At 46.1% G+C, this 144,179-nt stretch overlaps 2 protein-coding genes across 8 annotated transcripts in view; one reads left to right on the top strand and one right to left on the bottom strand.

Annotated features, from left to right (window-relative positions):
* ANLN (anillin, actin binding protein) overlaps positions 1-9,903 on the bottom strand; it is a 53,598-nt gene extending 43,695 nt beyond the window's left edge. The window contains exon 1 of one of the 4 annotated variants that reach the window (XR_012799215.1): positions 9,676-9,903. Coding sequence is in view for 2 of the 4 variants with exons in the window: in XM_075586627.1 (XP_075442742.1) it covers positions 9,676-9,693 (18 nt within the window). In the remaining 2 variants the exon portion in view is untranslated. Of the gene's footprint in view, positions 1-1,181; positions 1,332-9,675 lie in introns of those variants that run through there. The other 3 variants (XM_075586627.1, XM_075586625.1, XM_075586626.1) reach the window with 3 other exon arrangements.
* A 15,569-nt stretch (positions 9,904-25,472) lies between these two features.
* On the top strand, positions 25,473-108,440 carry MATCAP2 (microtubule associated tyrosine carboxypeptidase 2). 4 transcript variants are annotated; one of them, XM_075586622.1, is made up of 8 exons: positions 25,473-25,821; positions 81,434-81,512; positions 85,919-86,598; positions 97,528-97,671; positions 97,911-98,043; positions 103,523-103,828; positions 104,524-104,621; positions 106,719-108,440. In XM_075586622.1, the coding sequence occupies exons 2-8, from the start codon at positions 81,488-81,490 to the stop codon at positions 106,878-106,880; spliced, it is 1,548 nt and encodes a 515-aa protein (XP_075442737.1). In that variant the 5' UTR covers positions 25,473-25,821; positions 81,434-81,487; the 3' UTR covers positions 106,881-108,440. The 4 variants fall into 4 exon arrangements, with proteins under 4 accessions (XP_075442737.1, XP_075442739.1, XP_075442738.1 ...); XM_075586623.1 differs by lacking the exon at positions 25,473-25,821 and adding an exon at positions 78,343-78,387; XM_075586621.1 differs by lacking the exon at positions 25,473-25,821 and having other exon boundaries at positions 81,190-81,512.
* Positions 108,441-144,179: the final 35,739 nt, after the last annotated feature.

The following is a 144,179-nucleotide window of genomic DNA, read 5'->3' as shown; positions in this document are numbered from 1 at the left end:
AACCACGTTAGTTTCAGCCCTCCCCCCCTCCGCGAGAATTACATCTGAAAGTGATGCCGGTATCCGACTTCTGTTTAAAAAAGTTCCCACGTACCAGTAGGAAGTTGCAAAGAATGATGTTGCAGCTTCCTATTGGCGCGCGGGACGCAGGACCTTTTAAACTGACATTTTCTTTGGCCAGTCTGAGTCGCTACCAATAGCCCTTTCAAATGTGAGTATTTCGGGAAACAGGGGAGCCCCGGAGTTGAAATCAATGTGCTTCAAAACAAACAAAAACAAACAAAACCCCACTGAGGTAAAGCCACACACTTTACAGCCTGCCAAACCCAACCAGTGGAACTTGTCAGGTCATTCTCCAAGAATGTGCTGCTTACAAAAAGCCGCCAGTTCAAATTTGATTGGCTCAGCATATGAATGACTCATAATAGTTTTTAGAACGAAGCAGCTTTTTAACCTATCCATACAGGAGTAGGATCTGAAGCGAGACTACCCCACACACGGCAGACTTATTCCAGCCGTTTACGCACAACGTAACACATGGGTTAACTCCTAAATTCTTGTTTTCAATAGCACTACTGTTAAATAATGAGCCACCGTTAACGCAAAGCATTGTGTTAACGAGTGCAACATTCGCATACCACACAGTAAGGCTAACAAATGGCTTTAAGTCACTGGACCATTTTCTCTCATAGGGATAGGACTGTACCATTCTGATGGCCTGTAGACACTGAGCAGCTCGCATGGCAGACTGCTGGGAGTCTACAAGTAGTTTGAGTGCCGATGCATTCCACCTGATGACCCTTGTGGTGTTAACCTTCTGTTTAGCACATCACTCCAAACAAGAAGTCGTATTAGTCTTGTGAAAGCTCTAAATAACTACCAACTGTATTTGTTTCCGCCATCTACATACGTACATATAGTACTAAAATCACAACTACAAATAGTACGTTTGTACAGTATGCCCATACATAATAGCCATGCTTTTTCCCCCTCCCTCCCCACCCCCAACCTTTTCAGTGCTGGAGGAACATGAGATACTTGGCTTTAACATGTTGCAAAACCCTCCAGCACTGAAGAGTTCAATAAAAGGCAGCGCGTTTTAAAAGACAGACTTAGCAATGCAAACCCTACAGTGCTGCATTAAGTCATGAAACTGCATCCCCACCCAGCTTCAAACTAACCAATAGTCACTTTCAGGGTTAAGCCGTTTTCAATTGTCATAACAGCTACGACTTTTGGCTGCTTCGTAGCATCACTCGGGTTGAAGCTTGTAAAAAGTAGGCTCTGCGCGTTTGTACAAAGATATGTGCTGGAACGTTGCCCACAGCTCCCAGCCAACCGACTACATCTTTTCTACAGCCAACACCAGAAAGTCACATCCTACCAATTATGGAAAAAGAAGCTGGGTGCGGATTCAAAAAGGAGAAAGGAAAAGAAAAAAAAAAAACCAACACAAGCGCAATCTTCCATTTTAAATAATGCGAGGAGAGGTTATAGTTGCAGCACGTCCAACGAAAACGCCTCACCCCCAGGAATTAACATGCTGCATTGCAGAAGGATGCAGATTATCCCTATACACAAACTACTTTTTTTTCAAAGAAAACAGAACTTGAAACCCCTCCAATCTACATACTAGAAAGTGTAGAGCATGTGCCTGCCAATCCTACATAGCAGTTATATTCAAGAGAAAACAGCCCCGACAAGTGTGGTTTCCTCTGTTGGAGTTTGGAAAGGGTTAAAAACACAGTAGTAGGGATGGCAAAAAGGCTCAGGGCCGCCCCACGCCATTATAAAGAAGGGTTTCTAGCTGTAGGCATCATCTAAAAACACCACTGACTGATAAATCCTGCACATCCAATTAGAAAACCATAGCAAACTGAAATGAAGCATCATTTCCTATAGAGTTCCACCTCTGGCAGCATCCAAGCCGCGGGCTGGAGACAAAAGCAACACGAGGGGAGTATAGAAACTAAAAAATAAATGCTCTGCACTTTTTTTTGGAATTGTTTAAAAAAAAAAAAACGATTTTACAAAACACTGAAAACAGAAATCGCTAATCATGTTTCTTGTTCTTCATTCTGTAACGGGAAGAGGTCTTAAACAATTTCTCGTATCTAGTTTTTTTGTTTGGTACCGATTCATACAATATAGAATGTTTATCATCATCATCAGAAACCAGCATTCAGCATCCCAAAGAAGTATTGCACAGCCTTCTCTCCCTATTACTTGAAAATCTGTCTTTAGAAGACGTGTTTTTTTTCCCTACAAGTAGCAAAAAAAAAAAAAAATCCACCACCTTTAACGTTCCGACAATTATTTTTTATTTTTTTAACAAGCCGTGGGCAGCAGCATTTTGAAAATCCTAGCATCCACCACAATGGGATTACCTTTGTCAGGACTGGCAATCAAAAGTATGCATCCAACAGATTGGCATATAACCATTATGTTTTTTTCAAAAATTTGCTAGAGAAATAAAAATAGAGTGATTGATTCCCTAAAGCTAAAATGGACAATGCGATTTCAACAGCAAGGTGATTGTGCTACTCCACGGATTCAGATCCCATGACAACCTGATGAGATTTATTCCCACAATCTGAAGTTATCAAAACTTGTCCGACACAATAAATGGTCTGTGCATAGTCGCACATTCCGTAGTCTCTACATACAATGGCCCAATTCTTAGTTTAACCCAGAATATAGTAGCCATCCTAGGAATTCTTTCCAGCGTAGATCTATGCAAAAAGCAAACTCTACAGAGAAGGAAATTTCTCAACTCCCAATTCCTTTCAGAAATGTCACGTTTAATACTGTATCCAAAAAAACTAAATCAATTATTCTGCAGAGAATGTTGATCGACACCTTCAACAGTTTCCATATCTGACTTCCATATGCACCCTTCACCCAAGCTAAATTCCCTTCCCAACCAAGAAGCGCTGTACTAAGGCCGCGCTTATAGTACCGGAGACGTCACGCTGCGGAATGTGTGTGTGTGTGTGTGTGTGTGTGTGTCACTCTGCGATCGCTGAGAAAAATCAAATTGGTGACTTCCAGCGATCATGACCAAGCCATCACGTTGCTTCTACTACAAGCGCACGAGACTGAGTCAATACATTTGTTTTGACGCGACGTTGCGTCGCTATAAGCGCGGCCTAAGAAACAAAGAAGCCCCAATGCACATCACTATATGTTTTTCTTCTAATAGGTTTGGGTCATTTAGTTAAATCTTTTGGCCAAAACATTTTAAGACTGCAACCACAGCACGGTAGACCCATATCAGCAGGTCCTGCACTACATGTGAATGTAGCAGTCTATCGAGAGATTTATTCCCCCAGAAGGTGGCGATGACCTTTGCTGTAGCAATAAGCTGGGACGTATGTATTTTGTTGCACTTTATTTTTTTACTAGGACACTCTTGATTTTAACTGCACTGTAGCTTCTATAGGGCTCTTAAAATGTTAACCCCATAGGCACCGCATACGTCACGCACCCCATGCTATTGGTTGTATAATTGTTTCGTTTCCTCTAGAAGAAATTCAGAAGACCCAATATAAAACTGGTAGTGTAGGACCTGCGGATAGCGTTTACCGTGACGTGGTTGCAGGCTTAACATGTTTTGGCCGAGATTGAACTAAATTAGCCAAACGTTATAAGAAAAAAAAAAAAAACAGGAGTAATGTACTAAATATATTGTCATATTGGATGTGCAGTGTGGTTTCTTTGTTTATCATAGTATACTTGGTCACTTTCCTTGTGGCACTCCAACTGGCACAAATAAATATACAAAATAGATAACATTGTGGGTCTGGGTTTTGAGCTTGCCAAGATTGTGTAGGCCTATGTACCAACATCATATTTGTAAAAAATGCGTTTTAAATATCAAGTGCCCCAGGAGGTTGAAATGGAGCTCTCCCCACAACCCAGATACTAGAAAATAATGTGTTTTTTTTTAAGGGATAGTTATCAACATTATAGGTGCTATACTCATACAGGCTTCAATGAGGATTGAGGATTGCCGCTGTAATGGTAGAACTACCAATTCCAGGATACAGCAAATAAAAACACCACTTGGGTCGCAGACAGGTCTGCAACCCTGCCTTTGGCCAGTATCGCTTCACATACAATGCCTCCACTGCAGCTAGGGATTGTGGGTAATGACATGCAATCAAGCACACAGTTCAAATTCCAGGATAAAAAAAATAAAAAGATTCGAGTCATGTGGAGTCACAGTTAAAAAAAAAAAAAAAAGGGGGGGGGAAAGAAAACAGCGGCTCCAGCATTTCCTGTGCTATGCTGAAAAAATGCACAGGGTGTGTCCTCACAAATGCGGTGTGTCAACGAAGTGAAAAAAACAGGAACCTTGAAGCAATAGCAAATAAGGGCTCGCTCAGACAGGCTGCTGCGGGACTGTGCTTGCGTTCGCGCCTCCGCCACGCGCTCCTGCAGCCCGGCGTTCTCTGTTCAAACTGCAGGCGTTGGGTCGCGGCGTTTGGGGCGTGTAACGGACACGTCACGGAGCTGGTTCGCCTCTATTGGCTGAACCAGCTCACGTCACGCGACCGTAGCACCAAATTTCAATTCGGGTTGTGGCGGCAAAATGACGCAGCGACAACGCTGCACTTTTCCGCCGGTGGAGTTCAGTTTGAAAACACCCACCAACAACCCCGAAATTGCGACGGACGTGCGCACATCGCATCGCGTTCTGTCTGAGCTGGTCCTTAGGCAAAACAAAGAATAACTGCAAATGAATGATGTAGGCAGATTGTAAAAAAAAAAATTTAATAGCAAAACCCGATGAAGGACTTTGAGAGGTTCGAAAGCTTGTAAAATATCAACTACTTGTTGGTCCAATAAAAAAAAAAAAAAGATAACATACCACATACTACATGGAAGAAACCAACACGGCTACCCACCCTTCTTTGCAATGCATTCAAAAAGAAACAAAGACAGAAAAAACAAGAGCCTTGATGGTAAAATGCTGGAAGTGATATTCATTGGTTATTGTATCTTGTCATCGTACCGTCATAAGGCTGCGTTCATACAGGATGCGATGCAACGTGTGCGCACACATTCGCCACTCTTTCGCTTTGATGTGTGGGAGTTTTCAAACTGAAAACGACACCCGGCAGTGAAGTACAGCGCTGTCGCCGCTGCACTTGAAGACAACTGAAGTTGTAATTTCAAGTGGCAGCCGCGTTACGTGTACTTCGCCAGCCAAATCACACATACGTTGTTTCTTTTTTTGATTAAATGGCTGACGTGGTCCCGCCTCCAATCGTTCTGTCTGCTGGGGATGAGCACACATCGCCCAGCAGACAGAGGCTCGCAAACACGAAGTAGTGTAGCAGCCTGTCTGAACTCAGCCTAAGGCCTGGGTCCCGCTACATCCGACGGTGCGTGCGGGCGCGTCACTCACCAGACCGGAGTTCCTCCCGAGCTGGCCCCAGTCCCTCCTCGCTGCGCACTGTGACGCGTCAGCCAGCAGGGGATATACGAGGATCGTGATACCAAGCGGCAACGCGTCACGTGGTGCGCAGGGAGCCATTGAGATGGGGAGGAGGGGAGCCATCTAGAGCTACGGGAGGAATCATAGAAATAATTGGCACACCACTGTTAATAAAGACATGCAAGTATAATTCTGCCTCTCAGCACTTTGCCAGCATGCAGTGCGGGCGCGCTGACTGAGGCAGCGAGGCCTTAGCCTAAGTCCCTGGTGGTCGCTGCTGCACGCGCAAGATCGGCTCCTCTGTGGTGCCCGGCCCAGCAGCTGCCTGCACGCGCATGTAGAGATCGCGATACGCAACCACATTTTGTAAAAGTCAAGGATTGTCTTTTCTTGTGGTGATGGAGCGCTGACCATGTCACGGCGGCAGTTCAGCCAATGAGGGCGATCCAACCGAGTGACATCATGGCCACGCTCCCGCCATGATCTCCTGCAGCTCAACCACAGACCGCGACTTTCACCCAGACGTGCGTGCAGCAGGGAGCCCTGGGGCCGTAGTATCACTGGTGCTTTACAAAAACATTGTCACTTTTCTAGAGATTAACACAATCCCAACAGCCTGTATTCCTTAAATCACTTTATTTTGCGTTAGGATTTCATGCACATTTACTGTAAATCATGCACGTATCCCCTCACCCGGCTGTTGCTGTGTCTCCCAATATACCACTTAGATTGCCAGCTCTCCGGGGCTTGAATTTACTTTGCTATTGTCCGATTGTGTTTGTTGCACTCATTGTATTGGCACTATATAAAAAGATACATGCAAATATTATTATAACAAAACTATGCATCTCAGCTAGAAGTGCCACCCAACACTGCTTCGGACAGCTGTCAAACTTCAAGTTAAATGGGTGATTAACCCAGTAGTACTTTTTTGTAGCATTTTTTACATTAACCCGTCCATTGCTAAATAGTATCCACACTTCGCTTTAAATCACACTGCTGATCCCTATATTAGGAAAGGCAGAACATCTAGGTGGCTATTGTAATACCATCTCTGTAGTGAGAAAATAAAAATCAAAAAAAGGAACAAGGTGTGAAAGGTAAACATGGCTGCCAGACACTTTAATCAGAGACACAGACCTCGGTAATGCTGGATTTCCGGGTCAACTAATGTCATTGTTTTTGTGCGCATTCACCTTCCTGCTTTGCAACGTGTCGCAGACCCGCCTGGGGATGAAGGTGCGAACACTGGATATCTTTGCCTGGCTGTTAGTGTTGTCTATTCAGTGAGAACCAACCTGTGTGATCATGAGCCGTCACTGCAAAGTGTCCTGAGCCTGGTCACATGGCCTTTTAAAAGCAGCTATCTCCCACAGAAGCCTATACAGGCATAACCCGCATTAACGTACGCAATGGGACCGGAGCATGTATATAAAGCGAAAATGTACTTAAAGTGAAGCACTACCTTTTCCCCACTTATCGATGCAAGTACTGTACTGCAATCGTCATATACGTGCAGAACTGATGTAAATAACGCATTTGTAACAGGCTCAATAGTCTCCCTGCTTGCGCACAGCTTCGGTGCAGGTAGGGAGTCGGTATTGCTGTTCAGGACGTGTTGACAGGCGCATGCGTGAGCTGCTGTTTACCTATTGGGTCGATATGTACTTACTCACGAGTGTACTTAAAGGGAGTGTCCTTAAAAGCAGGGTATGCCTGTATGTATGTACTGTATATCTTTACATAGCACTGCCATCCATGTATATAGCACTTTACAGCAGTAACACACGTGACATAATAATAATAATAATAATAATAGACAGAATGGAAATAAGCGCTTTATGCATAAAAAGTAACGTTAGGAAAAAGGTGTCCCTGTCCTAGGGAGCTTACAATCTAAATTAGTTTAACGCAATGTTAATATCTCGCCTGCCAAGCAGGGTGTGTGTGTTATAGATAGATAGCCAACACCAACTATTCAACAAATTATATATAAAAAAAAAAAAACAACCCCTCACCCAGAAGAAACTCCCCCTCCCCCCAATTTTTTATTTATTTATTGTACTGTAAGCCCCCTCGCTCTGCCCCCCCCCCCCACCCCGTCTCACTTTATGTGGTGCGGGGGTCTCCCCCTGCAACTGACACCACGTTGCCATGACAAGATGTCACGTAGCGTCCCGTTGTCATGGCAACGCGGCATCATTTGACACCATGCAGCTATGTTCACACGAGGGGAGACAGGATTTTGAGGGAGAGACGCAGGAGAAAGTCGGGAGACGCAGCACCACCCGCCGGTAAGACTTGACAGCAGGTAAAATGCACTCGCATTTGTTGAGTTGTATGTATGTATATACACAAATGAAAAATCACGTGAGTACATTCAGATCTCAAGACAGGTCTGCAAAACTGCCTTTCCTCATTAGCCCTTAGGCCAGGTCCCCAGTGGCCGCTGCGGCGCGTGCTGTACACACCACAGCCCCCTAACGCCGCGTCCATACTCCTGCCTCATGCTGAGGCGCGCTCACGCTGTGCCTGCCCAGCGCAAGCAGGAGCTTTTGCCTGGCCGGCGAGGTAGTGAGCACGCTTGCGAGGCGGGCGGCGGTACTTGGGACACTCCCCCCACCGAGCATAAACTCACCCACCCTGCTGGCAGGCAGTCTCTCCCCCGTCCCCTTGGGACACTTCTTCTCCCCCTCCCCCCCACGCAACAACTCACCTTGCTCCCGTCCACATCTCTCCCCCTGCTCCACTCACCTCATTGGTTGCTTTGGAGTTCACATGAGCAGACTCAGCGCTCAATCTAAAATGTCACTTGTCGAATGAAAGTCAGCACGCTTCTGCGCGCCTGCGGAAGCGTGCGCGAGCCCCTGCTAAAGCCGCTCTCATTGCAGCTGCAGGGGCTCACTGTCGAGCGTCAGCGCCTAAGCACTGACCATGCCCATAGCCTTAGGCTGAGTCCCCGCTAGCGCTGAGCAGGTGGCGCTTGCCGTGGTTACTTACATATATCTATATATGCAAGTCCCCGCTCACGTAGAGCGCGTGCGCAAAACCGCACTCGGCGCTTATGTAAAACAAAAAGACTTTGTAGCGCGCTCAACTACCCGCAATCCTCCCCCCCCCCGGCACGCATGTATATGCCAGGACATTCGGTGCTCGGCAGACTGCCAGATATGCCCTGCCATGGCCACACACCCCTGCGCTCCCTACAGACTGCAGCTGTAGTCTGCGCATGTGCCACAGGGAGCACTGGACCCGCAGCACTGTGCTTCAACTGCTGCAAGGGATTCTGGGAAATGGCATGTAAATTATATATTGATATATTTCCCAGAATCCCTTACTGCAGTGGAAACACAGTATGCTAAGAGCTAATGAGGAAAGGCAGTCTTGCAGACCTGAGATTTGAATGTGCTCACAAGTGTGTGTGTTATATATAATCAAAAATGAATAGACGATACCATTCTGTGGCCAACAAAATGCATATATATATATATATATACACACAAATGCAACTGTATGCTCATCTGCATGTCTTAGGCAGGTCTGCAACCCCGCCTTTCACCATTATCACCCAGCATACAGCACTTCCACTGCAGCAAGGGATTCTGGGAAATGACATGCAAATGAGCAGACAGTGCCACTTTTTGCTTCAAAAACCATTTTTAACATGGTTCCCTATAGGCTTAAGCTTGCTGCATGGTCACAGCTTTGAGCACAGCCAGGGTGTGTGTGTGTGTGTGTGTGTGTGTGTGTATATATGTGTGTATATATATATATATATATATATATATATATATACACATACATACACACACATTAAACAAAAATAAGGTGATCGTAGACTGCTATATACATTGCTGGCGCTATACACAATACGTTACTTGTCCATATGTCAGGTGAGAGCAGCCTGTACTGCAAGACCTGTTATGGGTGGAACAGCTAAGTAATGGGAGGGGTCGCTGCACATCCCCCCTATCCCTAAACTCCTTACTGTACTTCCACCCAGCAGCACTGAAACTCAATGCCCACCCAGCAGCACTGAAACTCAATGCCCACCCAGCAGCACTGAAACTCAATGCCCACCCAGCAGCACTGAAACTCAATGCCCACCCAGCAGCACAGAAACTCAATGCCCACCATGCACATGGGAACAGACATGGGATGGGAGCGGCCCCAACAGCAAATGTGGCAGAAAGGAGGGGGGGGGGAATATCCCAGTGTGAGTGGGCACTCACCTCTGTGAAGGGGTCCATTGCCGCTCACTCCTCGGGTCCCTTGTAATTTGGGCGGCGGCGGTGCTGCTGTGTGGTGGTGCTGCTGTGTGGCCCTGTCTCTATATTGCGACGAGTCGTTGCGTGGTGACCCTTCTCTCTCCGTAGCTGTGTGTCCCTCTGCCCTGCCTTGTAGGTTGTAGCGGCTCAAATATTTGAATTTCACCCGCCGTGTGTTCCCTGCCGGTCACGTGGGGCTGAGGCCGACAGGGCTGCGGCCCGATTGGCTAGCTGCTGCGGTGATGGGCGGGCAGGGTAAGAAGAGGGGCGGCTTCTGTGCGTGCTCACGTCAAGTAGGAGGGACTGCTGCGTTTAAGCGTGCAAAGGTTCCCCCCCCCCCCCCCCCTTGTAACGTTAGCATGTCACGTGGTGGTGGTTGTGGTTGGTTGTGCGGCTTGCCAGTGACGGCATTAGTGTGTGCTTGTTGTGTGTTCCAAGTGCTGCCAAACTGCGACATGCACCATAATAATAATATACAGTACATTTTGGTGCTTCACATGAGAGAGGGACAGAGGATCATGGCAACATCTCATGGATGCTCTGTATGCATTAAATACATGTTTTATCCAGAGGTTGGAGAGGCTAATAGGTGCAATCCCATCTAGAGTCCAAGAAAAAAAAATATTTTTTAAAAGAATATACCGGTAACAGTGTTGGCTTCCCTAAACAATTCAAACTGCTAACCGCAGTGTTTGGCCGCTTTCATCTGTTGCAGTAACGTTTTTGAACCTACTGACCCATATATCCTCAAGTATTTACCTACATACCCCCCACACTATTAAATAATATATTTTTTTTTTTCAGGTTCTGTTTTAGGCAGCTCTAAAAAAAAAAATGTTTTAATTTATTTATTTTTCACGGGACACCCTGGACCTGCTCCATGGACTCCCACGCCCCTGAGGTCCACGGATCACAGGTGAAACCCCCTGATCTATTGTAAAGCAATTACAAATTGCATTTCTTTGCAGCCTCTGAAAGGGGGAAGTGTTTGTCAATAATGTGTTTTCCTTTTCCCCACCCTGCCCTTATCAGGGAGCTAATAAAGATAAGGGGAGGGGGAGAGGGCTCTGACTGAAAGCAATTCTGAACACACAGTAACATGAGATATAAAAAAAATAAAAGTATCAATCACCCAGATGTAATCCTTCAAACATTTCATTGCCATTAGTTAATCTTGTGACATCAGCTTTTCGGAAGTAGAAATAGGAGGATTTGGGGAGTCACAGCAATATTACAATGAGATGTATGAAACGTTGCCCCCATAACTGGTGCAATTTTCCATGGTGGTTCATATAAAACCATCAGGTTTAGGCGACATTGGCCTGTGCTCCAAAGATATCTTAGCCAAATGTAAGCATAAGGATTTGAAATATTCATACAATACGTCACTGCTCACAAATTGAGACGGATGCAAATACTTGCTCTATGTTTTCGAGCGGATAGCAGCATGTTGATACATATTCCCCGTTGTTATTCCTACTGTCCTGTTAATAGGGATTTAAATGTGCAATTCCATATAGCTGATCACAAAACCTTTTTATTTCATTACAAGTAGCATTTCATTGGGGTCCCTGCATCAAGTGTTGTCCTCACCATGATCGCACCCTGCCCTTATCAGAGAGAGAATAAAGATAAGGGAAGGGGGGACTCTGGCTGTGCAAACACTTGATGATCATACAGTGACCTCACACATAAGGGTGGAAATGAATCTCCTCCCAAGTCTCAGCAAACTAACTTGAATTTTATTTGATTTATAGGCGTCAGATTTAATTTTTTCTAAAAAGTATACATCAGCCAGATGTAACCCACTAAACATGTCACTGCGATTAGTACACTTTGATCCTGGGTAATATTGTCCTTTTGAATGCTCGATGACATTCCCTGTACGTCATAGTGGGCAGTACTCTAGCGACCCTATTTCATGTTTGTATTGTTTGTTTTCAATGGGAAGATACTTCAGTTTTTGTCACTGGGACTGGTTGCGACCATGTGATCACTAACGCCAACAAGCAGGTGGTTGCGATCCTGGAAGACCAGTTGGCACCCAAGTGAAGGGGTCCATAAACCCTTCTGGTACTTAAAGCTCGTCTTTACAGGTTCCAGAAATCCAGCGTGCTCGTTCCTTTCGAAGGGGATATCTTCCTCTAACCTCCGTGCTGCCACTGTGCATACAGTAACTCCAGACCACGCCAGAACGTGAACTCCTGGGTTTGTTGTTTGGGTGTCACAAGAACGTTGTCCTGCCTGCAGACCGTTTACTCGTGCTACCATGTTGGTGGAGAGGACCAGACCCTCAATGCACCCTTGATATGACCCATATACTGTATATTCATGCTGGTGTTATGTTTATATTTGAGTGGTTGATTACTTATTGTAGTGTTAAAGATACTTTGTATACTTATTTGTGCCTGCCATTGCACCCTTTCCTTTGAACTGTCCACTCAGAGTGCTGTGATGACCCTTGTTCTGGGAGAGGTCTGACTAATGTTGTAGGACAGTGGCAGTCATACAGTTCTAGAGACAGGGTAGCGTCCCAGACAGACTCCTGACTGAGGTGACAAAGAGGCATCTCGAGGTCCGGCAGCCTGGTCCCCAGAGTGTGGGGCAGTGTTACAGGCTCTGCCAGTGTGCCTGGCCACTGCTTTGGCTCATGAGTGCTGGCAGCCCTATGTATGTGGGAAGCCCTATCCGGGGCTCATGGAGCACAACCCCCTAAATTGGTTGCGGAGGATGCCCAGGGAGAGTGAGACCTGGTCAACCTAGAGCCGTGCCTCTCAGGACTTGGACTTCGATAAGGGTTGGGGCACAGCAGTGCAGATGGTCTCTCCCAGCTGGACAATCCCAGTACCCTACAGACATCAAGGATTTTCAGGCTAGGGGAGCCACATGCTGAGGTGGTTTCCCCAGAGCCTTCATCTTGAGGGGGGTGATGTGATGGTAGGGGTAGCTGGCATCACACAGTAAAGCGCAAGCCCAGCTAGCTACCCCTAAAACCATGTAACTTGGCCACCTATGTAAGGCTTATTTCGTCCAAATGTACTTTATGTCTGGGGAAGAAACAAGGAATATAACCAATGTATGACATAAAATATCCTATGTCTGTAAATATTGTATGTAAAGCACTTTATTCCATGTTAATGCAATTCCCCAGTCTAGTTGAGCAAGCAATATGAGGTAAAGTGTTTTGTGATCTCTGTGTAACCACTGCAATGTATTTGTGAGGGTCAGCCTTGTAAATGTGGATTGTATGTAATAATTTCTAAGATAGCAGACTTGTAATATGATTTGTGTTTGTACATTTCCATGGAGGGGACTCTGTGATTTAATCATGATTTAAGCATAGAAATATGGATTGAGACAAAGGTGTCAAGATATTTGGTGAGTGTTGTGAAGAGTGGACAATCAGGTCTGGGGAGGAGCTCTCAGGAAGGATAGCCTTTTTTCTCCTGGAGACTGTGGCTCCTATCCACATGTCTTGATTGCCTTAGCACACCCCCTCCTCTGGCTTTTGTGGCACCAACTCAATCCGTGATCTGGTTGGCCAGCAGCCCCTGTCCCATGTATAGGATAACCACCGAGGGCTATATAAGGGGAGCTGCTGAGCAGAGCACTAATCTATCTGAGAGACAGATTATTCTGTGAATAAATTTGGATCTTGATTGTGACCAGCTGGAGATACATGTCAGAGTGGCTGCTGTGTGATCAACACTGATTTCCTGGACGAGAAGCGGACAGGGCAAGCCTACTTGAAGCAGCGCCTCTGCACCTAGCAAGGCTAGGGTCTACTCCCCAGGTCCCCAGTTGGTATTGTATCTTGTTTTGTGCATCTTTGTATTGTCTGCTGGCTTGCCAGAATAAACCTAATTTTATTCAACAACCTTGTCCCGTCTGGTGTTAGTGATCCTGGTGGTTTCGGTGTAAAAGTACTGGTCTCCCGTGACAGAGATATTTTATTATTTACGAAGAGGGCAGTTACTCTTTTTCCGAGTGGTAGCTGGGCAGCTTTTTTTTACCTGTAATTTGTTACTGGGTATCTCATAAGTCACAGTTACTGACTATCTCTCAGGCAGTTCATAGTATGCAGGTTCATCAGAGGTACAGTAAATGTCTTGCAATGGCTGGACTGCCATGGTCCTGTCTCAAACAGTAGAATCATTTATATATACAGCTCAACCCCATTATAACGCGGATCCACTTATAACGCGGTTTGAGCATGGACCCCACATTTAAAAAAAAAAATTTTTTTAATTTAATTTTTTTTTTACTATACACTGCACACACAGCACACTGCATACACTCACAGCACACACTCACAGCATACTACATACACTCACTGCACACTGCATACACTCACAGCACACAGCATTCACTCACAGCACCAGCACACACTCACAGCACCCTGCACACACACAGCATACTCACAGCACACTGCATACACTCACAGCATACTGCATATACTCACTGCACACTGCATACACTTACAGCACACTGCATACACTCACAGGACACTGCACACACTCTCAGCACACACTCCAAACACACTGCACGCACACTGCACACACCACACACTCACAGCCCCCCCTCCCTATCCCTACCTTTGGCGTCGGCTGCTGAGATCGGGAGGGGGGGTCGGAGCGGGGCTGGCATCGGAGCGGAGCTGGCGGGGGGGTGATTGGAGCGGGGCTGGCGGGGGGTGATTGGAGCGGGGCTGGCGGGGGTGATTGGAGCGGGGCTGGCGGGGGGCTAATTGGAGCGGAGCTGTGATCGTAGCGGGGCTGGCGGGTGGGGATCAGAGCGGGGCTGGGGGTGGCTGCTGAGGGGAGTTACGGTGGCTGCTTGTGGACGTGTAGGGCTGCCGGCGCCTCACTCCACCTCTTCCTCCCTCCTCCCCCCGAGAGGGCACGCGGCGGCCATTTTTAAAAAAAATTATCGTGACCCGGTAATAGCGCGGTCAGATCGGGTGGCCCCCGAGGACCGATAACGGGGTTGAGCTGTGTATATATATATATATATATATATATATACACACATATATATATATACACACATATATATATACACACATATATATATACACACACACACTGTATATATATTCACGCAGAGAAAGAGAAACACACCGGGGGGAGGAAAAGAGATACTTGGAGGAGTGAGGGACACACTGGGGTAAGGAGAGAGAAATACTGGTGAGGGAGAGAGAGACAGGGAAGAGGGAGAGAGAGAGACACTGGGTGAGAAAGAAACACACTGGGGGAGAAAGACAAACACACTGGGGGGAGGAAAAGAGATACTTGGAGTGAGGGAGACACACTGGGGCAAGGAGAGAGAGATACTGGTGGGGGAGAGAGAGACACTGGGGGGAGGGAGAGAGACACTGGAAGAGAGATGGGGAGAGCAAACTGGGGGGAAAGAGAGACTGTGGGGGGAGAGGGACTGAGGGCAGCGAGAGAGAGATCCTGGGGGAGGCGGAGAGGTTTAATAATACAGCATATATGGAGCTGCTATTAGACAAATATCATTATAATATTTATTTCTAAGTTATGTAATTTGTTCTATAAATTATTTGTAATGTGTCCCAGTTTTTACTTTTGAAAAACTGGTCAGCCTAGCTATTGCCCTCCTGGCCAGCCTGCTCCTGGGAACAAGGAAACCTTAAAGGAAGTATGGAACAAAAGCTTAAGGCTAGGTCCCCAGTGCAGCCGACGGTGCGCGCGCCTCTCACCAGCTCCTTATCTCCTCCCTGGCTGTCCCCAGTGCCCCCTTGCTTCCTGGCTCACTACACACTGTGACGCGTCAGCCAGCAGGGGCTACAACAGAATTGTGAAATGCGGCGACGCGTCACATGGTGCCAGAGAGCCAATCAGAGAGGTTGTTTGCTCCTGCTCCTGCCCCTCCCCTCACCGTCCACTTTGAATCCTCCTCTTCAGCTTCTTTGCCCGGTGATCTCTATGATGCAGTGGCTTTTCCATGGCCCCTCGTGCAGCATTTGCAGGGAGAGGGGCGGAGAGCGGGGAGAGGGGGCTTTATTTACTCTTTTTATTAACATAAAAGCCGTCATGGCCCCGCCCCCGTCATGGCCGCACCCACCCACCCAATTTTGGCCACGCCCCCTCGCGCCTGAGAACTCTGCCTGCAGACTGCAGATCACGGTCTAGCGCTGTGCACGTGCCGCCAGGACGCCAGGCACGCGTGCAGCAGCCTCCGGCGGGACCTTAGCCTTAAGGAGGGGTTCTTCATAGAGGTTTTTTCCCATATAGATGGGAAACGGGGTCACCGGAGCTGAACCGTATTAATTTCAGCTTTGGGCACCCCCTGCTTCCCGAGATACCTCCATAGGTGCTGGTGGTGGCTTCCCTGGCGAGGTGAACAAAATGGAGGCTTAAATCTGCCGTGGCAATGGAACCAATAGGAAGCTGCGACGTCATCCGTTGCGGTTTCCTATTGGCCCGCGTAACACGGGGCATTTAAACCTGCATGAAGAACCGGCAGCACCTAGAGAGGTAAGTATCTCGCGTATCAGGGTTTTTATTTTGTTTTCTTTTTACATCGAATGCTGCTTTAAAATCAAGTATGGTCAAAGCTCTTAGGCTGAGTCCCCGCTGGCACTGAGCGCACTCATGCTTGGAGAGCGCTCCAAGCATGAGCACCGGGTGTCCTGTCATTTACGGGTGGGGGGCATTGAGCGTGCTGGAAAGTTAGATTTTTTTGTTTACATAAGCGCCGAGCGCCGGTGAGCGTGTGTGCCCGCGCACGAGCGCGCGCCCACCGCGTGAGCGGGGACTTACATATATCTATATATGTAAGTAACCGCGGCAAGCGCCGTGTGCTCAGCGCTAGCAGGGAAGCAGCCTTAGGCTAAGTCCCCGCTCCCAGAGTCAGCGCGCCCGCACTGCAGACAGGTGGGGCGCTGACAGACACAGACCGCGATATGCGGTCTGTAGGGAGCGGAAGCCGGAGCGGGAGGTGGGCGGGAGTGGGAGGTTTGACAGGGAGGGGGGGCGTGGCTTGAGCGGAGGGACCCGCTACTCTCCCCCCCTCCCTCCACGTACTCGGGCTGGAGCTGCTGATGGTAAGCAACACACACACACAGGCACACACATACACACAAACACACAGACAGAGGCAGGCACTCACGCACTCAGACACATACACACACACAGACAGGCACTCACGCACTCAGACACATACACACACACAGACAGGCACGCACGCACTCAGACACACACACAGATAGGCATGCTGCTTTCACTCTACACTCCTCCCCGCTCCCCGAAGCCTCTCCTCCTCCCGAAGCCTCCCCTCCCCATTGGCTCACAGCCACACCACGTGACGCGTCAACGCTAGGGATCACCATTTTCTTGTGTCCCATAGCGGCTGACGCGCCACAGCGTGTAGTGCGTTGTGCCGCCAGGGGGGACCGGGACCGGCTCGGGAGGATTCCCCTGCTGGTGGGGAACTCGCGTGTGGCCGCCCGCGCCAACGAGCGCAGCAGGACCGAGGCCTTAGACTGCGCAAAGGAAAATGGCGGACAAATTTGGTTGACTAAATGGTTCTCTTCTGCCATTCATTTTTACTTTTCTAGGCCAGGCTCTTAGAAAAAAAAAATATGTTCCCTTCTCTTTCTCCCAGAAGAAAGTCTATGTGGGTTATATAAAGGTGCAGCAATTCTTCATGTTGCCATTCCTTTTCCTCAATGCTTATATTGTTTGAGGTTGTAACGGCTGAAAATTCCACAGCACAGTGTCATTTCAGCTGCGGATCCTGTGAGTCAGCTTTCCACATCGGCAGAATCGCAGGCTGAAGACAGAAAAAAAGTAGCTGCGAAAAATAATGCATGGTAAAACATATCCGAACTTTAGACTTCATTAATCAAGTCATTTAAGGAATGAGATTGTACGCTTGTTTTCTTGTCACCACGCTGATAAACAAATATTCTGTTAACATAAGGTTACACACGACGGCGCGAACAAAAGGCCGCCCCTCAATGAGGCGGGCCATAGAGTTCCCGACCGCGCGTGCGATGAAGCGCGGCGTCACGGCAGATGTTCCAGGAGACAAAAGATTTTGTTTTTGTCTCACGACAGCCGGGTCACATGGGAGGTTCAGCCAATGAGGGCGAACTAGCCTTGTGATATCATGGAGCACGCCTCCCCGTTGCTGTGGATCTCAGGCCACAGATTGCTAGCCATGCTCTCCGTCGCGCGCCCACTATATCCGAGGCCTAAGGGTTACACAGCAAGGGGGACATTTTAGATTTTTTTTGTGTGGGAAGAGACCAGCAACACATTGCTGGGAAAAGGGTAAAGATACAATCATATTTAGCAACAAACATCAGCATTTGCAATAAAAACAATCAAGTGATACCTTTTATAATTACAAATACCAAAAATAGGCATAAGCTTATAGGGATCCATGTAAAAATAGTTAAGAAGCAAAAGGTGATACTGTGAGTGCACATTTGCATGTCATTTCCCAGAATCCCTAGCTGCAGTGGAAGTATTGTATGCTAAGAGATAGTGGTAAAAAGCAAGGCTGCAGACCTGTCTGAGACATGTGAATGTATTTTTATTTGCTAAAATAGATTTGAAACTTAAATCAGAAAGTCTAGCTCTAAAAACTAAAACAGCATTGCTGAACTTGCTATAAACTAGTCAAGAGCAGTTCTGTCAAGAAAAATTAATCTCGTTAAAAAAAGGGCCAGAAGTTTACAGCAACATATATACATATATATAGCCTATAGGGAACCATGTTAAAAATGGTTTTTGAAGCAAAAAGAGGCACTGTGTGCTCATTTGCATGTTATTCCCCAGAATCCCTTGCTGCAGTGGAAGTGCTGTGTGCTGGGTGATAATGGTGAACGGTGGCGTTGCAGACCTGCCTAAAACAAGCAGATGAGCATACAGTTGTATTTACATTTATATATATATATATATATATATATATATATATATATATATATATATATATATATATATATATATATGTGCGATACGATACCGTGTAAGTGAATATCAGAGGCAGCACTCCACGAGGTTGTCAAAAAAATTGTATTTAGTGAGACATCATATCCAACGTTTCGGTCCTCCACACAGGACTTTTCTCAAGGATATGTACCTTGAGAAAGGTCCCGTGTGGAGGACCAAAACGTTGGATATGATGTCTCACTAAATACAATTTTTTTGACAACCTCGTGGAGTGCTGCCTCTGATATTCGCTTACACGATATCGGATCGCCTATTTTGTTCATACAGGATTTGCACCCACCTTTATCTACATGACGGAGTGCCTTGTTCTCATTTATTCACTATATATATATGTGTGTATAATATATGTTGCTGTATATATATATATATATATATATATAAAACAAAACACACAAAACCCCAGCAAGCTCTTTTTGGGAACCCCTGAGCCCCCACAAAATATAAGTAACCCTTGTCGTTGTCCCCCTAGACTCAACTGATGTATCTAGGGTGCGTGAGGGCAGATTACATGGTGATGGGTGGTGCACACCTGTTTGGAGCAGGAGGGCCTGAGCTTCCCGCGATGTTATGGGGGAGACAGGACCAGGCTTCTGAGGTATTGGCCTCCATGTGGTCTTAATGGTGCAGCGCCTCCATCTCCTATAATTCCCAGGGATGTGGGAAGAGACCCTTATAGAAGAACCCCCTTGGTCCCGGGGTGAATACTCCAGAATCACATGGCACAATGTTGAAAGCAACAGAGTCTTTATTGTACTCACTGTCGGCAGGGCAGTAATAGCAGCACAGCAATACAGATACACGATATGCCTCCTCCTCTCCCACCAGATCGTTCTCCTCAGGATGGTCTGAAGGGTATCTTTCTCCCTGCCTCTACCCGCAACCAAGGGCGCTACGGGTGGGGCTAGCTCTTCCCTCACCCCCTAAGCAGGGTGAGAGGCATGGATCCACCTCTAAACCACTAGGCCCTACTCCTCAGGAACCTAGCTACACTCTCTCTCTCCTACTATCTGACTGTCCTGCCAGACACTCCAACCTCTCATCGGACCTCCTGAACTACTCACTCCAGACTCACTCCTCTCACCTCCTGAACAACACAACATACAGAGCACACAGGAACCGCTACTAAGTTTGGTCAGCCCTGCCCCTCATGACATCAACAAGACCTCCCCTCTGCACAGGCCGGCAGCAGAGACAGGCTTGTATTAATCACGCAGGCAGGGCTTTGCAAGGGGGAAAACCCATGATTACTACTGGGGCCTGCCTTTAACAGGGCTTACCACAGTAGTAGGAAGATTTAGTAGAGCGTGCTGTTTACAGGGGGCTATACTCTCCCTATGGTGGAATCCAATGGTCCCCACTTGGACCTCGCTTGGCAGTACCATCCTGCAGTGAACAACCTGGGGAACAAACACAGGTTATACACACACGGTCATAACATCTTGAGGTAGTAATTAGTACACACTGAATCCAGTTACTCCTAACATGGAGAAACTAATAATAATGCTTAGGATCTGGCTTTCGTATTTTCCTGCCATTGTGATCAGTGACCGTTACAGAAAACGACTGAACTGACCCATGTTCCGGTCGGTAACTCACACTATGCATGTAGATGCATCTCCCTATACTCCATATGCGCACTAGCTCGCTAATTTTGTCTTCATTGTGATAACCGGCCTTACCAAACTTTGTTCGTAAGTACTCTTGGACCGCCTCCCTTAACCAACTGTCTCTGTTCTCTTCAATCTCCCGCATGATAGGCTCAGGCACATAAGGGTACTCCTAACCGTGTGACTGTCGGTATCTAGCCACGATGGCTCTATCAGCCCTACTTAATTTGGTGAGTGTTCGGCTACCCATCCTGCTGGGCAGTACCCAAAACACAGGCTCTTCTGGAGCTATCTCGTCATACAAAATACTTTGGCCGCGTGGTACAGTGAGCTTTTGTTCTATCTCCTTGTACCTATGGTCTAATTCATACCTCCACCTCCTGTTGAGTGAAAGACCCAGCCGCCCACCAATGATCAACAACATTATTCTTTATAAGAAGGAACCGTGTACGGTCCATCCCTTCGTGGTAACCGGTGAATAAGGGTGCCCACCACTTGTCACGGTGTTCAGATTCTGCGGAATGACTTGTGCGTTCTACCTCTGACTCTACCTGAGACGATACACCTGACGTACCCGCATCAGTAGATCGCGAGCAATCTCTCCTTCCCTTGGCATTTATGTACCTTGTAAGATTCATCTTATGCACCACTGGTCTGGAAGACCCAGCCTCTGCTGGAGTATGTGACCCACGGGCTCTCCCTCTCGCTGTAGGACAAAACGGTACAGGGTTAGGCACAGGTATTATGCTTGAATACTGTATCTCCCCATCAGATCCCACATCACTCAGTTCCCAATCCCGCAAGTCTTTGGAGTAGGTGGGGAATTTACACAACTTATCCCTGGTAGGTCCCAGGGGTATCACTCGTGACGGGGCAGGGGCAGTGGCCGGGGCAGTGGAGCTAGGGACTGGGGCTGGGGCAATGTCCAGATCAGTGTCCAGCAAGCGGACAATTCCGCGACCCATGGACGCTTTCTTTGACTCGGGCTCCACCATGCTGCGCCCCTCTCTCGATGGACCTCGGCTCCATAGGGTAGCCAGGGCAATGGCTGTATCGATGCTTCGGGAGTAAAACAAAGATCTCGGCCTTCTCTTTCCGGGGGACCCGGAAACGATGTCATCAGGTGTGCCCGCAGAATCACCATCCGCGCCGTGGTCACTCACCGGAAGTACGTCGAGGACCGGCATGGGCGTTGGCGGAGCATCCGGGAAACGGCCGAACAAGTAGGCCTCGAGCCTCTCCTTCTCGTCCTCCGTGGTTACGGTCTCCTCCTAGCGGGGATAAGGGGGTGGTGAAGTCTCCTTACCGCTCCGCTGCTCTTTGATGAGATCAGGCTCCTCGAGGGTCGCTTCGATCGCCATCTCCTCCACACTGGGAGTCATCACGGCTGTAGGACTGTTCCGGGCCTCCAGCCGCACCAGCGCTCGCTGTCGGACGGGGTCCGCGCTCGGCTGCTCCTCCTTGATGCCGCTGGGGTGGTTCGCTGGTAGGCGCATCGCCACGATGGGACACCAACCTCTTCTCCGGATGAAATTATGATCGGCTCCTCCGCTCGGGAATCACCGAAATCTTCGGCGATACAGCCAGTGGGTATAGGTACGAAGCTGGCAGGCTCCGGTACCTCCACTGCGGTCGCGCTCTTCTCCTTGGACAATTCTTTCGGCTCGACAGCCGGTTGGGCCTGGGTTCGTCCCGCTCGTTTGTAACGGGGAACCAGGGCCGTTCTCTCGCTGCTCTCCGCCACCTCCGATATCGTTCCCGGAAAGGCACCCCGAGGGGTCTCGGTCATCAGTTCCGGTTCCATAGGCCAGAAGTAGTAGGTACCACACAAGGAGCATCGGGCCTTGGTGCTGGGTACCTCGCCGGGCACTCCGCAATGAGCACACAGGCACCGCAGGCACTCCTGATCGGCTATCTGGACCACCAGTAGGCCGCCTGGTACTTGGACCACGGTAGTGTTCATCTCTGACATAATTCTCGTAGGATTGGAACAGTTCAATAGCTCAGCTCCGCTCTCTGTGACTGTCAGAAAGAATTGAAGCTCCTCGCTCTCACTTCCTGTCCCTCCCTTTACTGGGGAGGACTCTCCTGATTGGTTCTCCTGGGGCCTCCTCCCTCTGGTGGAATCCAGAGGCGGGGCTTTCTCTCCTTCAAAGTGACGTGGTCTGGCCTTCTGACCAGTCACGGCACAGGTGGGTGGACTCTCGGTTTCGCGCCGCTCCTCTCCTCTTGCAAGGAATCTGGGTTTGGCGCCAGACTCTTGCACATTTCCCGCCACAACTGTCTCACAGTCCTTTTGCAATTCTCACGTGCTTGCTCCAGGCTTGGCGGGAACCGCCATTTTAGCTCACCTCTCCTGCTCCGCGGAGCACATGTAGGGATGGCCGCCATCTTGGATACTCCCTCCAAATGTGCCTGTGCCCTACACTCCATGTCTAACGGGTATCTCGTACCTAGACCATGTTTTCCCTCCAAATGTGAACTCTGCATCTTCATACTGTCTGTGGCCCACTAAAATGAGGTGGCTTCTACCCCAGGCTCAGCGGAACTCCTCTCCTCCTATGCACTGTACTCTCGGTGTCTACGTGCAAGTGCTCTGCGGTGCGTCTGTGTGGGTGATAGCTAGGTACCGGCAGCTCCATCGGTACGGGCGTCTCCTACTTTTGGCCACTCGTAACGCGGGCCCTGGGCCATGGTCCCCGGATTGGTTACCGCTATGACCCCCCAGTTGCCTCACGCTACCTGCCTCAAGGGACTCGGGCAGCTCTAGCTACTTCACCCCTCGTAACGCTACCTCCTAAGGGCGCCTTGGGCGTACTGTGCGAAAGGCTACGCTCCCCTGACTACCCCCGTTTTTTGCAATTGCACCCTTCCTCCAGCACCTGCACGGAGAGGGCATCTCACTCTGCCCGTTCCGCCTTGCTATAAGCCTGACCTGTCCTGGAATCCATATCTCAGCAGCGCCTCCAAATGTAACCCTTGTTCCCCCCCCCCATAGACGCAACTGATGTATCTAGGGTGCGTGAGGGCAGATTACATGGTGATGGGTGGTGCATACCTGTTTGGAACAGGAGGGCCTGAGCTTCCCATGATGTTATGGGGGAGACAGGACCAGGCTTCTGAGGTACTGGCCTCCATGTGGTCTTAATGGTGCAGCGCCTCCATCTCCTATAATTCCCAGGGATGTGGGAAGAGACCCTTATAGAAGAACCCCCTTGGTCCCGGGGTGAATACTCCAGAATCACACACAACAGAGTCTTTATTGTACTCACTGTCGGCAGGGCAGTAATAGCAGCACAGCAATACAGATACACGATATGCCTCCTCCTCCTCTCCCACGAGATCGTTCTCCTCAGGATGGTCTGAAGGGTATCTTTCTCCCTGCCTCCACCCGCAACCAAGGGAGCTATGGGTGGGGCTAGCTCTTCCCTCACCACCTAAGCAGGGTGAGAGGCATGGATCCACCTCTAAACCACTAGGCCCTACTCCTCAGGAACCTAGCTACACTCTCTCTCTCCTACTATCTGACTGTCCAGCCAGAAACTCCAACCTCTCATCGGACCTCCTGAACAACTCACTCCAGACTCACTCCTCTCACCTCCTGAACAACACAACACACAGAGCACACAGGAACCGCTACTAAGTTTGGTCAGCCCCGCCCCTCATGACATCAAAAAGACCTCCCCTCTGCACAGGCCGGCAGCAGAGACAGGCTTGTATTAATCACGCAGGCAGGGCTTTGCAAGGGGGAAACCCCATGATTACTACTGGGGCCTGCCTTTAACAGGGCTTACCACAGTAGTAGGAAGATTTAGTAGCCCATGCTGTTTACAGGGGGCTACATATATATGCATATAAGTGTCAAAAAGGAGAGCTATTGAGTGTGGGATATGTATACAACAGACGACAGAGAAGCCCAATGCTACATCCAACATGACAAAAATACACAGTAAAATACTTATATATTCTCTTGAAAAAGGGTCATTTAGTTTAACCCTTTGGCCAAAGCAGTGTAAGCTTGCGAGCCACGATAAGGCAGACCCCGTTCGCAAGTCCTAACACTACCAGATAAAATACTAATATACCTCTATTAGGATTAAAATTCTCATTTACCTCTATTAGGAGGGAGAAAGACCACATTGGATCTAAAGCCAGTAGAATGAAAGGACCTACTAACTTGGGAAGTGGGCAGGGGCAGGCTTAAAACCTGCTGAGACAGCTGAGAATAGGTTAACAAATCATATATATATATTTTAAGTTATGGTGGGTGAAAAGGTGACTAAAAACCCTCCACCATCTATATATATAAAACTGAAATCTTGTTTGTCTGTGGGTCTGCCACACCTCTCACTCTCAGCCTCTCACTCTCATTAGCCTGCGGGGTGGGGTGATGTCACGGCCAGGGCTACGTAGGCCGTGAGACTCACACCACCCTCACACCGCGTGCGCCTCTGAGAAGTGGTGACCACACGCCTGCGCCGCCGCACAATCCAACCGCCTCGCCTCACACCCTCCACCCCTCCACCCACCCGCCTCTTCTCACCCCGTGGGTCCGCCGGGGACCAAGGTGAGGTGGGTGAGGGGGGGAACAAGCGCCGCACAACCACCCGGCCACTCTCCTCTTCTCCTCCTGGGGATGGGTGGGGAACGACCGCCAGGGACAGAGGTGAGGGGGGGACCGAGGTGAGCACAACAACACCCCCCCCCCCACCTGCAGTGAGTTGCCACCGCGGAAACACCCTCCCGCACTCACCCCCAGTGAGCCGGCGCACAGCTACGCCACAGGCCTCCTGCACATCCTCCCGCACGCTCCTCCAGTGAGCCGGCGGTGAGGGGGGGGGGGAACAAACGCCGCTAAGCCCACATCACTCACCATTGCTCCCCACCACACCCCGGGGGGGGAGGGGACAGGATGAACGCCGCCGACTGGGGTGACCCACCCGGTGACCCACCCACCCAGTCACTACTTGATAATAGCTGTCATGTTTTTGAGCAATATTCACCCAAGCATTTATTAGTTTACTTACCTTCAGGCTGCGGCAGGGAGATTGTGAGCTGGTGAGCAGGCATCAGGGGCTGCAGACCACATGTTGCCAGGCAACCAATAGGGTTGCTGCATTTATAACAGTTAGAACAGTGATAACAGTTAGGGCAGTTGGTTAGTCGGGAGCAGGACAGCAAAAGGATAGGGAACGTCCAGGGAGAAGTGCTCCGCTGAACTAGGCCAGAGTATCCCCCTTTCAGGACCCGACCATCTCTAGCTTGTGGTGCTATAGGGAATGCCTCCTCAGAATGGGACGCGCCCCTTAGCCTGTTAGTGCTAGTACCCTTGTACTGGTGACGGACGCACGCAGTGTGTGGCCTGCGTCAGGGATCAGACCAGGCCCTCATCTTAGAGACTATCTAAAGGTAGGACGCTACGGATGGAGGCCACCCCACATGGAGGCAGATCTTCGGTGGAACAGGCTGACCGTTTCTTGGCCTAACTCAGCGACCCCCAGGGCTGGAGCTCCGGGCAGGTATTTTCCACAAGTGCACCAACACATCATGGGGCAGCGCTGTCTCACACTTGGGGTGGGATAGGCCTTCATTGCCTGGACACTGGTGCCCCTGCACCCAATTACTGTGGGGAATACACCGTGGGTCCGTATATGGTATACTGTATATATATATATATTGTGTGTTCATGGTTATTGTTTAGTACCTTCCAGTAAATACTGTTACCCATACTTTGTGTGTGTATTACTGAGTATATTGTCTTGGGAGGGGCCATCCTACTACATAAGGATCCCTCTCAGGTGGAGGTGCTGTTAGTAGATATTGATACACACACCCCAGGCTCCCCGTGGCGGAGGATCAGGCCTCCTGTTTGCCCCGCAGGTATTAGCAGCACACATAATCGCCCTGACACCGGGGAACGTGGGCTATATTTGTATGTTGTGTGAAAGCGCCGCCTAATATGACTTTTTTGGTGTTGTGTATCTGTTGAGCACAGATGTTAACAGCAACCTCCGACTTCACGTTTTTAAACGACGCAAAGAAAAAGAATCCAGTGGCAGTTTTAAATGCGTAGTGTGAAATCCCAATATAACATTACACTAATACACTTCTACCCTAACTGCTTCAATAACAAACCCCAAAATGACTTACTGACACGAGCGGAGCAAAGTTGATCCAAAGTACATTAATACATTGCCACAAAGTTGAATTTACATACGTACTTAGCTGTTAAGTTATTAGAGCCTTGGCATTGTAACAGACTTATGTATGTCTGTCACTGTATAAGACACTAAGGGGAACTACAGTAAATCTCAGGTGCCTGGTAAAAGCTAGTAAGAGACTGTTTAGTTAGAGCAGTGGTACTCAAGCTTTGTTACATTGTGCACCCCCTGCTAGAAAATATTTGTTACACAACCCGTAATTAATAAATCTTATTGACTACTCAGACTATTGCTAACAAAACAGTTTCACCGATCCCAGATAATATAGTGTCTGAAGCTTGTGAGAGGGACACACGTTTAATAAGGCCCCAAGCTGCACCTCAGTGTGTGCAGACAGCATGGGTGAATCACTCTGGGGGTTCCAAAGTCACACACCACAGTGCCTTGCTGCAGTGGATTCAAAGAATTGTGGGTAGCGAGTTTTGAAGCTCCTCCTGTAATTGACAGCTTTATCACCCAGGCTAAGGTGCAGTTTTGGGCCTTACTAATGTAACCCCCCCCCCCTTCTAAAGGGTTACTAGCAGTGGTACTGTTTTCAAGGCACCAACCTGGGTTGCTATGGGATCCAGACATCACGCAGGGTTATTTAAGGAGAAGGGACTGTTCTAGAAGGTTAGATTCCAGGAGGACAAGGGGAGAGGAGCCTCAGGGAGAGTAGACACCCATGTTCTAAAGGTAATAGTATAGACTAGGCCCCTCTACTTTATTATGTTATAGACCGCAATAGTAACCTTCTTAGTCAGGATCCCTAGAGAAGACTAAGGGAGTCCACGACAGTTGTTAAGTGAAATGGCATGTGAGGGCCTCGGTAACGAGGATTCCTGGATGCTGGCAGATCGGCTCTAACCGCGGATCGGCATTCACATTCCTCTCAGGCTGAAGTGGAAGTGGCAGTTACCATAAGGCCAAGGTATTAGGTTACCTGTACAGGGCCTGCTAGGGTCCCCAAGGGGCCTAGTATTACTGAGAAAATGAGGAGAGATGTCCCTGACCAATAAGGAGTGGGGGGGGGGGTCTTGGCACAGTGAAGAACCCACATGTACCCCCATTCAAGTGTTAAGAGTGGGCACTGATGGAAGAACCGTTTTCATGTATATCTCATGTAAAATACAGTGCAACGTTATCAATATATGAATAAGCATTCCCTGTGTTAGGGGACAAGAATAAATGACAACTGCACTATAAAAGTTCCTGGTGCCCATTATTATACAACCTTGCTACCTCATCGCCCAGTCGCCTGAATCCAGCGCCTGAGTCATGGTAACCCATGCAGAACACACCGATGTAACTTCCCTAGGAAGCCAGGCAGGGGGTGTTACACTAAGTGCACACTCCCCCATAGGTTCAAGAACCCACTATGCTGCCTGGGATCTGCCATTACAGATTTTGGGTGGGGGAGGGGAGAATCCCACTACACGAACCCCTAGGCTTTTGCAAACCACATTTGGAATCACTCACTTAACTTAATTTTCTTGTGGAAGTCCCTCTGATTATGTGTGTGCTGGCAGCCATCTTGGGAGTGTGAGATATCTGTGAAAGAGCGCTGTCGAAGGACCTGATTGCTGTGGGGTCGCTGAGCTAAAGAGTTGCCTGTTCCAAGTTCCTCCATCTGTGAGCTGCAGAAATAGAGTGCTAAGTGTTCTCAACACTGAAAATGGACTGCTGGAACCTGTAAGGAGGCCCCTGTGAGCTGAGGGCTGTAATTCAGCAAGGGAGCAAATGTGACCCTGGTTTTGGCTCTGCAAGGGACTTATGATCCAGCTAGTGAGAGACTGCAGAAAGCAACTATAACTCTGGTTCCTGCTCTATTTGTTCACACAACTTAACATAAGGTATATACCTCTAGCGGTGACACCGATGCTCTCTCCTGCCACCCTGCTCTGGGAGCCCCATCAAAGGGAGGGACTGCCATGGTGACAGCTCAAGTTAATGTCCTTCCTATAAACCAATCTCCTATCAATCTTCAAGATGCTCAGAAGGCAGACATAGACAGTGAGACCTATCAACTCTGAAGAAGTGGAAGTAAGAAGGCTGCATAGAGTTTCCAGTGGAGGCCTAGAGACATTCCCAATGAAAAAGCTGTGATATAGGGCTAGAACTGTGCATATACCAAGGGTTGCTTGCAAGTGCTCAGGGGCTGGGGGATGGCCTGGTTTCACTCAAATCGACATTTCCCCAGGTGACAAAATCTGTGATCTTGAGAATGCTACATGTGAAAGACTGCAATACACCTAGGGGTAGAAAAGAATCCCCAAAATGTCTGGGGACAGTATTATTGGCCCACCTGGTGCAGGGTAGTAAGGAATTGGTGTTACACATGGAAGTATGTGGTGACAAGTACCACACAGGCTCCCATGGTATGTTTCCAAACGAGTCCCCCCATACAACGAGAAGCCCAGGATATACTAGGACTCCTACTGTAGCAACCACCCAAAATGGGAATAAGTATATCATGTAGTGGTTTATTATTTCTCCAAATGTGCTCAGACATACAGTAACCTTTACCAGGTCAGGAGGCCCGACAGTAGCCGAATTTATATGTCCCCACAAGGTACCTAGATCTTTACATTCTAAACGAGGGATTCATAAAACTCGAGCCATCTGTAACACCCTTAGTCCAATGGGCTTGTTGAGTGATTAAATCCATCATCCTAGCCATTCTGGCCTCATTTATACAAGAAAATGCTCCCCTATAGTATTATCATATATAGAAGCAGTATCCAGGCATCAACCAATTCTCCCCGTTTATGGTGTTGTATGGGAGAGTGTACTCCGACCTGGCAGGTTATGTAACCCAGTTGGCAGAGTATTTGTGCTCTATAAGAGAGACTGTAAAACACCACCAAGCCCAAGCTACTCAATGGCAGGAGAAATATTATGATATAGAGGTGACTGCTCAGGTATGTGATCCCAGGGAACTAGAATGAGTACGGACATATGATAGGAAAAAAGGACAGTATTCCAAACTCCAGCCTAAATATAGGGGCCCATATAATATTGTCCATAAATTGTCCAGGTCTGTGACCTGTCAACAGGACAGACTTCTGTAGTACATTACAACTAATACACAGGTAATAAAGATGCACATGTTCCTTTTAGATGACAATCCAGAACCATCAGATCCCAGCCGTTGGTTGGGGACTACGCGCCAGACCAGCTGAACCTAGAGAATAGCCAGAGTGGGGGTATGATCCCTAGTACAGTGGAGATGAGGAACTTGTGATTTATAGAGCAACAGCTCCATTAGCCTCTGGAGATCCAGAGCCAATGCAGGCAGCTAAAAATGCAAGTTGTGTGTGCTGGCAGCTATCTCTGGAGTGTGAGAGACCTGTGAAATTGTAAGGATTATGGAGACACGCCGTTCACGGCGTGCCTCCCACTTACCTGCTGCCTCGCCTGACATCATCCTGACTCGCAGGGACGCCGGAGAGAGGCGCGCGAGCCCCTGCACTGTGCGCGCGCGCACACGTTCTTCTCTCTCTTCTGCCCTCGGATCAGGGCGTGGGGGTGCGCACGCAGCCGCAGGCGCTGCTACACAGAGGCGCGGCCACACGGAGGCGCAACCGCCTCTTAAAGGTACAGGTCCCAAGACTGTTGCTGCTATTGAATGCAGCCAGATTGCTGCCCTTTATGCCTCATCTCCTGGGACTCATAAGGGACCTATCCCTGCTACAGCTGGCTCCTTCTACACACCCCTTTATGGATGCAATCCTATTGGACCCTCACTCCTTTATATACCTGCCAAAATCACTGGTTCTTTGGTTGAGCATAGTACCAGTTGTCCTTACCATTCTCTGCCTCCCTAGTTCTATTTTTACAGATCTCCTCGTGTATCAAACCGGCTTCCGCTACGTCTTCCTGTACCTCTGGCATCCCGAACTCGGCACACGGCAATTCGACTCTCCGCATCTCTGGCATCCCGACCCTGGCTTACGGTAAACGACAACGTCCCTCTCTCTAACCCTGGATTTGGCAAACGGCACTCTCTACCAACCGTACCTCTCCTGCCCCGATCCGGAATCCCCGACCAATCTACTTTCAAGACGTGTCCTCGTGGCTGTGGGTGGTGTTCCTACCTTCCCACCTCAGCACCGTGGTCCCGTCTCGTTTGTGGTGAGCACATCCTAACATTATGCTCAACCCAACAAACATGGACCAAGCTGAGGTGGAGCGGACTTTAAATGCCCATTCTGCTCTGTTTACCAGATTAGAGACTTATTTGGAGCAATCCGATAGACGCTTGGATACCATGCAGCAAAGCCTCCACTCTCTTACTCTTCAGGTCCGAACCCTCACTCGGCAATCTCCTCTCGTGGCACCTACTGCACAGCCTAACCCTTTTTCGTTATCTCCGTTCACTCCGGAACCACGTATTCCGCCACCAAGACATTATGCGGGGGATCCTCAAGGATGTCGGGGATTCATTAACCAATGTCTTGTACAATTTAGGCTCTCTCCCTCTCGCTTTGTGTCTTCTGTCTCCAGGGTCGGCTACATCTACTCCCTTCTCACCGACCAGGCACTGGCGTGGGCCTCTCCCATCTGGGAGCAACAGGGGGCGCTCACACAGGACATCGATCTCTTCGTTGAGGAATTCCGAAGAGTTTTTGACACACCAGCACGAAAGTTAACAGCAGCTTCTGCTCTTCACCACATTAACCAGGGAGACCGTTCGGTTGCTGTATATGCGGTTGAATTTCGCACTCTTGCTGCTGAAACAGGTTGGAACGATGACGCCCTATCTTCCGCGTTCTGGCAAGGATTATCGGAGACCCTAAAGGACGAGCTCGCCGCACGAGATCGTCCTACTAACCTAGAGGACTTAATCGCTCTGGCTATTCGGGTGGATCAACGCCTGCTGGAACGTAAATATGAACGTTCTCATTATCGTTTAAGGGTTCCAAGAACTCTTGCACCCTCCTTCGTGGCTCCGTCACCTTCTTCCGGGGACATTCCTGAACCCATGCAGTTGGGGGGCAACCGACTATCTCCGGCTGAGAAGTTACGTAGGCACACGGCCGGTCTTTGCATGTACTGTGGCAATTCCACTCACGCCGTGGCCCAGTGTCCCCTTAAACCGGGAAACGCCAGCTCCCACTGAGATCCGGGAGAGTTTCATTGGGAATACTGACCCCTTCTTCCATCCTCCAAAACATCCTTCCCACCAGGATAGTCTTACCTATAATACTGTCTGGAGAGGGGTTCCACACCCGGGCACGGGCGTTCATTGATTCCGGTTCGGCAGGTAATTTCATTGATGAAACTTTTGCTAGACAGAACAATATCCCTTTTGTCAACAAGGAGACGCCTGTAGGTCTGGAGGCCATCGATGGTCGACCTCTTAAGCCAGCATTTATCACGCTTCAGACAGTACCTCTCCTACTGCAGTTCGTGGACGTCCATACGGAGATCATTACTCTCGATGTCATCCACACGCCCTCTGCTGAGTTGATTTTGGGTCTTCCCTGGCTTCAACTTCATAATCCTCGCATCGACTGGACGGATCGGGAACCGGTTCAGTGGGCTCCTTCTTGTGCCAAGACATGTACCAGGGTTTTCCAGAGGATTGGAGGAGTGTCTACCATATCCGAGAAGATCAACTCCTTACCTTCTGTGTACTGGGATTTCCGTGACGTATTTGACAAAGCACGGTCTGAGGTACTACCGCCGCACCGCCCGTTTGATTGTCCCATTGACTTACTTCCTGGCGCACCTCTTCCCAGGGGAAGATCTTATCCTCTCTCTCTCCCAGAGACAAAGGCTATGAACACCTACATTGCCGAGAACTTGGAGAGGGGTTTCATCAGGAAGTCTTCCTCCCCGGTCGGAGCAGGTTTTTTCTTTGTCAAGAAGAAGGACGGATCTCTCCGTCCATGCATAGACTATCGGGGTTTGAATAATATCACTCGCAAAAATCGCTATCCCCTGCCTTTGATTCCTGAATTATTCGACCGCCTCCAGGGAGCAACCATCTTTTCTAAATTGGATCTGAGAGGTGCCTACAATTTAGTAAGGATACGAGAGGGGGACGAGTGGAAGACTGCTTTCAACACCCATGACGGCCACTACGAGTATCTTGTTATGCCTTTCGGGTTGTGCAATGCACCAGCAGTTTTCCAGGATTTTGTCAATGAGATCTTTCGGGACATTCTCAACACTTTTCTTATTGTTTATTTAGATGACATCCTCATCTTTTCTAAGACCGCTCAAGATCATATTAAACACGTTCAACAAGTACTATTACGTTTACGGGAGAACCATCTTTTTGCGAAATTGGAGAAGTGCCAGTTCCACCTTAAATCCGTGGCATTCTTGGGTTACGTTATCTCGGATTCCGGTTTCAAAATGGATCCGGAGAAACTTAAAGCTATCTTGGAGTGGCCTCTTCCGACTACTCTCAAAGCCGTGCAACGCTTTTTAGGTTTTGCGAATTATTATCGACGGTTCATCCGCAATTTTTCTGATACCGTATCCCCCATAACCGCCCTCACCAAGAAAGGGGCAGATCCGTCATCATGGTCAGGGACCGCTAAAGAAGCGTTTGAGAGTCTCAAGAAGGCTTTTGTGTCTGCTCCCATCCTCACCCACCCAGATCCTGGACTCCCGTTCACCTTGGAGGTAGATGCCTCGGACATTGGGGCCGGGGCTGTTCTGTCCCAGAGAACTTCTCCGTTAGCCAGACTGCATCCCTGTGCTTTTTTTTCTAAGAAATTCTCTTCCGCTGAACAGAATTATGATGTCGGAAATAGGGAGCTTTTGGCGATCAAATTGGCGTTGGTAGAGTGGAGACATTTCTTAGAGGGTACCGAGACACCTATACCCATCCTTACGGACCATAAGAACCTCCTTTACCTGGAGGGGGCACGTCGGTTGAATGCTCGACAAGCCCGCTGGGCTTTGTTTTTTTCACGATTTAATTTTCTTATTTCTTTTATTCCTGGCTCCAAGAACCTTAAGGCGGACGCTTTATCTCGACAATTTCTTGCGGATGACCGGTCCGAGGAACAGCTTGAGTCTATTATCCCCTCTAGTTGTATCTTGTCTGCCAACTCCTTTGAGGTCATGAGCAAAATTCAGTAGGAACAGTCACAGACTCCGAGGGGACTCAAGGTTCCGGAGGGAAGACTCTACACGGCATCTCAACACCGCAAGAAGGTTCTCGAGTGGTGTCATTCGTCTAAATCAGCAGGACACCCAGGGATACGGAAGACCAACGATCTAGTTCAACGTACCTTCTGGTGGCCAGAGAGGGCTAAAGACGTAGAGGAGTTTGTCAAAGCATGTAGCATTTGCGCTCGTAACAAGGTACCTCGTGTCAGACCCGCTGGTCTACTCCTTCCATTACCCATTCCAGATCGTCCCTGGAGTCATATCTCTATGGATTTCATTGTGGAACTTCCAGAATCCAAAGGGAAGAATACTATTTTAGTGGTCATTGATCGATTTTCCAAGCAGACGCACCTTGTTCCTTTGAGGGGTCTTCCAAATTCCCCCAGGCTGGCAGATGTGTTTATTCAGGAGATTTTTCGCCTTCACGGAGTTCCTTCTACCATTGTCTCTGACCGGGGCTCGCAATTCGTGTCAAAATTTTGGCGTGCCTTTTCCAAAAGGTTGGGAATCGCTCTTCACTTCTCCTCAGGATACCATCCACAGACCAATGGGCAAACGGAGAGAGTCAATCAAAGCTTAGAACAATATCTCCGATGCTTCATCACGGATACTCAGGAGGACTGGGTGGATCTACTTCCTTGGGCCGAGTTTGTCTTGAACTCTCTCCGCAACGACTCTACCCAAGAATCTCCGTTCTTTATAAATTATGGATTCCATCCTTCCCGGTTACCCTTCTCTTCACTACCATCTGGGGTGCCAGCAGTGGACAAACACGTCTCTCACCTAAAGGTTTTGTGGTCTAAGATACAGGAGAACTTGAGGGTAGCTACAGGGAGACAGAAACTCCAAGCAGATCGCCTTCGACGACAAGTGCCGGAGTTCGTTCCAGGGGACACGGTGTGGCTTTCATCTAGGAATATCCGGTTGAAGGTTCCTACCATGAAGCTTGCTCCCAAGTTCCTCGGTCCCTTTCCCGTGGTTAGGAGGATTAACCCTGTGGCTTACGAACTACGCCTTCCACCTTCTATGAAGATTTCACCAGTTTTTCATGTATCTTTACTCAAACCAGTGTTTCGCAGCCCTCGCTTTTCCAAGAAAACTTCTTCTCCACCTCCGATTATGATTTCGGGTCAACAGGAGTACGAGGTCCAGTTTGTCCTGGATTCAAGAAATTCCAGAGGAGGAGTACAATACCTGGTTCACTGGAGGGGGTTCGGTCCAGAGGAACGTTCTTGGATTCCTTACCGGGATCTTCACGCACCTCAACTTCTACGGGCTTTTCATCGAAGAAACCCTTCCAAGCCTTATCATGGTCGCCCGGAGGTCGCCCCTGAAGGGGGGGGTACTGTAAGGATTATGGAGACACGCCGTTCACGGCGTGCCTCCCACTTACCTGCTGCCTCGCCTGACATCATCCTGACTCGCAGGGACGCCGGAGAGAGGCGCGCGAGCCCCTGCACTGTGCGCGCGCGCACACGTTCTTCTCTCTCTTCTGCCCTCGGATCAGGGCGTGGGGGTGCGCACGCAGCCGCAGGCGCTGCTACACAGAGGCGCGACCACACGGAGGCGCAACCGCCTCTTAAAGGTACAGGTCCCAAGACTGTTGCTGCTATTGAATGCAGCCAGATTGCTGCCCTTTATGCCTCATCTCCTGGGACTCATAAGGGACCTATCCCTGCTACAGCTGGCTCCTTCTACACACCCCTTTATGGATGCAATCCTATTGGACCCTCACTCCTTTATATACCTGCCAAAATCACTGGTTCTTTGGTTGAGCATAGTACCAGTTGTCCTTACCATTCTCTGCCTCCCTAGTTCTATTTTTACAGATCTCCTCGTGTATCAAACCGGCTTCCGCTACGTCTTCCTGTACCTCTGGCATCCCGAACTCGGCACACGGCAATTCGACTCTCCGCATCTCTGGCATCCCGACCCTGGCTTACGGTAAACGACAACGTCCCTCTCTCTAACCCTGGATTTGGCAAACGGCACTCTCTACCAACCGTACCTCTCCTGCCCCGATCCGGAATCCCCGACCAATCTACTTTCAAGACGTGTCCTCGTGGCTGTGGGTGGTGTTCCTACCTTCCCACCTCAGCACCGTGGTCCCGTCTCGTTTGTGGTGAGCACATCCTAACAGAAATAGAGCTGCTGGAGGCCCTGATTGTTCTTGGGATCTGGGAGCTAAAGAGTCCGCCCTTCCAAAACCCTCCATTTGTGAGCTGCAGAGTAGAGATGGACGAATTTTTGGGGCGAATTTGAATCTGCCTCGGATTGGCCTGTTCCTTTGGCCAGGGGATTTTCGCCAATCAGTCCTAAAGCATGACAATGCTTTTACTAGCCACTAAGGTGGCCAAGGGGGGAAGGTTGTTTAGTTTTATGTTAATATTAACCACTTTATAATCCTTTCTAGTCAGTCATGAAAACCCATGACTAGTTGACCCATGGGCTACTAAGGGGTTAATATGTGTAACATGGTAAGTCTATTCTGCCTGTCTTTCCCCCTGCTATGTAAGTCCCTAATAAGTTCAGGGCATTAACAGGTTAATCAGTGGGCTTTTGTCCCCCCTGCAGGCTCCTCTGTGATGGACAGAGGTGAGGTGGTGACTCATGGCCTGGGTAAGCCTATCGGTATAGGTCTAGATCCTGAGCCCGCCCCCTCTGAATCCTAATCAGGGGAGTATCCCAAATTTAGTGCAGTCTTGCTCTGGAGAGAAAGGAGAGAGGACAAGCTGGCCCACTCCAGGTACAGGCCTGAGGAATATCAAGACTCATTGCCCTTATTATCGGGGTAGGCACCCTCTAGAAGTCTGGGACTTCAAAGCCTATACAGCACTGTAAGAAGAGTTGCAGTGGCTGTCTAATATGCTGATAATAAAGGATCCTGATTCTACTATATCCCCCTGTCTGTGTCAGTCATTGGACAGGGGGGGAGAAGGATGCCGTGGTGAGGGCTGATAGTACCGAGTACCGAGAAGAACTACAATAATTGAACCCAAAAGCCTGTCCTGGTCTCCATAACAACTCAGACCGCTCAAGATCTCCTGCTCCCTACGGGTCTTGCACCACACTAATAATGTAGACTGTAGAATCTCCCAGAAAAGGGGGGAAACAGGGCTACATATTTACTGTAATTTATTTTAATTACTATTTCATAATCTACTTCAGGTTGTTTTAGCTTATCTTGCCTATGTATATAATGGACAATATAGTGATCATTATATACATAGGAAAGACAGGGCTAGTGACAGCGTGCACTAGGTGATAAAATATAAAACATTTTTATATAGCTTTGAAGCAGGGGGTCTCCGGAGCTGAACCCAATTCATTTTCGCTCCGGGGACCTCTCTTTAGTTTAAATGTCCTGGTCATGGCTTCCTATTGGCTCTCAGCAGTGAAAATTGACTATCTGGAATCATCTGTAAGGAGACCTCCTGGGCTGGGTTGAGGGCTGTGGCCCTGCAAGGAATCAACTGTGTGACCATGGTTCCTGCTCTGCTGGGATTCATGCCCGAGCTAGTGAGAGACTGTAGGAGATATGAAACATCCTACTCTTTCCTGCAATCCTTTTCAAGAAACCTAAACAGTAACAATTGTGTGGTGACCCGCCAGGACTCTACTGTCATGTTTTTTAACCAATAAATACTTTTTTTTATGGTCACATAATCCAACTTTTGCTTCATTTGGCTGTGCACCGGTCTTTTTCCACCTCGTGGATACCTCCTACCTAAACAGTAAGTCTGGTGGATGCTCCATGTTTTTCTGGCTCCAAGTTCATCTAAGTGCAAAAGGCCTACAACTGTACATTTTCTGTAGACCTACATAGTATATGACTAAGCTGGCCAGCAATTACACTGGGACATAAGAGCTTGACGTGTGTTCTGGAGGATATAACTAAGGCTGCTGGCGCTGAGCGTGCTGTGCGCTCGACGCTTTTACTTCTTGTACTCTTTATGTTGATGTCCCCGCTCACGAGGCGCTTGTGCGCGGCCACGCACGCTCTCCAAAGCTTGGCACTTGAGGAGACAAAAAAAAGTTTGAAGCGCGCACAACATGTCCCCAATTTCCCCCACACGCACACTTGCAAAATAGACATGACACCCGGCGCTCATGCTTAGAGAGTTGGTGACGTCACCGCTCTCAAGCATGAGCACGGTCAGCGCCAGCGGGGACGCAGCCTAAGGCCGCGTTCCCAGTAATTACTACAGCGCACGTCTCGGCGTGTGCTGTGCGATTAAACTCCGCCCCCCAGTACCTCCGGTCCTAGTTGCTGCCCTGACGCGCAATTTCCTCCTGCTCTGCACGACAGCTTTTCAGGGCAGCAGGGGAAATTTAATTTACTCCTAGCGACGAGGGCGAACCAGCCGCGTGACGTGATGGCCACGCCCCCGCAAATCCCCGACCACGCCCCCTCCCGTCGCAAGCTCCCTCTCAGACCGCAGATCGCGGTTAGCGCTGTGCACGCGCTGCCCCCCTCAACCCCCCCCCCCCCCCCGCCGGGCGCGCGTGTCACAGTGATCACTGGGACCGCAGCCTTATGTTCCATATTATAAAAGCAAAATGACTGCTGGCATTGTTTTATCACATTGCTTTCTGTATTATGTTTGTAAGACCAACACCTTTACCCTTTCCTACGTTTTTCACTTAGATCGTAAACTCTTCAGGGCAGGAACTCCTTTTTCCTAAAGTCACTTTTATGTCTCTAGCGCTTATTCCTATTATGTCACGTATATTACTACTGTGCATCGCTATGGACATGGATGGAGCTATATAAATAAAGATATATATTCATACACACATGCATAAAACATCCATTCTTATATGATCACCCTTTTGTGGGCTATTTTGTACCAGCAAGAGGGAAGAGCCCTCTAGTGCTATACTAGCCACACTGCATTCAGCTGCATGGCTATATATCCCTTCACACAGAGGAACACTCATCCGTCCCCCACACAAAGCAACAATTGTATGGTCAGTCCTGGACAGTGATCAGACTTAAAACAGCAATCCAGCTCAAAACGGTGCTATTTACAGCTCCAGGAGCCCCCTCAATCAGTGACACACCTCTGCAGCCTTGTTGTTGTTCCTGGAGAAGTATTCTTGTTTGAGCGATTAAAGTCATAATATTTTGAGAACTTTGAGTTTGTGGAGCAGTGATTTCCCACAAGTGTTCCTGTGCATTACTGACGGGACTCTGAGGGCTGATCGTTGAACAGCTGCTTGCTGTCTGGCTGCACTCTCTCCTGCCGGTCTCACAAGGTTCCTGTATTTTACTGGCAGGACTTTGATCTATCACCCTGTTCTGTGACTGCCATCTCTTCATGCTGCACTGGCTGATTAATCATTACACCCCTGACTACTGCAAATCATTATGCAGGACTAGGATTTTCTGGAGGTGGTTGGTATGCAGCTCATGCAGTGCTGTGATTTTTTTTTTGCTTGCAAACAGGACTGTTTTTTTGCCTATAAAATCTTGGGACTATTTACCTCTGGTCTCCCAATATCTGATTGAGATGCAAGGTTTCTATACACTTATAAACCTTGTTACCTGGCTAGGCAGTTTTTTGTTTTTTGTGTGTGTGTATATTTCTCCGTTTATCATACTTGTATTTGAACTTACCACCTACTATTTCAATATTCTAGGACAGCGTTTCCCAAATGGTGGGTCGCAGCGAGGCTGGCCGCGCGGTGTCTCCCGCCCCCCCTGCTCAATTTAAAAAAAATGGCGGTGATTCCCCCCGAGGTCCTGCGCGCTTGCGCAGGGCCTGCTCCCTTCCTCCCCCCCGCTCCCAACGTGGGACGTAGGAGGAAGTACCAGCTCCTCTGCGGGCCGCACGTTACGTGGGACGGAGGGGGAAGTACAAGCTCCTTATGCAGCCCGCTCCCCCCCGCGGCCAGCTTCCCGAGCTCACCTCCCGTGGCACCCCCTCCCGAGCCCACCTCCCGTGCCCCCAAGCCCACCTCCCGTCCCGGGCAGCAGGGGATATCAGGGGCAGCAGGGGAAAGCGTCCGGCGGCAGGGTAAGTCACCCCACCCAGTCACTGCCACCCACCCAAGTGCCCCTGGCCCCCTACCAACCACCCACCCAAGTGCCCCTGGCCCCCTACCAACCACCCACCCAAGTGCCCCTGGCTCCCTCCCACCCACCCACCCACCCAAGTGCCCCTGGCTCCCGAAAAAGTGCCCCTGGCCCCCCTCCCTCCAAACCCAAGTGCCCCTGGCCCCCACCCACCCACCCACCCAAGTGCCCCTGGCTCCCTCCCACCCACCCACGTGCCCCTGGCTCCCTCCCACCCACCCACGTGCCCCTGGCTCCCACCCACCCACCCACCCACGTGCCCCTGGCTCCCACCCACCCACCCACCCAAGTGCCCCTGGCTCCCTCCCACCAACCCACCCAAGTGCCCCTGGCTCCCTCCCACCCACCCACCCAAGTGCCCCTGGCTCCCTCCCTCCAACCCACGTGCCCCTGGCTCCCTACCTCCCACCCACCAACTCACCCAAGTGCCCCTGGCCCCCTCCCACCCACCCACGTGCCCCTGGCTCCCTCCCACCCACCCACCCACGTGCCCCTGGCTCCCTCCCTCCCACCCACCCACGTGCCCCTGGCTCACCCACGTGCCCCTGGCTCCCTAACTCCCACCCACCAACTCACCCAAGTGCCCCTGGCCCCCTCCCACCCACTCACCCAAGTGCCCCTGGCCCCCTCCCACTCACCCAAGTGCCCCTGGCCCCCTCCCTAAAAATGCCCCAGGCCCCCTCCCACCCAACCCACTCACCCAAGTGCCCCTGGCCCCCTCCCACCCACTCACACAAGTGCCCCTGGCCCCCACGCACCCAAAGTGCCCCTGGCCCCCTCCCTCCCAGTGCCCCTGGCCCCCTCCCACCCACTCACCCAAGTGCCCCTGGCCCCCTCCCTCCCACCCACCCAAATGCCCCTGACCCCCTTCCACCCACGCAAGTGCCCCTGACCCCTCCCTCCCAGTGCCCCTGGCCCCCTCCCATGCACCCACCCACCCAAGTGCCCCTGGCTCCCTCCCACCAACCCACCCAAGTGCCCCTGGCTCCCTCCCACCCACCCACCCAAGTGCCCCTGGCTCCCTCCCTCCAACCCACGTGCCCCTGGCTCCCTACCTCCCACCCACCAACTCACCCAAGTGCCCCTGGCCCCCTCCCACCCACCCACGTGCCCCTGGCTCCCTCCCACCCACCCACCCACGTGCCCCTGGCTCCCTCCCTCCCACCCACCCACGTGCCCCTGGCTCACCCACGTGCCCCTGGCTCCCTAACTCCCACCCACCAACTCACCCAAGTGCCCCTGGCCCCCTCCCACCCACTCACCCAAGTGCCCCTGGCCCCCTCCCACTCACCCAAGTGCCCCTGGCCCCCTCCCTAAAAATGCCCCAGGCCCCCTCCCACCCAACCCACTCACCCAAGTGCCCCTGGCCCCCTCCCACCCACTCACACAAGTGCCCCTGGCCCCCACGCACCCAAAGTGCCCCTGGCCCCCTCCCTCCCAGTGCCCCTGGCCCCCTCCCACCCACTCACCCAAGTGCCCCTGGCCCCCTCCCTCCCACCCACCCAAATGCCCCTGACCCCCTTCCACCCACGCAAGTGCCCCTGACCCCTCCCTCCCAGTGCCCCTGGCCCCCTCCCATGCACCCACCCACCCAAGTGCCCCTGGCCCCCACGCACCCAAAGTGCCCCTGGCCCCCTCCCACCCACTCACCCAAGTGCCCCTGACCCCCTCCCACCCACCCAAGTGCCCCTGACCCCTCCCTCCCAGTGCCCCTGGCCCCCTCCGTCCCACGCACCCACCCACCCAAGTGCCCCTGGCCCCCTCCCACCCAAGTGCTCCTGGCCCCCTCCCACCCAAGTGCTCCTGGCCCCCTCCCTCCCAAGTGCCCCTGGCCCCCTCTCCAGTCACTCACATCCGTCATTGCCTGTAATTCACTGTTTGTGTCTGTGTGCGTATAGGGGAGAGCGAGTGTGTGTGAGTGTGTGTGTGTATCAGTGTGTGTGTGTGTGTATCAGTGTGTGTGTGTGTGTATCAGTGTGTGTATCAGAGGCTGTGTGTATGTATCAGTGTGTGTGTCAGTGGCTGCGTGTGTCAGTGGCTGCGTGTCTGTCAGTGGCTGCGTGTGTGTGTGTGTGTGTGTGTATCAGTGGCTGTGTGTGTGTGTGTGTATCAGTGGCTGTGTGTGTGTGTGTGTATCAGTGGCTGTGTGTGTGTGTATCAGTGGCTGTGTGTGTGTGTATCAGTGGCTGTGTGTGTATCTGTGCAGGCCCTATAGGCGATAAATTTTTTAGTGGGTCACGAAGGAGAAGTTCAAAAATAACCGGGTCACGGAAAAAAAAGTTTGGGAAACCCTGTCGTAGGAGACTTTGTATCCATATAGTCTGTTAGAAACATTATTCCCACACCAGGGTCATGTGTATTGGTTTTGTTCCACCAGTGTATTTTCTCTGCTTTACCAGCATTAAGGGTGTATACCGGTATGTTGCCTTTCACATCTGTGTATTCTGTTGTGTTTATACATACTGTCGGCAGACAGGCATCCATTTTTCAGGAGGGTCCCTGTGTGTCAAGGATTGGACTTCGGCTGAAGTGGATCCCAGTGGCAGGAACAGCAGGGAGCGAAGTAGGGGTCACAAGCAGAGATCAGAGGCAGGCAGCAGATAGCAAAGTCAGGTAACAAGCAGGGGTCCGAGGCAGGCGGCAGGTAGCGAAGTCAGGAAACAAGCAGAGGTCGGCAACGAGGAGACTGGAACAGGATGATAGCAATAGCTAGCACAGCAGTAAACACAGGAACCTTGCAGAAGCTAAAGAACCAGTATAAACAGGCAAGGAGGAACAGGAAAGGGAGGTTTATATAGGCAGGCTGAGAGGTGGAGCACAGGTGCAGAGGTGTCAGGTATCAGAGTCTGGAATGTTCCTTAGTTTAGCAGCAGCAATCCCGGGGGACAAGTTTAGGTACTGCAGGCTAGAACAAGACATTGAGAGTGGCAGCAGTCCTGGTGGCCAAGCATGGGTACAGCAGGCTAGAGAATATGACATTACTCCCCCCTCCCTTGCTAGGCTTGTCTGGATATCATCGGTGGAAAGCTTTGACTAGTTGCGGAGCATGTACAAAATCTTTGGGTTCCCAAGACCTCTCCTCTGGGCCATAGCCCCCCCAGTGAACCAGGTACTGTAGTTTCCCTCGGTGTAACCTGGAATCCAAAATTCTCTCCACAATGAATTCCTCTTCGTTATCCACGAGGACGGGTTCAAGGGGAGGAAGTCTCCGTCCAGGAAATGGGTTCTCACGGAAAGGTTTCAGCAGAGAAGAGTGAAACACAGGGTGTATTTTGATGGTCTCAGGAAGCTCTAATCTGAAGGACACTGGATTTATTAGTGCTGAGATGCGAAATGGCCCAATGTATTTTTGGCCCAATTTAATGGTTGGAACCTTTAGACGTAGATTTTTTGTAGAAAGCCAGACTTTATCCCCGACTTGAAATTCTGGGGAGGGTCTGTGGTGTTGGTCTGCTGCTCTTTTGTACTTTACTTGAGTCTCACGAAGTGTCTCTTTGAGGGTCTCCTGGATGTCTCGCAGAGTCTCCAGTTTCTCTGTAACTGCTGGAATGGGGCCCGAAGATGGAAAACGAGGAATAAAGGTTGGATGAAATCCATAATTTGAGAAAAAGGGGCTCTTCTGAGTCGATGAATGATGTGAGTTGTTGTATGAAAACTCAGCTAATGGTAGGAAATCAATCCAGTCATCCTGGAGATGACAAACAAAACATCGTAAGTATTGTTCCAAAGTCTGATTGGTCCTTTCTGTCTGGCCATTGGATTGTGGATGATAGCCAGACGATAAATTTAAACGAATTCCTAGAGAGGAACAGAAGGTCCTCCAAAATTTTGAAGTGAATTGTACCCCTCTATCGGATATGATCTCATCAGGAGCCCCGTGAAGCCGAAACACCTCTTTCACAATCAACTTGGCTGTCTGGTCTGCAGAAGGAAGATTCAGTGCTGCAATGAAGTGAGCCATCTTTGTAAGTCGATCCACCACTACCAGGATGGTATTATGTCCATTTGATCATGGCAGGTCAACAATAAAATCCATTGATATGGACCCCCAAGGACGAGTTGGAACCAGAAGAGGCTGCAGTAAACCCACAGGTGATGCTCGAGGGGTCTTGGTCCTAGCACAAGTCTCACAGGAGAGGACATAGTCTTTAACATCTTGTGCTAATTTAGGCCACCAAAAAGAGCGAGACAACAGTTCCTGTGTCTTGAGGACACCTGGGTGACCAGCGGGTCGGGAGTCGTGCATTAATTGGAGCACCTCTAATCTTACCTCCTTAGGGACGAACAGACGATCCTTACAGTTCCAGAGACCATCACATAGAAATAGTTCTGCTTCCGGAGGAGGGTTTTTAAGAAAAGAGTCATTTGAGTAGGCTCCCTTTATTCGTGTGAGGAGATCGGCAGAGAATGTGACGCCCAAAAAATTTCTTTTTGGAAGAATAGTTTCTTCTTGCTCTTTGTCTGAACTAGGATTCGGAAAGGACCGTGACAAGGCGTCGGCTTTCCCATTCTTGGAGCCAGGGCGGTATGAGATGTGGAACTGAAATCTTGCAAAGAAGAGAGCCCATCTGGCTTGTCGCGCAGACAGTCTCTTTGCGGATCGAATGAATTCTAAGTTCCTATGATCCGTAAAGACCGTAATTGGATGATTGGCCCCCTCCAGTAGATGTCTCCACTCAGAGAATGCAGCTTTTATAGCCAAGAGTTCTTTGTTTCCGATGTCATAATTTCGTTCAGCTGTTGACATTTGGTATGAATAAAAGGCACATGGATGAAGGAGCATCTTGGGTCCAATTCTTTGTGACAGAATGGCACCAACAGCGGAGTCGGATGCATCCACTTCCAAGATGAATGGTAATTCTGGATTTGGATGGATGAGGATAGGGGCAGATGTGAAGAGTGACTTCAATTGTTCGAATGCCGCATCCGCTTTAGGAGACCATTTGAAGGGGAATTCTTTCCGTGTGAGTTGGGTGATTGGAGCAATAATGCCAGAGAAATTTTTAATAAAACGTCTATAGAAATTGGCAAAACCCACAAATCTCTGAATGTCCTTTTCATTTCGAGGGATTGGCCATTCCACTACGGCTTGAATCTTGCCTGGGTCCATACTCAAACCCTTGGGAGAGATGATGTAACCGAGAAATTGCATGTTGGTCTTTTCAAATTCGTATTTTTCTAACTTGATACAATTTGTATTTACGGAGACGCTCAAGGACAATTCGGACATGTCTCTGATGATCCATGATGTTATCTGAGAAGACAAGGATGTCATCTAGGTATGCCACTACGAATTGGTCCAATAACTCTCGGAGGACATCATTAATTAAATGCTGGAAGGTAGCAGGGGCATTACAGAGTCCAAAAGGCATCACCAGATATTCATAGTGCCCATAACGGGTTCGGAAGGCTGTTTTCCATTCGTCACCGGGTCGAATGCGGACCAAATTATACGCTCCTCTGAGATCTAATTTGGTAAAGATTTTGGCTGACCGAATTCTTTCCAATAGTTCAGGTATCAGAGGTAATGGGTACCTGTTCTTCACCGTAATCTTATTTAGTTCCCGATAGTCAATGCAGGGGCGTAGAGAACCGTCTTTCTTTCCCACGAAGAAGAGCGCAGCGCCTGCTGGAGAAGTAGAGGGTCGGATAAAACCCTTTGATAGGTTCTCCTGTAGATAGTCATTGAGGACCTTCAATTCCGGTTCTGAGAGGGAATAAATTCTTCCAAACGGAATGGCAGCACCCGGTAATAATTCAATGGGACAGTCATAAGAGCGATGTGGGGGAAGCGTATCTGCGTTCTTCTTGTCACACACATCTAAAAAATCAGAGTAAAGAGCCGGCAGAAGATTTTCTTGAGACGAGGAAATCTTATGTATTCCTACACACTCTGGTATAGGAGTTTTAGGTAGACAGGCTAGCTGACAGTGCGCCGAAGGAAACGTGAGGGTCTTTGTCTTCCAGTCGATTAGTGGGTTATGGATCATGAGCCATGGAATTCCCAGAATCACTGGAAACAAAGGTGATGGAATGAGACCAAAAGAAATCTTCTCCGGGTGATTGGGCTCCATGATTAGTGTTAAATTACTGGTTTCATGGGTAACAGGTCCAGAGCTCAAGGGAGAACCGTCAACGACTTCCATCCTTTCTGGCGATTCCTTGGCTACAAATGATACCGAATTGTTCTTGGCGAATTCTATGTCCATAAAATTCCCTGCCGCCCCTGAGTCAACCATTACTGTGGTTGAAAAACGATGTGTTCCTTCCTCGATGATAATAGGAACCAGGAGGTGAGGGTGTAGCGAAGGAGGGTTATCTGTCTCTTGAGAAGCAGAGAAAACAGTCTTTGAAATAGCGTGCAGCTGATTTCTCCTAGGGCTCTGGAAAGAAGACCGCCTGGACTTGTTTGGGCAATCAGCGAGATAGTGCCCATCATTTCCGCAATATAAACAGAGATCTTCTGTTCGGCGTCTATTCCTTTCCCCGGTTGAGATGGGTCCCCGCAGTGTATTTACTTGCATCGGCTCCTCCTCAGTCTACCTGGAACGTCTTGGGGTACTGACATCTCTAAACCCAGGGTTGCTTGGCATGAACCCCTGTCTCTCCAATCGTCTTTCCGTAAGCCTGCGATCAACTTGGATGCATAAACGGACAAAGTCCTGAAATCTCTCTGGGGGCTCCACCCGGGCTAGTTCGTCTTTAACTTGCACCGAGAGACCCTGCCGAAAATGATATTTCTGCGCGGCCTCATTCCAATCAGTTTCGTTAACCCATCTGCGGAATTCAGCGGCGTATTCAGCTGCCGAGCGTCTTCCTTGACGAAGATTGTTCAGAGTTGCCTCAGCAGTTGCACTACGATTTGGGTCATCAAAAATAAGACTCATGGCTTCGATGAACTCCTGCAGGTCCCTTAGTAGTGGGCTATCTTGTTCTAACGTAGGGGAGACCCAAGCAAGGGCCTCATCCTTGAGCAGGGTTATGATCAGTCCAACCTGGGCTTCTTCGGTATGATAAATGATGGGCTGAAGCTTGAACCCAAGTCTGCATTGATTAAGAAAATTCCGGAAAGATTGTTTTTTTCCCCCCAAATTTTTCTGGAAGGGATATACGGGGTGCGGTTTGCACAGGCACAGTGTTTTGGCCAGACAAGGTGATTAAGGCTGCACGTAGTTCAGGATTCTCAGCTTCCGCAGTGGCTGCTTGTTCTTCCAAGCGGCCAAGACGATTAAACACGTGTCTTTGTTGTTCCTGGTAACCAACCATGATATGTTGTAAGTCATGGAGTGTCTGAGCCTGAGCCGGGTCTGTTCCAGCGGAATCCATGGTAGGTCCTGTTTATTCTGTCAAGGATTGGACTTCGGCTGAAGTGGATCCCAGTGGCAGGAACAGCAGGGAGCGAAGTAGGGGTCACATGCAGAGATCAGAGCAGGCAGCAGGTAGCGAAGTCAGGAAACAAGCAGGGGTCCGAGGCAGGCGGCAGGTAGCGAAGTCAGGAAACAAGCAGAGGTCGGCAACGAGGAAACTGGAACAGGATGATAGCAATAGCTAACACAGCAGTAAACACAGGAACCTTGCAGGAGCTAAGGAACCAGTATAAATAGGCAAGGAGGAACAGGAAAGGGAGGTTTATATAGGCAGGCTGGGAGGTGGAGCACAGGTGCAGAGGTGTCAGCTATCAGGTTCTGGAATGTTCCTTAGTTTAGCAGCAGCAATCCCGGTGGACAAGTTTAGGTACTGCAGGCTAGAACAAGACATTGAGAGTGGCAGCAGTCCTGGTGGCCAAGCATGGGTACAGCAGGCTAGAGAATATGACACTGTGGTTACTATTCATACAACTGTTTTTGATCTCATTCTTTGATTTGTGGTTCACAGACTTGCATTTTCTAGCAGACAGTTTAGGCTGCGCTTATAGTGCTGGCGACGCGACGGCGACGGTGACGTCAGGCTGCGGTCGCTGGAAAAATAAAATGGAGATGACTTCCAATCCGTCGCACAATCTTGCATTGCCGCCGTCGCATGCGCTTATGGTATTTGTTTTGACGCGACGTCGTGTCACTGGCACTATAAGCGCAGCCTTATTTACTCAAGCAAGATATGCTGCAGCATTTATATGCTGAATCATTCATATATTAAAAGGTAAACAACAGAGATAGACAGCACTCAAAAAAAGAACTAAAAAGTAATGTGCAGGGTGCACAAGGGAACAGGGAGGACCCTATTTCTTCCAAAGTATAAATGGAAGAAGGGTTCCAGCACTCACTGACAAATAGAAAAAAAGGAGATTAAATGGAGGATATGCCAAAAAATAATTTAATGAATGGATAAACTAATAAAGCAAAACGTGTAAAACTTAGTGTAGCCTCCTTTCCCGCGTGTCTAGGGTGACTAGGTGTGGTGCACTGTTACCTGTAGGCTTACAGGAGGCCTGATCCTCTGCTGCAGGGAGCCTGGGGTGTACCTGGTTCGTTTGGTGACAGCGCCTCCACCTGTGAGGTATCCTAACAATGTTGGATAACCCCGTCACAGGACCCAATACAAGAAATGCACACACTTGTATAGATAACTGGTTAACTGAACATGCATATAACAGTACACGGAATAACACAGGCCTCACTGGGCCATACTCCCACACTGCCCTCTGTCCAACCTTTGGGATCAGGGGAAATGGGCCAGATGAAGAGGTCACCCCTCGAAACGTCGCCCTCCTAGTTTGCTTTCCTTTTTCCATATTGTGTTTTTTTCCTTTTGTTTCATGTGTTTTTTCCCCCCTTCTACTTCTTTCCCCTCTACCCCCTATACTTTGACCTTGCCCATGGTGATATTAATTTTCACATTGGCACATTACTATAATTTCAGTTTATTGCTAGTGTCATTAAAATTGTTCATTTTCACTACACTGGTATTCTTCAGTATCTTTAGCTATGAGACAGAGAGTGCTGGTACTTGTGAGGATTCAGGGATCGCGGCGCCCGCGCCCTGGTGCCTCTTCACCTGCGTTAACCCCCGCTGCCGTGGCGCGCGCCCCTCGCTGGCGTCACTCACTTCCGGTGGCTCTGGGGGTTCCCCGCCGTCCTCTGCGTCCTCGGGCTCCTGCGGGATCTTCATGCTCTCACGTGGTCGCCATGTTTCCCGGCCGCGCGCCTGAACAGCGCGCGCCGGGTGAAGATAATTTATTCACTGCTCTTGCAGTGAAAACCTGCCCCCAGCACACTAATAGGACCTCCTGCCAAAACAAGAGTCCTCACCTGCCTGCCAATCAAAGGGACCTATCCAGGATGGCTCCACGCATTCCTCCAGGCCTGCCTCCACCTCTGATTGATCAGCCACACTTTATAATGCCTGTCCTTTCTCTCACTCATTGCTTGACATAGTTTCCACTAGGACACTACTCTGGCATTCTCTCTCTCATTCTCTCAGGTTACGACTTGGCTTGGCGGACGTCTATCTCTGGCTCTTGACCCCTGCTTGGACAATGACCTTCCAGAATTCTCCAATCCCTGACCTTGGCTAAACGGCAATGACGACGGCAGTTCTACACCGGTACTGGCAAGTATTGCTAGCTAAACGTCACCTGGCCTGGCAACGCCTAAATCACCACACTCCGGACACGCTCCTTTTGCTGCGGGTGCGTGCCCATATACGTTCCTCACCTCAGTAGAAGGGACGGGTCTGGTCAGCGGGCAGCACCGGTGTAACATTATGTCGAGCCCACAAGACGCAGACCAGACTGATGTGGACTCTATGATGACGGCCATGTACCAACAAATCCAGGCCTTAACGGATCAAGTGGCTCTCCTCTCCCAACAGGTACAGGACTTTTCTCTACAGGCACCACCTGCGCCTGCGCCGCCGGCGCAGTTCGATTCATCTTCCACTTTATCCTCAGCTCCGAAGATTCTGGCTCCGAGGCCCTACGCAGGGGACCCCCACGCTTGTCGTGGCTTTCTCAACCAGTGTGAGATCCAGTTCGAGATGGCTCCGCAGCTGTATGCTACTGGCCGGAAAAAGGTAGCCTATGTATATAGTCTTCTCACAGGTAATGCACTGGCATGGGCCTCCCCGATCTGGGAACTATGCCCAGATATTACTCGAGATTACGCAGCCTTCAGATGAGACTTTCGACAGGTCTTCGATACCCCAGCATGACAAGAGACTGCTTCTGAATCCCTGCTGGAGCTTACACAGGGACGTCGGCCTGTGGCCCAATACACCTTGGAATTCAGAACCATAGCAGCTGAGACTCGTTGGGGTCAGGAGGCCTTAGTCTCCGTCTTCTGGAAAGGCTTATCGGACTCCCTGAAGGATGAACTTGCTTCTTAACCCAGGCCAGAACTGCTGGAGGACCTCATCGCCCTGGCCATTCGTATGGACCAGCGTCTTCAGGTACGCCGCGCTCAGCGTCAGCAACCCCGGTCTACGCCTTTCCGTGCTCCCTTTTCCAGGTCCTCTACTACCCCGAGACCCGTCTTCTCTCCGCTGCCGGCGCTGGAGGTTCCCGAGCCGATGCAACTCGGAGTCCAGCAACCTCGGGTACTGTTACGACAACTTCGCTCTACTGGAGAGTCGTGCCATCATTGCGGATCTTCTGAGCAGCGCACTCGTAACAATCCACCATCTCCGGGAAACGACCAAACCCAGTGAGTATGAAGGGGCGCTCCCTGGGTGCTAATTCTCCTTGTCCCCCATCCAGAAGGGAACTTCCTAAAAGATTGACCATTCCCGTTTCCCTTTCTGGTCCGACCTTCCGCACCTCCACAGCAGCATTTATCGATTCCGGCGCAGGAGGGAACTTCATGGATCAGACCTTTTCTGAACAAAATCAGATTCCACTTTCCAAAAAGAACTTCCCCGTTGCCTTGGTCGGGATTGATAATCAGCCTCTCACTCCGGCTTATATCTCCTTGGAGACCGGACCTATCACCCTTTCTACTCATTCTCACAAAGAGACTCTGGGCTTTGACGTGATTCATGCCCCGGGAACACCGATCACGCTCGGCTTGCCCTGGTTACAGAAGCACAATCCGCTCATCGATTGGGTATCCCCTAATCCTATTGACTGGAGGTCAAGATCAGAGGAGTCTTCTTTGTCTACCGAACAACCATCTTTTCTATTAGCTAACACATCCAGTCCTCTGAGGGAGTTACCTTCTCCGTACGCGGGATTTTTGGACGTTTTTAGCAAGACACAGTCTGAGCTCCTACCCCTCATCGTTCCTACGATTGTCCGATTGACCTGGTACCTGGATATACCTTGCCAAAGGCCAAATCTTACCCTCTCTCGTTGCCCGAGACGGAAGCTATGGACGAATATATTCGTGAGAATCTTAAGCGGGGTTTCATACGTCATTCCAACTCCCTTGCGGGGGCCGGATTCTTCTTTGTCAAGAAAAAAGATGGTACTCTTAGACCATATATTGATTACCGGGGTCTGAATCAGATTACGGTGAAGAATCGCTATCCACTCCCACTCATCTCCGAACTCTTTGATAGACTTCAGGGGGCCAACCTCTTTACTAAACTTGACCTTCGTGGGGCATATAACCTCGTCCGCATCCGTGAGGGCGATGAATGGAAGACTGCCTTCAACACCCGTAGCGGACACTACGAATACCTAGTGATGCCCTTTGGTTTGTGCAATGCACCAGCAGTTTTTCAGGACTTCATCAATGACATTTTTCGGGACGTTCTCAATCGCTTTGTCATTGTCTACCTGGATGACATCCTTATTTTTTCTCAAAACTTACAGGACCATATCATCCATACGACGTTTGTGCTTTCACGCCTCCGAGAGAACCGGTTGTTTGCTAAAATGTAGAAATGCATTTTTCACCAGTCTACTACTTCCTTTCTCAGATACATCATCTCCAACAGAGGCTTGGCCATGGACCCAGAGAAACTGAAAGCCGTCGTGGATTGACCGCAACCCACTTCCCTCAAATCTATTCAACGGTTTTTAGGTTTTGCCAATTAGTACCGGTAGTTTATCCGTAACTTTTCTACCATTGTCACCCCTATCACGGCACTGACCCAAAAAGGTGCAGATCCTTCATCTTGGTCTCCTGAGGCAGTCACAGCATTCGAAACGCTGAAACAAACTTTTGTCTCTGCTCCCATCCTTCGACACCCAGACACTAATTTCCCATTCACCCTAGAGGTTGACGCTTCGGACTGTGGGGCTGGTGCGGTTCTGTCTCAGAAATTTTCTTCCCAGGATAAACTTCATCCTTGCGGGTTTTTCTCCAAAAAGGTTTCTTCTGCAGAGAGAAATTATGACGTGGGCAATAGGGAACTTTTGGCCGTCAAGTTGGCCCTTCAAGAATGGAGGCATCTTCTGGAGGGGTCTAAAGAGCCATTCACTATTCTCACGGACCATAAAAACTTGTTATACATCGAGAATGCCCGTCGTCTAGGTCCTCGCCAAGCCCGCTGGTCGTTATTTTTCTCCAGATTTAATTTTGTTCTCTCATATATTCCCGTCACTAAGAACATCAAGGCGGATGCTCTCTCCCGGCAATACTCTTCTGAAGAGAGATCGGAAAAGACCACCGAGCCCATCCTCCCTAAACAAAGAATCTTAGCAGCTGTGGCGTTCAAGAATCTTGAGAAGATCATCAAGTCACAAGAGAATCTTCCGACCGGTCTTGAGGTTCCAAAAGACTCTTTGTACGTAGAACCCAAATTCGTTCCTGAAATACTGGACTGGGGACATGCCGCCCATTCAGCAGGGCATCCTGGATTCAAGAAGACGTTGGATCTCATCCGTCACACTTTCTGGTGGCCCAATATGGTTAAAACCATTCTTGAATTTACACGGTCCTGTCCGGTATGTGTGCGTAACAAGATTCCTCGTCAGAAACCTCAGGGTCTCCTCTTACCTCTACCTATTCCGGAGCGTCCCTGGTCCCACATTTCGATGGATTTTATTGTGGAGTTGCCTAGGTCGAATGGCATGAATACCATTCTTGTGGTAGTGGATTGGTTTTCCAAGATGGCACACTTTATCCCTCTCAAAGGATTACCCTCCTCACCCGCCCTAGCTGATATTTTCTCCAAAGAGATTTTCCGTATCCATGGGATTCCCATATCCATCGTGTCTGATCGGAGCTCCCAGTTCGTCTCCAAGTTCTGGAGGAATTTCACCAAGAGACTGGGTATCTCATCTTCCTTTTCTTCTGGATATCACCCTCAATCCAACGGACAGACCGAGAGGGTTAATCAATCCCTCGAGAAATACTTAAGGTGCTTCGTCTCTAATTCTCAGGATGACTGGGCAGAATTACTTACCTGGGCTGAGTACGCCTTTAATTCTTCCAGGAATGAGTCTACCCGTGAGACCCCCTTCTTTATCAACTATGGATTCCATCCGGCTCGCCTACCCATTTCTAAAGACTCCTCTGGAGTACCAGCCGTGGACGAGCATATTGCCCTCCTACAAGACTCTTGGTCCAGAATCCAATCTGCACTACAAAAAGCATCCTTGACTTCTAAAACCCAGGCTGATCGTCACCGTCGTCCGGCACCCAACTACAAACCCGGGGACAAGGTTTGGCTATCATGCAAGAACATCCATCTCAAAACCCATTCCTCAAATTGGCTCCTAGGTTTCTGGGTCCCTTTTCCATCTTGGAGCAGGTAAATCCGGTTTCCTTTCGACTCCAACTTCCTCGAAGCATGAGAATTCCGAATGTCTTTCACACCTCGCTTCTCAAGCCATTCATCTCCAGTAGCCTATTTCCGGACCACACTTCTAAACCAGATTCTGTGATGGTACAGGGTAACGAAGAGTACGAGATACAGGCTCTACTGGATTCCCGTCTTTCGAGAGGTAAAGTCCACTTCTTGGTCCACTGGAGAGGTTTTGGACCCGAAGAGAGGTCATGGGTACCCCTGAAAGATATTCATGCTCCAGGAGTCCTCAAACACTTCCGAAAGCAGTTTCCATCAAAACCATGGAAGGATCGTCCTGAGGCCGATCCTGAAGGGGGGGGGTACTGTGACGATTCAGGGATCACGGCATCCGCGCCCTGGTGCCTCTTCACCTGCGTTAACCCCTGCTGCCGTGGCGCGCGCCACTCGCTGGCGTCACTCACCTCCGGTGGCTCTGGGGGTTCCCCGCCGTCCTCTGCATCCTCGGGCTCCTGCAGGATCTTCATGCTCTCACGTGGTCGCCATGTTTCCCGGCCGCGCGCCTGAACAGTGCGCGCCGGGTGAAGATAATTTATTCACTGCTCTTGCAGTGAAAACCCGCCCCCAGCACACTAATAGGACCTCTTGCCATAACAATAGTCCTCACCTGCCTGCCAATCAAAGGGACCTATCCAGGATGGCTCCACGCATTCCTCCAGGCCTGCCTCCACCTCTGATTGGTCAGCCACACTTTATAATGCCTGTCCTTTCTCTCACTCATTGCTCGACATAGTTTCCACTAGGACACTACTTTGGCATTCTCTCTCTCATTCTCTCAGGTTACGACTTGGCTTGGCGGACGTCTATCTCTGGCTCTTGACCCCTGCTTGGACAACGACCTTCCAGAATTCTCCAATCCCTGACCTTGGCTAAACGGCAACGACGACGGCAGTTCTACACCGGTACCGGCTAGCTAGTATTGCTAGCTAAACGTCACCTGGCCTGGCAACGCCTAAATCACCACACTCCGGACACGCTCCTTTTGCTGCGGGTGCGTGCCCATATACGTTTCTCGCCTCAGTAGAAGGGACGGGTCTGGTCTGCGGGCAGCACCGGCGTAACTGTACTGCCTTTGGTTTGTTAATACTTGTGAGGGGAATAAGGGTCCCTTCCTGTTCCGTGCACCCTGCAACCTTGCTTATTTTCTCAGTCAGAGTGCTGTCTATCGCCCCCCTTTCCGCCTACCTCTGGGAACAGTCCTGAGGAAGGAGCCTGTGCCCCGAAACGTTGCCCCCTCTATTTTCCCTGTTTTTCATTTCCTTTTTTACCTTCCCCCCCTTTTGTGGTTTCCCTTGCCCTCCCTCCCTATCCCTGTGTTATCTCCCTTTCCCCATTCACTGTGAGCTACTTTGTGCCTCGTTGATATTTTGTAAGTGTACAAGCGTGATCCTAAGTTTTGCACTTTTTGCTTTATTAGTTTATCCTTTTCATTAAATAATTTTTTGGCATATCCTCCATTTAATCTCATTTATTTCTATTTGTCAGTGAGTGCTTGGAACCCCTCACCCCCCTTCTTCCATATATTATAAGGTTGCTCAGTGATTGGTTAAATATTTTTTTAGATTCCTTTATCATGTCTGTCCTCATCATTGTCTATCTTTCAATACATTTGTAATACTTTTGTGCATACAACGTTTGAGTGCCCCCATTTTGTGGAGTTTCTGTAACTCCTGTCTTTTAGGAGCTGCGCCTTCTGTTTGTTAACTCTCCCATGCTGTCCCAGGCCTGGTGGCACGGCAGAACCCCCACGTAGCAGTCGGTCACTGCTATCCTTCCTCTCTTTGCCGGCGCTGGTCGCGTCAACTTCCAGCTGACAGAGGGGAGTGGAAAAATCAGACTAAAGCGCACACCAGCAGCTTCCTTAAGCCATGTCCATTGTGTATGCTTGCGTGAGCGCGAGCGTTTGCGCGGTGTCATGCTAGCCTGTAGCAGGAGAGATTTTCTGTCCTGCAGGCAGACGCGACAAGGAGGCGTGGCGCAGGGCATGGCAGTGACTGTCACGAGAGCTTGTGACAGGCTGTAATTGACACCAAAACTATATATAAATATATATACCTGGGTTTGAACTGGGACGAGACTTAAGATATAATAAAGTGATTTTATTCCTTGATAAAGGTGAACACAGCAAATATGTACAAATAACAGGCATAATATAGACACTTACGTAAAGATTATGGCAAGAAAGCCATCAGGATTAGAGACTGGCCACTTCTCCCATAATTCCAGTTGACATCACAGCAAAACAGGCAGGACACATGCATGGCATTTCTTCTCAGCAATCAAGATGGTATAGCACAACAGGCCTGATGACATGCAGGCCTGAAGATCATTTGCATGCAGAACAATGGACAACATGAACAACTTTGATAGAGCGTGGACAGCTAGTTTATATACCGTTTGTCCCTCTATCTGTAACCTTAGGTGCCGCGACGGCTAGCAAAAAGTCTTTGAAGCTCTTTTGGCTTCCATTGAAGTGTGAATTATCACATTTACAAAAACATCCACTTCCCTTGGTCCCTAGGCCACGCATAACAATTAGCAATTAGCCTTTTGATGACCAGGTATGTAAATTCTAGCCTTCCTGCTCATTATCATAGCAGGGGGGCTGCAGTTTCTCAGAACTCAACCAAAATTTCATATTTACTACAAATCATTGCATAACTTCCGTTCCGTAATACACACAGTCAGGTGAGATATATTAATACAGTCGGTGACACCTGACGTTCGCAGAGAGACCAAAAATTACAGTGTAATATGAAAATTAATAGAGATATTAATATCGGGCATTTAGCAGCAGGTACATATACAGTGTTTAGACTCCCAAAGATATGCTAGATCCCACGATTACAAATATGTAACTCTTATCCTTTTCAGCCAAGGACATCTCATAATATTCTTATATTTAATAAGGACACCAATTCAGATATCCTGTTTGGGGTAGCCCCCCACCGGCCCCATCATTAAAACCTTTTGAAGCAGGCTTTTGGCTTTTCATTGTAAGTGTGAACTGTTACACTTAACTATTCCTTGTGCCTGCCTCCCGCATAAACAATTAGGTAATTACTTCTTGAGCTATGTATCACACCTAGCCCAGACCTCTGTTTGGATATGCACTACAAAGGGCAGGCAGAGGCAATTAGCATTTGGCATGCGCATTGTAAAATTGCCCCAGTGAGGCACAAATATCAAAAATATATGTCCCTCTTATGACAAAGTTATATTTTTAATATGTGTGTACTTGGGGGGTGACCCGGAGGCTGTACCCCAAGGCTCAGGGTCCTGGCTTACTCCGTTCCCAAAATATCAGTTTTCAGGTAACTGTTTATTCAGCACTGCCTTTTGTCACCAACCTGGGTTTAAATCCCAGGACAAACCAAATGCATTGCAGTTTTAAAACACAGAGAACCGGCGACTTCCGGTGACGTCACCGTGAATGGAAGGGTAAGCGGAGAGCTCCAGACACCCTCCCCATAAAGCTAATAAAAAAGCACCCCAAACCGAGCGGCCCCATCCCAAAAACACCTGACAGCATCCCCACAACAGTCAGGCATGACGGGGAAGAACCAGAAGAGAGCGGCGAACCCGGTAACTAAGTTTTTCCCGTCGGCACAACGCCAAGTAGAAGGGCCCTCTGAATCCCAAGATGGCGACGAGGAGCACGAGGAAGCCGCGGAGGCGGCAGCCGGGCTCCAGACAAGCCCTGCACAACAGGAACTTAACCCAGCCTTTTTCGAAGCTCTGCTTCTCAAAATGAGGAAGGGTTTCGTGCAAGATCTAGAGAAGGTACTCAGAGACATCAGAGCGGACATTAGCAAGTTAAGCGCGCGAACGGACGCAGTGGAGGCGCAAGTCACCTCAATTGCGGACTCACACTCCAGCCTAGAAGACAACATAGTGCGAATGGGACACGAAATCACCGCGCTCAAAAATACAATCGAAGACCACGAAAACAGAGACCGCAGACAGAATCTGCGCTTCAGGGGAGTACCTGAGGCAGTCCTGCCGGAATCTCTGCCCTCCTACCTTGAGAAGATCTTCCTAAAGCTGGTCCCCGACCTCTCTGGCCAGGAACTCCTGCTAGATAGAGCTCACAGAGCCCTTGGACCCAGATCAACAGACCCTAACCGCCCAAGAGACATTATAATGAAGTTCCATACTTACACAGCAAAAGAGAAGATTTCTGCAGCGGCAAGAAGGGAAGGATCTGTTAAAATGGAAGACTGCACAATACAAATCTTCAATGATCTCTCCAGATCGACGGTCCTAAAGCGACAAGGGATGAAGCCCCTCACAACCCTGCTCAGGGAACGCGGTATCACCTACCGCTGGGGATTCCCCTTTAAACTGACAGTGCCATGGAAAAGGCGATTCTACACTATCACTGACCCTGATGACATCGAGGACTTCCTCAAGGCGATTGGCGTCCCCGCCCGGGGTGAGGAGGAGAGAGAGAGAAGCCCCCCCAAAACAGCGCGACCGGACATGACCGACACACCGAGGGCTTCAGAAAGAATCGCCAGTCAGAAAAGCCAGTGAACAACAGGACCGGCGAGCCACCGGCGAAACTAAAGTCTACCGCACCCTGGCAAACACACCCCCCCCGCCCCCACCCACACCGCCCTCTGACTCTGCTCAAGCTACCTCACCCTTGCTTGCCCCACTAAACCATCACAAAACGGCCGAAACCCCCCCCTAATATCTGAACTCCCTTCCCTCCCCCCCACCCTCCCCCCCTTTTTTAACCCCCCTCCCTCCAGACCTCCCCGGAGGCCCCCCTCTCCTCCCCCCCCCTCTCTCCCTCACCCCCTTCAACCCTCCCCCCCCTCCTCCTTACCTCCGTTGCTACGGACAGAATGGCAAAGTTCCCCAGCACTGACCGGCAGAGAGAGAGCCGCGGGTCCCGACCTTCACTGCCTCAGGCGAAATATCGTGAGGAAACCGGTCGCTCTGCCCATCTGCACCACAGACTCCAGAGTTCCCGTTCCATGAGCAGGACTGCGACCCATGCTGCAGGAACCCGGCGACCTGTCACTGGAAAGAAAAGTCCACGTCCTGCTTCCCTCCCCATTAGCCATTGTTTTCCCGGAGAGAGAGGGCCCACGACTGAAGTAACGGATTTCCCCCCCATCTGCCCCAGCAAGGACAGCGAAAGGCCGCTCACCCCCCTCCCCCCCCCCTCCGACGGCACTCCTCAAAAAGACAGGTCGTATGAAAACCTTCCCTCCCCCCCCCCATTTTTTCTGTGTTTCTCTCCCCTCCCTACCCAGATAACATATGATTGGAACTCCCTGCTGTTATGTATGGATTTGTCTCTCAAAATGTACTCTAACAAACTGTGCAATGTGAATACACATACAACGGTGGGGTACAAGGGGAAAATCCACATCTCTAAACTCCCCACCCAAAGCCCCCCCCCAACCCCCCCCCCCCCCCATCCACTCACTTTTTACACAACATGTGAATATGATTTCCTGCTAATATGTACTAGGTTATCTAAAAATGTAACCTAATAAACTGTGCAATGTGGATACACAAAAATGGTGGTACATAAGGGATGAAACCGCACCCCAAAACTCCCTACCCCTTCCCACCCCCCCCTTCCTCACCCCCTCCCTCCCCCCCCCACCACCCCCCCCCTAAAAGCATCCGCAAAAAAAGCGGCGAGCTTATCAGTCCCCCCCCCAACAATAACCTCATCTCCCCCGTCGTGGGATAAAAACGGGGCACAGGGCCTACACCCCTGACACCACACACCCCCCATAATGTCTACAATTAAAATCACGTCTCTCAACGTAAAAGGTCTTAACTCAACTAAAAAACGTAGATTAGCGCTCCAAGAAATCAAAAAACTCCAGAGCGACATTGTCTGCCTGCAAGAAACCCATTTCAACACCAATGAACCCCCAAACACATTCAAACAGGCCTTTCCCCAGGCCTTTTACGCCTCCTCCCCAGTTAAAAAAAGAGGGGTAGCCATCTTAATAAAGAATAGCGTCACATTCGCCCTAACCAATATATCCAGAGACCCTGAAGGGAGATATCTACATTTACAAGGTTCCCTATCCGGAAACCCTATCTCCATAATAAACATATATGCGCCAAATGAAAACCAGGTACAATTCCTTCAGGACCTCCTAGACTCCCTAGACCAGGTTGCACTGACCTCATTACTTATAGTTGGGGACTTTAATATGGTCCTATCCCCGGACCAGGACAGAACCTCCCCGCAGCCCAACCAGCACACACCCCAGGCCCAACAAAAAGCGGCAAGATTTAGAGAAATCTTAAGGAGCTTCTCCCTCACGGATATCTGGAGGGCCCTGCACGTGGGTCAGAGGGACTATACGTTCTTCTCGACCCCCCATCAATCTTACTCGCGGATCGACTATTTCATAGGTGCCACAAATGTGCTCCAGGCGGCCTCCCAGTCCAATATAGGGCCAATAACATGGTCCGATCATGCCCCGATAGATTTGAACCTTTCCCTTCCGTTTGTGAAGAACACCTCTTACAATTGGAAACTCAATGATTCACTGCTTAACGACCCCCAAACTGTAGACACGATTCGGCAAAAACTAGCCTTATTCTTTGAATTAAACAAAGGGTCAGTTCCCTCAGCGTCTACACTGTGGGAAGCCCACAAAGCGCAAATCAGAGGTGACCTCATATCCTTGGCATCGTATAAAAAGAAAACAAAATTAAAAATGCAAAAAGAGCTGACTGAAAAAATAATAAAGTTGGAACAACTTCACAAAAAATCCCCCTCCAAGAAATTACTCAGAATACTCGACCAGACAAGGTCCGAGTTAAAAGCGTCCCAATTGGAAGAGGTGGAAAGAAAGCTGAAATGGTCCAACCAGAAGTTTTACGATTAAGGCAATAAGGCCGACAAACTTCTGGCATCAAAACTTCGGGGCATAAAAACAAGAACCCAAATAACCAAAATACAGACTAAAGGAGGTCTCACCACCTATAATGAAAAAGAAATTGCCCAAGAATTTGCAAAATATTATTCGGAACTCTATAACCTCCACCCCCCTAGCCAAGACCCAACAGGGGTAGACTATGTCTCGCAATTCCTAGCGAAATGTAGCCTACCCTCTCTCACAGACGAGGAACTCAAAGCTCTAAATGGTACAATCACCCAGGAGGAACTGGCACAAGCCATAAGCACCCTTAAGATAGCCAAGACCCCTGGCCCAGATGGCTTTTCAAACGCCTATTATAAAAAATTTAAAGCACCCCTATCCCCCTTTCTACTCGACATGTTTAACTCCTTCCTTGAAGGAGCCCCGATCCCTGGCACAATTTCAGCGGCCAACCTAGCCATCATTCACAAGGAAGGAAGGAACCCGCTACAATGCGGTAACTACAGACCAATCTCCCTACTTAATACAGACCTAAAACTCTTTAGCAAGATCCTAGCAAACCGGTTAAACCCTATTCTCCCCAGGCTAATTCATATAGACCAGGTGGGATTTGTGTCAGGAAGACAGGCCTCTGACAACACCCGCAAAATTATTAATATCATCGACCACGTGCATCTCAATAAACTCCAAGCAATGATCCTGAGCCTTGATGCCGAGAAGGCATTTGACCGCATCAAATGGACCTTTCTAGACAAAACCCTGCTAAAATTCGGTTTCTCGGGCCCATTTTTAACGGGGATTCGGGCACTCTACCAGAACCCCACAGCATACCTAAAACTACCAGGTGGGCAAACCAGTCCGATCCATATTCGGAACGGAACCAGACAGGGTTGTCCCCTATCCCCTCTGCTCTTCGCTATCTCAATTGAGCCCCTAGCAGCCCAGGTTAGAGCGGACCCGAACATTTCGGGTATAGCCATAGCAGACACAAACTACAAAATTTCCCTTTTCGCGGATGACGTCATTCTGACCCTAACTAATCCACATATCTCCCTTCCCAACCTGCACAAATTACTAGACCAATTCAGTCAGGCCTCAGACTATAAGATTAACAGGGACAAGTCAGAGGCCCTGAACATTTCTCTTCCCGACAACACATGGAAACTCCTCCAGTCAAACTACAAATATAGATGGAATTCATCCCATATAAAATATCTAGGAATAAAAATCACTAAAATGTATTCCATGCTTTATAAAACCAATTATCCCCCCCTACTCAGTCAAATTAAACGAGATCTTGAGTCTTGGAATACATACCAGATCTCCTGGTTCGGCAGAATTGTCTCCTCCAAAATGAATATCCTCCCCCGCCTCTTATACTATTTCCAAACTCTCCCAATCCCAATCCCACTAGCAGAGCTGAGAAACACACAAAAACAAATTCTGCAGTTTATCTGGAAAAAGAGAAAACCCAGAGTCCCGAAGTCGGTCCTAATGTCAGCAAAGACAAGAGGCGGTCTGGGTGTGCCGGACCTGATCAGATACTACCATGCGGCACAGCTTAGACAAGCAGTGGTCTGGAACAACCCACCGAGCACGGCCTGCTGGCTGCAAATGGAAGCTAATTATGTATCCCCTATTCCCCTCCCAGTACTACTATGGTCACCAGAATATAAAGACAAACAACCCCAGAAATTGGAACTAGGAGCAATGAAATGCACGTGGTCCATCTGGTTCCAAAACAGAGGGAAATATGGCCTAACTTCAGCCCCATCTCAACTCACCCCAATACTTGGGAACCCTGAATTCCCTCCAGGATGTACCCAGGCCCAAATCGGTCTATTTCAAGACCTCCATGTTAACACGGTAGCGGATCTGCTAGAGAATAACGAAGCTCTGTCCTTCCAGGAGCTCAAAAAAAAACTAATGGCCCCAAAATTCCCAATTTTTGCATTCTTACAAGTAAGACACTTCCTCAGAGCTCTGTCCCCATCCTCAAAATTCCCCTCCCTAACCAAATTTGAGTCCCTCTGCCAAGTGAGAGAATACCAAAAAGGGTTAATCACAGCAATATACAGAATAACCGAAAACTCCCTCCCCTCGCCCACACATGCCTATATGCAAAAATGGTGTCTAGACCTGGGCATATCAATCGAACTCGAAGACTGGGAGGACATCTGGGAAGCAGCCCCCAAAACCTCAATTTGCTCGGTAACAAAAGAAAACATATATAAAATACTATTTCATTGGTACCTGACCCCAAGTAGATTGAGCCAGATCTTCCCCGGCACTACGGATGAGTGCTGGAGAGGATGTGGACAAAAGGGAGACATGGCCCACATTTGGTGGTCATGTCCGGGGATCCAGAAGTTTTGGACCAGAGTTCAGAGCTTGCTGGACGAAACTCTGGGTCTGGAGGTCCCGCTGGACCCTCTGACGTACGTGCTGGGCTACCCCACAGAAGAAATTCCAACCCCCACGACCAGACTGATATCTGCCATACTCACAGCAGCACGATGCACAGTTGCTGCATCCTGGAAACAGGTCAAAGCGCCCTCAAGGAGAGCAATAATAAATAGAATAAATGTAACCATGAACATGGAAAAACTAACAGCTATGCTCAATCAAAAAATGCCACAATTTCACAATACCGGGGAGCCCTGGCTCAGCCTTAGAACACACCCCCCAGATTAGACCCAACCACTAGAAATAACCGCCCATCTGAATAACCAACCTAACTTAACAAGAATTCCCCAACCCCCACCCCTCCCCCCCTGCCCCCAAAAACGGTAAACAAGAGAAGAGCACCCCCGAACTACCCTCCTCCCCCCCCCCACCCGCTATCCCCATCCCACCCCCCACCACCCCCCCCTTCCCCCCCCCCTCCCTCCCCATCTTCTGTCGCTCCCAACTATCGCCCCAAACCTGTGTCTCCCCCTCCCCACCTTTTAGTATTACTAAACGAGAAAATGTTTCATTGAGACTACAAATGCTCTATACAATCAATGTTTGCAATGTTGACAATGTTAAAGTGTACACTGATTGTAACCCTTGAATGTGACAATACATGTCTGTTTCAATTGAAAGGAAAATAAAGTGTTAAAAAAAAAAAAAAAAACACAGAGAACCAATATTTAGGCAAAAGCTTGCATTCCCACATCTGCATCTATCATGTGGGGTTCTAAAACCTTCTCTTTTCACACTCAACTTCAATTAAGCCCTTTGAAGTCCAACTTTCCTGAAAAGACAAGATACAATGGAATTTCCTTAAACTGTAGCTTATTAACCCCTGATGATCCAGTGTGTGTGTTATGCAAACACTGATTAACCCAGACATTACAATGGGACAGGGAAACAGGGGAGAATACATTTACAGGTTATAACAAGGGTAAAATCACATTTCTGGGCCTCAGCCCAGTTAACCCCTTGTCTCCCTGGCGAGGTTAGAGGGGGGCCCTTGGGGTGTAACCCCGTTAACCCCGGGCCAAACCCTCCCTACCGTCACAGTGACGTCACAGAGCTGGTTCACCCTCATTGGGCGAACCGCTCACGTGACCCTGCTGTCACGTTTCCAAGACACATTTTTGTTCTCTCCAAGCATAGCTCCTGCTGACGCTCATGTGCACACACAGCATAGACGTTCCCATTGGCCTAATGTAACTCATTGCGCAGTATGAGCGCGCTTACGTCACCATGGACGAGGCCTTAAAGTGAGAGAGGTGTGTGTGTCTTGGTCAGTGAGAGTGTCTGTGGGTCGGGGAGAGAGTGTGTCTGTGAGTCTGTGGGTGGGGGAGAGTGTCGGTGGGTGAGGGAGAGTGTGTGTGTGACTCAGAGAGTGGGTCTGAGTCGGAGAGTGTGTGTTGGGGAGAGTGTGTCTGTGAGTTGGATAGAGACGTAGGCAAGAGATGGGGGGGGGGGGGGGGGGGCGAGGGTTGGGGTTCCCCAGAATCTCAAAATCGAATTCTCGGGTTCCCGAACCAAAAAAAAGTTTGAAAAACGCTGCTTCTGGAGCTATAACTGGCATAGTTCAGCTCCAAATGACCCCTCGTGTCAGTTACAAAGGGGGAAGGCATCAATTATGATTTGAATTTTGCAGGTTCTTTAGTGTTGCCATCACTCAACTTTCCACTCTTATTTGCCACAAAGACCTGCCAATTTTCGCCTGCAAGTAACAGAGAATTTTTTTGATTTGATACGGTTTTATTTATTTAATATTGATTTTTCAGAAAGGGAAGAAAAGCTTCATTGCAATGTGCTGTGAGGTGACTCGTGTTCGCTTTCAAGTGAATCATAATAATGGAAACTGTAAGATATTGTTTTGAATTTGTGTAAATTCATTCTGAACACTGCTTAGAAGTATGCTGAAGCCTTAATCGAAGTGTCCTCCAGGATGCAGGCTATACATATTCCACAAATTCTGTCCGATAGACTTCAACACAGTCACCAAACAAAGGTCAACAAAACAGACTGCACATCAGATCATTTCTTCTATAATCTCTCAGTGCACATAACACGTAAGGATAATAGTCCATATTTTAATACTCTTGTAACAATATATGCCTTTGGCAGTTTTCGTAGCTTACTGAGATCTGAAATACAAAGATAAAGAAAGGCTTTATATATGCACTAAGAACGACAGCAAGTACCTTATCTTTTCACTGCACGTTTTGTTTGGTGTTCTGTCAAGTAAGAAACTTGTAGACGATGAAGTGTCTATTTCAGTGTCTTGCCACTACAGTTGTGCACAGTTGCATTTTAATATAAAAAAAATACTAAATGATCTAAACATGAACAACGTGGAAGAAATGCGTGGAAGAAATGCGTGAAACAAGGGACAAGATGGCATTTTTCAGACAAAGAAGCCGTATGTAAAGGAAATAGTGTATTGTTACACAAATCACTGTATGCTTGCTATGGTGCTGGGAGTTGACTCAATAAAGTCATTAGTATCATAAACAAATAAAAGCCTGGCAAAAAATAGGGTCAGAGGCTTCCGAGCAAGTAGGAACATAGACGGGCAAAGTAATATTTCTATGTTTTTATTTTTCTCCCAAGTGATCTATCACTGTTTTTTTATTTATTTATATTTATATAGTTTATAGTTTGACAAAACCAAGAAAGGAGAAAAATACATGGAAGACTAGGAATTTTGGAAGGATCCCAGCTCAAATTTCAGTTTTTACAGAATTACAAACATGTTCTTGGCAAATAACAATACCACTTGTGAGCACATACACGTCTCAGGCAGGTCTGCAACCCTGCTTTTCACCCTTCTCTTTTAGCTTCGTGGAAAAAGAGAAAATTTGCGCCAAGAAAAGTTTTTTGCCTACTGTTCAAGGTGTGGCTTCAGTCCTTTCCACAGAATGATTCTGCTGCCTGAGTCTTTCAGAGGTTATTCACCAACCTCTGTATATATATGAGTAGAAAAAGGGGGGGAAAAGTCCTCGGGCGCGTCACTCTGCTCCCAGCTCCAGGACGTATGTTACGTGTAAAATAGAAGAGAGAGGGGAGGGCCACAATAAAAAACAACTCAAAGTTATACACACTTCTTTCTTTAGAGTGGGAAGGGAGGGGTGGGAGGGGAAAAACAGGGGAAGAATGATATTACAACACACTGTTTGGGTAGAGACGTCACTGAGGAAGCATTGGCGAAACGCGTCTGACGTTTTTTGGGAGCAGAGTGACGCGCCCGAGGACTTTCCCCCCCCTTTTTCTTCTCTTTTAGCTTCCACTGCAGCCAGGGATTCTGGGAAATTATGTGCAAATGAGCACTCACAGTGTGTCACATTTTGCTTCTTGTCCATTTCAACATGGACCCCATAAGCATGTAGTTACAAACAATGGTAATTTTGTAGTAGTAGAAAAAAAAGTGCTGACCAAAACTAAAATAAATAAATAAAAATAATAAAATAAATCAAATAAAATAAATTTACATGTAAACAACGGTAAAATCCAGATTTCAATAAGGAAATGAAGCACACAACCATGGAAGCCCGTCTCCCAGGAAGTATCCAGTGCTAATTGTAATAATGTCTTAATCCCCATATGGATTTTCTTCTTGATCTGTAAATAAAACGCTGCCTGAACTCAGTCCATGTGAGATCCCTGATTATATAATACAATAAAATCAATCGTTAATTCTCAAAGTGTTTATATATGTAACGGATTTTCTGGACTGGCCTGACCCACCCAATCTCATATTGGCCCCTGTGGTCTAACCAGTCCCCATTACAGTGTGATGTCTGGTGGTGCACCTGTTGGCAACAGGACTCCTGAGTCTCCCGCATGATAGTGTGTGGGGATTGCCAACCCAGACAGGCAGCTGAGGTAGTGTTCTTGAGTCCTACCTATATCCAGTGCAGCGCCTCCACCTCATCAGGAACCCAGCGTCCGCTTGTGGATGGTCCTGGTGAGGAACTCCTCTGTGGTGCAGCCCCCTGCGTAATCACTCCACACTTACACACGAGGGTATCTTTTATCAGAGTCATCTTTATTAGTACGGTGGGCCAGCTGCCCTCCACAATGGGTGAATTTAGCCCTCCATTGTTCACCGTACTTCCCTTTGAAAGGTATTGTCCTCCTAATGTAGGGATTCCCTATCCCCGTAGGGATATCTACTCTGCGCCAGGTCCCTGGTCACAGTCTCATTAGTCCTGCAGCTTATCAACTCTGCACTCCTCCAACTATAAACTACTACCTACTTCCTCTGAACTAACTTTTGATCAGTGCTGTGCCTTATGTATCCTCTGGGGGCTGACACAACTCTGACATCACCAACCAGGGAGTCAGAGCCTGTGACCACTCCCATCCATACATAGGGCACCTCACCAGGGTGTGAGGGCAAACCTCCATGATTACTGCTGGCATGCCCATAACTTACCAGGCCTTACTGTCAGCAGGAGAGATGACTGCAGCCATTTTACAGCATGGTTACATATACAAATAGGTCAAAAGAGAAAAATTGGTTAATCCCATTAATCCCGCTAGTTTAGCTACAGTTATTAAATATTCTATTGTGCTGATTTGTAAAATGTAATAACCTGGCCAATCCTACTATATGTGGATTTATGTCAAGTCAGCATCTTTCCTACCATTATAATGTAAACTAAACGCTTTGCTTTCAAGGGACGTGTATATGGAAGTAGGTTTCCTTCAATGGTAACACAGCGATCTCAAAGTTAAAAAGCTGCTGTCACATGATCAATTATTATTATTAACTACAGAGTCAGTGGTAGATGTTCCATTAGCCCCGGGCGGCAAAATGTTGGGGCGGCAAAAATGTCGGCCCCCATATACATTTGCCGCGCTCTCGGGCCTATCGGTCTTGATGGGAAGTCACTTACATATGCCGGGCACCTCCTTGCTTTCTCCTTTCTGCCGAACCTCCTCCTCCTCCTGATTCACAGCATCAGATGATGCCACGGACGTCACACGGCGTCTCTTTGCCATGGCAACGTGACTCAAATGGCGTAATGACGTCACTTTACAATGGCAACGAGACGCTATGTGACATAACTGGTGACGTCGACGGCGTTATTTGACGCTGTGAATCGGAAGGGGGAGGAGGGCGGCATAAAGGAGGCGCCCGGCTCAGTGCCGTCTTAACGCATGTTCACGCTGGGCAGTTGCCCAGGGGCCCCAGAAGCACGGGGGCCCCATGCTAATCTATGCACAGACCAGAATTTAACACTAATTTCCGATCACCCGCCTCAACATTCAAATCTCCCGCTAACTCGGTAGAAGGATAAAAATGACGACTTGTAGCGGAGAGTTGGCATGTCTGCATTCGCCAGAGAAATGTTGACGTTTTTATTGCTTGCAATGTTATGGAAGCAGAATATTGTAACGGATTCGCGGGAGGCAATTAACGGCTTACATTTTTATTCCTGTGAGTGGTTGTGTAGGCAGGGCCCAGTGCACTGCTTTGCCCGGGGGCCTATAATGCTGTCAAGACGGCCCTGGGCCGGCATATGTAAGTGCCTAAGGGTGGCGGAGTTCGAAATCCGCCGCTGTACAGAGTGAATAATTGTAGCTGGAACCAAATTATAGGCGAGGTACCAATCTACAGTATACCCCTCCATAACAAATGATCACAAAACAAATTATATCTCTTTTGACGTCTAGATCAGTTATGTTTTAAACAGCAATCTCTATCCACCAGAAACAAACACAAATGTTTACTTCCTTTTCACATTTGTAAAGTCGATGTGTTACTTGTTTAGAAAATGCCACTCTTTATAAATGTAAGAAACTTGATTGTATGTGTTTTACCAGCAGTGCGTAAACTGGGGGGCGCAAGACTTTATTGGGGGGTGCGGGCCGCGCGGCGGTTACAGAGGCCCTGCGCTAAGAACGCGAGGCCTCTGTAAATTTACTTACCGGCTTCTTGTCCACGCGTCTCCATGGCAACGTGGCGTCAAATGACGCCCGTTACCATGGAGACGTGACATCAAATGACGCCGCGGGTCATGTGACGTCACATGACTCCGCAGCGTCATCTGACGCATCATTAGAGGCGAGGGGGGGCGCGACCGAGGAGGCAGCAGGTAAGGGGGGCGCGGGCGCAGGCGCAGGGAATTTGTGCACCGCTGTGTTATACAACTACAGACCTTTACCCAATCCTAGTTATACCACTTCTGACCCTGGCACAGTATCTGACCAGAGTAAAGGGAAATATAATGAAAAAGATACATCCCATAATAAAGTAGTGTCCAGGCGACACTACTCACAACTCACATTACAAGCAGCACTCCACGTTGCATTTCTTACTCTGTATATTTATTTATTTTAGTTATAGGATTGAAGTAGGGGGTCTCCGGAGCTGTACATACAAGAAAAACTACTCGTAGCGCTACTCTGATAACGTAATGCGCGAGTGAATAATACAATATGATATGTTGTGTGTACAAATGAATACAATGTGAAAATATTACAAATGTTAATAAGTGATGCACACTTGGTGCAGCACTAAAGTTAAACCTTCCACAGAGGTAAGTCCATAAGTCCAAAAAAGTTCCAAGATTAGTGCGCTAACCAGTGGTGCAATACATAAAACAGAGCAAACAAAGACAAACAAACACAATCACAGTGAATAGGGACAAACAATAAAAAATGGGACGAGACGAAAAGAGCGAAGAACCAATAGTGCAATGTTTCCCAACTCCATTCCTCAGGGAACCCCAACAGGTCAGGTCTTAAGGATATCCCTGCTCCAGCACAGGTGGCTCAGTCAAAATGAGTGAGCCGCTGATTGACCCACCTGTGCTGGAGCAGGGATATCCTTAATACCTGACCTGTTGGGGTTCCCTGAGGACTGGAGTTGGGAAACACTGCAATAGTGTATTATTTTTCAAAAATAAAATATATTGGAATCACTCACAAATTCAATGTTCTTTTAGGCAAGGTATAGGTACAATCTCCAGAATCTCATATTCCTGTATTCCTACTCTGATCACGTGGAACGGGTTCCAGGGCTCAGTCGAGTGGCAGACTAAACTCCCTCTCAATCCCGGTCAGTGTTTCTCTCAGGCTGCGTTTGTTGATCTTGCAGTCTCACAGTCCCGCAGCATCAGTCCGCACAACTTGCGCATGTGTACTGGATGTTTGAGAACTTCCTCCTCTGAACGCACGCTCGAAGATCTTGCATCCCATACTGGTATAGCCATCCGGTTGCACCTGTAACACAGCAATCCTAGGTGAGTGAGACCATTGTATGATTTATATTTTATTTTTTAAACGTATTACACTATTGGTTCTCCTCTCTTTTCTTCTCATCCTATTTTTTATTTTTGTTTGTCCCTATTTGTTGTTATTCTGTTTGTTCGTCTTTGTTTGGTCTGTTTTATGTATTGCACCACTGGTTAGCACACTAATGTTGGAACTTTTTCAGTCTCCAGAGCTGTACTGCGTTCCTGGGACATTCTGTTTTCCGAGATACCGTAAGGGGTGCTGGTATTTCCTTCATGTTTAAATGTCCCCCATCACGCGGGCTAATAGGAAGCCACTAGGGATGACGTAACAGCTTCCTATTGGTCCATAAGACATTTAAAGCCGCCATTATGTTAGCCTCAACAATCCTCTTCAGACCAGCTACCTACAGAGATACCGGCACCCCCTACGGAGGAAGGAATCTCGGGAAGCAGGGGGTCCCCGGAGCTGAAATGAATGTACTTCAGCTTGGAGACCCCCTGCTTCAATCCTATAACTAAAAATAAATAAACAAAGCAAGAAATTCAACCTAGAGCTCTGCTATAAAGAGCAAAATGAGTGTGAAGTGTCTTGATAGCATAAAGAAATGTATATCTCAAACCTTGCCTTTATACTACCATAAATTAATATAGCAGTGCAAAAATTACAATGACAATTTTCCTATTACCTCCATACTGTTTTTCCGTTGCAGTGGACTGATTATTCTTCTTTTTTTTTTGTTTTAAGTAGGAGGGTTTCTTAAAGAAACAAATAAGTAATATAGCCCTTCTTATAATGCAATAGGGTTAGTATTATTATTATTTTTTTATATAAATAGCGTAATTTACTAATTTTGTTTCAAAATAAAGTGTAGTTTTTAAAAAAAAGCATAATGGTTTTTGGAAAACATAAGCATTTACCATTGCCATAGTTTCATTCTTATGGCAGAACATATGAGCAGTCCGAAGTATGCTGACAATTTGAAATACATGCAGTACATATATAATACAGAGAGTAAAGCACTAGGCATGCAGGTGTAGCCCCCCTATGCTGGCTACTCGTGTGTTCAACGACTAACTTTGGACTTTTCTCCTGTAGCTAGGGTGAGAGTGATTTTAGGTTCTGTGGTATAAATGGTCCAGTTACTCTTGAGTTTCAATTCTGGGTTCTGTTCTATGTTCAGCTTTAGTTTTTAGTTAGTAATGTACCTAGCCTATTGAAGGTAAACCAGAAGACAGAAGTATCAAGAGAATTTCTCCTGTGGATCAGTCAAGGCAAGTGGTCAGAAGACTACTAGACAGGGCCGGTGCAATGGTATTGGGTGCCCTAGGCAAACCCTTCTGCCTAGCGCCCCCACTACAATAAACTTTAGAATATTAATATTGTGCATTAGTATGAATAAAAACTCTTCATTTATAATTATAGGTTATTTTACATTAAAAAGGAGAATTACACTTATTTTACATTCTCTGTACTTGGGGGGGTTGGGGGGGCGGGTATAGTTATGTGCCTGGGTGGGGCAGGGTAGCTATATGTCTGGGGGGAGGGGGGGGTAGTTATGTGGGGGAAGCACCTCTGTATATCTGGCACACTGGGAGTTTTGTGGCACTCGGTGCACAGAGAGTTTAGAGGAGTCGGTATCTCCTCCTGCTGCAACACGCTGCCCTGACGACGCAACGTCATGTGATGATGTTAAAGGATGCGCAGGGCTTCTTGTCTGGCCCATGGCGACGTGGCTTGTGACATTGCCTTGTTATACATACTAGCAGGAGGAAATGCCGGCACGTACAAAGATCCCACGCTCGCCCATTGCCCAGCATTCGCAGTTTAAATGTTGTGGTGGTTAATTTAACTATATTAAACTAGTTTACCAACATTAAACTATGATTACTGAAGTTGGCCCAGGGAAGAGTGCGGGGCCTCTGCAAGCATGGAGCTAGGTGCAGACGCTCCGATGGCACTACCTTCAAGCCGGCCCTACTGGCACATTAGGTTCCCTGACTCGGTTGTGGGACAGTATTCCCAGTTGTCCCTCTTGTAGGCCGCCGTGCTGCTACATGGAATGCCCAGTTTTGTGCTCTCACGCATATTTTGCCGCTCTAAGTGACCACCTAGTTGGCCTAGTGGTTAAACCTGCCCTGCTACTAGAGCATTGGAAGGAGTGGACATCAGTGGTCCAGTGAGCAATTGTGGGTCTTGAGATATTTCCATTGTCCTACATGGGACTGTGACTCTAACTAGGAGGCCAACCCAGAGGGCTGAGACAGGATATGGGAACTGACCACAGACCTAGGGTGCAGCAGCTATTTAAAGGCCAGGAGCAGGTAAAGCTGATTACATCCTCCATCTTAGTTGAGAGCAGAACCAAGCCACATCAGCCATCTTGTCTGAGGGTGAAATCATCTCAAATGTCATCCATCTTGGTAGAGGCAAGGAGCTCAGGGATCTGTTAGTGTAGAAAAGGGACGTCTGCTATGGCACGGCCTTGCAGGTACGGCACGGCTCACCCCCCTGTCCCAAGAGACTGTAACTACTTTACCATGTCACTTGACATAATACCTCAATACTAGCTGACCGCTATGAAGTGACCATCGTGACATACACGTGCAGGCCAGAGGGGTCTTCACAGGTATAGTTCAGGCTAATGGAATCCCAGCATTGAAGTGCATTGTATATGGCTAATCAAATAAGCTAAATATAGTTGTCTGCTGCACTCCTCCATTAGATAACAGGAGTTTCTGGGACTTTTTAGATGTTTTTATTTGACAGAAAAAAAAGAAAGCACAATGTTTTAGTGAGAAATTTTGTGATTTCTTTTTCTCTATCAAATAAAAAATGTCACAGAGACTCCAGTGATCCTTGAGTGTGATAAACTATAGTTAGATTATGCATAAGGATAAAAAGGATTTTCTTCGCCTTTTACACTGGCGACACACTTTATTCGAGCTCGGCTAGTCCCACGAATTCGGGTATACCCGGGTGTATTGAGGTTTGTGACTGTTTTCTGCCCGAGTGCATTGAGTTATTTTCCGGCAGGGATTGAAGCATTTTATTCCCGTTGGCTGCAATACTGCACACTACATATATATATACTGCATTACAATTCATGAAATTATGCCATCTGGTAGACACTCGAAGCATTGCAGCCTATTAAATCCTAATCATTATCATTTAACAGATCAGCCGCCCATCAGCCAGGCATGAACCCAGGCTGGGAAGGCAAATGCAACGGGGCTTGTCAGAGGTGAGGAGCGGCGCATTCCAGGTATCTGCCAGGTACATACCGGGTATTTGCTCGAATAAAGTGTGTCGGTGCAGTAAGCACCAGCAGTGGATCGCCAACTTAAGGAGCTGTGCACTTTGCTGCCACCATCCCATCTTGTAACTGGGTAATAAATGAATGATAATAACAATCTGTGTATCCTGAAATTACCGGGGATCTCACAAATGTGTAGGTAATGTCCTAAATTGGTCAGGACAACAATATGTACCAACTCTGGAGAATGCTTGCCTTGCTCTTCTAATTCAGTTTAGCTGTATTTAAAATCAGAGACAGAACATAAAACACAGACAGAGCTCAGTTTTTAGCACATCCAGTGAAACTCATACACGGTACAGTGCCTAAATATATATGTATAAATATCAAGTAAAATGGTCTTTTAGTTTAACATTTTTGGCCAAAATTGTTGTAAGCCCCTGAGCCAACTGCACGGCAGACCACAATTCAGGGGTCCCTAACGCTTGATATTTATACATATATATTTAGGCACTGTACCGTGTATATGTTTCACTGGATTTGCTAAAAACTGAGCTCTGTCTGTGTTTTATGTTCTGTGTCTGATTTTAAATATATATTGCCATGCTCAGTAGCACTCCTCTGTGACACTCATATGCTTATATATATGTTGTGGTTATTTTGGGGGTTCAATAGGAGCTTGTTAGGTGTCCAGTATGTTTTACAATTGTTGTTCAGCTAGTCTTGGCTGATTGGAGGGTGGCAACCTCCTACCTAATTGTAGCTCACCCCCTCCCACATTTAAATGGTTAAGGGCTCACTCCATAGCATCTTCCACTCAGGGGAACTTGCTGGCTTGCAGTATGGTTGTGACAACTCTAATACAGAGTGCTTTTCCTGGTAATGTACAGGTTATTAAAAGCTTCAATCAGACTTAGAACTTTGCAACTAATATTGACAGATTTACTATAAATCATTCTTCCTGTTACTACACAGGTTATTAAGAATTTATATTGGCGTTAGGGACCCCTGAATTGTGGTCTGCCGTGCAGTTGGCTCAGGGGCTTACAACAATTTTGGCCAAAAATGTTAAACTAAAAGACCATTTTACTTGATATTTATACATATATATTTAGGCACTGTACCGTGTATGAGTTTCACTGGATGTGCTAAAAACTGAGCTCTGTCTGTGTTTTATGTTCTGTCTCTGATTTTAAATATATATTGCCATGCTCAGTAGCACTCCTCTGTGACACTCATATGCTTATATATATGTTGTGGTTATTTTGGGGGTTCAATAGGAGCTTGTTAGGTGTCCAGTATGTTTTTCAGTTTAGCTGTAGGCAGGTGTTGTCTGAAGTTGGACAAAGCAATGAGAGAGAATAAAGTCGGGTCAGCGGGTCAGCTATCTGAGCACATTTTTGTGCTCCATTGTAACCCCTTTTAAAGCGGCGTGGATTTGTGCCACACTAGAGGTTGGACAAAAGACGTATTGCCCAAAATATCACTATTTTATACAGCATGTAATATTTTTTCCGAGATATAATAAAACAGTTTTTTTAGTGGATCAAAGGAGCGTGGAAGATTCTTTAGGAATGAACAGCTTTTTTTAATGGCTATTTTAACCTCCAGTGCTGAAGGGGGCCTGCATTGCCTTGTAGAACAAGCTCCACTAACACTCATGAGGTTAACTGGATAGTTATACAACGGCTTCTCCTCTTTGGACTTTGGTTACAGTGTTAACTTCAAATCCAAACACTTCGTCAAGTAAATCAAATACCTTCCAAATAATGGAGTTCTTTTGTGAATGCTTCCAAGCAATATAAAGGCCAAAGTGCGTTTACATATGCATGACTAGTGTGTGACTTTAGCAACTTGTGTTTGCTTTTTTTTGTCTCACAGTTCTTCTTTAATGGTGCATTGTTCTGTGAAATGGTTGATAGTTTAGGGATATATTGTCAAAATGTTTCACCACAATACCACATAAGTGATACTATAGCAAAATGTAGTTCTAAAATAGTTGTGGATTGGTTGTAACTTTCATTTTAAGTTCCCATTTTAAATGCTTCTAACATTTGACTTACAGGCTGAGACAGGGCCCAATTATTACAATATATTTATTTTTGCTACATATGAAACAATTGGTTTGCCAAGTCCAGGAGGATGAGCCTGGTAAAGAAAAAAACCTGTAACCATTTTTTGTTTTGCTATATACAAAATATATATGTACACGTTAGTGATATCTAACTAAATTGTTGTAAACCATTTAACTTGTTAAAATAAGATTGTCTGAATTGCCTTTTCAAAACGGCACCTTTCTAACTTAAACAATAAAAAAAAGATGTAAAAGACAATTCTCATTCTTCCCCATAATTACTAAGCAGTCTTGTGTCATTAGACACCATGGACTTGAATGGGCTGTAAGGTGTGTTCCAGTGCCAGAAGCTGACTAAAGGCAGAAGACTGCTTAGTATACAGTATATGTCTCTCTGTCCTTCGCTGATTTCCTATGCCTGATACATTATCAAGCTACTAACCACAAGCTCTGTGTGTGTATTGTAGGTGAGTTATGTGAGTGTGTCCGTATTTATAGAGGGATGGGTCTGTGTATGTAGTAAAGGTGTGTTTGTCTTTGAGGAGGTGTGTGATGTGGGACAGAGTTATTTATCAAAGTCTCCCGGCTGAAAAACTGGAACAATAGAAATAATAGTACACCACATTTATAATAGGAAAAAGAATACATAATTGCAATCGGATTTCGTCTGTAATAAATCTAGCGCTGTTTATTTGCACTTGGATTGCGACTGGAAGATTAGGACAAACAGCCCCCAGTGTTTTCCATCTTTTGTTCCTATCCAAAAAAGTTACAATTTACCAAACTTAAGGTTTTTAAATTTGATCATTAAACTTACACAATATATCTTATGATTCAAAGTTTGGTTATTATTGGTTTATTTTCCAGTTTGAGTCCTTGAGTATAGCTTTTTCTTTTTGTTTGCACATATTTGAGATCTCACTGTGATTATACCTGTGTGGGGGTGTGGCTTAGATGCTGTGCTGATTGTGATTTATATATATTTATTTGATGACGCATAGCATCTTCAGTGTGAAATGATGAAGTTACTGGTGACTTACCTTGGTAAAAGAATACAGTCAGTAGTCAATGTGTGGTGATGCTACAGGGAGTACCATTATTGTTTTTTTCCCATTAGGGTGTGCACTCTCTCTGGTGTTTTTCTTCTAATGTTTTTTTTTAAATATAAAAAAAAAAAGATATATTTATGCCAACCCAACACGGGTACCCAACAATGTTAAGCTAACTAGACTGATTGATGGGTATACTAGTAGAGGGTAGAGACAGGTCAAATGGTGGTATCTTTAACCCAAACTTGTATACTAAGATGTATATACTCAACACACAGGAAACCTAATGATGTTAACCCAAGTGGAACTGATTGACTGGTGTGCAAGAGTAGAGACAGAAGATCCGATGGTGTTATCTCTCTGCTCACCTATGTTAATGAATATATTTTAGGAAAATATAGACACACAAGCACTGGAGTAATTCTTCAGCTGGTTTTACTATATAGTAGATGCGAGCTATACCCAGGGAGTATACACACAGGACTTAACAAAGGAATTGCAAAACGATATATTCTGCCTCTTACAGGGGCGTTGCTTACATTTGATAACATTGGATTGGATAAAGTAATACATCTATGACGTATGCTAGTGTCTGATAGGAGGATAGAATCTGCATCTTGTCATAGGAATAGTGATGTGTGCAAATATGTGTTATTGTTGTATTTGATTGGCTAAAGCAGGAGGTAAGTGAAGGTCATCTGCAGAAAAACTGTGTACAACACTTTTGATGCCAAGTCCAGGTGCAAAAACGAAAGTAACGTCCAGGAATAAAATAATAAACAAAATAACTGCAAAGTGGAGATTTTTAAAGGGACAGTCACACAAATCCATACACATATACATATATATATATATATATATATATATATATATATATATATATATATATATATATATACATACACACACACACACACACACACACACATATACATACATACATACATACAGCAGAGACTGCGACTATTCTAACACAAACCAGTGGCAATCGCCAAAAAAACCCAGGTAAATGCTGATACATGCCTTAAACTTGCCATAAACTAGACCCAGCATTTCTGCATTGATTAATGGCCCATCAGATTAACAGCGGGGGTCCCTGGCAGTTCCATTCAAACTGAATGGGACTGCCAGGGGCCCCTGCTGTGTTAATCCTATGGGTCATTAGTCGATGCAGAAATGCCTTAAACTTGCCTTAAACTAGCCAGGTTACACCCAGCACATACCCAGAATGTAACCGGGCTAGTTTAAGGCAAGCTTTAGAATACTCGTGGTCTCGTCTGTACACACTCACCCACATACCGTATTTCCTTGATTTTAAGGTGCCATCTCGACTGTAAGACATTGATTTAATTACAATTTTCAGGGGAAAAAAGAAAACACTATATTAGTTCCTGACCGTGCCCAGGTCCCAGGACAGCTGCTACACCTTCTGCAACCTCTCTTTCTCCGCCGTGAGCTCCAGCACCTTGTGCTGCGTCTCCATGTTGTGGATCTTGGCCTTTTCCTGGTTCTTCCGCATCGCGATGTTGTTGCGCTCCCTCCGTACCTTGTACTCGCCGCTCTGCTTATCCAGCGACTTCTTCCAATGCTTGGTTCAGCTCCGGGGGATCCATTGTCTCAAATTAGATCACAGTAATTCATCAAAAGCATTTATCCCAAAGCCAGAAAAATACAAAAGTTTCTTGAGGATCATCACTTAAAATCACTGTTTCCCAGAAAACCACATACACATCAGCTGAAATAAAACACCACTCTATAATTGTCAGTGATCGAAGTGTGATGGTACAAGCGATTATAGGCTAAGCTGGTAAATTCCGGGCATTATTGAAATCCCTGCTCTCTGAAAATTCCGGGCATTATCCAATCAGTAATGGCCCGGAATTTTTGGCACCCTGCAAAGTTTTTCAGCCAATCAGCTTTCAGTTCTCATCCACACAGAGTGAGATCAGCTCTCAGGCAGGGGAGGTGATTGGACAGGAGGCAGCAGCAAGGCACTGACTCCTCCCCCACCCTGCCTGCGGAGAGCTCTGCACAGGAGAGTGAGGGGAAAGGTTTGTGTGTCTGTGTGTGTATTGTGTGTGTAAAGGGGGCCAGCAGAGTCTGTTTTATTGGTGTGTGTGTGTGTGTGTCTGCAGTGTATGGGTTTACAGGGGACTGTAGTTGGTATAGAGAGGGGGCTTCTGGTGTGGGTTTTGTGGATGTAGAGCTGGCAGAGTCTGTTGGTTTGTGTGTCTGCAATGTGTGTTTTGTGGGTGCAGAGGGGGGGGCTGTTGTGTGTGCTTTGTGGGTGCAGAGGGGGGGCTGCAGTGTGTCTTCAGTGTGTGTTTTGTGGGTGGAGGAGGGTTGCAGAGTGTTGTTTGTGTGTGTGTGTGTGTGTGTGTGTGTGTGTGTGTGTTTACAGGGGGCTGCAGTGGATGTAGAGGGGGGCTGCAGATGTGTGTTTTGTGGATGTAGAGGGGGCAGCAGTCTGTATTGTTGGTTTGTGTGTGTCTGCATTGTGTTTTGTGAGTGTAGAGGGGGCTGCAGTTTGTGTGTCTGTGTGTGGGTGTACAGAGTGGAGGAGGGCTGCAGAGTGTGTTTTGGTGTGTGTGTGTGTCTGCAGTTTTGTGGGTTTACAGGGGGCTACAGTGTGTGTTTGTGGGTGTAGAGGGGGGCTGGTGTGTGTGTGTGTTTAGTGAGTGTAGAGGGTGGAGGAGGGCTGCAGTGTGTTTGTGTGTATAGAGGGGGGGCGGGTGCAGTGTGTGTATAGAGGAGGGGCTGTGTGTATGTACAATTTCCTTTTAATAAACTTGCAGTAAAAGCAAAAGAATGTAGACAATCATGCTGACAAAAATTAATATGACTACAAAAGTCAGGGGAGTGATGAAAAAGTGCCATGTAATAAATAAAATCATATGCTCCTGAAGAAGCTGTCAATCCGCACAGCGAAACACGTTGAGTGGGGCTCATCGTAGATCCGGAGAGAAGAGAGAGAATCCAATGTCAGCGGGACCTATAGGGGCGAATCAGCGCTAACCGGAAGTGATGCCAGGCAACGACGACGGATGCAGAGGGAATCGAAGGCGTTTGGTATACAGCAGCGGTGAGATCGCGACTTACTGCATATTACAAGACCTAGTTATACCCTGCCCTCCCATCACTGACATAGTGTAAGCCTCCATTTTGCGAGTGTTTTGTTTTAATATAATCGTTTTAAAGTAGATCTGCACCATGGCTCTTTTTTCTTGTCTTTGAGATCCAAGACTACATACATCACTACATCCAGTAACTCCTGCGACACTGGTTGGATCATTGCCTATTTTACCTGCTCCATTGTGAGTAGGAAATGTATAGCCTCTTATTTGCACACATATATATATATATATATATATATATATATATATATATATATATATATATATATATATATATATATATATGTAGAGGTATCAGTACCGTGTTAGCCGAGCTTCAATAATCAAAAAATAAATAGATGATACCGTTCTGTGGCTAACGAAATGCTTTTATTTGTGCGAGCTTTCGAGATACACTGATCTCTTCTTCCGGCGATGTTACATTGAAGAGATCAGTGTATCTCGAAAGCTCGCACAAATAAAAGCATTTCGTTAGCCACAGAACGGTATCTATTTATTTTTTGATATATATATATATATATATATATATATATATATATATATATATATTTTTTTTTGCAATATTGTACTCTGTGATTTTCTTTATTACATGGCACTTTTTCATCGCTCCCCTGGTGTTTGGAGGATATTCGTTTGAAAAGATTTGGGAACTGTCTTTTGAGGGTTGAGTGAGATTTTTTGCCTCTTTATTAAGCACTTTATTCACTTTTTGTTTGGTATTTGGTGTTGATTATATTCACATTGTGTTCACTGTTACACGTTATTTATTCATATTGGCTTAGGGAGTGTTTGAGCGCCATCCAGTGTTTTTATACGACTACAAAAGTGTATCTTTTTTATGAAAAATGTAAAAAAATAAATAAATAAACCTACATTTAGCCTATAATAGTAATAATCCCAGAAGAACAGTGCATTACTGGCCAATAATGTACTGGCTGGGTTAAAGTCCCTCGGCTTTACCCGGGCCTTCAACTCTTCCAGCCAGGGCATTGTTGGCCAGTAATGCCCTGTTCTTCTGGGATTATTACTTAAATACGGAGCACTACTACTTTTTAATTTACAACCCCAGAGTACCACTACTTTTTTTTTATGGACAGGTTAATGGTTCGACTTTCTATTTAAATGTTAAAAATGATCAATTTTAGGAAGCCTCTCTACTTTCAAAGCACAAATATTGCATATCACTTCTCACTGAGAAGTTATTGGTTAGTGTCCGCCCTGCTACAAATCTGTCAACTCTCACTCATTTTCTGTGAGTCTCCCTGATTTGGAGTCAGTCTCACTGATTTGGAGTCAGTCTCACTGATTTGGTTTTTAGCATCAGCAGTCTCAGATTAAGGGAATCTCACTGCAAAAAAATCAGCATTTTTCAATTCAAATGTACGTACATCTTTATTTGTACAGCGCCATCCATGTACATAACGCTTCACAGCAGTAATAGAAGTAAGAAAATAATATGTGACGTAATATATAATGGGAATAGGTGCTTCAACATACAAATGACATTTTTGGGGGTTGTTGGAGGATGACTACCTCAAAAACAGGACAGTACTGATTTTCCTCCTTAGGTTGAGGACCCAGAATAATGCTTCCCTGTGGAATGCTGGAGGTTCAGAATCAGAATGGCAGAGCATGTTCTCTCTGTACATGTCGCCTCTGAAACTTCAGTTCTGGAATTCATTCATTTGCTCTGTGACGTACTGTCAGAGGTTGCCATAGAGACCAAGGTAGAGCTCTAAGTCACTCCAGCATGAAGCTGCTGCTGCTGTTATCACCACGAGGGAAACAATAGCCACTGGCTGAATGTCATGCGAGAGGAAACAGCTTGGCTCTCACCCCATCTGTCCTCTTGGAAAAATACCCAATATTTTCATGCACCGCACCATTCTTTTGTACCAGTCTTCTAGTTGTAGCAAGGTATTGGCTTTCTGTCTGGTACCTCACTAATGATCCTCATCTTTAGGGGGACTTAGCATACACCTATTCCTGAGAAGCTACCAGGTGTAGAAGGAGAAACATGCTGGAATCCATCTGTGTAACTGGTGAGTAGGAAAGAAAAACAGGTTGTATCTTCCCATGGGTAGATTTGCTCATAAGAACGGATTTTCAGATATCTCTATAAATTAGATCATTGCATGTGGGGTTTCTGTCTATGCTACAATCGGCATGTACTGTATAACCCCTCCAGTTGACGCAGTGCAGCACAGACAGATTGCAAGCTATTCATTCATTTGTAATCAGCATGGATACAAATAACCCTTTCCTCCCGATGGATACACTTTCATATGATATAGCATCACAAGCGTGTCGGTGAACGTTACAGATGCATACAATGTGATTATAATTTCAATACTATAGTGGGACATCAGATAATCATTTCTTATTCCCTTCATTGTCACAGTGACCAGTTATGTATTTACTCTTCTGGCAGGGAAGGGGTTATCACTTATTGCCAATAGGACCAAGCAAGACCACCAGGTGGCCCACGTCATTAAAACTATAGTGGTCACACTCCCAGCCAACAGCATTCTCGCCCCACGTTGGCCCATATTTACTAAGCGGTGCTATTCCATACGACATCTTCTGTAACCGGTTAACATGTCTTTTGCATTATTATTGGGCAGCTATCCATCATTTTGTTTGTTTTACTGTTAACAGCTTCGCTGTCAGACTGGCCTACAATGCAGTGGTATGCAATTCATTGCTGCCCCTAAAACAGCAAACCTGTTACCTATTGAGTGGGTATTAGCAGGTGAAAGGGAAGATATTGTGTGCGATTTAACCCAGTGGTGCTCTAATTCAGTCCTCGAGGTCTACCACCAGACCAGGTTTTTAGGATTTCTGTCATTAAAAGATAATTAACCTATTAGCCGTAACCTTAATTATAACTAAGACCACTTGCTTAGATAGGTATTCCACGGATATCTGGTCTTTTTGGTAGCCCTTGATGCCTGAATACACAGACATGTTGTTGATCATTTCTGATTTGCAATCAAGGTCAGTGCTGAATTTGAATAAACACACATTAGTGCAGAGACTTACTTTCTACCTAACTCTGAGCCCTTTACCTTTCTTTAACATTTGAGATGGCTTTTTTCCCCCCTTCCTTGTCTTGTGGCTCAGTCCATTTGACCTGTACAAGAGACTTCTGTACATAAATATGCAAGGATATATTATGAAAAGAAAAATGCACAGAAAAAAAACAGCAATTAACGAAATAATTTGTCATATTGGATGTGCACTTAGACTGTTGTTTACTGTTGTATACTTGAGGTCACTTTCTCAGTATCACTCCAAGTCAAACAAATTAATATATACATATATAATATTGTGGGCCTTTCTAACATTGTGTATGTCTAATTATAAATATGCAGGGGTAGACACGTGAGGGTCTAGTCAATTTTCCTGTCACTGAACGAACACCTTCAATTTTAGGGGTAAGAATTGCCTAACCTCTCTGTGTCAAATCCACAAAGCTCTGTTAAGTGACTCCACTGTGACATTAACCTAAGTTAACGTCACGTTATGTTTTGTTGCTTTACATTACATTAACTATAATTCATAATGAGATGCAAAGGAGGCATTCTCCCTAACAGTGCATATCCATAGAGTATGATAAGGTTAACGCAGAGACTTAACCTTATGCTAGTTAAGTCATACCTAAAGGTGGCATAACTCCCCATCCAGACCCTGAAATAGAGTCTTTGGGGAGGTATGTAAGCAAATGGGCACTTTACTGATATAGGACTCTCTATTTCCGGGTATGGTTGTGAGTTATGTCACCTTTAGGTATGCGTTAACTAACATAAGGTTATGTCAACACATGAAGAGTGAGAGATACCTGAGATACATCAGAGATACCTGGGAAATGAGCTAAATTGAAACTATTTCTCTCTCTCCTCTCCAGCAAAACCCATTATTTTTTGTATATAATTAGCTTGGTAGATATTTGTTAACCTCAGGGAAAATGTCCCTTACTGATTTAAGTAATGTCCCATTATGAGCCCTGGTGGATTTGGCCCTTACTTGAGTCTATGGTCAAAGTCACATTTAAGACACCGGCCCAGATTCACAGAGCTCCACTATCCCGGACTCATAACGTCTTGTTATCAAAATCAGTAAGGAACAGTATGCTCCCGGAGGATAACGTGAATCCACAAAGCTAATGATATACAAAAACAACGGAGGTTAGTTATCTAATTAACATAGGTCTAACGCCATGTTAAGTTAACACTGCCGTGTTGGCTTCAAATAACATGGCATTAACCCTGTATTATCCAAAGATGGTGTTACACTTATCCAGACCCTGAATAGGTGTTTAAAGTTAAAAAAAAAAAAAAAAAAAAAAAGCAAGGGAAATAATCTTGTAAATAACGCTGTTGGTTAAATCATACCTAACTGTGGTCTTATACTCATCCACACCCTGTAAAATACAGATTTCAGGATCTGGATGGGAGTAACACAAGTTTACCTATGACCTTACTAACACCTCATTAAATCCCTGCGTTAACTTAAACGGATCTCTGTGGATATGCGTTATTAGTAGGAACACCTCCTGTGCATATCATTAGCACCAACATCCGTTCTAGGTAACTTAATGCCCTCTCTGGGATTTGAAGATACTAGTTATCACTGAGCGGTACATTAACGTAAGACAGCGCCTCGTTACATCAATAACGTACTGTAGCTCTGTGGACCTGGGCCAAAGTGAGATATTCATTAATTATGTCAGTGACAATCGGGGCACTACCCACCGAAACGTCCATTAGCTTCAGTTTAAGAAATGGTTATGTACATATTTTCTAAAACCATATTAGTGTGTCTTTTTCCAAATAAATCCAATTTTCTGTAAAGAGATAGTGAAGCCTTCTATAAAGGAAATGGTGTAAAAGTAAGTAGTAATACTAAAGGTATGTTAATGTAAAGGTCGTGATAATCCATAATCCCTAATACTATCTCACTGTCACAACTGTGCAATACTCCAGTGATATATTCTGGTACTGTAGTAATTTTGGCCTTTTTACATTTTCTTGGATACAAATAATATTTTCCTGCCAAATGATTATGTGTATATATTATAGGATTTTTAATAAGAATAGAAGAAAATACAGCACTGAATATTTAAAAAGAGTACTTTCATTTCAAGTGAACAGAAATGAATTAATTGTTAATGTTGCACCACCCTCTTCTCACCACATTGAGTGTTGGTCTTTGTCACTATGCATGCTCGGGCCACACTTACACAAGCAAATTAAGCCTACAAGTGATGGTCATTTTCTTTGCAGCAAGAGTAGCTGAATCGTACTTGTACATGGCAGCTACTTCTCTGCTGCCGGAGAAAACGAGAGCCTCACCAAATTCTGGTTTAGGGATCGGATAGCAATACCATTACAGCATATGGGAATGATAGTGTGCACGTTTATATGATGTACAGTATGAATGACACCGAATTTGATACATGCCGTCAAACATAATGGGGTCTATTTATCAATATCTCTTGGCTGTCACACGATAAACCCCATTAAAAGTATTGGGACATTGATAAATCTTTGATAGATGTACCTCAATGTAACCCCACTCTAACTCAACACAAGGGGATCCTAAATATGAAAGAAAGCCAAGGACCTCATAGGGTTTGAGGTTTCACATCATATGGCAGGATTTATGTATGTACAGCAGAGACTGCAACTATTCTAACACAAACCAGTGGCAATCTCCAAAAAGACCCAGGTACACCCAGGTACATGCTGAATACATGCCTTAAACTAGACCCAGCATTTCTGCATTGATTAATGACCCATCAGATTAACAGCGGGGGTCCCTGGCAGTTCCATTCAAACTGAATGGGACTGCCAGGGACCCCTGCTTTGTTAATCCTATGGGTCATTAGTCAAGGCAGAAAGGCCTTAAACTTGCCTTAAACTAGCCAGGTTACACCCAGCACATACCCAGAATGTAACCGGGCTAGTTTAAGGCAAGCTTTAGAATAGTCGTGGTCTCTTCTGTATGTCTTTATTTATATAGCACCATTAATGTAAATAGTGCTTCACAGCAGTAATACACGTGACAATCATATAGATAACAAATAATATAAATAATAAAGGGGAGAAGTGCTTCAGACATAACAGTAACATTTTGGAAAGGGAGTCACTGCTCCGAGGAGCTTACAATCGAATTGGCAGACTACACAAGCCAAGTGGCTCTTAACTGCTGCCAATCTCTCGGTTTCTAACTCCTACTATGGAAAGCCCCACTTTATAGACTGCGGGATATAGGGTACAGATGAAAAAAAGTTACTTTGATACATTGACACTTAGAGATGTAGGATGTATATATTGTTTTATATGCATCAGTTATGTTCCATATTGCCTTGATACTTCTCCACCCATAGATTTATTTTGGTTGTTGTTCCGACTAAGTATAATTTGTTCACATTTGGTTGTTGCAGAAAAACTTCATTGGCCTAAGGAGGAACATTCTAGGAAATCAGTCCTAAGTGTGGAGGAGAAGCTGGGCCCAGAGACTGGAAAAAGTGTGCATGGACTTTCCATGGCTATCCTGAGGGACACTTTCACAACAGGAACCAGCAACTACAATGTCCTTCTTCAAAGCAAAGAGGAGAAGAAGCAACACTCTCAAAAGCAGTCACCAGGCCAAAACAAAAAGCGCAGAAGGTCTAGCAAAGAATCCAGTACCACACGGAGCAAGAAATACCATCAGATCAGAGCTCCCTCACTGAGCAGTGCCTGGTTCTGCACCAAAAGGAATCTACCTATCTTCATCGCCAACACTAGAGCCACCAGCGCTAAGTATTCACATAGCATCTCAGTGGCAGGAAACGGCATTGGACTCACAGACAAGCCTAAAACCAAAGCCAGCAAAAAGCATTATTTATCTAACCTGACAAAGTCAAAAGAGCCTCAGGTGTCAAAAACTGAAGTGAAAGAAGATCTGTCTGGGAGAAAATTTTGTATACTAAACGCCATAAAGCCTTCCAATGTGGAGAAAGAGAAGATCAAGTTTTTCAAGTCAGAGTTTACTTACAACCCTCAGTTTGAATACGCCAACCCTGCCCCGCCAAATGTCTTAGCCAAGCACAGCCATGCCTCTGACAGATTTCTGAAACAGGTAAAGTCTAAATAATAATTTACTATAATTTGAAACATAGAAAATTTCCAGGCACAATGAACCCCATTAAGTAGATACTAACGTTTGCTGTTTCAGGGTAGGGGCAGATAAAGTTGCTCGGACAAAGTCTTGATGCAATTTTTCCTACTTCCTAAAGTGAAGCATTATCAATAATCCAATCTACGTCCATTAAATATAGATAACATGCTATGTGACTTTCAGAAATAGCTACCTTAAGTGGTGACCTGTTTGAAGGAAAAAAATGATATAAATACCGGTGCTCCTGGTTCAGGAATCTCTGCTAGGTACTCCCGATATCATGTATGAAAGGAAAAACCCGGGCACTGCGGATCTCTGCATAGAAAATGTATTAGCCAATAGTTGACGTTTCGGCCTCAAGGGCCTTTCTCAAAAGCAAATGGCATCATTATGCCATTATGCCATTTACTTTTGAGAAAGGCCCTTGAGGCCAAAACGTCAACTATTGGCTAATACATTTTCTATGCAGAAATCCGCAGTGCCCGGGTTTTTCCTTTCATACATGACCTGTTTCATGCTCCAGGAAGGGCAGTCACTCCTAATACCAAATTGAGCCAATCGCAGTAAATTGTACTGTGAAATAATATAAATTTTGGCACCGCAAGACATCGCCAAGATTTTTTAAATAAATAGACTGAAGATCTCCTATGGCACAACACTGCTTATTAATCTCTTTAGTTCTACCTGTTATAGGAGTTACTGACCTTAAAGTTTTGCTGTGGTGCTGCACCAGCTAAAAATTACGCATGGGAGAGGGTCTTTTTAAGAACATCTCCCAAAATATTGAAAGGGTGTCTCCTTTAGAAACTTATAGGGGAGACATCAGCCTTCAGATAGGCAATGAGGGCAGAAGGGGATGGCGAATGGTGGAAGATGGGGCGGACGGCAAGTGGCAGCGGGAGAAGAGGATGGAGGACCGTGTAAGTGGAGCAGGGTGGTAGAGGACGGCCGTGGAAGAGCGCACCCCAGTAGTCCGACCCGGACGTCTTCACTGACTCCCCTCCCGGGGTACAAGGTGGTCTGGACCGACCATATCGGGCCGAACCAGAGTAGCACAGTTCTACACCAGTAATTCACCTGTACCCATGGATACATAATCCAATACTTTGCGATCCAACCCCAACATACCTTCATTATGCATATACTTACCCTCCACGAAATCATCAGTGACATCTCAACATATGTTTGTTTAGAGCCGGTTCTACCACTTATTATCATCCACAATGTGCTGTTTCTGATAACATCTTTGTTTGCTACATTAATACTTCCTATAATTTTGGGTAGTGGGATTCAGGTGTGTATATATATATACCTCTTTACCATCAGAAACCCGTTTTGACCCCTAGGGGTGGACTATACACAATATCGCATTTCCACAACCCTGGTGCGCTCTACTATAGTGGTTTTATTACCTTATACATTTATCCCCTACATCATGTTCATCTGGACCTTAAGCCTATGCACACATGCTACTACTAGTGTCATGTATATCTTGATGTTTCATCTGTATCAAGACTATTATCATGCTCAATATGCCACTTTGTGTGTAACTTTAAAATAACTGATTTGTTTGGTTATTTATGCATTCATTCACACTGTATTGCTATATCTACCTAATTACATGATACACTGTCTCCCTTAAATAACCCCCTCATCTGTGTGGAAATAACCCCCCTCCTCCCCATTTGTGGGTAGATACAGCACAGAGCAACAAGCCGTGTCTGTTAATTACAGACAGGCAACACCAGAGATTAGCCCTTACTGTTTGCTCCTCCCTCTCACTAGAGGGTATATTAGGCGCATGGACACTTGAGTGTGTAGCCCCTCCCCCCTGAAGAAGTGTCGACACGAAACGATCGTCGGGTGCTGTGACGTCACGTCGGTGGCGTCCGCATGAGGTCTGGTGTTAGTCAGCGGTTGTAGCGTCCACATCCTCACAGCAGCAAAGGCAGCAGATACGTTTGTATTATTCACGGCTACTCATAGCCTTTCTGTGATCCCTTGGTACTATTTGCAACATAGTTGTATTATTGTGTACTCAGCCTGCTACTTTAGTGTGTTACACATTACACTGAGCTGCCGTCTGTGGTTGATGGTGGGATATATATGGATGTTATACATACAGTGCTTACTATTGCCTATTTGTCCTATCATTACTGAGCCAATTATGGTGTGATACATTTTGCAACTTTATTGTATGACACCATTTGCCATCCAGCTACTTTATAGTGATTTATGGAGGGCTACATTAGAGCGTGACAAGAGCATTTGGTTCGCTGTGCATTTAACCCTGTCATTACTAGCCAGCACTATCACTAACCGCACTAGCACCTCCCAGCTTGAAAAATATTTTATTCTAAGTTTGAATTCACTTTTACATACTTTTCACTTGTTTCGGCGTATTGATATCCTAATAAACATTTATTGTTTTCATTTTAACAGGTTAGACGTCCTGTCGCCATATAGCCCTGCCTTTTGTGGGTGACTGGCATCAGTTAGGCTCCTCTAAGGATTACTATATCCTCCCTACTATTCATTATTGTTGCACCATGAGTGCGTGCTAAAAAGGAACTTATTTGACCTTGGTCAACATCTTTTTGCGTTCGAACCAGAATGAGAGCAGCACCGGAGTCGAGCATTCCAGCATGCATCCAGTGCCCAATGATCACTGGTCAGAGGTGCTTGATGCTGACGTCTGTGGGACCAAGACCGACTGCGGTGACCTGGGGTGCTGCTCCAACTAGGAGAAGGGGGTTGGTCGCTTGGGTCTCTGCGACCGGCATCGGGAACACAGGGAATGGTACATGACACACACACAAACCTGGGGGAACAACTTAAAGCCCTAGGTGCAGAGGACCTTTGTCCAGAAGCTTACCCCGATACACGTTCCAAATTTGTGCTGCTGTCCTTGGTTGTATGTGCATCACTGCCTTGCTCTCTGCTAGCTAGCAGTTTTTAATTCCCCGCCATTGCTTCACTCCATACAGCTCAGGCCGACGCTGCACACACAGACCACAGTGCCACTGGATGCTCCAGACCCCTGCACTGAGTCTCCCTGTTCCCTTCTGCTGACTCCCTGTCAGCTCTTTAAGCTCTGTCAGCACACAGCCTTCACAAAGGATATCAGGTCCAGAATGACTCAGTTGAGGCTGGGGAGAAGGAGTATTTATACCCCTGTCCCAATCAGAGAGATGCCAGCTAGTCTGAATAGGAACAATCGTCCTGGTCTTTGCATGCGGCCCCAGACCTAGTTGATGAGATTACTGGAGTTGAAGGTGGGCCAGGAAGCCCAAAATAGCATGCCCAAATATTATAAATGATTTATAGGAGTTTCCCAATATTAAGTCAAAATTGTCTTGCAGCCAATGAGAGGATGGGGTTTTCTAAGCCCCCAGAAAATAGTGGAAACAGGAAATACTCCGGCGTATGGATAACACTATTAATATATTCCTCAGTGGAAAAAGCCGAAAAGGACCTACAAGGACAGCAATATGTTTGGTCAAAAAATATACATTTATTTCTAAAAAAAAAAACTTTGTAATTTAACTGTATGAATGTTCAATGTAAGAACCTAAATAAAAAACACAACATTGCATGAACAATAAAACAATGATAAAAGCCCCATTTATCCTTAGTGGTGGTATATATACCAATTTATGAGGTAATGTGTTGAGAGTCCTCCTGGTTACATATGATGTATTTGATTATATGGAGAAAGACACTGAATCTCTTGTTGTTTAAAGAGTGGCTGCTGTTGCTGGGAGGTTTAATTGCTTTCCCCCATATACCCAAATATACTGTCTCTCCTCAATAGAGTTAATCCTATATATGGATCTTCAACTCCAATTTTGGGATTGCACAGTATCAGCAATATGTCATTTATAGTCTCTCACAGGTGGATTGTATAAGTGTAGAATGAAAAACTCACATAGGGTCAAATGGAATAGCTCATACCTTAGTGGGGTGTAGTTACCCTCTATGTTTGCACGGCTTGGTAGACTCTGTTGCTAGCAGTTTCTTTGTATCCAGTCCTCGAGACGTTCCTCTGGTGGTCGACCTGTCTAGTTGTGATGTTTAGGCAAAGCTATTCCTGGCGGTACCTCGGCATCAGCTTCAGCGATATTATTGATGCCGATCTCCTCCATCTGTCTCTGGCACTTCTTGGTCATGTGTTCTGCGTGCTTGTGTGAGGCTGTATGAACGTCCTATTCTGTATGGGTGGATGGAATTGGTAACTCCTCTCTACGGATCCTCCAAAGGTTCACAAAGGTTAGAAACACAAACCCTACACGTTTCACCATAGGCTTCCTCAGGGGTATGTCATGACACTCTAATTTCTACCTTTTTATGCAGGTAGTGACTAACATTGCAGTCCCCCATTGGTCCTATTGGTCCTTGTCTTAAAAGAGTATTTGCAGAATATTTTTAATATTAGCATGGCAAAATAGAATTGATTTTTCTATGTTTGTTGTTTATTTATTTACTATGTCTCCGGCGTCAAATGACGCTGCGGTGTCACGTGACGTCACGTGGCCATGGCAACGCCACGCGAACCTGCGGCTTCTTTGGACTCTGCGTTGCCACGGAAACACATCGCCGGAGACGAGGCAAGTGAAGTTAAAGAGGCCACACGCAATCCCCCGGCATTTAATTTAAATGCCTTGGGGAAGAGCGCGGGGCCTCTGCAACCGCATGCGCACCGCTGGTATTTGTGACATCGAATGAAGAATTGATGCAATTACATATTCACTTGACTTTTAAAAGAAAATTGAACAAAAATCGTTTTTGTAGCACGTGGGCTGAAATATCTGTATTATGCGGGAAAAATACCATGAAACTATGGCTAGATTTATAATCTACATGTTCCGCTGGAAAAAAAGCATAGATTATTTGTCTAGGTTGATATTAAGAATATTATTCTGTTATTATATTTTGTTGACCATAAGCAGTCCTCTGTCAGATAACCGCCCATTCAACTCAATTGCTGTAAGATAAAGTGTCTTTTAACGCCGGTAGGTATCTTACAGCAGAAGACTTCTTAGTAAATATGGTACTATATGGTAAATATCACCAAATGCTTTGGAGAATTTTTGCAATCTTTTCCCAAACTCTTTTGTGATATCACAGTTCATAATCTCTTCTACATGAAACATTTCCATCTGCATTTCTTTATTTATTTCGTGTATTTTTTAGAAATTCTATAGTCTCCCCCCCCCCCCCCCCCCCATCCCCTTACTAAAGGTACAGTAACTGGAAAGGGTATAATGACAGCTGCTGGTAAGAAAGGATCTCTGACAATTTCGGACTTATGATTCTAGCTCTCTGAAAGTCAGACAAGGTCTGCTTCCTTATATGAAAAATGCTATTCATAAAATATGCCAGATAGACAAAGACATGGTAAGGCCTTATACAGAAAGTAACACTCAGAATAGGGAATTCTCTGTATAAAGATTTAGCAGAATACTAGTAGAGAAGAAAGAATCCAACAAAGAAGCAAAGAGTCATGGGTTACCATCTTGGAGAACACATGTTAGAACTTGAATATTGAATACCATATATCCTTGAGTATTATTGAGGAAACACTATTTCTTTATCTGCCAACTTGAATGCTGAAGTTTATGAATCTCAAAAGAAGATATAATGAAAAATGACATTGAACTATGTAATTATTCATTGTGGTTTTTTTACTTACTTTTGTATTGTGCAAAGAGTTATCACAAACCAACATGTAGATGATCTCACAGCCAGTTCAGCCAGTTTAACCACATTAGTATCGTTATTATGCAAACACAGTGGGATTTGCTTAGGGATATGACAAAGGCAAGATTGCATATAAACAACTTTCTGACTTTCTGAGGGATTATGTATTTGCATTTAAAAGTGCAATCCCTGATAACATGATTTACAGAATGTAGTTTATGGGCTAGTTATAAATATAACCATGCCGAAAGCAAAGATTTGTCTACTATTGTTTCTCTGGAAAATAAACACTATTTATTTTTCTTTGGGGCCTCTGAATGGGGGAGTATTTGTCAATCAAGGGATTTCTCTACATTTCTCCTATCACAGGGATCTCCAAACTCAGTCCTCAAAGACTTAGCCACTGATTGAGCCACCTGTGCTGAAACTGGTATAGCCATAAAAGCCGGCCTGTTGGCTGCCCTTGAGGACTGAGTTTGGAGACCCCTGTCCTACCATAAGGCAAAAAAAAAAAAACATAAGGAGGTACAGAGAAGAGAAGAGAAGAAGGAAGTGAGAGCCTCTACAAAAACTCATGTTGAACATCCACTGGCATCAAATAAGGCCTGCTGGAGGCTGTCCTTGGTGGTGCCTGTCTGAGGCAGCATGCTGTCGGCCAGAGGAAGGGAGGCATCCCCTGATAGGCAGCTCTGCAGGCCCCCTCAGTCCTCCAGGGCTGTAGGTAGGCTCCTCTCCTCCTCCCTCTCTCCTCCCCTTATCATCCCTTATCCCTCCTCCCCTTTCTCTTCGCCTCTCCCTGTCTCTTCTCCCAACTCTCTCCCTCTGCCCCTTTTGCCTCTTCCCCCCCCTCTCTCTTTTCCCCCTCTCTCCCCCTCTCTCTCTTCCCCCCTCCCTATCCCTTCCTCCTCCCTCTCTCCTCCCCTTATCATCCCCTCTCTCTCCTCCCCTTATCACCCCCTCTCTCCTCCCCTTTCTCTTTGCCTCTCACTCTCTATTCTCCCAACTCTCTCTCTCTCTCTCTCTCTCTGCCCCCTTTGTCTCTTCCCCCCTCTCTCTCTCTCTTTCCCTTCTCTCCCTCTCTCTGTCTTCCCCCCTCCCTATCCCCTCATTCTCTTCTCTCCCCCTCTTCCTCCCATCTCCATCTCTCTCTCTCTCCCCCCTCTCAATCTTTCCCCTTTCTCCTCCCCTCCCCCAGGTCCAAACACCCCCAGGTCCATATCTCGTTCTCCCCTCAGGAACCCAGGGGCAGGGGGGAAGGGGGGGAGGAGTGGGGGGAAGGGAGGGGCTGCTCCTGTGATTTTGTCCTGGATCCCGAGGTTTCTGCTGGCAGCCCTTGTCTTTACAACAAACATTAAAAAAAAATATTAAAAAATTACTTATAGTTGTCTGACGACAGTGGTAAAAATGGCTTGAGTTACCCTTAACTCCTTAAGCTAGGTCCCCAGTGACCGCGGCCGCGACGGTGACACCGTGCGTGGCGCACACAAGTTACGGGCCACTATGGGGCCGACCCAGTAGCTGCGTGTGCGCCCCTGCACAATGCGCGATGCGCGACCAAATTTTTAAAAGAATTTTGTCTTTTCTTGTGTCAACGGAGCACTGGGCACATCACATCGACTTTTCAGCCAATGAGGGCGAACCAACCGCGTGACATCATGGCTGCCCCCCGCCGCTCCCCCACCACGCCTCCCCATCGCGAGTTGCCTGAAGTCCACCAGGTCGAACTGACTCAGGTAACGAGCGCCGCCAGGCACCCCGTCGCGGGCAAACTGGGGCCGTAGCCTTAAACATGTCACTGTCATTAGGAAACTTTGGTCCTAGGGCGAACTGCGCCTTTAATAATCTGAATAATTCAGGACATGTTTAATAGATATTCACACACTTTGAACTAAATGTTTGCCTCTGCACATCATAATAACATAAATATAAAATCTGAATAAAAAATGCAAACTATAGGAGAGGCAAGTATGTTAGTGTGATCATCGGTGAGTTCCATATTACTTAAAATCACAGTGACAATACTTTGTAATATGTTGCATCAATAATAGTTCTCTAAATCAGTCAAATAGATACTGAAGTATTTTACAATTAAATATGTGATCAGTTGCTTTGAGGAATATTGATCAAATATATATAAATAAATATAATAATAAAAGATTTTGGCCCATATTGGCAAAGTTGTGCTATGCTACAAGACACCTTACAGACTATTCAAGTTAATGGGTCATATGGTGCCTTCCAACACTGGAAAGTGCCTTGTGGAATAGTACCGGAATTAGTCAATATGGCCCTGTATAATTTTTTTTATCTTAAGTACGATTGCATCTTTTTAACACTTTTGCTGCCAGAAGTGCCTGCCTGCAACATATTTCTCTGATAATTAATGGGTTAAAAGGGTAGTTCAACCTAGGGCCCAAGTGTACTTTACAATTACAATAACAGGTTCAATAAATTCTGGGCAAGTATAAATATATACAGTGGTCGACAAATCACCAAAAAATCTACTCGCCACACAAAAAAATCTACTTGCCACCTAGTACCAAACGTGTGCTGCTTGGGCCAATAGAAGCTCGCCACGATGTTAAATCCACTCGCCCGGGGCGAGCAAATGTATAGGTTTGTCGAACACTGAATATATATATTTTTTTTTTTAAGTTTTACGTTAGTTTGTAAATTTGGTGAGCTGAGACATGAAAGAGGTCTGATTTCCCCTGTCTGCTCTACAGTGGCATAACTAAAATGTTTGGGCCCCCCCCCCCTGCAAAAAAATGTGGCCTACCTCCTCCTCTCTCATCCGTCGCTCCCTCTCCTAATCTCCCCCTTCTATCTCACTCAATCCCACTTGCTCAATCCCCTCTCTCTTTTACGCTCAATCCCCCCTCTCAATCAATCCCCCACTTTCTCACACTCAATCCAGCCCCTCTCACACTCCACCCCCTCTCAAATGTAATCCACCCCTCACTCTCTCACACTCAATCTCCCTCTCTCTCACACCTAGTCCACCTCTGTCTCTCACACATAGCCCCTCCTCTCTCATACTCCACTCCCCCTTCTCTCACACTCAACCCCCCTCTCTCACATGCAATCAACCCCCAATAATTTTACCTGTATGGTGGGGGGAGGCCTCTAGTCCAGCGTCTGTGAAACTTGCACCATGCAGGGCAAATGTGGTCCCAACTTCCTGCACTGAACAGGACATAGCCAGGGGGGGGGAATCAGGCCCTGTAGAAAGCAGAGGCCCTACTGCAAGCAGAGGTCCCAGCAGCCAGACTCTCAAGTTAGGTCCGACCTCTTGTTGGACCCAACTTCCAGCGCTGGCCGGCTGGTCCTCCTGCAGCTGTCGCCCCCCTACGTTGCGGGATGTAGCGGGACGGTAGTTCCACCACTGCTGCTCCCTTTTGTCTGATATCTCCTTGCTGTCTTAAAAAGACCACCTCCCATGACGTAATTGTTAAATTGTGTTTTCAACAAGAGCTTGTTCAGATCCCCTATATTTCCCCCTTCCTTTATCTGTATTGACTCTTCCATAACGACAGGGCGGCAACCGGAAGCTCTCCACAAACACTCCCTATTCAGAGGCCCCCGAAGAAAATGGATTTGTGGCCCATAAACTTAATTTCGAAAGAAATGGTGATTATACTTGTTTAAGGAAACCAATTAGATTGTTACGTTCTTTACAAAAATAATCTTTACAGCTAAGAAGGAACTTGTGAAGCTGTTAGGCTGACCTTGGTTTCAGTTGAAGGTGACTGTTTTTATGTTGTGATAAAGAACACTTCTGAGCACATTCACGTGCCGCAGGCAAGTCATGCCCCCCATATTCACTCAGCATACAGGGGTTCCACCTACAGCCAAGGATTCTGGGTAATGATATACAAATGAGCACTCACAGTGGGTCACTTTCTGCTTCTTATTCTTTGCTTCTTATGCCTTAATGATAAAGCTCCCCTTAAAATAAAAGTGCATGCTAATTGAGATTACTGGTCTCTTGATTTACAAGTGTTAAATAGGCAGAGCCGGCTGGGAGTATGGTGGGGCCCGGTGCACAGTATAAGGGACCTCTTATCGTCTCCGATGTCGGCATCTCCTACTGCTACCATGCAACGCCGTGATGCCTTGATGACGCAATGTCACCTGATGACATCACGTGATGCGCCGTGCCTCTTGCCTGCCCTTGCATCACGTTAAGACGTGATCACATTTTAATTATTGTGGTGATTAATTTAACCACCACACCATTGAAACTTTGATTATGGAAGTTGGGCCGGGGAAGAGCGTGGGGCCAGGTGCATTCACACCGACAGCACCGCCATTAAGCCGGCACTATCCCGGTGTCAAGTTCCACCTGTTTGCATTTTGTATTTATTTCTTTTAAGCGCTCTGCAGCACTGTTAGTGTCTTCCCTGTTGATCAAAACAGAACAGTGTTTTCACCATGGCACGTATTCTAAAAGGGTTAGAAATGCTCTATAGAAACAAGGCAACAAAGCTAATATTATTGGTGTCAGTGGAACATAATGCTATGAATATATCTCCACAACAACAAGAAATTAATATGAGAGCTGAAGGAAAGGCATACTGGGAGCAGCTGCACCTTGTTCAAATCTCGGTGCCAGCTCTCTGTGTGACATTGGGCAAGTTACACAATGCAGTGGCGAGAAAAAGTTTGTGAACCGCATGATAATGAAATTCCATAGTTTTTCCATGATAACCTTGAATTTAAACCAGTCTGTTCTTAAATATCCAGTAGGGTTTATATTAACCAATTCCATGTCTTTTGAAACAAAATGATGTATGAATTAGACAAACAATGAGTAATTAAGGGTATGTGCAAAAGTGAGTCAAACCCTGGTTTTATCAGCTAAACTAAAGGGCCCCGTCACTCCCCCGCCACGCCCCCCCCCCCCCCCCGGTCTTTTGGTCTGCAGCTCCCTGCAGACCGGGGAATCGGCTGCGCACGTGCAGCGGAGGTACTGGAGCCTCAGCCTTAGTCTGTGGCCTTGGTCTGCGATAACAGATTCTATTGTAGGAATACAATGTGTGTATGATGTTCGGAAGGCAAAAGATGAATTTGAAAAGATATAGTTTTTTTAAAGTAAGATCGAAGGATAACTGTGTTCTTGGTGTTCCTTTGATGTAAGTGTCTACACACGAGACCGCACTGAAATTTTCGTGCTTGTTTTTTTTACAGGCCATTAATATTATGCTCAGGGCACTTGAGAAGTATGGAAACTATGAAAAATTCGAGCGGGCCACAGGAGGCAATCTTCTCCCAAAAAGTCGTATATGGCATCAAGTGAGGAAATACATGGAGAAAGAAGGTTGTCTGGGTGAGGTAGGTGGTGCAATAAAGAAAAAGGCAAGATACCCTGCATAATTTCACTACAGAGTAGGGATGCTACATGCATTATTATTTGCGTGATGGCATCCCAACTTGTGTCTTGATAAAATGACACAGTTGTCTCAGTGACTTAGACTAAGCACATAAACCAAATGGCTCAATCCAAAAAAGAAATGTTGACCTTATTCAAGGAAGGTGCAACAGCAAATATTTTCTGTTTCTCTCTCCTTCAGATTGTTGTTCACGTCACCGAGGATTTACTTTCTCGAGCCTCCATGACTGTGGTGAATGGTCGTCCAACACTGACGATCAACATCTCAACGGCACGAGAACAGTGGCTGGAGGGAATGCTCAAGCATGAAATAGGTACTGTTCTTGCGTGGAATGTTATGCACTGAAGCTTAGAGCAGCATTGTAGGGCTGAGGGGAAATAATGTTACACTTTTCTCCTCCATATAAGCATTATACGATAACAATAATAATAGTTTTTTTCATTATGCAATACTGTACAGAGTGCCTCACCAAAAGAGCTTATAATCTAATTTTTCATACTTGAAGCATAGAGAGAAAAGGTGACTTGGGATTCGAACCTGGTTCACCAGTGTTGTTGCCGCTGAGCCACTTGTTCATCCCAATATTATGCTGAATATCTCTATAAACGTCCTACCTGCCACAGCAATTTCTCCTTAGAAAGACTTAAACTGAGATTTGTAGAGCTTGGTCATGCAAAAAAGTATTGAAGTGTTTTTATTGGATTGCACTATGTCTCTTCTCTCGTTTTTACCCTGAGGGAATAGCCACACTACTCTAAATACGAAAGAAGCTGACAAACCACTGTTTGGAGAAGGCTATATTATTTTCATCTTTCTGTAAGTGGGCTGACATATGAGCCACGATTCTAGCTATACATCACTCACTTTACAACAGTGTACACTATATTATCTTTTCTCTTTTTTTGGGGGGTGACCTTGCTCCCTCTGGACTTTTGTGGAGTTGTGATTGAAGAAGAGGACTATCAGAAACAAGTCCTCACCAGAGGTTTTGTGCAACTCTCACCCATATATATTTTTTCACTGATCCACTCTTATTTACTTGTATTGTGTGTGAGAGCACTGCACAATATCACGTTTGGTGTTACTTGTTTTTATTTATATAGCGCCTTTAATGTACATAGCACTTTACATCAGTAATACATGTGACAATTATATAAATAACAAATAACACATGAGAAGAAGTGCTTCAGACATAAAGTAACATTTATGAAAAGGAGTCCCTGCTCCAAAGAGCTTACAATCTAAGTGGTAGGTAGGAAGAACGCATAGAGACAGTAGGAGGGTGTTCTACTAAGTGCGTCTGCAAGGGGCCAAGGTTTATGTATGAGGTGTTAATTATCAGCCATGGAGCTACTCATATGCGTTGTTAAGCAGGTGTGGTTTAAGGTGGGTCTTAAAGGTGGATAGAGAGGGTGCTACTCGGATATTAAGGGGAAGAACATAACAGAGGTGTGGGGCCATCAGTGAGAAAGGTTTAAGGCAAGAGAGGGCTTTGGTTACAGAAGGGGTAGAGAGAAGACATCCTTGAGCAGAATGCAAGAGTCGGGATGGTGTATAGCGAGAAATTAGGGCTGAGATGTGAGGAGAAGCAGAAGAGTGTAAAGTTTTGAAAGTGAGGAGGAGAATTGAGTGTGTGATACGAGATTTGATAGGAAGCCAGGAGAGGGATTTCTGTAGGGGAGACGCCGAGACAGATTTAGGAAAGAGTAGAGTTATTCTGGTAGCTGCATTTAGTATAGATTGTAGGGGAGACAGGTGAGAGGCAGGAAGGCCGGACAGCAGGAGGTTACAGTAATTGAGACGGGAGAGAATGAGGGCCTATGTCAGAGTTTTAGCAGTGGAGCAACAGAGGAAAGGGCGTATCTTTGTAATATTGCGGAGGAAAAAACTAAAGGTTTTAGCTACCTTTTGAATGTGTGAGGAGAATGTGAGAGAGGAGACGAGTGTGACCCCTAGGCAGCGTGCTTCTGGTACTGGGTGAATGATAGTACTTCCAATAGTAATGTGGAAGGAGGTAGTAGGGCCAGTTTTGGGAGGAAGTATGAGGAGCTCTGTTTTTGCCATGTTAAGTTTAAGTCGGCGGAGGGCAATCCAGGATGATATACAAGTGCAGCCACGAGTATCCAAACACTTGCCTTGGAAAATCTGGGGCAATACGCGAGTAATGCTGCAACATTTCTGTGACATTTGTGCAGACAGACTAATGGCCCATCGGATTAACACAGCGGGGGTCCCTAGCAGTCCCATTCAAATTGACCAGGGATCCCTGCTGTGTTAATCTGATGGGCCATTAGTCTTTCTGCAGAAATATCAGAGAAATGTTGTAGCATTACTGCGAGATTGCCCCAGATTTTTCAAAGCAGTGTTAGAATACTCGTAGCTGCATCTTTAGTAGAAAGGCATTCAGAAACTTTAGTCTGTACAGCAGGTGTAAGGTCAGGAGTTGAAAAGTAAATTTTTGTGTCATTAGCATAGAGGTGATATTTGAACTCAAGAGATGTGATTAGGTCACCTAGGGATAGTGTGTAAAGAGAAAAAAGAAGAGGTCCCAGGATAGAGCCCTAGGGTACCCCCACAGAGAGATCGATAGAGGAGGAGTTGTTGGCAAAAGAGACACTGAAATTACGGTGATAGAGGTAAGAGGAGATCCAGGATAGAGCTTTGTTACGAATACCAAGAGTACGGAGAATGTGAAGTAGTAGAGGGTGATCCACTGTATCAAATGCTGCAGAGAGGTCCAGTAATATGAGATGAGTGTAATGACCTATGTCTTTGGCAACATGGATGTGACAAGGTGATAGTGTAAAAATAGGCGCTGAAACAATACTAGTGATCACCAATCTATAAGTGAATAAATATATTATATGCTTATGATAATCAAGTGCGTGAATTTAAGTGACAAATAATAGTGCAGAAAACACATGTATATAAAGTTGTAACCCCTGCTCAAACCCTCTGGAAGGGACTGTCTTCACTGGTCCCAGATGATCGATATATGTTCTCACAACCCAGCGGGAGCATAAACGAAAAAAACAACAGAGAAAACACAAACTAAGTGCAGACTGTATGTTACAGTGTAACAATGTGTGAGGAAACTTGGCTCTCGTGTGCAGCCTACTCACAGGATAGCAGTAAGGTAAGGGCAGTGACAGGATCTGTGGAATCTGTAGTATCGTCTAGGTGTAGTCAGGATACCTCTCACATTCATGAATCAGGTAGATGGTAACATGGAAGGGTAAAAAGAAATCTCCATGGTGCAGGTCAATATAAAAAGGATAACTTTATGATGTAGTTTAAAAATGCGCACTTACAATATAAAAACACAAGCATTTGGCACTATAACAAGTGACTCAGGAGTGTCAGGATGTGGCCACCGCTCACCGCACCGCAGCTGCTTGTCCGCTCCACACCGTGATAGTGTTGGGATCACCTCCAGAGACAGGCTCGCTCACCGCGCCTCCGTTTTCATCCGCTCTATACCGTGGTACTGTTGGGAGACAGGCTCGATCACTGCGCCGCCGTTGTTTGCCCCCTATACACCGTAGTGCTGTAGGGATCACCTCCAGTGTGTTCTCCGTTGCGGTACGTCACTTCCGGTGTGTACGGAAGTACAATCCAAAACAATGTATATGCAACACACTTTACTATGGTCCCATAGCATTCCCCGCAATACAGTACACACACACACAGTAATAGCAATAACCGACACAGTAATAGCAATACAGTTCCCCCCAATATATATGGGCGCACAATATCCCTTGGGCACTGTGGCAGGATGGCCTCTAGGCGAGGTCAGTCAATAGTCCACACGTGGAGTTTCAGGTTTAAAATAAATGTTAAGTGGTTTTATTTCTCCACAGTAGAACGTAACATTTGGGCACACCCTCCCTTTTAGGCAACACAAAATATAGCAGCAAAAGAAATCCTGCTCCACATTGGGAGAGCTTACTAACACTGCAAGCCTATCTATCAGGCTGGCTAATCCATAACCAAACCATAAGTATATATCAAAACTGTCAGAAAAATAATGTGAACAGTTCTTACTGTGACTTTAGAGCTTAGTTGTGCATCCGTCTGCATAGCAGCTTGTCTAGGATAGTTTCTGAGAGAGCCACCTGACTACCAGTAATGACTTCCTTATATGTCATGCTGGTTGTCAGGTGTGTTGGCTCCCTTCTGATTACTCAACCCTTCCTCCTGGGTTAACCCTCTGAGTGCTGGATGAAGCACTCAGACATATGTCTCCCAGGCATAACTGTTAGTGGCTGACTTCACCCTGTCACAGGCACCTAAAGGTGCAAGGTGTCCATCAAGGCAACACCTAAAGTCAGTGTGAGGGCACCTCCTGCGCATAGCATTGGTGCACGTGGGTACCTTCCTGGTTACTCGTGTACACCAGGGTATTTCCTCAGATAGGCCGCATCCGTGATCCCATGATGCAGGTCATCCGACACAATCCCCTCTCTCCTTATGTTCGGTAGCACTGCGCGGCCATTCCACCAGGCCCGGGGAATCCTCCGCTGCGGTTCCATCTGCTTCACTGGTTCTTACACCTAAAGGGCAGGTCCCTAACTACTGGCCAGCCCTACAATACTCCAAAGGTAAGGTAATACGGGGTAAAAGGTCTGGCCTAGTCCAGGGGGCTTGACTAGCTCCCTGGACACTACCTCTCCCTTTGCCGGCTCCGTCAGGACTGAGCACGCCGCCTCCAGTCCACGGAGGAAATCCTGAACAGCGAGGACCTCATCTTCCTGCAGCGCCAACCTCAAGATGGCCGCTGCCTCATACACGGTCCATATGTATGGGGCTGCGCCAACTGCAACATGGCCGAAGCAACTCACACAAACCCTCCCAAGTGACGAGACCACTGCCAGGGAGGAGGCAAGGGAGGGTACCCTGCTACATATATATATATATATACATATATAGATATAGATGAAGGGGGAGAAGAAATGCATGATCAAACAAAACAAAAAATCACTGATTACTTGTATTAAAATTTACTATTATAATAAAAGTAATCAGTGATTTTTTAATTATGTTTGATCATGCATATCTTCTCTCCCTTCATTGTTTGTGTTAAAGGAGTGCAGTGATCTTCATGTGAAAAGTAGGGTGGAAAGCCATCAATGAGGAAAGTAAGGGGAGTAGTCGGACAGTGTTGAATCATCTAAGTACCTTTAGAACTTACCTTTAGAATCCTTTCACAGCTGATCCTCTGCTTAGTTCCTGCACTCAGCTTGCATTAGCTGAAGACCACGTTCCCTGTTTCACCATGGAGCAGTTTCCACTTTGATTAAAAAAAAAAAACCATACATGTTGTAGGCACACTTTGCAGTTTATTAAATTTTGTTACCGAATTTTACAGCAAACTGGTGACTTTTGTATTGTCATTGGGAATGAAGAGATTTTTTTTCTCCAATGGCTACTTTGCACACTTGTCAAGTGTTTCCTCTACCTTTATTTTATCATGTGAAGTATTGTTTAACATGCAAAGCCTTGCTCAACACTAGGATGGTTGTGTAAGTGATTGGGTCTCCTAGTCTTGGTTATTACTCACAGAGTGAAGTAGACGCAGGATCCAAATTGCAGGGTGCACTCTGATTGTATTCATATCTTTCATAGCAGACTCATGACAGTTCACAGGTCCATGTTACTTTGTTATTTGGCGTTCTAATCTTCACCCACATTACTTGGAGGATAGTTGTGTGAATAAAACATACCATCTTTTCTAGGACCAGTAAAAAAGCAATAGCATTCCCATGAGTACATCTGTATTTATTTCTATGCAGGGACGCATTACTTTAGAGCAATGAACAACAACCAGCAGCCATGGTGTAACAGCAATGGTCGTAAAAAGTATGGACTGAAACCAGTTAATCCAACAGAAGAAGGCCTTGCAAGCATTCATAGTGTCTTGTTCCGCAAGGACCCCTTCCTGTGGAGAGCTGCCCTTCTCTATTACACTGTTTATCAAGCCAGCTGCATGTCCTTCAGTAAACTCTTCCAAGACATAGGGAGTTTTGTCAAGGACCCAAACACCAGGTGGGACTACTGTGTTCGAGCTAAGAGGGGCTGGACTGACACATCTCAGCCAGGTAAATTCAGTAAATACACATTCTAGTTAAATTAATGGGAGGGCCGGTAAAAAGTAGGGATTCTTGTCCATATTTACTAAGTGGTGCTATGCCATTAAAAACAAAACCTTCTGTTGCTGGAAGACACCATATGGCTTATACAAGTGAATGGACAGTAAGGCCTTCCAGCACAGGAGGGTATTTTATGACATACAGTAGCATCATTTATTAAATATATTGTTTCACATTGCCCAATTTAAATACGTTCTACATTTATTAAACATTGAGCAAAGCTCTTTAAAATAAATACCTTTTGTTAAAAGTAAAGGGGAATTGTATGTTTGTAGTACTCGGGGTGTGAAAATAATAAACTAGTTGTACTCTACACCTCATTTTACCATCATATTTTGATAACTGGGAGGATCAATATCTAAAAAGTATGAAATAGAAAGACACCGTTATTGTTACCATTTATTTTCTAAGAATTTAAATAATCAGGCCAAAGCAAACTCAGTATTGCCAACACACCTCCATGGTGTAATGCGATTTGTACTTACTCCTGGACAAGTCTCTGTATTCCATAGAAGTGCAGGACTATTGTGAATCTGAATGTATTGGGATTGGAAACAAGTACAAGACTGAAATAGCATGAAGACGTGGTTTTCGCCTTGCAATACTTCTAGGATTTTTATCTGTACTTCTCTTGACCCACTCAGGTTGCTTCAGTAAAGATCAAGTGTATCTAGACGGCATCCTTCGGATTCTGAGGCACAGAGAAACTATAGATTTCCACCTGTTAACATCCATGGGAAAGGTATGATTTAATGACAAATGCTAACTCCTGAAAAGTAAAGCACAGAACAGGTTGCAGGTTGCATATGCTGCACATTCGAATTGAAATTCACCTGTACAGCTTTAGATCAGAAGTTGAAACATCAATCAGAATTTTTACCCTTAGGACTTAAAATCTGCATACATAGTTACTGTAAATAGTAGATGAGGTTGAAAAGAGACATATGTCCATTAAGTTCAACCTATGTTAAATTTAGACAACTGATACTTATCCTATATTTGTATATTTGCTGTCTCATAAGCAGAGGCGGATCTCCCACAAGGCTGACTAGGCTATAGCCTAGAACGGCAATTTTTTTGGGGGTAGTAATTTTGGGGGTCAGCAATTATTGTGTGTGTGTTGAAAAGGGAGTCTTACCTTCTCTGGAGCGGTCCACCTCCTGCAACGTCATGTTGACCCAACGTCAAATGACACTGTGACGTTGCATGATGACGCGTTGCCATAACAATGCGGCATCACATGACGCCACTACGCTACAGGAGTGGGCTGCCCCCGCTGTCAGCGTGAGCCTAAGGGCGGCAAAATTATAAATCCACCACTGTTCATAAGGGGGAAAAGAAATTCCTTCCTGACTCCAAATAATGGTAACTGGGTCCTTCCCATGTTTACTTATTTGGTACAAACATACAACGTTGTGGCATGATGATTTGGATAATTTTCATTAATATTGTATTTTATTCTGTTAACTATTATTAGATTCAGAATTGTGACATGGAAATATTGGTAATTAGTTACGGTGGTTTGGGGACAAAGGGGGGTTTCATGAGCCACAAGAGTAAAATAAAATAAAATCACCTTTTAGGTTCTTTGCAGAATGTAAGGTGGTTTTATTTAGATAACCTAGTTTGTTTTGCTCATGTGTGCCGCATGTGTTTATACAAAAAGGTGTATTGGGACTGCACTCAATATAGAGAAAATGTCCAATTTTGCTGGATGGGTGCTTGAAAAAAAACCATCCCTGGTTAAACAGAATAGAACAATATGCAAAAAGAACAGAAAAGTTTAAAGCACAGCATGAAGTTAGAAAAAATATTATATTTCCTCAGTCATCACATGCAGCCCTTGAGAAAGGTGCCTGTTGGCATCAAAACGTTAGCATGCTGCTTGCATCTTTCGTGTTACTATGATGGTGTAAATATAATATTTTTTTCTAACATCATAGTTTGCTTTAAACTCTTTTGTTCTTTCTGCAAGTGTTTAAAATGAATTGGATCTTTTGTTGATCCATTTAGTTTAAAGCGGAATTCCCCCCTAGGACCAAAATATACTAATGGTAGAGGCAAAGCTGATGCCATATGGGTTTTCCCTGTTTCCCATGTAATGGACCCAAAAGTAGAATCAGCTCCAAGACTTGTCTTTTCTGGTCTTTCACATCTTCCGGGGATCACTGTCGTTTGGTCAATTTAGTCCTATATGGGACTGACACCTTAGACTACTAAACATATCACTGTCAGTTGGCCACTTTGGTCATATGTGGGCCTAACACCTTAACCCAATAAATACTCTTTGCATAGTTAGTGTAAGGGAAAGAAACGCAGTAGGCTAGGCGGTAGTGCCGAATGAGTAAGATAAATAGGCCACAAATTGGTAGTCAGACAAGCAGAGTCAAGCAAATTGACAATCTTCTTCTTTTCTACCATCTTTTAATAAAACAATTTAGGAAGGGTATATGGTATCATCATTAGCCAAACAGCTGAAAAGGGAGTATAATAATTATTATACACATAAAATGTTTTCCCACGGAGGCCAATCCCATTGATACGGGATGCTACACATGACTGTCCTCGAAGTCTTCTCCAGGAGTAACCACTGTCATGGAAAGACACAATTAGCTAAGAGTTAGCTTTCAAAAGGTCTGACCCATAAACTCAGACTGGAACTTAGTGGTACTGACATCTAGGAACCCTAAAACAAAGGCAAGATTAGTGTGAGGTATCAAGGTAATGCAATGTCAAGGTCATCAATAAACAAATCAATTATAAAATAGCAATCCTATTTTGATGATATATCATGTCCTCATTTTACCCCTTTGGAATTATTAACTTATTATTTTCTAAGGTTTCCTTTGAGGATGTGGATCGCCTGAAAGACCTTGCTGTGCTGGACAATATGAGGATACCTCAATTCCTTCAAGACAGGAGTCGATACATGGAGTATCTGGAGAAGATCATGCAGGTGAATGAGCTGACTGATGCAGAACTAAAAATGCTTGTTGGTTAATCATCACTGTCCCTCCTGAGACACCACTTGACAGCTAACTGATTTCAGCACTTCATTGGAGAGTCAGGGAATGCTCACACGCAATATGAAAAATACAATTAGTTTTTATCTTTACAGAGGATTTGAAGAGTACTACCAGCATATTATTAAACAATGACAACCTGAAACACTGAGCCTGAAATGTATTTTATTTTAAAACAAACACCTCGTAACTTTACTGTCATTCTGCTGTGTATATATTGGAATTTGTTTGTACTTGTGATTACTCAGATAAAGTCATGACAATGTCTGATTAATTTTCAGCTCTTTTGACAAAAAAAACCAGATATAAAAATAGTTTATCATTCTAAAAACATTGTGAAATATCTATTTTAACCTTGTGTGCAAATTATCAGAATCTCCTGTATGCTTAGACATTTCTGCTATGTTACCAATAGTGACTGCAGGATGGGTCTATTTAGCACTGTGGCACTATATTGTAATTTACTGTAACTAATGTACAGTTCTGCTTATTTGGCTCTAATTGATAACACATCTCAATTATATTTTTTAAAGGACAATCTAGTTAGACCTCAAGTCATATTATAAACATCATAAAAATAAAAGAGATTAAAAGAGGCAAGAATGGCGGCTAATCAAACTCAGGGCTGGCTTGCTGGCGGTGCAGTTGGTGCCACTGCACTTAGCCCCACAGTTAAGAGGCCCCACGCTCTTCCCCACAATAAACTGATTGTCGGGGGAGAGCGCGGGGCCTCTGTAACTCTCTTACCTTCTCATGCACGATCTCTTACTGTCAATATCCCTCCTCATGGTGCCACAACGTCAAATGGTGTCACATTGCTATGACAATGGGACATCATGTGACGTTATGACATCCCGATACCATGGCAACACGGCGCCCTGTGGTGCCACTGGGCCATGTCAATGTGATGCCCCATGACGTCACATGGCATCCCGTTGTTATGGCAACCTGACGCCACAAGACATAACGGCGCCATGAGAAAGGACACTGACAAGAAGAGATCGCGCAGGAGAAGGTAAGAGGTCCCGCACAACTGCACTGAACCGAGCCCTGCAATTTTCCTAGCCGACCCTGAAGCCAGGAATGACAGCTAGCTGTTCATGAATCCACTCTCTATGGTCCGTTTTCTCTAAGGTCAATAGGGCTTTCTGCGCGATAGCTCCAGATCAGCATTATCTAACTTTATAGAATAAGAGCCAATGTTGTAAAAAGAAGTATACATAGTTAATCACATGAACCACACACATACATCTTTCTTCATTTTAGCGTCCTTACCTTTCATTCATTTAACATATGGGGAATTACATATTTGATCATTTAATGCTATTTTTTTTTACAAACAGTATTAATATAACAAACAATTGTTAAGTGAATTAAGCAAAATGAAATAAATTCCTTTGACCTTTAGACATTAGCTGCTTCACACACTATATTTGATAAGTTATGGGGTGGATCAAACAGAGCCTAATAAAATATGTATGGTTTATATACTTGTTTGTTACATTGCTTAAATTCATGACTGTAAAATAAACTTTTGTACCTGTAATTTTGAATATATATATATATATATATATATAAGTAGAACCCTTTCTCCCATGTCTAGGGTGACTACTAGGATGACTATGTGTGGTGCGCTTTACCTGATAGGCTCACAGGAGACCTGATCCTCCGCTGCAGGGAGCCTTGGGTGTACCTGATTCATCCGGTGATAGTGTCTCCACCTGTGAAGGATTCTAGCACAAATGGATACCCCCTCACAGGACCCAATATACTTGTATATAGTAACAGGTTTACTGAACGTAGCTAATACTATAACACCGTAACATATATGATGCTGACCTCGCAGGGCCGTACCCACACAGGAACCCAATGTCCAATCACCACGTTATATACCTTGGTGTAGTTCCCTCAAAGTACAGAGGTGCCCATGGCACCTAAACACCCTGGTGTCCACAGGAGCCAACCCACCCCAAAGTGTGCGGTAGCGCTACCCACAGGAAGTGTGTGTTATTGTTGGGGCCCTTGTTGGGATGTGATACCTGCCGGGTGCTCCGGCACCCGGTACCACCAACTGATGAAAGGGGCACCTCTGGTCCCATACCACAGGCCGCAAATACTGTGTGGCATCTTGCTGTTTTCCTGACACTATACAACTACAGGGGCAATGTCCCTATCTGAGGGTCCCGAAGCACCGACAATCTTATGGGCTCTTAGGGCCTACCTGGGGCTTAATGGGGTAAACTAGGCCTAGTCCATGAAAGCACAGCTCCCTGGACACTACCTGTTCTTGCTCAGCTCCAATTCGGACTGGCGTGGTGTGCAGAGCGCGCCAAATATATCCAACTGCCTCTCCACTATCCCTGCAGCTGCTTGGCTGCTGCACGTCATGTGATCACAGTCCTAGAGGCTGCTGGGTATTGTAGTTCCCCTACGGAGCTCAGCATGTAATGGCCACCGCACCTTGCTTGCTACTGCACATGCGCGACCGCTAAAATGGCCGCCGCGACCTCGCCACTCACTGCGCATGTGCAAGTGGCTGCTGTGCATATGCACGCAATCCAACATGACAGCCCCCACTGTCGGGTGAGCCGCAGACCTCCGGCGACCCGCTCGCCCGATAGCAACCTCCCTAACTGCCCGCCACTCTCCCCAGCCGCAATGGAGGTGAGGGGAGTCCAGAGGGGGACCTGGCCATATATATATATATATATATATATATATATATATATATATATATATATATATATATACATATATATATACATATATATATATACATATACATATATAATATATATATATATATATATACACATATATATACATATATATATACACATATATATATATATACATGTATATATATATATATATACACATATATATACAGCTAAACCCCGTTATAACGCGCCTCGTTATACCGCGATTCGGTTATAACGCGGTTTTCCCGTGGCTCCCGTTTAAAAAAAAAATTTTTTTTTAATTTTTAAATTTTTTTTTTTTTTTTGCACACTGCACACACTGCACACACTCACTGCACACACACTGCTCATTGCTCACACTGCCACACTGCACACACACTGCACACTGCACACACACTGCTCATTGCTCACACTGCACACACTGACACACTGCACACACACTGTACACTGCACACACACTCCTCATTGCTCACACTGCACATACTGACACACTGCACACACACTGCACACTGCACACACACTGCTCATTGCTCACACTGCACACACTGACACACTGCACACACACTGCTCATTGCTCACACTGCACACACTGACACACTGCACACACACTGCTCATTGCTCACACTGCACACACTGACACACTGCACACACACTGTACACTGCACACACACTCCTCATTGCTCACACTGCACACACTGCACACACACTGCACACACACTGCACACACACTGCACACACACTGCACACACACTGCACACACACTGCACACTGCACACAATTATTATATAGAAATAAACAGACAACTGCACTTTAACAGATGTATTTTGCCTGTACAACGTCTTGTGACTTTTGTTTGACAAAGTTAAGGGGGTGGGAAGTCATTGTGCTGTGGGGGGGTGGGGGGTGGCGGGGCCCTGCGCTGCGGCTACGGCGGGCCCTGTACTGCGGCGGGGGGTGGGGGGGTTAGCGGTCTGTGTGTGTGAGTGCGAGTGCCTGTCTGTGTGTGTGTGTGTGTGTGAGTGCGTGAGTGCCTGCATGTGTGTGCGCGCGTGTGTGTGTATGAGTGCGTGAGTGCCTGTGTGTGTGTGTGTGTGTCTGTGTGTATGTGTGTATGTGTGTATGTATGAGTGCTCCAGCCCGAGTCCGTGGAGGGAGGGGGGGGAGAGTAGCGGGTCCCTCCTGCAGCCAGTGGAGGGAGTGGGGGGAGAGTAGCAGCTCCCTCCTGCAGTCCGGGGAGGGGGGGGAGAGTAGCAGGGGGAAGCGGGGACAGGAGGGACATCCCCGCTCCCATCTCCTGCCCCGCGGCCTGTCCCGCGGTGACAGGGGGAAGCGGGGACAGGAGGGACATCCCCGCTCCCATCTCCTGCCCCGCGGCCTGTCCCGCGGTGACAGGGGGAAGCGGGGACAGGAGGGACATCCCCGCTCCCATCTCCTGCCCCGCGGGCTGTCCCGCGGTGACAGGGGGAAGCGGGGAGCGGAGGGACATGCCCGCTCCCATCTCCTGTCCCGCGGGATGAATATGCGCTAAAGCGGCGGCCATTTTTTTTCCCCGCGACCCCGTTAGTAACGCGGTGGTCTCGGGGTGGACCCCAAGACCCGCGTTATAACGGGGTTTAGCTGTATATACATATATACACATACACACACACATACACACACACACACACACACACACACACAAACTAGAAAATACCTGCCACAGATACCACTATGAATGTAACCACAAACAGTATATTAGGGTATAGGCATTAGACCCCTGACTGTGCTACTGTGATAAGAATAATATCAAACAGATAAAAAGTATCCCAAGATAAAGCACTCTGGTATACAGAAAATATAAATAATTTATTAATACAATCACTAAAACATATTTAAAGGTGGGTCTCATGTCCTCACAGTGCTGAGATGCAATTTTAACCTTAAAAAGTATGAATGGAATGCACAAATGAACCACCTATAATAAACAATGCTATAAGGTAATTGATGTAATAGCAAACTGGAGGGAGGAATCAAGCAAGATTGCCTCATACCTCCCAGACAGGCTGGTCAAAAGTAAAGGTGCAACAAAACATATCCTAATAAAACATACCGCAAATCCCAATGAAATCAGCGCAGACTGATGAAATGCGTAGGGTCCCGTGTTGTGAGCAGTTGCTTGTAAGATCACAACGCCGGAGAACGCTGCAGTCCGCCTTAGAGCACTTGGGAACTTTTCCATACAGGAACTCTCTGCTACAATTGCAGTTGCCGGAGGACACCTCATAGGGTGACACCACAAGAGTGTATTCAAGGGGAGGATATCCTACAACTGATCGGGCAGAGCAGCATCTTAAGGAAGCATGCTGGGACATGAGTTTACTCATACAATGTCTCTCTCTCTCTCTCTCTCTCTCTCTCTCTCTCTCTCTCTCTCTCTCTCTCTCTCTCTCTCTCTCTCTCTCTCTCTCGCTCTCTATTATTGTCCCATACACAATACTGTAGAGAAACGTAACCTGAAGGTAATGAAGAGCCAGCACTCAAATGTAACCCAAGAATATATATTATAAAAAGGCACACAGAAACCTATAATTTCAGTCCGCAAAGAGGGACCTTCTTCAGAAGCATGCAGACCCCTTAAGAAGGTCCTTCTTTGCTGACCGAAATGTTGGATTTCTGTGTGCCTTTTTATGATATACTGTATATTCTTGGATTATATTTGAGTGCTGTCTCTTCATTACCTTTGGGTTACGTCTCTCTCTCTCTCTCTCTCTCTGTGTCTGTCTGTGTATATATACATACATACATTTATTTGATGTTGCTAGCTTTGCAAAACTGTGATGGGGCTTTGTTGACCACTCTTCTTTGAGATTACTCCTTACACCTGGCCCACAGACTTCATCCTAACCAAATTCAAATCTGCATAATCTGAATAATTTCTTGATTAAATTATAATCTACGTTTTAGTCAGCTCAGTACTGGTGAATTTTTTGATGGTCATGGAATAGTGTCATCTAGAACAAATCATACACGAGTGATGTGTCCTATAAGAAACAAAAGTGCTATCTCCTCATATGTAAGGTGATTATAATAGGACTGACCTTTTGATAGTTACCATGGTCTGATTAGGCATCTCAATCCGGTAACAAGCCAAATATTGATATTAAAAAAAAATATTTTCAAAGAAGCAAGAATAAGGTGGTATATATTCATTTGAAGACCTTCACATTTTATTTCATATTGGTGCTCATGTACAAGTATAAGAACAAAATACCTTTATTACAAGCAGTTTATTGGCGAAGTATGGAGCAAAAGGTTACTCTATGTAGCTAAACGAAACTGCCGTTCCATGACGGGAGAGGCCTCAATCCAAGTCCCTGTCTTCCATCCAACCGTAACCGTTCCCCCAACTGCAAATAAATCTTACACCAATCATGGGGGAAATGGCCACAGCTTTAGTGAAATTACAACATCACCAACTAATGCCTTATCAAATTGCCCTTCCACCATGGCCCCTGACCCTTGAAACTACATCAACCACCACTTAAACCCACAAGCCATGCCGGCCTAGTAGAACCCCCTTTGTGACCGACCAAGGCCACTAAAAGGACAACAACAGGCCCACCACTAAAATGTACTTGTAATCTAAGGTAATATGAACAGGTCTGGTACAGGTCTTATAAATGCTTGCACATTCTTGAAGTATAATAATGGTTATGTCTTTAAATGTATCCAAAATTATAATATAATACTCTTGTTGCCCTTTTACTCCTATTTATATTTTCAGATCTGACCCCTTAGAAAGCTTGTTTGAAAAGCCTTGATATCTGACATTGCTCCGGGTGTCATTATGACTTCAATGAATCTCTATTAAAAACTCAGATTTATTATTTGCAAGGTGTAATCAGCGATACTCAATGAAAAAAAATTGTTGATGTAACTTTTTACAATGTAGTAATCTAGGGATATCTCTTTGTATTTGGGCTATAAAGGAACTTTCTTTTCCCTTATTAGTTAACAGTGGCTAAGTCGTGTATTAGTTACATTTACATGACTTGAAAGAAAAAATGCAAAAAAGTAGTAACCTATTAATATTTGTGGGAGAAATTGGTTTTTCTTGTATTAGAAAGCCAAACGTGTTTAAAACATGGCTACACAATGAACATTTTGGCATTTCAATGGCTATACATGACCTAATCCTCAATTGCGCATTGTCATTAGTATTATATTGAAACCCTTAGGATTTGCAGAAAAAATTGGCGCCTATTTTTCAACTCTCTATATTAGAAACTCAATTTAATTTGACCAAAAAATAAATAAAATAAAAATCATACAACCATAAATTGGTGATCAATGTCCTGGTGATCTCCAAAAGTGATTGTTGTGGTTAGATACCAAAAACATGAAATAAAAGAAAAGAAGAGAAAACACACACAGCATAATACTGTATGTTAAAATATACTACACAGACACAAACATTAACTAAATAAAGTGGAAGCCTCAGAAACAAAACAGGTAGTGAATACTAAATAAAAACACATTTATTTAAAATAACATATAAAACAAATTTGAAACTAAGTCCAAACAAAAATTGAAACTCTTGTCTTTTTGTTGAACAAATTCATTGCCACACGGCCAGCAACACATTGAGGTTGCAGTCCCATCTGGCTGCAAAGGATCACTCTATCCATACGTCACTTCGTAGAATGTTGTTACCTATATCTGGGTGTCAGGGTCTCCTAGACATCCTGCTCCTAGCCGTAGCTCATTTCTCTGTCCACTGGGTGTGCTGCTGGTTTCTGTCTGCTCTGGGGTTTGTCTGTCTGTCTGTCTGTCTGTCTGCTCTCGTTGCTCCTGTCCACTGTCCTTATAGTTTCCTGTTTCTCCTTGCCTTTGTTTTGTGTCAGACTCCTATGCCCATGCTTCTGCCTCTAATCTGTTCCTGTATCACTCCTGTTCTGTATTTGAGTCCTGTTCATATTAAAGGCCCTTGCTAGTTTATCTGGCTTGTCCCTGTATGTTCCCTGCGCCCTTGTCTCAGCTCCTGCTCCCCTGTCCTGCCCCTGCCTTCCTGTTGCTGAACCTCTGCGTGTGACCCCGACGTTCCTGCTTGCTGCCTGCCTCCGACCTCTGTGTGTGACCCTGACGTTCCTGTTTGCCGCCCGCCATCGATCCAAGCTCGTGACCCCAACAATCTTTGCCTGCTCCTGCTGCTCCAGCCACCGAGGTCCTACCCGCTCAAGGAGTCTCCCCCGTGACACTGGGTTTTTCCCGTCTGATGCCCTGCAGATTAGGCCCCTCATCACCAAAGGAATCAACTGCTCCAGTCGGGGCACCAACTCTGACAAAAGTCCTGATGCATGTTTTGCATACCTCATGAATATACTTCCTTTTGTTCTTTCATCCTGTAGTCAAACAGTAATGGCACCCGGACAGCAAGGAGTACTAATTGTTTTATCACAAACCTGCAGTAGATCTACTTTGTTATTGATAGTGCAGAGAAATTGAGGACTTCAGTATTAGGTGATACCTCTGTTATTTGGAGTAACAATTGATATTTTAGGACAAGCTTTCGAGAGTTCTCTCTCTTCCTCAGCTCAGGCATACTGATGTACACAAGATTCCAGGAGCTTAACACAGATCTAAAATATGGAGAATTCATGGTAAATAAGCAGATACATGAATAATTATTATTTATTATTGACAAACTTACTGTTGCACATTTTTTTTCAAGAAAATATTTTTGTAAGGTAATTTTCCGATCTGCTTTAAGAGCTTTAGTATTGTTATAAAACTTCAAAAAATTAGACATTTCGACCCCTGATTACAAGCATTTCGTTTTCCACTGTTTACTGCATGAGAAAGAAGGATGTCATTATTTTGGTCCCTGCTATTGAGGATGTCCTGCCAGCTCCTCATTAAAATACCATGGACGTATTCACTAATTTTACTGCTGGAAAGACCCAGATGTTGTTATAGTTACAGGGCATCTCCAGCAAATGTTTCAAGCACTGGCAAACAAGAGTGTCACTGCCCCGAAGGCATGAGAACTGGCTTACACAGATCTGGCTGCAGGACCTGAGCAGGAAGAAAATGGGACTACTTTTATATTAAGAAAAAGAACAAGGACTAAACCACAGTATATTTTGGAGAGTACGTATATTGGCTGTTTCTGACACATTGGCCCTTATTCTGTAAACTGCAATAGCACACATTTGGCACTATCAATGGGGCTTTCTGTGTAATAGCTTCGGACTGGATACAGAGTTGATAGGATAAGAAACCAGTAACACTGGGAACATCCACATGTTTTTTTCTTATGTAGTAAAGTCAGTGTGCACAGGTTTTGTACATAGCATTTTGCACTCACTATGTGTTTCCAAGCAGCTTACAATTTAATTTTGGTACCTGCGGAACAAGGAGAAAAGCCAGTTCCTAACACTGGGACTTTCACCTAGTTCCGTCACTTTAAAGCAGCAATACTACTTTCTAACTTTTATTTTAATTATTATTATTTTATGTAAAGCATGTGACAATGTATAATTCTACAATCTTAAAAAAATAGAATGAACTTGAACTCACCCTGTCTACTGTAATTCAGCTAGAGGTGCTATGATCCTGCATCTATACCGCAAGATGAATAACAACTATACAAAAACCATACTGATTGTGCTGATTGTTTCGGTACATCATATACAAATATTACTTGCGAGCACATTCACATGTCTTAGACAGGTCTGCAACCCTGCCCTTCACCATTATCACCTAGCATACAGCGCTTCCACTGCAGCAAGGGATTCTGGGAAATGACATGCAAATGAGCACACAGTGCCACCTTTTGTCTCAAGACCACATTACATGGTTAAACTCTTAAGCCAATGCATGCTGTTTTAAACACAGCTTTTAAACATAGCCTGGGATGAGATGCAAAGCCAATAAACCCACTCACAGATAGACTGTTTCAACCTTGTGGGTCTCATCAGTGTCAGGTTGGTTGTACTGGCTTTGCAACTTGAGACATGAGTAGGTCTTCACCACACATTATTTAAGATATGGTGGGTGAAAAGGTGACTAAAAACCCTCCACCGTATAGCATATAGCATATAGCATATGTTTAAAAGCTGTGTGTACACGGTAAACAATGCACGCAAAAACACAATATCACTCTAACAATCTTCATTGGAATACATAAAATCCAGCTAACTTCTGGAAGGCTATCAACAATATTTCCCAGCCTTCTAGCCATCAACAACCATTTAATATCGTTAAGGAGGATATTACCCTGGTAAATACCACTGACATTGCAAATGCATTCAATTAATACTTTGTGGGGTGTGCTATTAACCTATTAGCGAAACACAACCCTAACTACATGCACTAACCTCATTCTGTGAGTACCCCTATAGCCCCACCCTCTCCCAACACTACCCACCGTTTTCAATTTGTCCCAGTATCTGAAGAGGAAATTACACAAGCACTCCTTAAATTAAAACTATGCAGCAAATGTCGACCTGACTTACTACAATCTAAGTTCCTACGACTTGGTGCCCCAGCCATTGCCAAACCGCTTGCTTCCCTAATCAACTCTATTCTTCAGGCCATATTCCTAAGACTGGAAAATTGCCAGAGTTGTCCCAATCTTCAAAAGTGGGGACAAAAACACTGTCTCAACTACAGGCCAATCTCTCTACTCCCAATACTATCCAAAGTCATGGAAAAATGTGTTCACTTGCAATTGAACAGCGATTACTATACCAAGACAGATTTCCCTAGCCAATTCCAATCTGGCTTTTGCCCCAAATACTCCACGGTAACTACCCTCCTAAAAGTTTGCAATGAGATCCAGTGTGGAATGGAACAGGGACAACTTACTGGTGCAATATTCATAGGTTTTGCAAAGGTTTTTGATACTGTTGTATTGTATTGTATTGTATGTCTTTATTTATATAGCGCCATTAATGTACATAGCGCTTCACAGTAGTAATACATGGGGTAATCAAATAAATAACAGATAATATAAATAACAGATCATGGGAATAAGTGCTTTAGACATAAAAGTAACATTTCGGAAGAGGAGTCCCTGCCCCGAGGAGCTTACAGTCTAATTGGTAGGTAGAACGTACAGAGACAGTAGGAGGGAGTTCTGGTAAGTGCGTCTGCAGGGAGCCAAGCTTTATGTATCGTGTTCAGAATATCCACAGTGCTATTCATATGCTTCTTTAAGCAAGTGTGTCTTAAGGTGGGTCTTAAAGGTGGATAGAGAGGGTGCTAGTCGGGTACTGAGGGGAAGGGCATTCCAGAGGTGTGGGGCAGAAAGTGAGAAAGGTTTAAGGCGGGAGAGGGCTTTAGATACAAAGGGGGTAGAAAGAAGACATCCTTGAGAAGAACGCAAGAGTCTGGATGGTGCATAACGAGAAATTAGGGATGAGATGTAAGATGGGGCAGAAGAGTGTAAAGCTTTAAAAGTGAGGAGAAGAATGGAATGTGAGATGCGGGATTTGATCGGAAGCCAGGAGAGGGTTTTCATGAGGGGAGATGCTGAGACAGATCTAGGAAAGAGTAGAGTGATTCTGGCAGCAGCGTTTAGGATAAATTGTAGGGGAGACAGGTGAGAGGCAGGAAGGCCGGACAGCAAGAGGTTACAGTAATCAAGACGGGAGAGAATGAGGGCCTGAGTCAGAGTTTTAGCAGTCGAGCAACAGAGGAAAGGGCGTATCTTTGTTATATTGCGGAGGAAAAAGCAACAAGTTTTAGAAATGTTTTGAATGTGAGGGGCGAATGTGAGAGAGGAGTCGAGTGTGACCCCTAGGCAGCGTGCTTGGGCTACTGGGTGAATGATTGTAGTTCCAACAGTAATGTGGAAGGAGGTAGTAGGGCCAGGTTTGGGAGGAAGTATGAGGAGCTCTGTTTTAGCCATGTTGAGTTTAAGGCGGCGGAGGGCCATCCAGGATGATATAGCAGAGAGACATTCAGAAACTTTGGTTTGTACAGCAGGTGTAAGGACAGGTGTTGAAAAGTATATTTGTGTGTCGTCGGCATAGAGGTGATATTTAAACCCAAAGGATATTATTAGGTCACCTAGAGAGGTTGTGTACAGAGAAAAGAGAAGAGGTCCCAGGACAGAGCCCTGGGGTACCCCCACAGAGAGATCAATAGAGGAGGAGGAGGAGGTGTTAGCAGAAGAGACACTGAAAGTACGATGGGAGAGGTAGGATGAGATCCAGGATAGAGCTTTGTTCCGAATACCTAGAGTATGGAGAATGTGGAGGAGAAGAGGGTGGTCCACTGTGTCAAATGCTGCAGAGAGGTCGAGTAATATGAGCAGAGTGTAATGACCTCTGTCTTTGGCAGCATGGAGGTCGTCAGTTATTTTAGTGAGGGCTGTTTCGGTGGAGTGAGCAGAGCGGAAGCCAGATTGTAGAGGGTCTAGGAGAGAATAGGTGTTGAGAAAATGGAGCAAGCGAGAGAATACAAGACGTTCAAGGAGTTTAGAGGCAAAAGGCAGGAGGGAGACAGGTCGATAGTTAGAAAGACAGGTAGGGTCAAGCTTGTTGTTCTTGAGTAATGGTATGACTGTTGCATGTTTGAAGGAGGATGGAAAGGTTCCAGAGCAGAGGGAGGAGTTAAAAATGTGTGTGAGCGTAGGGATTATAGTAGGAGCTAGAGGTTTTAGGAGATGGGAGGGAATGGGGTCAAGAGGGCAAGTGGTAGAGGGAGAGGAGGCGATCAACAGCGACACATCCTCCTCTGAGACAGTGGAAAAAGAATCAAGGAAGGCAGGAGGAGAGTTAGGAAGAGGTGTAGGATGGGAGGAAGAAACAGAGGGGATGTTCTGCCGTATGGATTCCACCTTTTCCTTAAAATAGTCAGCAAAGTCCTGAGCGGAAATGGAGGAAGGAGAGGCAGCTGAGGGTGGTTTGAGTAGAGTATCAAAGACAGAGAACAGTCGGCGTGGGTTAGACTTGTGCATGTTGATTAGTGCAGAAAAATAGGCTTGTTTAGCTTGCGAGAGGGCAGAGTTGAAACAGGATAGCATAAATTTGTAGTGAAGGAAGTCTGCGAGAGTGTGAGACTTCCTCCAGAGGCGTTCAGAGGAACGAGTGGAGGAACGCAGCATGCGCGTGTGGGAATTTAGCCAGGGTCTAGGGTTAGAAGGGCGAGTGCGGCAAAGAGAAAGCGGGGCATGTAGATCAAGAGACAAGGACAAGGCAGAGTTGTAGTTCCTGACCCGGTTGTCAGGGTCTGTAGCAGAGCTGAGAGAGGAGAGGGTGGAGCTTAAAGTGGACTCAAAGTCAGGTAAGTGAATAGAGCGCAGGTTTCTGCAGAACCGGGGGGTAGATGGAGGTGGAGAAGGGGAGAAGCGAGATAGAGAGAATGAGATGAGGTGATGGTCAGAGAGAGGAAAAGGGGAAATGGAGAAATCAGAGAGAGCAAAGTTTTTAGTGAAAACCAGGTCTAAGTAGTGGCCATCCTTGTGGGTGCTGGCTGCAGTCCACTGTTGAAGGTCAAAAGAAGAGGTTAGAGAAAGAAAGCGGGAAGCCCAAGGGAGAGAGGGGTCATCAATGTGGCAATTGAAGTCCCCAAGGAGAAGAACAGGGGAGTCTGAGGAGAGAAAGAAAGAGAGCCAGGATTCAAAGTGAGAGAGAAAGGCAGAAGGGGAATGAGTAGAGGTAGGTGGGCGATAGATGACCGCCACATGGACCGGGAGAGGAGAGAAGATCTGGACAGTGTGAGCCTCAAAGGAGGGAAAAGCAAGAGAGGGGGGAATAGGAAGGGTTGATCATGTTATCTTGCTAAACAAACTCCAGTGCTCTGGAATAGGGAAGCATGCTTTAAACTGGTTTCATTCCTACAGTACCTATCAGATAGATCCCAATATGTGTCTATCTCAGGCACTAACTCCAACTTCTTGGACATCACCTGCGGTGTCCCGCAAGGCTCTGTTCTGGGGCCCCTACTCTTCTCAGTGTTCATTAATGATCTTCCCACAGCTTGTAAGGGAGCCTCAATACACAGGTACTGTATGCAGATGACACAAACTTATTTGCACACAGCCCTAGCCTCTCCGACCTTGGACAAATACTGGAATCTGACTTTTTGAGACTTGAAAATTGGATTTCCCAAAAAAACTGTTTTTAAACACTGACAAGACAGTAACAATGGTATTTGGAACCAAGGCTACATTTCTAAAGTTTACAATATAGGAGCTACAGATCAGAACCAACTCTAATAGCATCCTAGCCCCTGTTACTAGTTTCAAATATTTGGGCTTATGGTTTGACCCCCATTTAACGTTTGGGTTGCACATTGATACCCTGACATTCAAAACCTATGCCAAACTAGGTGTACTATATAAGAACAAATCCTCCCTAAGTCTGCTGGTCAGAAAACGCATTGCACAGCAGATGCTGATGCCAATTATACACTATGGGGACATAGTATACGGCACGGCACCCCAACCCCACCTTGGCAAACTTGATAACCTCTACAACTCAATATGCCACTTTGTCTTCCAATGCAATTACAACACACATCACTGAGAAATGCTCAAAGAACTAGATTGGTCATCACTTGAGACTAGGCGCAAAGTTCATCTCTCCTGTCTTGCCTTCAAATACTTTCTGGGCAAGCTACCCGCCTATCTGAACAAGCTCCTCACCCCTACAACATGCAGCACTTATCACCTGAGATCTGACTCCAAAAGACTGTTCATGGTTCCAAGGTTCAACAAAGTATCCGGCCGCTCCTTCTTTTCTTACCATGCACCTCACAACTGGAACAATCTACCGGAAACTCTCACAGCCGCCATCAGTCTAAGTTCATTCAAAACTAAAGCTGTCTCACATTTTAATCTGGTCTGTAACTGTTATATACGCCTATAACATATATTATCTCTAACTGTGCATGCAATGTCTTGTATATAATGTACTGTATAACCCTTTTCACTTAATGTAACTATGTATTTGTCATTATAACTCTGTGCCCAGGACATACTATGTTACAGGGGGAAAATCGACAGGTTCTAGCTACATTGTGAATGAGAGGAGAATGTGAGGGAGGATTCAAATGTGACACCTAAGCAGCGTGCTTGTGATACTAGGTGTATGATATTTCTACACAGTAATGTAGAAAGGAGCACTAGAGCCACGCTTGGCAGGAAGTATTAGGAACGCTATCTTTTTGAGAAATACAGTGCGCGCTGTCCCTTAGTTCCTTATCTCTCCAAAGTCAATGTGATTCTCCTTGCCACTCCCAATCTCCCGTGATCAGCAGGGCAAATCCATATACACAAAAAACAAAAAACGTAATATGTCAAAGATAGAGCTCCACAAAAAACAAAAAAAGAACATTTTTACATATAAATTGTATTATGTTATACTAATTTAGTCTTTGTTATTTCTCTTTTGTGCCCCTTTTTTGTTTTTTGTGGAGCTCTATATTTGACATATTAAGTTTGAATTGAAGGAGGGCCACCCAGGAGGATATAGCGGAGAGGCATTCAGAGACTTTGCTCTGTACAGCAGGTGTAAGGTCAGGGTTTGAAAGGTAAATTTGTGTGTCCTCAACATAGAGATGATTTGAACCTAAGAGATGTGAAAAGATCACCAAGAGAGAGCATGAAAAGTGAAGAGGTCCCAGGACAGAGCCCTGGAGTACCCACACAGAGATTGACAGATGAGGAGGTGTTAGTGAACGAGACACTGAAAGTACAGTTGGAGAGTTAAGAGGAAATCCAGGATAGAGCTCTGTTATGGATACCAAGAGTATGGTGAATGTGAAGGAGAAGAGAGTGTTCCACAGTATCAAAGGCTGCAGAGAGGTTGAGTGATATAAGCACGATTTAATTGGTCTTTGGCTGCATGGAGGTCATTAGTTATTTTTGGTGAGGGCTGTTTTGGTAGAGTGAGCAGTCCGGAAGCCAGATTGTAGAGGATCTAGGAAAGAATAGAAGGTAACAAAATGGAGCAAGTGAGAGAATACAAGGTGTTCAAGGTGTATACAGACAAAAGGCAGGGCGATAGTTATTATTTATAAAATGTTTTACCAGGAAGTAATACATTGAGAGTTATCTCTCGTTTTCAAGTATGTCCTGGACATAGTTAATATGACAAATAATACATGGTTACAAATACAGTTACATAAATGAACAGGGTATACATTATATACAATACATTGCATGCACAGTTAGAGAAGATGTGTATTATAGACGTATGTAACAGTTACAGACCAGATTAAAATGTGAGACAGCCTTAGTTTTGAAAGAACTTAAACTGGTGGTGGATGTGAGAGTCTCCAGTAGGTTGTTCCAGTTTTGGGGTGCAAGGTAACAGAAGGAGGAGCGGCCGGATATTTTGTTGAGCCTTGGGACCATGAGCAGTCTTTTGGAGTCTGATCTCAGATGATAAGTGCTGCATGTGGTATGGGTGAGGAGCTTGTTCAAATAGCTGGGTAGCTTGCCCAGAAAGAATTTGAAGGTGACAGGGGAGATGAACCTTGCGCCTAGACTCAAGTGATGACCAAATTGAATTGTAGAGGGTGTCAAGTTTGCTAAGGTGGGTTTGGGGTGCCGAGCCATATAGAGTTAGAGACACAGGTAGGGTCAAGCTTACAGTTTTTGAGCAAATGTATAACTTTTGTGTGCCCGAAAGTGGTGGTAAAGGTACCAGAGCAAAAACAAAAACCGAATAGAAGCTGTAAGAGTGCAGATTGTAGAAGAATACAGCAATTTGACCGGAGTCTGTGTGATGGGGTTTAAAGGAAGGAGGTCTGTGATAATGCAGCTAGTGATAGAGAGGGCAAAACAAGGGACTAGGCAAATAATGGATACCTGCATAGGTTTGAGAGAATTCTCACCGGGTGTCTGCCTCAGTTCTTAGCCCCTTAATCTAGACTGCAGTCGGTGTGGAGTAGGTAGACAAAGGCAGTGCACTGCCTAAAAAGGTGGATGAGGCTCACGGTGGCAAAAAGGTTCCTTTATTGGATAAGAGGATCAAACATAACCCCTGTATATCACAGTAAACGCACACCTACACGTTTCGGGCCGTGCGCCCTTTATCAAGGTGTATTCTAAGCTAAACAGACAAACAGATATAAATACAAGCGCCATTCACGCTATAACTTTGGAGTTGTCCTAACGGAAGAATTTATCATTTATCATGGGGACTTGATTTTCTCTGAGGCACCGGTTACCCACACCTTGCAGTCGGTGTGGAGTAGCATTACTCACGATCGTGCACCATCATTTATGGTTCCAGCTGATCTGTGTAGATCATTTCTGCTGCTCCAGAATCACCTCCACAATCCCCAATGGCGTCCACTTGATCCAAAGTAGCAAAATGAAGAGGTGAATAGATCAAGGTAATGCCGCTCCGAGAAAAAACCAGGGGGAAACTCACCAGAAAAATGAGGTAAAATCAATTTATTAAACTACATTAAAAAAATGAACCAAACAAACTTAGCTCCACCTCCCACGCTTTTCACGCCCCCTGTGGCGCTTTTTCAAGGAGTATCCTGCTAGGGGAGGGAGAAACCTATTTACACCTCTCCCAGTGAAACAAGACAACTGGTGTCAATTGGTAATAATTGCAAATAGATGATTGCAATAAAAACATGATAAGAATATAACGGAGATGAACAAATAAACAAAAAATTAAAAAATTAAAACAAATAAAAATGGAACATGTACAGTGTCACATATGCAAAGGAACAAACAAGAAAAAAGAAACAGTGTTTGAGACTCTTATGATTAATTAATCTACTAAGTCTATGATGAAGTGAAACAAAACAAGTACTGTATAGTAAACCAATAATACAAATATTATAAATATAATGGATAGAATGTAGAATATATAGGTTCAAGATATAAATAAACTATATATTCAAAAGGAAGAAAATTAGGCACTAATATGTCAAATAAAACATATTATTTCAAAGTGACTGTAGAGGGAGAGGGGGTTGGCCCGGTATTAAAGAGGTTGCACCCCATATGGCCACCCCCTGACCTCACCAGGGAGGCAAGGGGTTAACTGGACTGCGGTCCAGGAATGTGGCTTACACCTTGTCATGTCAGGAAACTGTATGTTCCCCTGTTCCCATGTTTCACTATAATGTCAGTGTCTGCACCACAATGGGGATTTAGTGACAAACTGTGATTTATTTTACAGCGGAGAATTTTGTGTTAAAGTATGAAACGGTTTAAGTGGTATTTGTGTATCTCCGGTTCTGAAGGTTGCAACAGGCTGAAACTTGGATCATATGATGTCCCAGTTCCGGCATTAAGATCTGAAAAGATTGGACCCGCTGGACCTAACGGAACCGGATATTTTAATATGTCTGTGTTTTAACTTTAATATTGTATTCCAAGGCGGGGATAAAAACCCACGCAGATTCTTTCACACAAAGGAATGCAAATGGTCAGGGGGGCGACCCAAAGTCTAGGAACCTAGTACTGATCAAAAGACTCTGCCACTCTAATTGTTTACCTGAGGGCGGAGAAGCATCAAAGTGGAGTGGTTTGTAAGTGTTATATCTACACCTACAAACAATGAAGATCCTGCCAGATACTTCATCTGGAGGACTGGTCGTCGCCCCTGATTTAATTATGGGGCTACAGAAATAAGATCCTCAGAGTCCCAGTACGCATGGGCTAAACTGTGTTTCCATGTTAGGGATTTGATGCAGATAATTGTTCACCAATAGTCTGTATTCAATGTTAAGAATAGGGTTACAAAGGTATATAAACTGTGTCAACCCTACAGTTGTTGTTCTTCTCATTTCACCTTGAATGTCACCGGATTGCTGGAGAATTGCTAGCTGATACTTCTCCATTCCCCAACCCTAAGTAAGTGTTACCTTCTTGCCTGTTAATTGTACTATATTGCTGTTTTCACCTTTTTAAGGAATAAATATATTTTATTATATCTAAGCCTCGTTCAGTTCAACCCAGATATTTGGTGTTTGTTATATCTTGTCATAAGTTACCGTGACGAGCTCTATAATTAACTGGTGGCTGCGGCGGGATTGAACTGAACCTATATTACAGTGTACTGCGGGACCCTGTAATATAGTGGGAACTCGAAGGGAATTACGAGTTCCTGGGACTAAAGATATTGAACACACAGTAGTGCAACAGTTAGCACAAGTTGTAACACCACCTCACTGCTGCGACCGTGAACCATGAGCGAGGCTGAAGGCTCATCCAACATGAGGACCCGAGCTCAGCTGAAGGACAAGTGCCATGAATATGGACTGCCCTATGAGAACCAGGAGGTCGCAGACATGGTTGACGCAATCGGTGACTATGAAGCCCGGCTTGCAGAGCCTCAGGATACGGCTCAGCTTGCCCTTATACAGCCACCCGGAGATCAGGGAAGGAACCCAGTGCCGGGGCGGCGGAATCTCGGGGAGGGAACGAGTGCACCTCCCGGGAGCAGTGCAACAGGAGGGGTACTGGTTGCTGCGGCTACCAGTCCGTTCACCCCTGAAATGTTGGCACTGATTACTGCGTGGGGTGACAGAGGGACACCGGAGGAGCGGCTGCAGTTTATCACTATGGCAGTGAACAGATCCACTTATTGCCCCCCTGTCCAACCCAACAAAGATGAACTCAAACTGGATCAGCACAGTTTCACCAAGTTCGTGGAAGGTACCGATCAGATCGACAGTTTTCTAAAGAACTTTGAAACACAGTGCCGGCGGTACAAAGTGCTTCCCCAGCATCGGGTTGCACGTTTTGACCCCTTACTGTCCGGCTTGGCTAAGCAGACGATGATGGTGCTTCCAGATGAGTATGCTGATGACTATGACCACCTGAAAGAACTGTTACTGTTTCAGTACGGTTTTACCCCTGAAGCCTACCGGGGTAAATTCCGGCAGGAAGAGAGGCAGCCCCTGGAGTCCTATATTACCTACGTGACCCGCATGGCTTTGTACGGGATACGCTGGGTGGAGGGCTATGAGGCACGGACTTACCAACACCTGCTGGACCTCATCTTTCAGGAGCAGCTCATGCAGCAGTGCCTGCCGGCGGTGAGGGCTTGTGTGTACGACTAGAAGCCCAAAACTTACCAGGAGGCAGCAAGGCTTGCAGACGACTATGTGGCCAGCCGAGCCCTGATGCCCGCCAAAGCAGTAGCCAAGGCGGCGGCGGCACCATCCAAAAAGTCTGCCAATACCCCCCAATGGACTCAGAGGCCGCCTGCGGGCAGCAGTCCACCGAAGGCGGGGGAGCTTCGGCACGAGCGCCGGTGCTACAACTGCAACCACCCTGGTCACATCAGACCAGATTGCCGAGAACCCCTGCGTTCTGGCAGACCCCATCAGGGGCAACGCACCCCAGCTGCGAAGCCGGTAGCCCGCGTGTGGGCGGCTTCCACCAAAGACTCCGGACCGGTCATGGAACCAACTCCCAGCGAGACGTCCCATGCCACACCTGTCCCGGTTTCATCGGTGCCTACAGCCAGGAGCAGAGGACATCTCAGTGCGGACCTGCAGCAGACGGACGGCCGGAGCAGACATCTCACCCCGGTCACAGTCGGTGACCGGCAAGCAGTCGGCTTGATGGATTCAGGAGCTTCAGTGACCCTGGTCCGACCTGATATGGTCCGGCCAGAGGAATTACTCGCAGGCCCTGGGATACAGATCACTGTGGCCGATGGAGAGCCACGTATCCTGCAAGTGGCCAGAATCTTTTTGGATTGGGGGGAGGGCCAGGGTGTGCAGGAGGTGGGGGTTTTACCCGGTTTGGATGCTGAAGTTCTTCTTGGCAATGATCTGGGTCCGATGACCTGCACCTACGACCGAGTGCCCAAACCCGCTGCAATGTCGGCGGTTACCCGGAGCCAGACAGCGGCAATGGTGGCGGCGCCAGTCCCCCAGCCTTTTGGGACCAACGTTAGCGGAGGGCGCAGAGGAGCCCGGGGAGGTAAGCCAGGATCAGTTGCAACCACAGACTGACTTACTGTTTCCCCTCACCCTTCCCTATTCTCCGGACAATGACATGACTGGGGGGTGGCTAGAATTAGGAGCCCAGTTTAGGGAGGCAGTGAGGACAGACCCTACCCTGGCCGGCGTGAGACTTCGGGCGTCCGAATCTTAGGCAGGGGAAGGCTGTGAGGACTCTGGGATCGCGGCACCCGCGCCCTGGTGCCTCCTCACCATCATTAACCCCTGCTGCCGTGGCGCGCTCCCCTCGCTGGCGTCACTTACCTCCGGCGGCTCTGGGGGTTCCCCGCCGTCCTCTGCGTTCTCGCGCTCCTGCGGGATCTTCCCTCTCTCATGCGGCTGCTACCACTTACGAGCGCGCGCCCGTCTCTGTTACAGAGCACGCGCAGGACTCTTTTAATTTATTAGGGTGATTTAAGGTGCTCAGTAGTGTCCTATACACAGGAAAGAGGGGAGTACAATCTGGATATTGATTATTATCAATACATGCATTTCAGTATTCAAAGGTTGGGGCACCAGATACCCTGAAGGTGGGGGTAGGTAGTCCAAAGACAGCCTCCTCCACCTCATTGGGTTGGCCCTGAGTACTCACTGTACCACTGCTTTCACCAGAGTCTCCCCTCCATCGCGTGCTGCTGTAGAGAATGTAGTCCAGCAAAGTAGAGAGTGATGCAGCGCACCGCGATCCAAATGAGGAACAGGTCTGGCCAAAAATATCCAATCTTTATTGAAGTGTCATAAAATCAAGGGATGCAACCCTTCTACGCGTTTCGTGCATAGCACTTTATAAAGTGCTATGCACGAAACGCGTAGAAGGGTTGCATCCCTTGATTTTATGACACTTCAATAAAGATTGGATATTTTTGGCCAGACCTGTTCCTCATTTGGATCGCGGTGCGCTGCATCACTCTCTTTTAATTTATTCACTGCTCCTGCAGTGAGGCTCAGCCCCCAACACATACACAAGGATCAATCAGGCATAAAGACTACTCACCTGTATCCTCCTTTGGACAGCCTATCCAGGACAGCTCCATGCACTCCTCCAGGCCTGCCTCCTCTTCCTATTGGTCAGCCACGCTTTATATTGCCTGTCCTGTCATTCAGTCATTGCTCGACATAGTTTCCACTAGGATCACTATTCTGGCATTCTCTCTCTCTTTCACTCAGGTTACGACTTGGCTTGGCGGACGTCTTTCTCTGGCTCTCGACCCCTTGCTTGGACAAACGACCTTCCGGAATTCTCCTATCCCTGACCTTGGCTAAAACGGCAACGACGACGGCACTTCTACACCGGTACCGGCAAGTATTGCTAGCTAAACGTCACCTGGCCTGGCAACGCCAAAATCACCACACTCCGGACACGCTCCTTTTGCTGCGGGTGCGTGTCCATATACATTCCTCACCTCAGTAGAAGGGACGGGTCTGGTCTGCGGGCAGTACCGGCGTAACATTATGTCGAGCCCACAAGACGCAGACCAGACTGATGTGGACTCTATGATGACGGCCAACAGATGTACCAACAGATCCAGAATGTACCAACAGATCCAGGCCTTAACGGATCAAGTCACTCTCCTCTCCCAACAGGTACAGGACCGTACTCTACAGGCACCACCTGCGGCTGCGCCGCCGGCGCAGCCTGACTTAACTTTCACTTCATCCTCAGTTCCGAAGATTCCGGCTCCGAGGCCTTACGCAGGGGACCCCCACGCCTGTCGTGGTTTTCTCAACCAGTGTGAGATCCAGTTTGAGATGGCTCCGCAGTTGTATACCACTGGCCGGAAAAAGGTAGCCTACGTGTATAGTCTTCTCACAGGTAACGCATTGGCGTGGGCCTCTCCGATCTGGGAATTACGCCCTGATATTACCCGAGATTACGCGGCCTTCAGACGAGAATTCCGACAGGTCTTCGACACCCCTGCACGACAAGAGACTGCTTCTGATTCCCTGCTGGAGCTTACACAGGGACGTCGGCCTGTGTCTCAATACGCCTTGGAATTCAGAACCATAGCAGCTGAGACTCATTGGGGTCAGGAGGCTTTAGTCTCTGTCTTCTGGAGAGGTCAATCAGATTCCCTGAAGGATGAACTTGCTTCTCACCCCAGGCCAGGACTACTGGAGGACCTCATCTCCCTGGCCAATCGTATGGATCAGCGTCTCCAGGTACGCCGCGCTCAGCGTCAGCATTCCCGGTCTACGCCTTTCCGTGCTTCTTTTTCCAGGTTCTCTGCTACCCCGAGACCCGTGTTCTCTCCGCTGCCGGCGCTGGAGGCCTCAGAGCCGATGCAACTCGGGGTCCAGCAACCTCGGACACCATTACTTCAACTTCGCTCTACTGGAGAGTCGTGCCATCATTGCGGATCTTCTGAGCAGCGTACACGTAACAATCCACCATCTCCGGGAAACGACTAAACCCAGTGAGTACGAAGGGGCGCTCGCTGGGTGCTAAATCTCCTTGTCCCCCTCTCAAAAGGGAACTTCCCAAAAGACTGACCATTCCCGTCTCCCTTTCAGGCCCGACTTTCCGCACCTCCACGGCAGCATTTATCGATTCCGGCGCAGGAGGAAACTTCATGGATCAGACCTTCTCTGAACAAAATCAGATTCCACTTTCCAAAAAGAACTCTCCCGTTGCCTTGGTTGGGATCGATAATCAGCCTCTCACTCCGGCTTATATCTCCTTGGAGACCGGACCTATCACCCTTTCTACTCATTCGCACAAAGAGACTCTGGGCTTTGACGTTATTCACGCCCCAGGAACACCGATTACGCTCGGCTTGCCCTGGTTACAGAAGCATAATCCACTTATCGATTGGGTTTCTTCTAATCCTATTAACTGGAGGCCAAGGTCAGAGGAATCTTCCGTGTCTACCGAGCGATCCTCATTCCTATTAGGTAACGCATCCAGTTCTCTGAGAGAGTTACCTTCTCCGTACACAGAATTTTTGGACGTTTTTAGCAAGACACAGTCTGAGCTCCTTCCCCCTCATCGCTCCTACGATTGTCCGATTGACCTGGTACCTGGTTATACCTTGCCTAAGGCCAAATCTTACCCTCTCTCGTTGCCCGAGACGGAAGCTATGGACGAATATATTCGTGAGAATCTCAAACGGGGCTTTATACGTCATTCCAATTCTCCTGCGGGGGCTGGATTCTTCTTTGTCAAAAAGAAGGATGGTACTCTCAGATCATGCATTGATTATCGGGGTCTGAACCATATTACGGTGAAGAATCGTTACCCACTCCCACTCATCTCCGAACTCTTTGACAGACTTCAGGGGGCCAACCTCTTCACTAAACTGGACCTTCGTGGGGCATACAACCTCATCCGCATCCGTGAGGGCGATGAATGGAAGACTGCCTTCAACACCCGTAGTGGACACTACGAATATCTTGTGATGCCCTTCGGGTTGTGCAACGCACCAGCAGTTTTTCAGGACTTCATCAATGACATTTTTCGGGACGTCCTCAATCGCTTTGTCATTGTTTACCTGGATGATATCCTCATTTTTTCTCAAAACTTACAGGATCATATCATTCACACGAAGTTTGTACTTTCATGCCTCCGAGAGAACCGGTTGTTTGCTAAAATGGAGAAATGCAGTTTTCATCAGTCCACCACTGCCTTTCTCGGATACATCATCTCCAACAGAGGTTTGGCCATGGACCCAGAGAAACTGAAAGCCGTCGTGGATTGGCCGCAACCCAATTCCCTCAAATCTATTCAACGGGTTTTAGGTTTTTCTAACTATTACCGGAAGTTTATCCATAACTTTTCTACTATTGTCGCTCCTATCACAGCACTAACCCAAAAAGGTGCAGATCCTTCAGCTTGGTCTCCTGAGGCACTCACGGCATTCGAAACACTGAAACAAGCTTTTGTCTCTGCTCCCATCCTTCGACACCCAAACACTAATTTCCCATTCACCCTAGAGGTTGACGCTTCGGATTGTGGGGCTGGGGCGGTTCTGTCTCAGAAATTTTCTTCCCAGGATAAACTTCATCCTTGCGGGTTTTTCTCCAAAAGATTTTCAACGGCAGAGAGGAATTATGACGTGGGCAATAGGGAACTTTTGGCCGTCAAGATGGCTCTTCAAGAATGGAGACATCTTCTGGAGGGGTCAAAAGAGCCATTCACCATTCTTACGGACCATAAAAACTTATTGTACATTGAGAATGCCCGTCGCTTAGGTCCTCGCCAAGCTCGCTGGGCGTTATTTTTCTCTAGATTCAATTTTGTTCTCTCATACATCCCCGGCACTAAGAACGTCAAGGCGGATGCTCTCTCCCGGCAATACTCTTCTGAAGAGAGATCAGAGAAATCCACTGAGTCCATCCTCCCTAAACAAAGAATCTTAGCAGCCGTGGCATTCAAGAATCTTGAGAGGATCATCAAGTCTCAAGAGAACCTCCCGTCCGGTCATGTGGTTCCTAAAGACTCTTTGTATGTGGAACCCAAATTTATCCCTGAAATACTGGACTGGGGACACGCCGTCAGTTCGGCAGGGCATCCTGGATTCAAGAAAACCTTGGATCTCATCCGTCGTACCTTTTGGTGGCCCAATATGGTTAAAACCATTCTGGAATTTACACGGGCCTGTCCGGTATGTGCGCGTAACAAGATTCCTCGTCAGAAACCTCAGGGTCTTCTCTTACCTTTACCTATTCCGGAGCGTCCCTGGTCCCACATTTCGTCGATGGATTTTATTGTGGAGTTGCCTAGGTCGAATGGCATGAATACCATTCTTGTGGTAGTGGATCGATTTTCCAAGATGGCACACTTTATCCCTCTGAAAGGATTACCCTCCTCACCCGCCCTTGCGGATATTTTTTCCAAAGAGATTTTCCGGATCCATGGGATTCCCACATCCATAGTGTCCGATCGGGGTTCCCAGTTCGTCTCCAAGTTCTGGAGAAATTTCACCAAGAGACTAGGTATCTCGTCTTCCTTTTCTTCTGGATATCACCCTCAATCCAACGGACAGACCGAGAGGGTTAATCAATCCCTCGAGAAATACTTAAGGTGCTTCGTCTCTAATTCTCAGGATGACTGGGCAGAATTACTTACCTGGGCTGAGTACGCATTCAATTCTTCCAGGAATGAGTCCACTCACGAGACCCCCTTCTTTATCAACTACGGATTCCATCCGGCTCGCCTACCTATTACCAAAGAATCCTCTGGGGTACCAGCCGTGGACGAACATATTGCTCTCCTACAAGACTCTTGGTCCAGAATACAATCTGCATTACAAAAAGCATCCTTGACATCTAAAAATCAGGCTGATCGTCACCGTCGTCCGGCACCCGAATACAAACCCGGGGACAAGGTTTGGCTTTCATCCAAGAACATCCGTCTCAAAACGCCTTCCCTCAAATTGGCTCCTAGGTTCCTGGGCCCCTTTTCCATTTTGGAGCAGGTTAATCCGGTTTCTTTTCGACTCCAACTTCCTCAAAGCATGAGAATTCCGAATGTCTTTCACACCTCACTTCTCAAACCTTTTATCTCCAGTAGCCTCTTTCCAGATCACACTTCTAAACCAGATCCTGTGATGGTACAGGGTAACGAAGAGTATGAAATACAGGCTCTACTGGATTCCCGTCTTTCAAGAGGTAAAGTCCACTTCTTGGTCCACTGGAGAGGTTTTGGACCCGAAGAGAGGTCATGGGTACACCTGAAAGATATTCATGCTCCAGGACTCCTCAAACGCTTTCGAAAGAAGTTTCCATCAAAACCATGGAAGGATCGTCCTGAGGCCGATCCTGAAGGGGGGGGTACTGTGAGGACTCTGGGATCGCGGCACCCGCGCCCTGGTGCCTCCTCACCTTCATTAACCCCCGCTGCCGTGGCGCGCGCCCCTCGCTGGCGTCACTTACCTCCGGCGGCTCTGGGGGTTCCCCGCCGTCCTCTGCGTTCTCGCGCTCCTGCGGGATCTTCCCTCTCATGCGGCTGCTACCGCTTACGAGCGCGCGCCCGTCTCTGTTACAGAGCACGCGCAGGACTCTTTTAATTTATTCACTGCTCCTGCAGTGAGGCTCCGCCCCCAACACATACACAAGGATCAATCAGGCATAAAGACTACTCACCTGTATCCTCCTTTGGATAGCCTATCCAGGACAGCTCCATGCACTCCTCCAGGCCTGCCTCCTCTTCCTATTGGTCAGTCACGCTTTATATTGCCTGTCCTGTCATTCAGTCATTGCTCGACATAGTTTCCACTAGGATCACTATTCTGGCATTCTCTCTCTCTTTCACTCAGGTTACAACTTGGCTTGGCGGACGTCTTTCTCTGGCTCTCGACCCCTTGCTTGGACAAACGACCTTCCGGAATTCTCCTATCCCTGACCTTGGCTAAAATGGCAACGACGACGGCACTTCTACACCGGTACCGGCAAGTATTGCTAGCTAAACGTCACCTGGCCTGGCAACGCCAAAATCACCACACTCCGGACACGCTCCTTTTGCTGCGGGTGCGTGTCCATATACGTTCCTCACCTCAGTAGAAGGGACGGGTCTGGTCTGCGGGCAGTACCGGCGTAACAAAGGCACGGAGCACTGCCTATGGTATAAGGAACTCCTGTATAGAGAAGAAGGGAACCCAGGGATAGAGGAGGGATTGACCAGTAAGCGACAGCTAGTAGTGCCCCAGGGGTACCGACAGCAACTGTTACGGGTAGCTCACTCTATTCCGTTAGCGGGACATCAGGGGGTCAACAGAACGCGAGCCCGGTTATTACAGCGTTACTACTGGCCGGGGGCATCTCGAGATGTGGGCAATTTCTCCTGCTCTTGGGATGCTTGCCAGCGAGTGGGTAAGGCGGGTGACCATGTGAAGGCACCCCTGAAACCCCTACCGATAATAGGGGAACCCTTCCAGAAAGTAGCGATGGATCTTTGAGGACCCCTTATGATTCCTAGCAGGTCAGGGAAGCGCTACATCCTCACGGTGGTGGATTTTGCCACCCGGTACCCTGAGGTGGTAGCGCTTGGCACCATAGATGCCAAGACAGTGGCAGCAGCTTTGCTGAACATTTTTTCTAGGGTAGGTTTCCCTAGTGAGATCCTAACCGATCAGGGGTCGCAGTTCATTAGTGAACTGTTACATTGTCTCTGGGATGCATGCGGTGTACAGCACCGGCGCACTACCCCTTACCATCCCCAGACCAACGGATTATGTGAGAGGTTTAACGGTACCCTGAAGCAGATGCTTTGGACCTTTATAGAGGTGGAGGGGAAAGACTGGGAGATTCATTTACAGCACTTGCTGTTTGCCTACCGAGAGGTACCGCAGGAATCTACAGGCTTCTCCCCCTTCGCGCTACTATATAGCTGAAGGGTACGTGGACCTCTGGACCTATTCCATGAGGGATGGGAAGGGGAGGCTACTGCTACTGATGCTTCAGTGATTCAGTATGTAGTAGATCTCCGAGACCGGTTAGAGATGCTCATAGGGGTGGCCCAGGACCACCTCAGAGCCGCTCAGACCAAGCAAAAGCAATAGTATGACCGGAATGCCCGTAGCAGGGAATTCATCCCAGGACAGCAGATGCTTGTTCTCAAACCCACTCGGGAGAACAAGTTGATGGCTGCCTGGTCGGGACCGTACCCGGTTATCCGAAAGGTGAATGAGTACAACTACGTTGTACAGGTAGAGCCTGAGAGGCACAAGACATATCACGTCAATATGCTGAAAGAATACAGAACACCGAGCATGGGAGCAGTAATGGCCATTTGTAGCCCACTGCTGGAGGATCCGGCGAGCAATGCTCTGCCTGATCTCCTAGGGGAGGCTAGGCAGGGAAACACTGTGGAGCAGGTAGAGAGAGGGGCACAGTTGAGTGTTAGGCAGCAGGTAGATGCCAGGGACATGCTAGCTAAGTTTAGGGCCCTCTTCACTGACATGCCAGGGACCACACATCTCACAAAACACCCAGTGCACACAAGGGATCTGCAGCCACTGCATAAGCACGCTTATAGAGTGTCAGCAGAGGTCAAGACCAGTATGGAAAGGGAGATAGAGGAGATGCTGACCCTAGGGGTAATTACTCCATCCCAGAGTCCTTGGGCAAGCCCGGTAGTTCTAGTCCCTAAGAAGGACAAGACCACCCGGTTTTGTGTGGACTACCGCTTGCTCAACGCTGGGACAGTGTCAGATGCCTACCCCATGCCCCGCATGGATGAGTTACTGGATGAACTCGCGGGGGCAAAGTATATGACCACTATGGATTTGAGCAAAGGCTATTGGCAAATCCCCCTTACCCTGGAGGCTAGGGAGAAGTCAGCATTCATCACTTCAAGTGGCCTCTATGAGTTTTTGGTGATGCCATTTGGGATGACGAATGCCCCGGCTACCTTCCAACACCTTGTCAATAGGTTACTGGAAGGGATGCAGAGCTATGCCAGGGCTTACTTGGATGACATCGCTATCTTCAGTAATTCCTGGGACTCCCACTTAGGACATGTAGTTGCGGTGCTGGATAGGATCAGGGAGGCTGGGCTTACCTTGAAACCCACTAAGTGTATGGTAGGGATGGCAGAGGTCCTGTACTTATGGCACAGGGTGGGTGGAGGGCACCTCACACCAGAGCCAGCCAAGGTAGAAGCCATAGTTCAGTGGCCTGTTCCAAAAACCAAGAAACAGGTCATGGCATTTTTGGGCACCACAGGGTACTATAGGAAGTTTGTCCCACAGTACAGCACCGTGGCCAAACCCCTGACTGATTTGACTAAGAAGCAACTGCCTGTGCTTGTCACCTGGACTCCTGCCTGTGAAACTGCTTTCCAGGCACTGAAAACTGCGCTTGCTGGGGCACCCATACTGGCTGCCCCGGACTATACCAAACATTTCCTTATACAGACTGATGCCTCGGACTATGGCATTGGGGCTATGTTGAGCCAAGTGGGGGACGATGGCAGAGAGCACCCTGTGGTGTACCTCAGCTGAAAACTACTCCCCAGAGAGGTGGCCTATGCCACCATTAAGAAAGAGTGCATGCCATTATGTGGGCACTCAAAAAACTCTAGCCCTATGTGTATGGAAGGGCTTTCACGGTCCTCACAGACCACAACCCCCTGAGTTGGCTGCAGAGGGCATCAGGGGAGAATGCCAAGTTGCTAAGGTGGAGCTTTGCCTTGCAAGAGTTTGAGTTTACTATTCAGCACAAAAAGGGTAGTGAAAACAGCAATGCTGATGGACTTTCACGTCAGGACTATCCCTCTGAGACTGAGTTCGTTAAGGATGCCAGCAGTGCCCCACTCCCTGTTAGGGCCAGTGGGCTACAGGTCACCCATTAAGAAGGGGAGGTGTAGAGGGAGAGCGGGGTTGGCCCGGTATTAAAGGGGTTGCACCCATATGGCCACCCCCTGACCTCACCAGGAAGGCAAGGGGTTAACTGGACTGCGGTCCAGGAATGTGGCTTACACCTTGTCATGTCAGGAAACTGTATGTTCCCCTGTTCCCATGTTTCACTATAATGTCAGTGTCTGCACCACAATGGGGATTTAGTGACAAACTGTGATTTATTTTACAGCGGAGAATTTTGTGTTAAAGTATGAAACGGTTTAAGTGGTATTTGTGAATCTCCGGTTCTGAAGGTCGCAACAGGCTGAAACTTGGATCATATGATGTCCCATTTCCGGCATTAAGATCTGGAAAGTTTGGACTCGCTGGACCTAACAGAACCGGATATTTTAATATGTCTGTGTTTTAACTTTAATATTGTATTCCAAGGCGGGGATAAAAACCCACGCAGATTCCTTCACACAAAGGAATGCAAATGGTCAGGGGGGCGACCCAAAGTCTAGGAACCAAGTACTGATCAAAAGACTCTGCCACTCTAATTGTTTACCTGAGGGCGGAGAAGCATCAAACTGGAGTGGTTTGTAAGTGTTATATCTACACCTACAAACAATGAAGATCCTGCCAGATACTTCATCTGGTAGACTGGTCTTCGCCCCTGATTTAATTATGGGGCTACAGAAATAAGACCCTCAGAGTCCCAGTACGCATGGGATAACTAGCCTGGGGGCATGGGTTAAACTGTGTTTCCACGTTAGGGATTGGATACAGATAATTGTTCACCAATAGTCTATATTCAATGTTAAGAATAGGGTTACAACGGTATATAAACTGTGTCAACCCTACAGTTGTTGTTCTTCTCATTTCACCTTGAATGTCACCGGATTGCTGGAGAATTGCTAGCTGATACTTCTCCATTCCCCAACCCTAAGTAAGTGTTACCTTCTTGCCTGTTAATTGTACTATATTGCTGTGTTCACCTTTTTAAGGAATAAATATATTTTATTATATCTAAGCCTCGTTCAGTTCAACCCAGATATTTGGTGTTTGTTATATCTTGTCATAAGTTACCGTGACAGTGACCAAAGAACAATTATATTATATTTAGTATATAACCGATTGGTAAACCTTGTAATGTTGCAATAGATCAAGCCTAGTATGTAAACTTGGTGTAAACTTTAAATGATATATACTCATGGATATACACAAATAGCAAGTGGGATTAATGAAGGATCATTGAGCATTGGCACAAAGAGTCTTATCATGTTAATTGAAAAATACTGGTATACATCAATATTATGATGCTGAATCAAAAACTATACAAATAGAATATAGAATATGTTGACTACATATAGTAGGATAGAATTAACCAGTATCAATACATACACATAGCTCAATGTAACAGATAAATAGACCTACAGACAAGTATCAGTTGATGTAACCAACAAATGGGTACATAGAATGTAACATATTGTGTTACATTCTCATTGATTTAGTAGCTGTAGGAACTTGGTAAGCTGATTTAAATGCGTAGTTTATACAGAATATACAAAATCTTACAAAGAATGTTATTGTATTGGACAAGAAATATAATTCTGCCCATTTAGAGAAAACATTTGATGTCCCATTCTGTATTTAACCCGCTTGGAATTAATGTGTCCAAGGAGAAAATCCAGAAGGCCTCTCTACGATATAAAGCTGATGTCCGATCTCCTCCTCGCAGGTGTGGTTTAACTTGTTTTATTGCTACACATTTAAAGTTGCGTAAACTGCCAGTCTGACAGACACTGAAATGTTTGGACACGGGATGTCTGAACCTTTTTGATAATCAATCTCATGTGTTCTAACATGCTCTGTTTGAAAGGTCTCGTAGTGAGACCTACGTATCTCATATTACACCCACAGGTAAGCATATAGACAACATGATTTGTATTACACGTAATGAATGAAAGAATATTATAGGTTTTGGTCCCTTCTTTGTTAGCGAAAACGTTTGTCTTCTGTACATATCTATACACATATAGTGGAGCGCAAAAGAGAAAGAAACACACTATTAGTATAAAATTAAAAATGATTAATATTTATAGTATGCATACATTGTAAAACTTACATAAAAATTGGATCACAATGAATCCAGAAATCAATGTGGGAGCTCGAATGAGGGGTAGAAAGGAGCGTTTGTATCATCACAATGGCGGGGTCCCAGAATGCCAGATAATCCGGTGGATAAGTTTTTCCGGCTCAAAATTCAAACCACATCACCTCACGCTCAAACACCACAGGGAAGTAAAAACACAGCTGCCCGGAGGAACATAATGACGCTTCCTTTCTACTGCGTGTAACATCACCTCTACGCATTTCGCGTCATACGACGCTTCGTCAGGAGGTATGATTGACAGCACAGACGTCCAGTTAAAGTTCAGGAGGTCTGAACAAAAACACCAATCGGATTCGTTCATTCTCCTAATAACATTATAGGCTACCATACCTATTCAATCAGTGTTAAACCAAACGGAAAAACATACATAACATCTCATAGAATTACAAACCTTACAATGTACTTATAAGAACAATGATAGTGACCCTAACTAAATTAGACAAATCATACTAATGAATAACTAAACATTCAATAAAAATAAAAAACATACCTGTATGAATAATGCCCTAACTAAAATATATATAATGACAACATCATGTTATAGACATATACTTAAAAACAAACCTATATGGATGATACCCTAACTGAAATATATACAATGACAACATCGTGATATTAAACAACTCAACACACCGTGTAGGTATACAGAATACAAAGATGCACATAATACAGTAAACAATTTACAGCAATAAATAATAATAAAAAATAGGTGTATATAGTATAAAGAATGAAATGATGAAATATATATATATAATATAACAATTTACTCATACTTCCCTGAGTCCTAAATCCATCTTCTACCCTCATGAGTCCAAAGGTCCCTATATTGAGTTATTTGGGAAATTAGTAGAGACTGATCTTCTTAAGATGTGTAACGACAAATGTGATTATATGGTACATAACAATTTGACCCAACATGAACGTCGTGCCTTGAAATAACTGAATTGTAATGGTGACCTTATCATACGTCAGTGAAGATAAGAGAAAGCACACTCTTTTGATAGCACTCATTGTATAGTATGAAAGGATGATAATTTAAAAAAAAGTATTTTAATAATATTAAAGTAAAAAAGGAAAAGGTCTATGTGAAACTTAATACAACTGAAGTGTATTAAAGTGAGTATATCACTAAGGTGACCAAACATACAAATCAAGAAGAGACGCTATATACATTTATGTCAAAAACTGAAACACAAGGGATATCCAGACGATGGGTGAAAATTCCCCTGATGATACTTAAAACCTAGATAGGTTGCCTTAATTCATGGATAACCCTTGGGTACAGCACTAATAATAATTGTTAAAAAAAACCTGTGTATAGTAAGCAGGTAGCGTTAAGGCTGATACTGTCAATATATAGTAGTAAATAACGTGTACTTGTTCCTTCAAAAAACCTGCAATGGTATAGTAGATGGTAAAATACCTGATGTGATAGCTATTTAAAATAGACACTCAAAATGTGTTGAAATGCCTAGAGGCACGAATCAGAGTTCGTATCAATTTATAGCCTCATGATACAAACAAAATACTGCTATATATACCAACAAATAGCAAGTGCAATGAGTCCACAAAATGTGTTAGTATAACCCAGAGGCACGGATCAGGTCCGTATCAAGTTATAGCCTCCTAAATATTATGCATTATTAGTACTACTGTATCTCACAAAGAATCATGATATGCAGTCAGGAACAAGTGTATCGCAGACAAACAGGGTGTACATATAAAACAACACAGCTGGTGAATCAACCAGCATGAATACAAGCTAAATAAAGTGCCAGAAAAAGCAGTCAGAAAACACTGTAACTGTGTCTAAGTTAATAACCTAACACATTGCTACTACCATCGTCACAGAGTAGCATTAGATACATCTCATTATGCAATGCTGTATGAGTTGTGTCAAAATTATATCCAGGCTCAAATGGCAACTTTAAAAGTGTGCTTGTATCAGAGCTGCATCGTGGCGACTTGCAGATCCTTCCGGCACTCAAATGTGCCTCTCACCCTCGTTGCTTCGTACAGACATTGTGACGTCAGTCTAGTCCCGCCTCCCACCTGACGTAAGTTTCGCAGAGGCGGGGAGGAATTGTCTTACAGGATCGTGGTGACTATCGTAAAGAAGCCACACGACTCTTGGATGATAGCCAATCTTACCAATGTTTAGTGGGTGACCCTACTCTTAAATATCAGTCACTTTTGAGAGATCACTTGCAAGAAGCGTTAACACATGGTATTATAATGGGAAAAGAGTTTAACTATCTATTTAACCCTTTTCCTAGGGTCCCGATCCTGTACCACATTCCCAAGATCCACAAACCCTTGGTGGATCCCTCTTGTCGTCCCATTGTATCTGAAATAGATTCTATCACATCTAACCTTTCAGATTATGTGGACACTTTTCTTGCATCTCTCACTACTGACCTAACACCTACCACAGAAGAGATTACCCCACTTGGGAGAAAGGCTATTTAATTTCCTACTGGATGTAAGTAGGACATCTATAAGAGCCAAGATTATATAGGATATCCCTTGTTAAATCAGAGTGCACTATATTTGTTCTTTGTATTTTGGGTTGGATCGTGCTCCCTCTGATACTTTGGAGAGAGATTTATGGAGTGGGACTGTGGAAACAAGTCCCTATCAGAGGTTGGAGCCAACATTAAACCCATCTTATTCACATTATTTTCACATTATTTTCACAAGATTTATTACGCAATTTGTGTTTTATTTCACTTTATTCACTGACACAATATTATACACAATATTATTATTATAAGTGGTGTGTATAGCGCCTCACAATATCACATTGTTTGGGTGAACTATCAACATTTAACTGTGTATTCCGTGAATTGGGTTTTCTATAAATATCTGTGTAGACCTTTATGTCCAAATCCACATAGAGACAGAGGTCTAGAAAATGAATATGGTGATGGTGATAGTGATGTGTAAAAGTGAGATTGTATGGATTGGTGTTGAGAGTGTTGATGAATGAATGCAGTTGTTCAATGTTACCTTTCCAGATGATCAGAAGATCATCTATGTAACGATGATATGAAACGACTAAGTATCTGAAGGAGTTTGTATCTCCAAACACGTGGGACTGTTCCCACCAACCCATGAAAAGGTTGACGTAAGAAGGTGCAAAGCATGTTCCCATTGCAGTACGTGTTTGGAGATAGAACTCCCCCTCGAACATGAAGTAATTATGTGTTAAAAGACAGTGGATACTATCTAAAATTAAAACAATGTGTGCTGGAGAAAGTGTAGTGTTGGACTCTAAATAATGTCATGCAGCTGTGAGACCATGTTGTTGTGAAATGACATTGTAGAGAGATGAAACATCCAAGGTGACCCAAAGGTAACCTGGTGCCCAAGTGAAGTCAGTGAATAGTGATATATAAAGCTCCACTCAATGTTCTAGAAACAGGTTCATCCGTTCTACTGGGATCCTCACTGTGAGTCATGTATATAGTTTAAGTGTATAGCTAAATGTATTAAGATGTGTCCTGTCACCCTTTGATGTTTTCAGTTAAGGATGTTTTCAGTAATCACCAGTAGTAATGGTCCAAGATTATTCTCACTATTGAGAACGAGTTCTCGGTGTTAGTAACTCTAGAGTGTGCTTGCAGCGGCCCAACCGGAAGGTCCCTAGTGCCATCCTGACCACATAGCTATGAAAGAAGTATGTGGTATGCCGTAGTGGCATAGAAATCCCACAGGCCGGAGTGTATTCCACGGAGGTCCATCAATGGGGCATCACTGACTCTATGCAAAAGACTGTCAATTTAACCCGTATTACGAGTAACAAGCCAAATACCTCCCCAGCATATGAGGCAGAGCTACAAAGGAGATGAAGTTCGAGTATTATGTTTTGCCACAAATTTCTGTCAAGTGAGATGTATGTCAATACCTCTGGATCCTTATATACAGATGTCAAATAAAGCACCTTTTATGTTTTACAAAAGTTCCTGGTGCCCATCCATTTGGTATCTGCTTATTTACGCCCAGGCTGCACCTGCCAGGAGCCTGATCAGGTATAAGAGACTGAGCACACCAATGTATATACAGAAGTCAATTTGAGATAAACTACTTTGGAGCCGGGTAAGGAGGGTTGCACAGGTATCTACGTCATAGGGCACTCACATGGTTAAATCCAATAGTTTTATCCTGTTGATGCTTGAGTCACTGTTTTCTGTACAGGTGACTTTTACTGCAGAGTCATCAACTTGCAAGGACCAAAATCAGTGAAGATGTGGAGGCTACAGACCAAACAAATGTCATATTAGTACGGATTTTTATCAGGGAGGCTCTAATGAAGTCTATGGAGGCAGTTTATGCTAAAAAAAAATCAATAAGATTGATTTCAAATCAGCGAGAATCACAGAAAATCTGTGAGAGTTGGCATGTCTGTATACTGCACTATTGAAATATGCATCCTATAATCCTAATATACAGCACTTGCATATGTGCACCATGAATCTATGAAATTGCTAACTGTATTGATAAGGTAGAATATATATTCACAAATTATTCATATGGCCTAGTATTAACTAGTCAGAAATTAAATCTATTAAAATACCCAGTAGGGTGATCGGATGTATATACACTTACACCCCAGTTTGTCAATTTAATTACACGTCAAAATAAATGATTGGTGAAGAGGCAATACAAATAGCATACATGTGACATGCTTGTATAATATGGACATCAGAGCGTTGTTTTATTTATTTAAAGTTGCAGCTTTGTAAAATAAACAAAATCCACACACTTTATGAGGATTTTATCTTGCAGACTGTAAGCTCTTGGAACCTTGGATTGCTTTCCAAATGTGCCTTTTTTATTTAGATTTGCCAGATGTACAGTAATTGCCTGCTTTGTAAAGTCTCTTTTAGGAAGCACTGAGTATGGCTGGCATTGTATAAACAAAATTATAGGCTAAAGCTGTAAAAATCCGGGCATTATTGAAATCCCTGCTCTCTGATTGGTGACAATTCCAGACATTATTCATTCAGTAATGGCCGGAATTTTTGCAGCTTGCAATGTGTTTATTTCCAATGTGTTTATTTCCAGCCAATCAGCTTTTCCTTTTATCAGAACAGCTCTGAGACAGGGCAGGGGATTGGTCTGGAGACAGGAACAGCTCTCAGACAGGGCAGGGGATTGGCCAGATAGCAGCAGCAGGCAGTGACTCCTCCCCCTCCGTGAACA

Source organism: Ascaphus truei, chromosome 2, assembly GCF_040206685.1.
Source record: "Ascaphus truei isolate aAscTru1 chromosome 2, aAscTru1.hap1, whole genome shotgun sequence".
NCBI classification, from domain to species: domain Eukaryota; kingdom Metazoa; phylum Chordata; class Amphibia; order Anura; family Ascaphidae; genus Ascaphus; species Ascaphus truei.
The sequence above is the reverse complement of the archived record's forward strand: the minus strand, read 5'-3'. Positions and strand labels throughout refer to the sequence as shown.

Excerpts from the sequence above, each read along its gene's own strand:
- MATCAP2 (XM_075586622.1), top strand. The coding sequence starts at position 81,488 with ATGCTGGAATCCATCTGTGTAACTG. Across the intron at positions 103,829-104,523 it reads GACTGACACATCTCAGCCAG|GTTGCTTCAGTAAAGATCAA; the intron begins GTAAATTCAGTA and ends TGACCCACTCAG. Across the intron at positions 104,622-106,718 it reads TGTTAACATCCATGGGAAAG|GTTTCCTTTGAGGATGTGGA; the intron begins GTATGATTTAAT and ends TTATTTTCTAAG.